Source organism: Salminus brasiliensis, chromosome 21, assembly GCF_030463535.1.
Source record: "Salminus brasiliensis chromosome 21, fSalBra1.hap2, whole genome shotgun sequence".
Lineage (NCBI taxonomy): Eukaryota > Metazoa > Chordata > Actinopteri > Characiformes > Bryconidae > Salminus > Salminus brasiliensis.
The window spans coordinates 2,693,118-2,834,042 of record NC_132898.1 but is presented as its reverse complement, the minus strand read 5'-3'; the positions used below and the strand labels follow the sequence as shown (position 1 = coordinate 2,834,042).

At 41.3% G+C, this 140,925-nt stretch overlaps 12 protein-coding genes and 1 pseudogene across 18 annotated transcripts; 9 read left to right on the top strand and 4 right to left on the bottom strand.

Moving 5' to 3' along the window:
* Positions 1–1,536: 1,536 nt before the first annotated feature.
* cela1.6 (chymotrypsin like elastase family member 1, tandem duplicate 6) lies at positions 1,537–5,750 on the top strand. The gene is made up of 8 exons (XM_072665538.1): positions 1,537–1,596; positions 2,046–2,143; positions 2,721–2,821; positions 3,080–3,205; positions 4,037–4,173; positions 4,608–4,750; positions 4,903–5,052; positions 5,618–5,750. Exons 1-8 carry the CDS (start codon positions 1,557–1,559, stop codon positions 5,627–5,629), a joined length of 807 nt encoding a protein of 268 aa, XP_072521639.1. The 5' UTR covers positions 1,537–1,556; the 3' UTR covers positions 5,630–5,750.
* Positions 5,751–9,421: 3,671 nt separating this feature from the next.
* On the top strand, positions 9,422–13,498 carry LOC140543389 (elastase-1-like; annotated as a pseudogene).
* Positions 13,499–13,716: 218 nt separating this feature from the next.
* gls2b (glutaminase 2b (liver, mitochondrial)) lies at positions 13,717–27,772 on the bottom strand. 2 transcript variants are annotated; one of them, XM_072665714.1, is made up of 18 exons: positions 27,493–27,772; positions 25,392–25,491; positions 24,185–24,306; positions 22,773–22,902; positions 22,325–22,404; positions 21,719–21,882; positions 21,211–21,269; positions 19,340–19,372; positions 19,175–19,233; positions 19,015–19,081; positions 18,881–18,931; positions 18,425–18,601; positions 17,823–17,954; positions 17,607–17,699; positions 16,910–16,971; positions 16,711–16,808; positions 16,197–16,256; positions 13,717–16,092 (listed from the first exon to the last, which is right to left on the bottom strand). In XM_072665714.1, the coding sequence occupies exons 1-18, from the start codon at positions 27,675–27,677 to the stop codon at positions 15,929–15,931; spliced, it is 1,836 nt and encodes a 611-aa protein (XP_072521815.1). In that variant the 5' UTR covers positions 27,678–27,772; the 3' UTR covers positions 13,717–15,928. The 2 variants fall into 2 exon arrangements, with proteins under 2 accessions (XP_072521815.1, XP_072521816.1); XM_072665715.1 differs by having other exon boundaries at positions 16,711–16,787.
* Positions 27,773–29,947: 2,175 nt separating this feature from the next.
* Positions 29,948–37,302, bottom strand: rdh5 (retinol dehydrogenase 5 (11-cis/9-cis)). Its single transcript, XM_072665930.1, has 6 exons — positions 37,238–37,302; positions 35,551–35,617; positions 34,642–34,967; positions 32,986–33,244; positions 31,428–31,591; positions 29,948–30,942 (listed from the first exon to the last, which is right to left on the bottom strand). Exons 2-6 carry the CDS (start codon positions 35,580–35,582, stop codon positions 30,722–30,724), a joined length of 1,002 nt encoding a protein of 333 aa, XP_072522031.1. The 5' UTR covers positions 35,583–35,617; positions 37,238–37,302; the 3' UTR covers positions 29,948–30,721.
* Positions 37,303–41,877: 4,575 nt separating this feature from the next.
* bloc1s1 (biogenesis of lysosomal organelles complex-1, subunit 1) lies at positions 41,878–44,975 on the bottom strand. The gene is made up of 4 exons (XM_072665858.1): positions 44,807–44,975; positions 43,610–43,682; positions 42,556–42,688; positions 41,878–42,428 (listed from the first exon to the last, which is right to left on the bottom strand). The coding sequence occupies exons 1-4, from the start codon at positions 44,865–44,867 to the stop codon at positions 42,318–42,320; spliced, it is 378 nt and encodes a 125-aa protein (XP_072521959.1). The 5' UTR covers positions 44,868–44,975; the 3' UTR covers positions 41,878–42,317.
* Positions 44,976–46,963: 1,988 nt separating this feature from the next.
* On the top strand, positions 46,964–55,974 carry tbc1d20 (TBC1 domain family, member 20). The gene is made up of 8 exons (XM_072665752.1): positions 46,964–47,423; positions 48,775–48,960; positions 49,062–49,142; positions 50,030–50,216; positions 51,285–51,386; positions 51,759–51,900; positions 52,987–53,171; positions 53,878–55,974. The coding sequence occupies exons 1-8, from the start codon at positions 47,360–47,362 to the stop codon at positions 54,155–54,157; spliced, it is 1,227 nt and encodes a 408-aa protein (XP_072521853.1). The 5' UTR covers positions 46,964–47,359; the 3' UTR covers positions 54,158–55,974.
* Positions 55,975–56,486: 512 nt separating this feature from the next.
* rbck1 (RanBP-type and C3HC4-type zinc finger containing 1) lies at positions 56,487–66,898 on the bottom strand. Its single transcript, XM_072665747.1, has 13 exons — positions 66,804–66,898; positions 65,346–65,390; positions 63,845–63,989; positions 63,654–63,750; positions 62,556–62,754; positions 61,970–62,094; positions 61,657–61,830; positions 61,418–61,578; positions 60,552–60,663; positions 59,563–59,742; positions 59,283–59,381; positions 59,058–59,201; positions 56,487–58,240 (listed from the first exon to the last, which is right to left on the bottom strand). Exons 2-13 carry the CDS (start codon positions 65,380–65,382, stop codon positions 58,160–58,162), a joined length of 1,554 nt encoding a protein of 517 aa, XP_072521848.1. The 5' UTR covers positions 65,383–65,390; positions 66,804–66,898; the 3' UTR covers positions 56,487–58,159.
* A 6,619-nt stretch (positions 66,899–73,517) lies between these two features.
* Positions 73,518–78,473, top strand: rpp14 (ribonuclease P/MRP 14 subunit). Of its 2 annotated transcripts, none has more exons than XM_072665757.1 (6): positions 73,518–73,566; positions 75,423–75,511; positions 76,292–76,376; positions 76,491–76,567; positions 77,951–78,029; positions 78,387–78,473. In XM_072665757.1, exons 2-6 carry the CDS (start codon positions 75,435–75,437, stop codon positions 78,441–78,443), a joined length of 375 nt encoding a protein of 124 aa, XP_072521858.1. In that variant the 5' UTR covers positions 73,518–73,566; positions 75,423–75,434; the 3' UTR covers positions 78,444–78,473. The 2 variants fall into 2 exon arrangements, with proteins under 2 accessions (XP_072521858.1, XP_072521857.1); XM_072665756.1 differs by having other exon boundaries at positions 73,530–73,657.
* LOC140542814 (hydroxyacyl-thioester dehydratase type 2, mitochondrial-like) lies at positions 78,041–79,138 on the top strand. The gene has a single exon (XM_072665755.1). It carries the CDS (start codon positions 78,484–78,486, stop codon positions 79,003–79,005), a length of 522 nt encoding a protein of 173 aa, XP_072521856.1. The 5' UTR covers positions 78,041–78,483; the 3' UTR covers positions 79,006–79,138.
* Positions 79,139–81,114: 1,976 nt separating this feature from the next.
* Positions 81,115–100,813, top strand: pxk (PX domain containing serine/threonine kinase). Of its 4 annotated transcripts, none has more exons than XM_072665742.1 (19): positions 81,115–81,372; positions 83,971–84,021; positions 86,027–86,074; positions 86,393–86,579; positions 87,052–87,129; positions 87,953–88,026; positions 88,294–88,368; positions 90,304–90,408; positions 91,108–91,209; positions 91,309–91,470; positions 91,848–91,965; positions 92,049–92,127; positions 92,250–92,298; positions 93,132–93,209; positions 93,341–93,427; positions 93,548–93,611; positions 94,556–94,615; positions 95,793–95,820; positions 97,996–98,083. In XM_072665742.1, exons 1-18 carry the CDS (start codon positions 81,271–81,273, stop codon positions 95,807–95,809), a joined length of 1,536 nt encoding a protein of 511 aa, XP_072521843.1. In that variant the 5' UTR covers positions 81,115–81,270; the 3' UTR covers positions 95,810–95,820; positions 97,996–98,083. The 4 variants fall into 4 exon arrangements, with proteins under 4 accessions (XP_072521843.1, XP_072521842.1, XP_072521840.1 ...); XM_072665741.1 differs by having other exon boundaries at positions 95,790–95,820; XM_072665739.1 differs by lacking the exon at positions 95,793–95,820 and having other exon boundaries at positions 97,996–100,813.
* A 1,733-nt stretch (positions 100,814–102,546) lies between these two features.
* On the top strand, positions 102,547–108,240 carry pdhb (pyruvate dehydrogenase E1 subunit beta). The gene is made up of 10 exons (XM_072665695.1): positions 102,547–102,614; positions 102,704–102,763; positions 104,272–104,379; positions 104,476–104,538; positions 105,493–105,528; positions 105,658–105,943; positions 106,154–106,264; positions 106,363–106,454; positions 106,585–106,726; positions 107,777–108,240. The coding sequence occupies exons 1-10, from the start codon at positions 102,579–102,581 to the stop codon at positions 107,920–107,922; spliced, it is 1,080 nt and encodes a 359-aa protein (XP_072521796.1). The 5' UTR covers positions 102,547–102,578; the 3' UTR covers positions 107,923–108,240.
* Positions 108,241–109,795: 1,555 nt separating this feature from the next.
* kctd6a (potassium channel tetramerization domain containing 6a) lies at positions 109,796–115,466 on the top strand. Its single transcript, XM_072666078.1, has 3 exons — positions 109,796–109,929; positions 111,936–112,044; positions 113,178–115,466. Exons 2-3 carry the CDS (start codon positions 112,018–112,020, stop codon positions 113,862–113,864), a joined length of 714 nt encoding a protein of 237 aa, XP_072522179.1. The 5' UTR covers positions 109,796–109,929; positions 111,936–112,017; the 3' UTR covers positions 113,865–115,466.
* Positions 115,467–122,347: 6,881 nt separating this feature from the next.
* Positions 122,348–139,970, top strand: ccdc71 (coiled-coil domain containing 71). Of its 2 annotated transcripts, XM_072666280.1 has the most exons (3): positions 122,349–122,461; positions 135,988–136,997; positions 138,256–139,970. In XM_072666280.1, exons 2-3 carry the CDS (start codon positions 136,020–136,022, stop codon positions 138,280–138,282), a joined length of 1,005 nt encoding a protein of 334 aa, XP_072522381.1. In that variant the 5' UTR covers positions 122,349–122,461; positions 135,988–136,019; the 3' UTR covers positions 138,283–139,970. The 2 variants fall into 2 exon arrangements, with proteins under 2 accessions (XP_072522380.1, XP_072522381.1); XM_072666279.1 differs by having other exon boundaries at positions 122,348–122,461; positions 135,988–139,970.
* The last annotated feature ends 955 nt before the right edge of the window (positions 139,971–140,925 follow it).

The following is a 140,925-nucleotide window of genomic DNA, read 5'->3' as shown; positions in this document are numbered from 1 at the left end:
AGGATCACTAAAGTGTTACAGGCCTACAAAGCAAACCTGAAGGAGACCCGTTATTCTTTAGCTGAAGAGCTGAGATACTGTATTTAAAGGTCACATTTCCACCGCAGGCCCAGTGAAGAGGTCAGCCGAGGCCGACTTAACGACTGCACTTTTACGAGAGGAAACCCTTTAGGAATTCCTTGATCAAAAAAGCAAAACCTTTTGTGCCTCCTGAATAGCTCCTTTAGGGCTCTTTGGATATCTTTGCCAATGCAGACACGATAACGATACTTGAAACATTCTAGAGACTGAACCAGAGCGCAGCACTCACTTAAATAAGTCTCCGAGCGGTGATTAAAAAATGGTGGGAAAGTTTCCTCTTTTGGCTCAGGGGTTAGAAAATCCTTTAGCTGTGGAAGAGCCGGTCCTGCATGGATATAGAGTCCTTGAGCACGGCTCTTGAATGTTTATTCTCTTATCTAACGTTCCAGCAGTTTGCAGGGTCCCAGCCCCACCTAGTGCGTGCCAACTCATTGTTAAATGTTAAACAGATATCTTCTCATATAAGTCCTAATATAACTCTTTAGTGTTTTAGCTTCTGGTTTAACGCTTTAATCTGCCCGTATCAGGGCCTACACTTCCTCACTTTCATGTCTGTATTTATTATTAATGTTGGAACCAACTCTTTTAACTTCCAATGTGAAAAAATGTTCTTGGCTCAAAAAAGAAGGCTGTGGTCTAAATCTGGCAGCAATCTACAGCTAGATGAACTGAAGATGCAAGATGGACAGTAAGGAGATTGGATACATTTCTACAATATAGCCAGAAGTGGGATCATGGAATGACTCAAGTAAACCCCAGATTAGCTCCACGATATGGACAAAAGTATTGGGACACCTGCTCATTCATTGCTTGTTCTGAAATTAAGGGGATTTCATAATAGTTTATCCTGCTTTTGCTGGAGTAACCATCTCTACTGTCCAGTGAGGTCACCAACCCCCCAACTAATCCCAAAAGTATTGCATGCAGCACCATAATTCCAGAGAATACAGTTACACTGCTCCACAGCTCAATGCTGGCGGGTGGGAGGTGGGGGGTTATACTACTTTATACACATATATATATATATATATATCGGCCGATATTACCAGCCAACTGATAAACTGGTCAGGCTCTGGTCCAAAGAATTTAGCAAACTGTGTGACTGGGCTGCTGGACCTCAAAAATGTTAATGAGCATGTGATTAAGGCTGAATATCACAATCATCAAAGCACTGAGTGCAACCTAAAGTAGCTGAATGCATTCATTAGAAGGGGTGTCCACAAACATTCGGACATATAGCGTACTACAGGTACGTGGCGTTTGGCTTATAGGAAAGCCTGATGAAAGTGCTTCGAGTTCTAACCCTGAGGACAAATGACCTTGGCAGATATGATAACGGTGAGACCGTGCACACCTGTGAGTACAGCCATGGTGAAAAACATCATGCTATCATCTGGCCGTTCCTCGCAGTCTGATGGTATATAAGGCATCAGCAGAACCGCCCTGGAGTGTGAGAGTTCTGAGCGACTGCAGGCATGCTGAGATTCCTCTTGTTGAGTGTCCTCGCCGCCCTGGGTAAGTCACCTTTCTCATACAAGCAAGAAAATTAGACCTAGTTTCAAAACAGGCCTCAAATCAGTAAACAGCAGACTTTACAAATTGCAGCTGAGACAGGGGTGGAATTTCTTGCCTAAACCTAAGCCTAAGCTTTGACTGAAAGGACTGTCAGTGCGGAATCACTACCAGCACTGCAATTTAGACCAAGACCGGGCTTACCTTTTTAAAGCCGAGGCAAATAAGGGAGTATTTCTGCCTTTTTCTGCCTTCAGTCTCACCATGATAACACAGGGGAAGCTCCATTTCCACTTCCACTACTCTCACCAGTGTGGACACGGAGCTCACCAACTACACTGGAGAAAAGACTGTAATCAATTACAGGCAGAGTTTACTGGTGTCAAGGGAAACCAGCCGTTAGGGTTAGTCTGAAATGCATATACGTATGATGAATGTGTTTGTGTGTGCAGTGCTGGCAGAGGAGAAGCCTGAGCCCAGGTTTCTGAAGAATGTGGTGGAGAGAGTTGTAGGTGGTGAAGTGGCCAGACCGCACTCTTGGCCCTGGCAGGTAAATTACTGTTCTCTCAATAAAGAGCTATTATCGCATGGGTTCTCAAACTTCTCGAAAGGCCTAAGATACTCCTGCATACTTGGCTCACACTTCCTCTAGGTCCTAATCTTTCCCTTTTTGCCAATAAATTAAAACCTCTGGGAGGTGAAGTGAATAACATTGGGAATCTGGTCCCAGTGGCGTCTGTCAAGGGTGGATATATTAGGCAGCAAGTGAACAGCAGGAAAAATGGGCAAGCGTAAGAATCTGCCAAGACCACTTGACAAGAACTAGGCTGTGATGGCTAGACGCCTGGGTCAGAACATCTTGTGGGGTGTATTCCTGGTATGCAGTGGTCAGTATCTACCAAATGTGCTCCAAGGGAGATCAATCAGTGAACCAGCTTAAGACACAAGGTCATGGGCGCCCAAGGCTTATTGACTATGTCTTGTGGAGTCCATGCCTTGACCTGTTAGAGCTGTTTTGGCAGCATGAGGAGGATCCACACGGTATTAGACAAGGTGGTTTTAAAGTTATGGCTCATCAGTCATTGGTGCAGTGTAAAGAAAGGTACTTATTTTGGTGTGGGTCTCAGATCTCTCTCCAGTACCTGTCTGGAGGCTCCTACTACCACACCTGCGGAGGAACTCTGATCAGGAGACGATGGGTGCTGACCGCTGCTCACTGCGTCGACAGGTAACTCCGAAATCTCTGCTCTCAGTCTGGTCTAATCACAGGTGATAAAAAAAGAACAGGGCTCAATAGATAGAGACACGATATGCCTGATTTCTTTAATCTGAACATGGAACAGTGCGGAGATGGCTGGTAATGATCTCGCCCGTCCACTGCTTTGGGGAAGCTTCATCTAGAAAAAAAGATTAAGGCATATAAATGAATCCACATTCAGAGGGAGTCAGAGGAGCACTTTTTTACGGTTGTCTTTTATCTTCGCAGCCAGAGAACGTGGCGTGTTGTCCTGGGAGATCATGATATCTACACCCATGAAGGCACAGAGCAGTACCTGAGCGTTAGCAACGTGTACATTCACTCCGGCTGGAACTCCAACAACGTGGCTGGAGGGTATGAGGATTTTCTCCATTTTGCCAACTGTCAACTTTTCAATGGAAGTCAATGTGAAAAGATTTTATCCCAACCCAGCCAACATGCAAATAGAGGGCTCCCATGGGTAGAACATGAGCTCTGAGTGGGTTCTTACATATGTTGTTACTAGGACCAAGTTGGACTTCCCAAATAGACCCCATCGGTATAGCCTACCTTTATCTCACATGGGTTCCATCTAGGCCCCAACCCAGATTAGGCCCAGTTTACAACCCAGATGAGGCCGGTGTGTATATATGTAATGGTTTGGAATTAGATACACAATAATTGAAGAGTTGTTATTATTATTTTTGCTATAATTACTTTGGATATCATGGAAATTACGAACCATTCTGGATGTTATTCATTCATTATAACCTCATCCCTGGTGTTATATAGCTTTAGAAGCATACAGTATATGAATTATTTCATTTACAGTCTCTTTGCTCATTGCTAATTAACCTGAAACTGGTATATAGCATTATTTTACACATTTATCTGAATCACATTGATTTAACATCATGGAAAACATTGCTTTCACACTTCTAAACACTGATTTCCAACTACAGTCTACCAAAGCTGATTAATACAATGCCAGCTGTATCTCACAGACCTGGGTTTCCTATCCCACAGCGGTTCCTGGCCCAGTCTGGCCTAAAGTATTGCCGCAATTTATCATACAGCCTGATCTGAGACCCAGCCTGAATGTACTCGAGTGTGAAAACAGATTAAGGATCTTGTTGAGATGTAGCCTAAAGATTAACTGCACCGCATTTGGAGTAATAAATCTGACGTCCTTTCTCTGGATCTCAGGTATGACATTGCTCTGCTACGTCTGTCCTCTGACGCTACCCTGAACTCCTACGTGCAGCTGGGATCTCTGCCTCCCTCTGGTCAGGTCCTGCCCAACAACAACCCCTGCTACATCAGCGGCTGGGGCCGCACTCAGAGTGAGTGATAACCAGCCAGTGTCCACAGCTCATACTATTTAAAGAACTTGGAAGTGTTCTCATTGACGTGGAATAGAACATAGTCCGACATTTGGCCTACACTCTAAAAAAGGGTTCTTCCAGGGTTCTCTAGGAAAGACAAGGGTGCTAGATAGAACCTAGAGCTTTATATATAGCATTCAGAACCATCTGGAAACCCTTTAAATATAATAATTGGAACATGGAGCTTCCTTGACCTTCTAAAAAAGGTTCTCCACACGCATGTCTCACTTAGGAGACAGTTCTTTAAAGAACCATCCACTGAAAGGTTCTTTATCGAACCAAAAGTGGTTATTTTTAAGAGTGCAGCCAATGGCAGACTACTTTCCACAGTCACTTGGACTTCATGTTGGGTAAAGCCTATGTTCTAAATGTTACTACTACTCTCTCTGCAGCTGGTGGTCAGCTGTCTGCCCAGCTTAAGCAGGCCTATCTGCCTGTGGTGGACCACAGAACCTGCTCCAGCAGTGGCTGGTGGGGAAGCACTGTCAAGACCACCATGGTGTGCGCTGGTGGTGGCAGCCTGTCTGGTTGCCAGGTATGGTATAACACATGGTAACACCATAGATATCAGGGCTATGTCCAGCCTCGCTCTCATAGCCTCAGTAGCCTACATATTAGTTTCATAAATAATATTATCATTGAAAAACATAATTCATAATTAATTATCTCTTTCTTTCACCACTGTAGGGCGACTCTGGTGGCCCCCTGAACTGCCAGGTGAGCGGCCAGTACGTCGTCCACGGAGTGACCAGCTTTGTGTCCTCTCTGGGCTGCAACACCCAGAAGAAGCCCACCGTCTTCACCCGTGTGTCTGCCTACATCGGCTGGATCGAGGGCGTAAGTGAACTGTGATTTTCATACAAGAGATTTTGCCATAAGGATACACTAATGTCCAAGGGGTGTCCAAATGTTTGTGGACACCCCTTCCAATGAATGTATTCAGCTACTTGAAGTTGTACCCATTGCTGACACAGATGTGCAAATGGACATACAACTTGTCTAGTCCCTGTAGAGACATACTGCCAATAGAATAGGACTCTATGGAGCAGATAAACATGGACCTAATGCCAGGCGTGGGCTTGGTGGGTAAAAAGCCCTTCAGCATTGAGCTGTGGAGCAGTGGAGCTGTGTTCTCTGGAATGATGGATGGTGCTCCATCCAATAGTTTTGTCCATAAAGTGTATGACTGCTCCTAGTGTGTCAAAGTTTCAGTGTATGTACTTGTACACTATTATAACACTGGTGTAGTTCACTCTGTAAGTTTCTACCTTGAGAATTTATTCTGTTAGAGCATCAGCTACATTTATGAAACAGAAAATGCCTTGCCTTTAAAGCCACAAGGACAAAGTTGATTTATTTTTCAGCAGTTAACATTTGCATGTTTTTTTCTCTCTTATTTCAGATTATCAATTAAATTGGTTGGAAAAATGAACGCAACAGTGACGTCTGAGCTGAGGATAAAATGACACACGTCCCACCCTGTTCATGTATAGCAACAGACGCAAGAACCTGCAATAAACAGACTGTCAGTCGAAGCCAGTCTTAGTCTGTTTTTTTTAATTATACGAATGTCTCCTGTCTTGTATAGAATGATAAAGATAAAAGGATAAAAGGATAAAAGAACAGGATGTTTTGTTCTATATAAATATTTCTAAAATGAAAGATGTATGAAATTGAACAATTCATCAATTATTGACCTTCAATAATACTGTACCTAAGAGGGAAGCTCCTCGCCTTGTGTGAGAGATGATTAATAAAACATAGCACATTAGAAAACGGTCCATTTGAATTCAATTAAATCCGCTCACTATCTCTATTCTTTCACACATTTAATCAACTGAATTTACCCAGGCAATAGAATAGTGATCTCTATCTAAAAAACACAGAGGCCAAAAGCAGCCACTGGCCAAAGCAGTTTACACAGGAAAGAGACCACTGATAAACACTGGCCCACTATCAGCTTTGCTCCCACTAGAACTGGGAAGAGGAGTCACCATGCACGCAAACCACCATCTCACTTCTGCGTCCCTTCTACTAAACTGAACATTTCATCTGATCACCTCTGATCACCTAGAAGGGCAGTATTTATCCATGTGATTATTGAATGTCATCATGGAATCAATACTGATATGAATACTGTGAGCAGTGTTTTAACTTGAGTGACAGTTCAACAGTATAAACTTTAGTGAATATGTTTTTGACTGAAGTACTGAGCCTTATTAACACCAAACATCTGGTTTGAAGTCAGGTTCCACAGCTGTGCTCATTTTTCCACACTTACTTGATTGGTGTGGTGCAACAGATAGCACTACTACCAGCCAGTAAGCTGCCACACCATGTTGGAGACTGGGGTTCGATTCCCAGTTCGGGTGACTTTGCTGCGCAACACCAATAAGAGTCCTTGGGCAAAACTCCTAACACTACGCTTGCCCAAGTCTGTGCGACCTTGTAAGTCGCTCTGGATAAGAGCGTCAGCTAAATGCCGTAAATGTACTTGTGCTAAATTCCTATATATGCAGTACCACCCAAAGGTTGGGCCACAGCTGGTGTCCTGAATGTGTGCTCATCATTATCCCAAAACATTTCATCCAAAAGCTAGGGAGACTGTATTTCGGGGACACGCAGGTATGCACTGTAGTAAGGATGTTGTGGCTAGGGGGGTTCAAGTATGCCTAAGTTTGTATGGCCGTGGCAGTGTGTATGTGTGGGAGGGTGGAAACACCTCTTAAACCTCTTAAAGTACATTAATACATACACATTTACTTATTAAGCCCAAATCAATAAACAGCCTTAACAGCTTACATGACCAGATCAGCTCCTTTCAGCTCAACTTACAACTTAGGCCTACTGAAACCCCTCAGCCTCAACGTCCTAACTACAGTGAATACCCGAAGGTGTCCCAAGCAGGGCTGAACTGGGAACTAAATTATGCCCTGGATTTTTGTTTAGACCAGCCCACCACAATCACAGGCTGAGTCAAAACACTTCTGCTACTGCTCTTGTCCTTCGACTTTTTCCTACTTTTCCCTTCTTTCACGAAGAACACAAAGGACATGGGATGACATTTTGGAGGCCTGCTGTATTTATGACTATTTTGGCTGTTACGCTTGCTTCTTCAGGAATTTGGCCTCAAACTTCAAAGGTTTTAGCATCCCCTGCTGCGCTGGCATGTTCACACAAGTGTTTTGGGTCAGTTTTTGCATTCTAGTGTGAAAGGTCGGGCCAAACCCATAGCGGCCCACCAGAAATTGTCCCGGCCAGTCCATTCCAGGTTCCTAGTGTCCACTTTTTTGAAAACAAAAATATGGTGACCTTAAATGTTTTTAAGATGGTGAACAGCACATATTCTACCAGGTGTGTCCATACTTTTGACTGTTTCTATGTGTAGCAGCCAAAATATTAGAAACATTAATTGAGTCAATTAAAGTTGAATTAATACAAATTAAATGTAAAAGCAGGTACTTTACAACAGTTGGACAGTTAACTAGAAAACTACTACAGCGTCGTGCTTGCTGCCAAGAGTGAAAAATGCCCCACGTTCTCAGGGTCCAGTGGTCACAAAATGATTTGTCAAGAGCTGTCACGCTTACATAATTAAACTCTATTAACTTTATTTTAAAAAAAAAACTCTGATTAGTTGGCAATTTGTGTGATGAAAATGCACACATTAAACTCAGCTGCTGCTCCCTTATGCAGTCAGAAATACAATGGACACAATCAGTATTTCTGTTATTTACTGTTATATATTTTATACTGCTGACTTTGTAGTTTGTCTAATAAAGTACTTTGAATCTTTAAAAGTCTATAAAGTCACTTTCATTGCTCAGCCCTTTTAACTCTGATTGAAACTCTGATTACTTGATTGCTTTCACAGGTAGATTACTCAATTACGAATGTAATTTAATCACAGCCAGACATTTCTCAGGCTTGAAAACAACACAAACTGCAGCACACGGATGTTTTACGGTTATATGCTTCCAACTTTGTGGCAGCATTGTGGCAGATGCGCCTAAGATCTTTCGCTGTTGAAACATGACTGTGCTCCTGTGCACAAACAAAGCAACGTGGTTTGATGAGTTTGGTGCGCAGGAACTCCAGTGGCCTGCACAGAGCCCTGACCTTAACCCCACTGAACACCTCTGGGATGAACTGGAATGTCTTGCTGTTTTGGACACAAATTCTCAAAGACAGTCTTCAAAATATTGTGTGGAACAGAGATATAGCTGGGGGATATATATATATATCAGTGCCTATGGTTTTACAATGGGATGACCAACACGCTTATATCTTTTCAATAGTCCACATACTTTTGGCCAAAGCAAAACGAAAAAAACCTTTTCAGTACTTTATACTGCACATTTCTCTATATACTCTACAACAGGCACTTGGACTTGTCACAGCTGTCACTGTATTGATTAAGGTTATGGCATAATGTGACAGCAGTTGGCAGGTGTTATATATACTGTATAAATATAGCAATCACTAGAAGTGTTTGAACAGCCCACCACTGTCATCATGGCTAACGTAAATAAAGAAAAGAAATCCAGACAAAAACTCAAGTACTGAGGAACTCACAGAACAACAGTGGGACGTCTTAGTACAGTCAGAATCTACCAGCACAGGAACTGAAGCGTGCTAGGCTCTAGTCGTCTGTTCCTGGACCTTATGAGTCAATGAAATGCTGAAGCTTACATGTAAAAGATGTAACTTTCCACAGCATCAAAAATGTCCTTTTTTAAGAGCCAATAAGTAGCTTAAAATCAGTGACACTGACTTCATCTACACGAGTGACAATCAACATGAAATGAGAATCTCCTGCTAAGCCTCAGACATGTTTTGTTATTTGCTGCAATTCTGGGTTCATAGATTTCTCCACATTTCTCCAGCTCAGTTCAGTCACTGCCAGTTTCAATTGCATGTCGGATCCACCAGTGTGTATTTCTATTGATCCGGAAACTACAAAACCCCATTCCCTATTTCCTCAGTTCATATTTCACATTTTACTATGATGTCAAACTTCCCATGGGAGGCCCGCTGTCCTTGGTCATGTATGATAACTGTGAGACAGACCACATCTGCTAAACTGCTGCCGGCAACATATAGAGTACAGTACAGTATAGCACTGCGGAATGTGCTGTATCATCAGACACCTCGACTAGAAAGGCACCAGGTGGCCAAAGAGAAAGTGTCCTGCCGCACTGCAGACATGTTGAGGCTACTCCTGCTTGCTACTCTTGCCTCTTTGGGTAAGAAATCTTCCACACTTCTCTGGACACAGGCGGCCAAGATCCAGATCGAAGCAGTACCAGTTACAAAAAGCCACTGCATCTTTCTCTGGACCATTTACTTGGTGTTAAATGTGTCCTGCAGTCCATCTCTGCAGCACTTGCAGATGAGGGGTTACAGCCCCACTATCTGGAGCAAGTGGAGGAAAGAGTTATGGGTGGTGAATAGCAAAAGCACACTCTGGCAGGTAACTTCTTAACTTAAGGACAAATGCAGAACAACTGATTATGTAAACAATGCTCTTATATGAATGTACTCCAGCAGCAATAACACAGAGACTCCAGTCACATTAAGCCACCTCCTTTCCTCTTAGATCTGCCTCCAGTTCAAATCTGGCAACTCATACCATCACACCTGGGTGATGACTGCAGCCCACTGTGTGGACAGGTATGACCATATAGTGCATGACATCTTGACTTATTTGAAGTTAGTAGATGGGTTATTCCACACAGACTTACCAAGTGCCCAGGAAGGCGCATCATGGATTTCCATTTAAAAAGTCTTGCAACCATGCAAAAGAAATATATTTTTTAACGTTTTGGTACCATAAGTCACTTTTTCTGTTATAGTAAATATGGTTTATTATGTGTAGAAGTCACAGATGTCACTGCTGCATTATTCCCCTATATAATCTTCCTCTTGGTGGCTGTAATAAAGCCATGTTTAAAGCAAGTCAACAACTCACAGTGAGAGCTAGCCAGGCTAAAGTACAGCTTCCAAACATGGTGGAGGTAGTTTCACACACTGTTACTGACACTAAGACCCCAAAGATAACTTCATATCTTTTCAGATACATTCAATTTCAATGAAATAAATATCCCTTAGGTATTTCCTTTTCAACACTTTGGTAAAATCATATTTTACTAATCATATTTTTTTCAATGCAGATATTTGTATGCATTTTGGTTGGAAAGCTTCAAATCAAAGTCTGGTTCAATCAACAGCACTGCATTGAACAGTAGGTACTGAAAACAAAGTTTCCAAGGATTCCATTTTAAAAATAACTTTCTCAAATACGGCCTTATTTTTTAACTTTTATTAAAAACCAAAACGTCTTCGCTTGTGCTCTGCTCCCCTCACTGTCCTTGTCTCATGCTGCTATAACCTTGCCTTCAGGATTAATAAAAGTTTCTGTCTACCTAGAAATAGTTTATGTGAAGGTACTGGCATCCCCTCTACTCATCACTGCTGCTGTGACCTTTACGGATCTTCCCCTGTGTTTCGAATATTCCCAGAATGAGAAATATAGCAGGAGCAGTAAACCTTTCAAAATCCTGGATCCTTTAAATGTGCCTAAATTGCGTATGACCTACAAAAGCCTACAAATACAAATGTCTTTTGTATGTACCTGTAGGCAAAGGACACATCGTGTTGTGCTTGGAGATCAGAACATCTCTCAGCATGAAGGAGATGTGAAGGAGCAGTACATCTCAGTCCGTGGGGTCTACATTCACCCCAACTGGAATTCCAATATGATGTCCAATGGGTAGGTCACCTACACAGGTGCACCAGTGCTTTAATGTTGAGACAACGCCAATGAATGAATCTGTTTTTTGAACATATATGAACAGCTAACGCTGTATTTTAATATTACAATTGCAACTAGTTGCTGTTGTATGATTGAATGGCAATGTAATATGAAAACTTATTACTATATGAGCAGTATAGACATAAAGCAAAAATGCAGGAGCTAGTCGCTCCTTTAGTCAAAATATCTGTTCCATTAGAATAAGCATGTTAGTTTGCATTATGGTCATTGTAGTTATGAATAATACAATGGCTTAAGATGTAATAAGGCTGGGATTTTAAGGGGTTAATTAAGGGGTTTAAGTTTAAGGGGTTAGTTAGTTAGGTAGGTAGTAGTTTGAGTTAAGATGTACAGCAACTTCCCATTTGTACAAAGTAGTACAGCATGTTAGTGCAGTTTCCATGATAGTAACCTGAAAAATGTGCACTATCAAGATTAGCAGCCACTGGCACTGTGCCCATAGTGTTAATACTGAGTATCCAATTGGATAAAGTACAGCATAAAAAGGCTGATAAAGTACACTATATGTCCAAATGTTTATGGACACCCCTTCTAATGAATGCATTCATATACTAGTCCCTGTAAAGAAGTATTGTCAATAGGGCTCTCTATCTGGAGCAGATAAACATGAACCTACTGGCATCATGCCTAATGCAAGGCGTGGGCTAGAAGGGTATAAAGCCCCCCAGCATTGAGCTGTGGAGCAGTGGAACTGTATTCTCTGGATTGATGGTGGTGCACCATTCAGTGCATTTGGGGGGTTGGGGATGAGAAGGGTGGTGATTATCCAACATCCTAACCTCACTAACACTCTTGCTTTCGAATGCAATCTAATCCTTACAGCACTGCTCCAAAGTCTGGAGCAATACTTTTGTGTCCCAATACTTTTGTCTATATTGTGTGAAATAAATCATTTTAGGCTAAAAATAAAACTCTGGATTATTTATCTGCCATTTCAGGCATGACATTGCTCTGCTTTGTCTGTCTGCTGACGCCACTCTGAACTCTTACGTCCAGCTGGGTTCTCTGCCTCCCTCTGGTCAGGTCCTGCCCCACAATAACCCCTGCTACATCACCGGCTGGGGCCGCACTCAGAGTGAGTAATAACTGGGCATCATCTGGTTGCAAGGCATGCCCTACTTCAAGTAACCTAGCATTTTAGCTTTTCATGGAAGCTGCTGGTTTTCAAGTATGGTTTCCCTAGAAACACCACTGTTATTATGGACCAGTGCCGTTACTTGTGTCTTACTGCCACCTTCTTCATTTCTATGACTACAGCTGGATGATCCCTCTCCTCTAACCTGAAACAGGCCTACCTGCCTGTAGTGGACCATAAGACCTGCTCCAGCAGCAGCTGGTGAGGAGGTTCTGTTAAGCCTAGTATGGTTTGCACTGGAGGTGGAAGTCTCTCAGGTTGCCAGGTATAGGATTTTTGTTAATTATTTTCATTTGTTGTGTAAATGATGTGTTTGCTATAGTGTTATGGGTAGCAATACGATCCTCCATGTGGCAGACCAGGGTACAATTTACAGTCTAGGCAATCACATGATGCTACTCCGAGAAGAATGCTCTGGATGAGGGTGTCTTACAAACATAATAAATTAATATTTTAAGACATTTAAGAGATTGTTATATTTTAAACTTCTAGTTTTATATCTAGTGATTGTTTTATTATATTCCACTGGCAAATAAATTGAAAAAAGCCCAATTATATGCCAATGGAACAGGAAACAAAACCTAGATCCATGTTAAATAATATTTTTAACAGTAAAATCTCAAAACAACAAATCTTTGATTTCGGATCATTTCGCCTGCCAAGATATAATATTCTGCAGTGATCCAAAAGTGAGAATACCGACCATGAACATGAATAACCATAAAGAGCTGCATCTATCAGCATAATTAGGCTTTTAGGCCCTATTCTGCTATTTTTAGGATCCTTTTGGTTTAAAACAAAATGCTAAATCTCAGAATGAAAGGTATGAGAAACAAAGTGGTCCAGGAGCTGAACCAGCAGAACAGAATGAAATTCAGAATAATCTGAAGCAGTAGAAGTAGAAATCCATCAACAATACACTTAAATTTGTGAAACTACATAAGCCTACCTACCGCTCATCTCCAGGCATTAGTGTTATATAGGATAATTGCTGAAAATAATGATAAAAAAACATAATCTGCTTCTACTCACAAAGAATTCTACATTTTCACGCCACTCTTTGCTTTCACGCAACTTTGCTTCTACAGGGTGACTCTGGGGGCCCTCTGAACTGCCAGGTCAATGGAAAGTACAACGTCCACGGAGTCACCAGTTTCGTTTCTATTCAAGGCTGCAATATGCAGAGAAAGCCTACTGTCTTCACTCGTGTGTCTGCCTACATCAGCTGGCTGGAGAGCGCATGTATATCTGAAGCACAAAAAATAGACAGCATGACCAACAGCTACATTCAGTCAAATGCTAGAATGTTGTGATAATGACCTCATATTGAGTTATGGTGATTTCTTTCAGCCCATGCAATAAAACAAATCCAGAGAAAAGAGTGAGGAGCATCCCGAACATCACTTATCCAGCATCTGAAATATGGTCAAATTTTGCATAATCAACCCTATGTCTATCATTGCTGGTAGTATAAACGTCACTACTGCAAACAGAGGGGAACAATACAACATAATTAAAAACAGTCACAGTGTTTCTACTCATAATAAAATAACATTTAATATTGTGATAAAATTGTGACATTTCATTTCACAGCAATGTCCTTACAGGTTCACATTTTGTGTGGTCCTAGATAAAAGTGAATTACCAGCAAAACCCCATTCAACTTTGTACGTACTGTACAAAAAATCAAATCCAATATTATATCAAAAATATACATATCACACCCATGTCACTGATCCAGGAGCAGTCAATTTACATAACATTCTGATGTTTGTTCAGATATACAGATTACAGATCAGTATATTTGATTGTCAGATCAGTCGGAAGATCCTATTTCACATTCTGACAGACTGAAGCCAGAGCTTTGCACATTCCACACCAAGAATGTAGCGTCTGGCTTGATCATCCATGATATACAGTTCATATAATCAAATAAAAAATATGAAAAACATGACTCAGAATGGCACTTATTTGTATCACACATGACTGCATCATTTACACCAATTTCATTCCATTCAAGATTAAACATAAACACAGTGTAATTTGTATACAATAATGGTTCAGTGTTGGTTAAATATTCCCATTTGTCATATAATCTACATAAACACATTTTCATAAAGCCATCTATCCAATAAACATGGCTTTTGCAATTTCAGCAGTCAGCTGCTACTAAACGTGTACTGCCCGTTCATTTGCAACAGGGCTCTTTCACACATGAATCTGGTTTCCCTGAGGAATATAGTTCAGTTAGCAAGCCAAGCTTAAGCTTATCGGCATCTCAATCCCTAATCAGCTGAGAGACCACAGTAGCACTCCCGCTTCATGGCAGGTAATATTGTGGTTTAGTTCAGCTGAGAGAAAATAGCTGGTCCTTAATCAATCAAATGTTATCTGACTTTAGTTTAAACCAGACACACTCAGTTAGGCACGAAAAAGGTATCCATTTGTCCAGGTATTCAAATATTTCCAGCATGAACCTTTTTCACTGTGTTGCTTTTGATCAGTTGTTTTTCAATTTAACAAATAATGCTGTTTTCCTCAAGCAGTGACAAAACATGGGGTTCTGATCGCAATATGTGTGTGTTGCCTTATAGCATATGCTATAGTGTAGGCTGTGTAGGTAGTGTGGCTGCTATGAAACAAAACAATTAAGCGCTGTAAAACTATAATCTCATTTAGTCTTCTGCATGTACAGTTTGGGGGGCAGATGCCTAACCCTATATATCAGTATTTTATTTTATTTCTTGACAAATGCACAGTGTACTACTAATACTACTAATTTTACTCAATTTAGTCATTAATAACAGCCTGGTTCAAGGCACTGCATAAACTGGGTGATACTCCAGTGTACAAGATCAGTGTAGTCTGTTTTTATTGCTGCACAGGCTCTGATCAAAGAAGAGATGTGCTTCTTTCCATTTAATGCCTTATTCAAAGTTCAGTCAGCTACACTCTTAAAATAAAGGTGCTGCAAAGGTGCTAAAAATGCTTGTATCTTTGGTTTGAATAAGAGATATGTGGGTAAAGACCCTGTTAAAGGTTTAAAGAAGTCTCTCTTGTACATATATTATAAAAATGGTTCTTCTATGGCATCTGTCAAAGAATCCATAGCACCTTCATTTTGTAATTAATTCATAATTAACATTCATCTTAAGACCATAGATATAAATGTGTGGTTTTCTAATTCCGCCTGCTTCTTTGAAGAGTATATCTGTATTTCACAAAACTTTCACAAAAAAAATCTGTTTTGGGACAAGTTGGCAAAACATGTGCCAAGAGATGATGTGCTGTACTGCTGTCAAATCGTCAAGCCACAATGCGTGACAGCCAATTCCAGAGTTCCAGCATCGTGAATTCTGCCCATATTTTGCTTGGGCAAAACGTGTATCTGTACAAATGCTGCTTAAAGCAAGTCATTGGTTTAAAGAGGCAAATATTAAAAAAAGCAGGTAAAGTAAACTGTGAGCTGGTCATAGATATCCCTATTGTCTATCATACTGAAAGTATAGCTCTAACTGTATTGTAACTCTTATGAAGGCAATGAATTAAAATTTATTCATGGCTTCTAAACCAGTTACAGGAATACAAGACTGAGTCTCTGTATTTTAAAGTGCTTCCTTTAAACTGAGTGGACCACAGAAGGTACTCAATCACTCTGCAGTTTGTGCCATACTCTTTTTAGAGCTGAGGCTTTTATATGTTGGCAAGGTGACATTTAAAGCTCCTGAAACACAAACAGCATCTCATACCATACTCTTGACAGAGCCGTGTTTGTTTTGTTTGGTGTTTTCAGCCACATCCTGAGGTGTCTGTACACTGTAGGTCTGCTGATACTCCTGCAGGATCTTCACCACACTCGTATGGCCAAACTGCATCGCATCATCTAGAGGGATGTTTCCCCACCTGTAGATACAACAAGAGGAACGGTCATTATCAATGAAGCAAAATATAATATAATATATAATGCACAAGAATATGCGAAGTAATGAGAACATTAACAGCCTTTCCTGTCTTTCACGAAGGGGTTCACTTTGCAAGCATGTGTTAAAAACCGCACAACGTCCACATGACCTGAAACAAACAAAACATCTCAATGCTTCCAGTTATTTAAAACACATATAGCGGTGTTTACATTAGGGCTGTCACGGTTCATGAGCAAAACCCGACTACTCAATTAAATAAGACACTGAGCAAAATTTACCTTCTTAATGAACTGTCAGTGATTAGATGGCAATTTGCAAGATGGCAATGTATATTTTACATTCTCAGAAAACAGACCTGAATGGAACGGAAGTCTTATTAAAGGCTTTCGACTACATCATTCCTTAAAAAAAGAAATGGGGTGTTGCATGATTTGTTATTGTTTAGGAAAGATCTAGTTTTTTAACATTAATAAAACTACTTAAATAATTGCACAAATAATCAGTAAATTACTCAATTCCTAGTATAACTGATAGTGCCATAACTTGACCTAGCTTAGGTGTATTTCAAATCTGTTCTTATGTAGTTATTAACATTTCTGAACCTTCTGAAGCAGCAACATGAAGAGCTGTACGACAGTCATAGTCCTTCTGGTCCAAATCCATGGATGACAGAGCAAACCTGAGGGAACAGAGTCTACAACTAAGAGATGTGCAACAAGAAAAAGAACAAAAGTAATCACACACAATTTCTATTAAAACGTGAGTCTTAAAACTAATTACAGCTGCCAAGCTCTGAATTACCTCCTGAGGGCTGAAACATCGCCACTGTGAGCTGCAAACATCACGTTGACCACAGACTTGTTCTGAAAAGAGTCGATTAAAGAATGAGATGGGAGAAAGCATCATCGAAGTTCAATACTTTGCAGGAATACAACTGATGAAATTGCTTTTGACTCACCAAACATATTTTTATATATTTATATGAGTGAAAGATCCTTAATGACTAGGTGCAGATTACAGCATACAAAAATTGAACAGAACTCATTTAATGCAGTTTACATCCAGCAGGAAGACAAACGGACTAAACAGAATTCTTGTTTAATTTTGTGTAAACTATCATTAGACTTATCTCTTAGCATAGTAATCCTTTCAATTTCAGTAAGACTTACTAACTTAAGGATTAAATAATGCATACATTGAATATGTTTTACATTTATATTGCATATTTTTAAATTATCTATCTGTACAGATGGATGTTTGCATTTTGTGAGGCTATATATTTAACATTATGCTCATTACAGAAGATTACCTAACTAAATGAAGACAAGTATACATATATTCATTATCCAGAGCATGGCCACATGTCAAACCTTCAGCAGGCTTTCCGAATGGACGCCATTCACTAATTCAGAGCTACAGTGCCATCTGCTGGACAAAAGTAGCATCAAAAATGTTTGAACTTGACCACACAGTAATTGTCAAGAGTTTGGAGACTCACCCTGTCTTCACCAGACCGTCGCCGTGGATCCTGTTTCTTGACAAAGTGTCTCAGATTGTCATAATTATGGAAGTTGAACAAGGACACCAGCTCCTAAAAGCAGAGATGTTCATATATAGTAAATATATAGTGTGTTGAATCTGACTGGTGAGATCTCAAAGGCAAACAGGCTTTCAACTAAATCACTGAGATGAATGAATCTGATTTTAAGCTCACCTGACAGAACCAGATGCCTCTTACACTGTTCCCCACCTTGTCCAACGGTGGAGACCAGCACATGACCCCCATTACATTGGGCACTACTAACAACACTGCTCCTGACACCCCTGACTTTGCAGGTAATCCTACCTGAAACATAAGAACACATAAACAAAGCTGTCACTGCAATATTCTCTATTGTCCTACTCACAATAAATATAATGGAAAATGAAAGTGTAACCCCTTTATAATCCACATTTTTTGCTGTCAAAAACATTTTCTTTTCCTTTTTTTATTTTTAACTAATATTATAATATGGCTTTTTAAGAAAATAAAGAAATAATCTATGATTTTAATTTTAATTTCATTTAATTTTAAATTAAGCATTGTTTGCATTGTTTTGTGGAAATGAAAAACATTTTTATCATTTCTTACATTACAAAAAAAAATCTAAATACAGCCTCAAACCTGTCAAATGTAACAGAATGCAAATGAAATGCAATTAATTTACTTAAGTATATAAGTAATACTTAATGATATAGTACTGAAAAATATTGTAAAGGAAAAGTATTGTAAACCATTTTTTTTAACCAAAACCAATCCACAAGCTCATGACTTACATGAAAGGCAAACTGGCCGGAGTAGTCATACATGCCGCAGGAGTGCATGAGGCTCAGGGTGTTTCTCACGGCCTCTGCGCTCAGGACTCGCTCCCCAGTGATGGGGCAGATACCTCCATTAGCGAGCGTCGCTGCCATCACGCTGCCCGACTCGCATGTCACCTCTATTGAGCAAAGCTGAGAAATGCATTAATCATAGAGTTCTTGTTTGTCTGTAATTCAGGTATTATTTCTCGGGGCATGATAACCGTGTGAACATGTTTTAATGTTTAAGCTTAGTGTTAAACAGGCAAAGGGCAAATAAATAAGAAAAAAAAGAATAATAACATGATTTATTTAATAATATGCTAATAAAAGAATATAACAATATCAAGTGACAATAAAATATAAATACAAGCTGAACAATAATAATTTATTTTTTTAGGGGAAAATAAAATAAAAAGCTGCAAAACTGACCTGAAAGTAAAAGTCTAGCGCATCAATCATATCTGCCCCATGAGGAAAACACTGCAAACAAGCACAGTACTGTAAGCAATACTCGTTACACTGAGTGGTTCTAGCTTCAAAGGCAAGTCACATACAAAACAAACCTTTTTCTCTTTGAGGTAGTAGCCTATTGCATAGTTTCTGTCACCTGTCTCTTTCTCTGATTGGAACCTGTACAAAAAGAAATTGCATTACACAAAATCAATGCCAACAGCACTGAGCACAAAACCACTTATGTACAACCAGACAAAAGCACAGACTCACGTGGCATTACTGAATCCCACATATTCCAGACCTGCCATTTTCTTCACAAAGTCCATCACCTGGAGAAAACCACCAGAATTGTTTGGAAGAAAGTCTATTTTACCTTGTCTATCAAGCTATAAGCCATGAAGAAGCATTTCAGTCCGTTATTGCATGGCTACTTACATAGTCAAATTTCTCTGCTTTATTGGTTCCAGGCTAAATAAGAGAGATGAAGACAAGTAAATGACCAAAACATTCTTTAGTAAGACAAATTCATGAACAGTGGTTAAATGATGGATACACAATTTAAAATCATGACAACCAGAAACCTGGATACCCATCAAGGCCTGAAATTAAACTGGATAGATGTTATATGTTCAAAATTTGCAGCATAAGTGTACATACATATATTCACTTTTACACCACTGTCGTAAATGCAAACTAAGTTCTGAACGTTGCTATGATGTCATGGGAAATCAACTTATTTACATACCTCTGCTTTTTCATCCTATCATGGTTTAGCCACGCCCACACACACTTCAGTTCTCAGGTGTGTTTTTAAGGTGTGTTTAGAGTGATTTTTGAATTGGGCAAAAGGCAGGATAGCCAATCAAAACAGAACTATTTTATCTTATATCCTCTTAAAGGCTCAGTAACAGAAACAAAAGCCCTGTCTGATTTTGAGGGCTAAAGAAAGGTTGGAAAATGGTTGTGTAAAGATTAATTATGACCATTATGATCATAATCCTGGCTGCGTTCAGACCTTTAATACGAAAAGTCAGGCAGTGGTGGACACTTACTGTGTGAAAACCCCTATAAAACCCCTTGTGGAAGAAACGCTGGATGAGCTAGTGTTTCTAATAAGACAAACAATGAATACTGTAATTTTAAAACATGTACTAAAGAAGCAGAGATATGTAGTTACCTGACATACAAGACTATTGTGCTGTGATAGGAAACAAGTATTTTGATGTTTGTACACAAGTGGGTATAACTGGGTTCTGTTCTATGTGTTGAGGGTGAAAGCACTTGCGTAATGCATGTTTTGATCCGTAACAGAGAGAGCAGAAAATCAGACGAAAGCGGCTGCCCTGAACGTCAGATGTGTGGTTTGTTTGCCCTGGCCTTGATCTTGATCTTGACTGTTGTCTGTTTGCTTGCGTGGGTGGGAGTGTGTGTACATATGTGCACACATGTTTCTGTGTGAGGTGTGAATTAAGGGGTGTGTGAATGAGGTCATCTGTTCAACCAATTATAAGAGATGTTAACAGGAGGTGTGTGCTTGTGCTATCTCAAACAGAAATATGGCTTTATCAAACAACTGAATCTGAATGGGATGTGTGAGTGGCCCTGAATGTGGGTCAGTACATTTCAAACAGGGTCCCTGCAGTGAACAAAGAAGCTTTTAAAATAATAGTATGCAATTTTCGATTGTTTTATTAATTAATGAAATGATGAGGTATGATTTAATTCTAGTGAAATTTAATTCTAGTAATTGTAATTTTAAAGGACATACATCAACAGCAGAAGCAGGTAAAGAGTTATACAGAAAGCTGTACACTTTCCATCCATTTAATTAGAAACTTCTACCCTGTACTTTGACACTGTTTGCCTACCTAACAGATTCACATCATAAGGGTACAATTATAGCTGGTAACCCATCTGATCACAGGGCCGCTGCTGATTGCATATTATTTGGCTGGTGGGCTATTCTTAGTAAAGCAGCAACCGTGGTCAGAAGCTAACCTCTAAGGGGTCCGAGAATGGCTAACACATACTGTGTATCAACAGATGGTCTTTAAATATACCCCAGCAAAAGAGCTACAAGGTAAGGGTTTCTAATAAAGTGGCCAGGGAGTGTACAGACCACATTAGCAAACACTGCATATGCTGAGAGCTCCTAAATCCGTATCACTGAGGGAGATGATATACAGACAGCAGATGAGCTTTGGGCCATCACATATGTGCTGGGTTTGACTGTAGCATCAGTGAGTCAACACCAGCAGCTGATATACAGCAGTGAGAATCAAAGCACAGTAGGCATGTCTGTGTACCTTGATAAGAGAGCTGATGACAATTGCTCCAGCGTTCACCATTGGATTGTGAGGTTTATCTGAGAATAGAGAACCCACATGTTAATGAAGATAACCACCTCTCTGAAAGCTACGAAAATATTATGCGCAGGAACCTGCAATGTGACAATGTCAGATTAATGAATAGCTTTTCCCATGATGATTAAATGTTGATGTATGATCATAGGTTTGTTTAAATATACATTACTAATAGTTTGTTTATTCAAGGCAGGTCATGGCGAAAACACTGGTCTGTTTTTAAGGTCAATGTGCAAGTTGAATGGAGTGTGCTACAAATAAGTTGAGAGAATAACTAAAAATACCTGACACATGATTTTACAGGTAAAGGACAAGAACAATATAAAGTTCTCAACATCATTTGATGCATAATGCTTAATAGATTCTGGCCTTAGATGGAATAATTCTTAATTTTGTATTTATTATTGTTATTATTTTTATTATTGACATAGGTGATACAGTGTTCTCTCACCATCTTCATCGAGGGACAGCATGTTAAACTTTAGCCCACTGGGCTCCTTTCCCACAAAGCGGTGCACATGCTCAGTTCCATGCTCATGTACAGCAACAGCATACTCCAGAGGCTTCACACATGACTGCAGGCAAAACGGCACCTTGGTGTCTCCCGCTGAGTGCCTTTTTAGAAAGAGAAAAATATTACAAAATCTGCAACATTTCTATTTCAGGAGTATGTGATAACAGGAGGCTTAATGGCTGTGAGTAGTTCCTCAAAGCTGCTGTTGCATTTATTTTGATATTGAGATAACAGACACAACCTACTAAAGCTATAAAAGGAGAATTTGAATTGTATGTTTCATACTTTAGCTGTCCTTTAATGCTTTGATGATGATCAAAGTGTTTAGAGCTTATTTTATACAATGACAGGAAACACAGAAACACACAGAAAGCTCCAAATCCCCTTGCCGATTCATTTTACATACATGGACAACAGAGAAAATCTCTTATAGTATGAGACAATACGTTAGACAAGAGATTCTGTTCAGGATTTAGGGAGAATCCATTAAGAGTAAACATTTAGTACAACAGTGACACTTGTTAAGAGAAATAATCTTTTTACCTCTGACCATCCACTGTGCACAGCGACATCCCCCATAGTCCAGGGCTGAACTTGGCAAGATGAGGAATGTATTCTGCTACCTGACACACAAAAGCACATTTTATCGTAGCAAATAAAGATGGACAATATGACAATATTCTGTTGTATCTTCATAAATGATGTTATCGTGATATATAGTATGATTTTTCTAGGCATACTGTGGAGTGCTTAAAGAACATATTTCATAGTTTCATTACCAAGTAGAATAATTAGTCCTGTTTAATTTGAGGAGGAACAGCAAATTCTGAATACAATCACTGTACACTGTACAATGTATGGACTAGTATTTGGATGGCAGAAAGTCAAATCTGCATTTTTCTGTGTTCAAATATTAATAGTTTTTAAATATCACAGTATAATAACAGTATATTTTTTTCCACATCAATCAAATTTTCCACACACTACTTACCTGTCCATATTCCTCCTGTTTAGCTCTGTCATACATATGGTTTATTATGGCAATAAATTCTTCAAACTCAGGAATTATGAACTTCTTCCTAAAAGCCTGGGACAGCAGGACGATGTTTCCACCTACACATCTGAAAAACAAAAAGTCTGAGTTGTTATCCTAACTTCTTGCACAGTTTAAAGTTAAAAGCTATATAGTATTACACGTTTAATTACACACACACAAACGGTAGTGCACTCTGCCCGAGTGTAGTTTGACAGCGCGTGTGTGTGCACGTGACTATGCCTGGTGCCTGGACAGTTTTTTTAACTCAGTAGTTTCCCTTACTAATTACATTTATGTAATCTCATAAATAACTTCAATAACAGGTTTCTCTGACTATACCTCCTACCACAAAGTCTCCAAAAACCCATCTCATGTACAGACAGAGGCCCACCAGCCAGCCTGACCCCTTTTACACCTAACATTTTACATTAATCAGACAACATGAACAACAAACATGACACGGCACAACGCGCATTATGCACGTACACAAGCGCAGCATAGGTCAGAAAACAACATAAACACAGAGGCTGACAAGAGCATTATTAAAAATTAGCTGTCAAAAACTGGCATGAACATGGAGGCTGGTTGAAGCATTATTAAAAACAAAGCTTTCAAATAGTGAGAGCTGATGGCAGACCTGTATGCCACCTGGTTTATGAGACAGAGGAAAAATAATTAAGATTAAATGAAATTTGAACGGAGAAATAGAGTAGTTTTATTGCAATTCATACTCAGTTTATGCAGTAATGAGTGTCTCACATCCCTCAGTAAAACAATAAAAAGCTTTATGTCTTAAATTTAAACTCTAAATTTGGCAAGCATTACATAAATTTTGAGCATTACATTTTGTTATCATTTCATTACATCAAAAGGCCAATAAGGTTTTTGAACATTTTAACAAATGTTGGATGAAAGTGCAATTCTTATTTCACACTCTCCAATTTCTCTATTCACATATGTTTATTCTAATGCTTGTCATATTCAGGTCATTAGGCCCTGTTTGAAAACAGTAGTGCACTCTGCCCACGTGTAGTTTGACAGTGTGTGTGTGTGTGTGTGTGTGTGCATGTGTGCACATGACTATGCCTGGTGCCAGAGGACCAGAGCAGCTGTCGTCAATCTATTTATCCAGCAATCCTGCCCCAGTTTGGTCATCTAACAAATGCACTCACTGCGCTGTGTGCAGATACAAACCTCATTGTAATACAACTCCATTGCATTGTGTCTTTCTATCCAGGATCTCAGCAGCTCAGCAGCAGACAGAGCCGGAAGAGTACTAAGAGTGGAATGCTGTGAGGTTATGAATAGCTCCTTTCCATCAATCCAATGTGACGAGTAAACAAGTGTGAGACATTTGGTGAACTCACTTGCGGAAGAGCTCTCGATCCATCATCACTTCGCCAGTAGATTCTCGTACAGCTTGGCGCAGCTTTTCCATGCAGTCCCGAAGACGAGGGTCAGAAGTTAGCAGGCCAGTGGTTTTAATGGCCTGAGTGAGACAGAAGGGTTAGGCAAACTCCAATAAAAAACATTCAGTCACTGGTAATGTGACTTTTCAATTTTCCCATGGCTGGAAAACAAGTCTCAGAATTTCTAGGTATTTACTCATTTTCCAGGATCCCAGGAACTCTTTTTTAGAAGAAAAAATAAATAATTAACAGACTTCTATTTATCCTAAATGTCATCAATCAGTCAATACATGCTCTGCATCTGCCAAAGTAGATATAACAAGTAAAGGAAACTAGCATTATAACCACGTCAAGCAATATCAAACTTCAGAAACCAAACATGTCTTGGCTAATAAACCACATTTGGGTCAAAGGAAATTTGTGTAAATGTTATTTTTGGCAACCCTGAGGTATTGACGTTTCGTGGCAAACATTACAAAACAGTGTAACATTTCTACTATTGATCCTTAGCATACAATGAATCATACTAAAGGCTCTAAAACATAGTCAAAATATAAATGATTCTTCACAACTAAATCACATTAATTATCACAACTAAATCACATTTGAAGCTAAGTAAACCTTAATCCTTTTAAAGGTACCTTAACTGGTTTATCTTTATTAAGCATCCTATCCAGTGTCTTATTTCCATTAATCAGTTTTTATGCCGCATAGTACTTCTTAAATGATTAATGACAGGAACCAGATCCTTGTCCTCCATGGATTATTATATTATGAATGAAGTTATAATAAACTGGTCCATGGAGGACATGGGTCTAGTTCCTATCATGAATCATTTATGAACTGTGGTGCAGTATGAAAACTGATTGGAAATAAAAAACAGGAATAAATGCTGAATAAAAATCTCATCATTTTAGAAGATGAATCTAAGAATCTGTTTCAGCTTACAGCTGTTATACTCATAGATGGTGACTGATATGCTTTACCACACAAATAAATTTACCATGATGGTAAATTCAAATTACTACACTTAGAGTGTAAACACAGACAATATTTAATAAAATCTTACAGTCTGTAAATCCAGCTGAACCTAAATAAATTCAGGTTAATGCAGAACTGCTGGTATTCTGTCCAAAACAACAACTAAGGCTAAATTATAGCTCACCGCAAGGAAGTTAGAAATGGGGACCCTCTCCTCTCCCTCTGTGATTGTGTAAAAGAGAAGATCTTCCAGTCCTGAGAAAAGGCCTTCACTTCGTCTCACTCTGTGCAGCAAGAAATAAAACATTAGATTATTAACTAGCACAATATCACCTATTAACAGAGGACACACTGCAAAAAGCAATTAAGGTGGGGCAGAAGAGTAGATCTACTTTTTGGAAGTGCAAGTAATTTTTTTATTATACTATCTACATGTGTGAAAAGTATACCTGTATACCTGTCATTTAAACTTTTTTTTATCCAAAAGCATAAAGAACCTCCAAATTACAAGAAAGTATCTCAAAATATTTTTTCAGAAAAATGACTTAGCATCTCAAATTAACAAGAAAGTATATCAAAACTATGACACAGAATGTCAAAATAATGATTTAGCATCTCAAACTAATGAGAAAGTATCTCAAAATAATGACAGCATTTCAAATTAACGAGAATGTATCTCAAAAATATGACTTAGAATATCAAAATAATGACTTAGCACCTCAAAAGAACGAGATTGTATCTCAAAACTATTACTTAGTATCTCAAAATAATGAATTAGCACCTCAAAAGAACGAGATTGTATCTCAAAACTATTACTTAGTATCTCAAAATAATGAATTAGAATCTTAAAATAATGACTTAGCACCTTAAAATAATAACTTAGCATCGCAAAATAACGAGAAAGTATCTCTAAGTATTTGAGAAAGTAGCTACCTCAAAATAATGACTTTTGCATCTCAAACTAATGAGTAATTATCTCAAAACAATTCATTAGAATGTCAAAATAATGACTTAGCATCTCAAACTAATGAGAAAGTATCTCAAAATAATGACAGCATTTCAAATTAACGAGAATGTATCTCAAAAATATAACTTTGAATCTCAAAATAATGACTTAGCACCTCAAAAGAGTGAGATTGTATCTCAAAACTATTACTTAGTATCTCAAACTAATGAGAAAGTATCTCAAAATATTGAATTAGAATCCTAACATAATGACTTATGGCACCTTCAAATAATGACTTAGCATCTCAAAATAACGAGAAAGTATCTCAATGTATTTGAGAAAGTATACTACTCAATGATGTAGTATCTCTAAGTATTTGAGAAAGTAGCTACCTCAAAATAATGACTTTTGCATCTCAAACTAATGAGAAAGTATCTCAAAACAATTCATTAACATCTTAAAATAATGACTTAGCATCTCGAACTAATGAGAAAGTATCTCAAAACTATTTATTAACATCTTAAAATAATGACTTAGCATCTCAAAACAATGACGTAGTATCTCAAAGTATTTGAGAAAGTAGCTACTTCAAAATAATGACTTGGCATCTCAAACTAATGAGAAAGTATCTCAAAACAATTCATTAGAATGTCAAAATAATGACTTAGCATCTTAAAATATAGAGAAAGAAGTTGAAAACAATGATTTAGTATCTCAAAATAATGACTTAGCATCTCAACATAATCAGAAAGTATCTCATAATACCGAGAAAGTATCTCAAAACAATGACTTAACTTAGCATATCACAATAATGGCTTAGTATCTCAAAATGATGAGAAATCATCTCAAAATATCAGGCAAGGATCTCAAGATAACGACTTAGCTAGTATCTCAAAATGATGAGAAATCATCTCAAAATATCAGGCAAGGATCTCAAGATAACGACTTAGTATCTCAAAATGATGAGAAATCATCTCAAAATATCAGGAAAGGATCTCAAGATAACGACTTAGTATCTCAAAATGATGAGAAATCATCTCAAAATATCAGGAAAGGATCTCAAGAAAACGACTTAGTATCTCAAAATGATGAGAAATCATCTCAAAATATCAGGCAAGGATCTCAAGATAACGACTTAGTATCTCAAAATCACGACATTCTCACTTCTCTTAACAGTGAAAAAACGTAGCTAGCGCTAGCTAGGTGCTGCAGTGTATTTAAAGTGGATTATTAGGGGATATTATATATATCTTATTGCTCAATTCTTCATTTTTAGCGCTATTAATTAGCTAATTATTGTAAACATCAGACCTTGTCCGTTTAGACCGTGTTGTCTTACATGTGATCCCCGCAGGCTTGTCTGTCTTCGCTGAGGTAAAGTCGACTCGAGGACCCGTTACTGAAACACCTCCGGCGGCTCCACACAGCGACCGAGTGCCGACCGAGGAGGGGAGCCTTATTCACGTCTTTTACCAACAACTCGACGACTCCGAGGCTCCGAACTACAGCTTTCAGCGCCTTCATTTTCCGCCCTCCACCCTCAGGAGCTAACAGGCTAACAGCGGAGTTTCCCTCACAGCGAGTAACGGACACTCGCGCGAACAGGTGCTCGCGCAGGGTTGCCAGGCCCAGCGCACATATCCAGCTGCCCGCCCACCAGATACTGAACCTAGCCCCTAATATTAAATATTAAAGTAAATATCACTTCAGTTCTTAACTATATATATTATAATTGTTCTATAGTAATACCTTTTAGCAAAACAAATCATGTTGGAGTGTGTCTACTCCACTCTCGCTACTCTGTTATACTGGGAAAACTACAAAAATGCCTTAAAAATATTGAATGTGTTTTAATATAGCTATCTAAGTGCAGGTTATCTAGAATAATTATTATTTAATAAAGGATCAACATGCTAAAAAAAAATTGCACTGCACTACTAGAAGTTACGGTACTCTTACGGTACGGTACTTCTACGTAAATTGTACTACAGTAATTATGTCACTAAAGTAAAAATTAATTAATTTTCTTCAGATTTGGTGCAGATTCCCTTGCACGATGTCATATTACACCTCTCCACTGGCTACACAAATTCTTAGACTTTTCCTTCTAAGTTTATTGTCCTTTGTCCCTGTTTGCACTAGCTAGCTATTGTTTACTTCACCTTGAGTTCACCTCGTCCCTCTCCAGCTACAGTTTTAGTTTATTGTCTGTTGTCTGCAATATAGCATTAGGGATATATGATTTTAAAGTAGCCCAAAAACACAACTGTAACCTCAACCTCATTTTAACTCAGTGATATGACCCCAGTTGGACAGAAAAAACTAAAATTTTGTAGGTGGACTTTAGCTTGACCCTGGCTTGGTCATTGTTAGGAAAGGCCTGGTGGTGCAAAATTTGAAGCTTCATAGCTACGAAGTACTGGCCATGCAGGCTGCCCAAACTGCTGGCTCCTTTTCCATTTTGGTATTTTTGTAAAAGGAAATGAAATATGAAAGAAGCTTAAAATATTAAAGAAATATTGAATATTTTATTTTAGCAGATCATCGTTTACTCACTGAGCTCTTTAAAGTTTTAGCTCAGTTCTGTGGATTTTGCTGTAAACTGATTATGCCGCTGGTCAACGGTTTTAACCACAAAGGGAAGACAATATAGTTTAATTGAGCTTTATTAAATTATACATCAGTGTGCATTCAGTTTTTCAAGAGAGATGTTTTTCAACATCAAATTCACATTAAGATGTATTATGCTGTTGTTCATGATTCAAAAACATGGAGCAGACTTTCACTTATAATGAAAAGACTGTACCTCAGGCAATAACACCAGTGGCAAAAAGGCACTAGTAGGGTACAGTGGGTGCACACAGTCCGTTCGGTCGACCATATGATTGTAAAGAGACAGAGAAGTCACTTTTTTAGCTTTTAAGAACATTTCACAAAGAATAACCTCTCAATGGCACCAAACAAAGCCCGCACACAAAGAGAAAGACTCTGCTTCACTTAAATATATTAGTATAATTTACAGGCACACAGTGCTGTTGAGTAAGGCTACGTCCAAACTCCTCTTACTACACCTACATACAGGCCCAACAACAGGGGGTCGATTATGACCTAAAATCTCATCATGCTCTGATAAACGTTACTGATTTAGGTTCTGTAAGTGGCAACAGACTTCCAATTTCCATTAGCGAACCAGTAAAGAAAGTGTCCACAAGCAGAGTTAAGGCACAACCTTGGAATATTAAATAACATCACAATAGACATAGATATACATATAATTTACATGGGGGATACTGGAAACATGAAAAATTGACTTCATGTCACTGGTCATACATATTCACAATTCATCATATCATTTAAAGGGCCCATATCCTACATTTTTATATGTAAATAAGTCAGTGACATCACAATTCTTCTAAATTGGGCATAGTAATTTCCATATATATGCTATATGGACTGATGCACCAATACTATTGTTTCAGTAGTTTTAAAACTTCAACAATTTTAACATACAAAATCTTGGAAAATCTGTTTTTCAATGTCACTGACCTGTTCCTGTTTTTTAATTACATCACAGTGAGCCAACATGTGGGTTATAATAATAATAATAATAATAATAATGGGAAAACATTGTCCAATCACTTTCTTAAAGCATCAATATCCTCGGTTGGCATAACCATATTATCTAATACACACTATATGGACAAAAGTACTGGGACACCTGCTCCTTCATTGTTTCTTCAGAAATCAAGGATATTAAAAAAAAGTGTTTATCCTGCTTATGTTGGAATAACTATCTCTACTGTCTTGGGAAGACAGCTTTCAACTAGATTTTGGAGGAACATTGCTGTGAGGATTTGATTGCATTCAGCAACAAGAGCATTAGTGAGGTCAGGATGTTGGATGGATGATCACCACCCCAGCTCATCCCAAAAGTAGTGGATGGAGCACCATCCATCATTCCATCATCCATCCTCTCTAGCCCACACTTGGCATTAGGCATATTCTATTGGCAGCACTTCTCTACAGGGCCTAGATAAGCTACAAGTGTGTGTGTGTGTGTGTGTGTGCAATTGCACATCTGTGGCAGCAACAGGAGCAGCTTGAAGTAGCTGAATGCATTCATTAGAAGAGGTGTCCACAGACATTTGGACATGTAGTGTATAATTCCGCTGCTTTGGTGTTGCTAAGTGGATGCTATTCAATTTTCGGTGCCTGCCAGGATGGTTGTTGGAGGGTGTTGTGATATTTTACGTAGTTGCTAGGTTTATGCTGTAGTGGTTGCTATGGTTTTCTAAATGATTGAGACTTTTTAAAACATACTTTATTAATTGTGTTAGTATTCCTGAACTGTGGTAACTGCTGTCAGTTTTATTGCAAGGCTAGTCAGTTTTAGTTGGAATGGATGGTCTTGCATTGCACTGCTATTGTACAGATAGTGTAGACTCTTATGCATGTAAGTGCTGCCCCCTTGTGGTCTTTATAGGCCCCTTTTATAATTTATCTCTGTTGCCAGGCCTGCCTACACTCCTAAATGACCTCACTGACACTGTACACAGGCACTGTAAACTCTAAACGCTCTTAGCCGGCCGGGGCAGCACCAGTTTTAAGGCAATGTCAACCACACAGGCCGGCAGGTAGGAGATGGGGATCCAGAGCAGCTTGGCATCCCAGCCGGCGCTGTAGCGGGTCCGTGGGTGAGCGGCTGTGAGGGCGTGCTCCATGCAGTTGGTCACTTTGCTTAAATCTGCATCACAAATGGCATTCATAATCAGCCTCTGGATCTTGATGTCTGGACAGAGAGGGGGAACAAATATGAAAGAAGAGCATTGTGAAAACTCAGCTTTTGAAAACTATAGTAAACAGCGATGAATTAATCAACTATGTAAAATATATTAATAATGACAAATGAAATATCATTAACTTCTTAACGCAGAAAGGTTTATTACAGACTAAGGTGTATTACTCAGTAATTACAGGGACTGGTGGGGCTATTCTCTGGCAATAGAAGTGTGTAATAACACGTTCGGCCTGACAGCGGACCAGAGGCTTTTTAAGGGGTTAAACAAATGTACTTTCTCCTTTCTTTTAGGAAAGGTGTTAGGTTTGCCGAGCACCATAGTGGCTAAATGCCCTCTTCCCTGCTTTATATTAAATTCTGGTTCTATCACCACAAATTTCAGGCCTACAGTTATTTTAAAGAAAGTATGCTCACAGTGTGTGCTACTGATATGAAAACAGGAGACTATTCAGTGTATTAACATTAAATATACTTACAGTTATCCAGGTATTTTTCTCCGTAACTCTCTTTCACTTCAGGTGTCAGTTGGTTCCACAGGCGATGAAGTTCCTTTTCTATTGGCTCCAGGCTGGTCACCTGAGTCTTGAAGAATCCAGGTTCAATTATGCACACATTGATCCCAAAATAGTGAATATCCCTCCTGAAAAGAAGAAAGACATTGTCTTTATTTATAAGTAAATGTGTCGTATTTTTATAATCAGATTTTTTTTACTTCTAACTTTGATGATGGTGCTGATCACAATGACCTTTATAAGGACAGTATATTATATGGTCACTCTCACACACAAACATTATAGCTCTATTTTTGGTGTTTCACTTTTTGACATAATGTGAATCTGGCAGTTGTTCTTTATATACTGTCAGAATTTTATGATGAATGGACCAATAGAAATGCTCCAGCATTACTTGGAATATTAATGTTTTTTGAGGGGGGGGGTTATGTTGACATATATTGACATTCAACATTACAAGAAGCACATTAACCAAAAGAGCTTAGATTTTCATTTTTTTCTTTTATCTTATACATCAGCAACCCCTCCCCAACCCTGTTTAATAAATAAATAAATAACATGATTATTATCTTTGTCATTATTATTATTGTTATATTAATATTAAATATTATTATTATTATAAATGAATAATTAAATAAAATAAATAAATTGTAACAGAAATAAATACATCTTATAAATAAATATACAAATTTATAAATAAAGATTATTATTATTGTTATTAACTTATCAACATGTTATTAACATATCAAAAACCCCTCCCCAACCATGTCTAAGAAATAAAAATAATAAATGAGTATTATTATTATTATTATTATTATTTATGTGTTATATGATTAGATGAGATGTGGTGAAGACAAACTACAATAAAAGTAAGTAATAATGAGAGTTTTCATTTAGTTTCAGTAGTTTCATTTTCAGTGGCTTTTGAAGTTTGAAAGCTACTTTTTTTCCTTAACTAGGTTTTTTTCTGTAAATTAGCTGTTTTGAAGTTATGAGGTTTTTATGTGACCGTGATATTCTTGTATTTGAATTTGTCAATAAATTCCAACACAGTGATTCCCCTGCCTCTTTTTATCCCCTAGAGTTAACATTGCTGTCTCTTGTTATGAGTCCTATATATGTGAATGACCTCTGTTCTGATTGGTGGCCCTGTGTTGTGCTTCATTCAAAAAGCAGTCCAGCAAATGCATCATTTTAAACTCTTTTCTTGGACACCTGGATCCTCTGGAAGACACCTCACACGTTAACCCCCGTAACACAGAAAGGCTTATTACACACTAAGGCATCAGTAACTACAGGGACGTCTGTATGAACTGGTGGGGCTATTCTTTGGTAGTAGAAGTTTGCACACACTTTGGACTCGCCGGCGGACCACAGGCTGTTAAAGGGTTTAATAACTGCTATAGACTGAATGAGTGGACCTATTTAAATGAGTGAGAATCCATATACGGACTGCATGGAACAGAAATGTCCTTTCCCTGATTCGTGCTTTTTTAAATGCACGCACTGAAGCTGACGATACCTGAGGCAATCAGAGAAGGATTCCACTGCAAACTTGGAGATGCAGTAGCCGCCTCCATTTGCTGCCACCCTGCCCAGCACTGAAGCCACGTTGACGATCCGGCCACGGGCTTTTTTGATCAGTGGCAGGAATTTCATGGTCATCTCGATCACGCCGGTCATGTTCACCCTCAGTGTGCTGTGGAAGTCCTCGATCCTCATCCACTCAGAGGGACCCATGGGTAAAGAGCGGCCAGCGTTGTTTACTATCCCCCACAGTCCTACAGGGCCAGAGACATAGCAAGATTTTCATAGACAGCATTAGAGCAAGGGTCTTCAATTGCAGGCCAGCAAAGTTTGGTGGAACAGCCGGGGGCGGCCTGACCTGGCCATGTTGGTCAGCTGTTTCTAACTGTTCTGACATCTTTATGACCCCCTTCCCAGACTCCTCTGCATCTACAACCTTCTTTCTGAAGGCCTCAGAGAGCTCTTTGGATCTGACCATGGTGATCTTCACCACTCACCTTCAACCATCAAGTGTCTGAAATGTAAGAAATGCTGCCTACATATATGTTAACGAGCCAAAACATTAGGACCATGCATGAATACAGCAAATAAGTATGATTGTCTCATAACAGTGATTAATGTGAAGGGATGGGATGTACGACTAACAGTAACTGAACATACAGCATGTTTGATCCAGGACAAACGGTCAGGCGTCAACACCTGAACCACTCTGATAAGGGCCGCGTTGTTTCGGCCAGATGACCAGGTCAGAACATCTCCAAAAAACCAAAAAATAATCAAGTTTAATGATGGAAACAGGAGGAATCCCTCTCTCCCGGCACAGTGCAGCACCCCTGCTGCATTGCTGCAGACTAGTTAGAGTGCCTATGCTAACCCCTGTCCACCCTCAAAAACGCCTACAATAGGCACACAAGCAGGTGGAACAGCCGGACCTTGGAGCAACGGAAGACGGTTGCTCTTTCTCAGGAATACCTTCCTTATACACTAGAAGGCAGGAAGGTCCCAAATCATATCCGAATCCAATGCTTGTAGCTATAAAAAGCTGCTTGCTAAGGTTCCTTTATCTTGCTGGTTTGCGAAGGCAGCATAGATGCCTTGCTGCCTTACGTATCCCTTGATTATTTAAGATTGTCGTAAGATAAAAAGCAACATGGCGGACACCTTTTATGCAGCCTTTTATGATTATTTTCCCTTAATATTGTAATTCTGAAAAGAAATTGCTGGTAATATTGGCAATATCGACTGAATTTCGGCTTTTATCTTGAATTTAATTACTTCTGCCACCAGCTGCCGGTAGCTGTCGGTACCCTGGCAATGCCACGGCATATTACTGCTTTCGAAGTGCGTCTAGGTACCTTTATCACAATGCTGCCATGTTCTAAACATCTGCTGCTGATGTTCTGCACCTGATTCTAATTCTACACATTTGAAGTAGTAATAAATGTAGGGGGTTTAAAACTTTTTCCTCACAGGAAAATGATATTTCCATTAATTCCATTTTATAAATTATGATTAAAGACATTTCTTCAGTTGTGTGAGTTTAGTTAGATCACCTCCATCTCTCAGCATTGATCACATGAAGATCAAACACCCAGATGTTCTGCATGAGGGATGCTCATCTTTTCACATGACTGTAATACAGTACACTAACCTTTATCCCCAACCTCCTTCTGTGTCCATTCGAAGGTTTTCTGAATGCTGGCAGTGCTCGTCACATCCAGTATACACGTCTTCAGGTTGGGGCCTGTCACTCTCCTCAGGTCGTCTGCCCCCTTTTCTGTTAGACAACCAGCCAGCACACGGAAACCACGCTTGTCCAGCCGTCTGCACAGCAGGTTCCCGAAGCCGGAGTCACAGCCGGTGACAAACACGTACTTCTCATTGATTTTGTCGATTTCCTGACTGTCCCGTATCAGCCATACCAAGGCCCACAACAGCACGAATGCACCAATGGCGTACGTGGTCACGTTCTCCTTACTGTGGTGAGAAAACACTGAGAATGGATGCTGTACTATAGGACGTCATTTCACTGCAATGATCGACATTGATTTCAGGATCTACATGCAAGGACCTACAATCAGTAATTTACATAGGACTTACATTGATTCAATAAATCAATCAGATTTAGTATTCAGTATTTTGGAATTATTGCTCAGCTGTACTTCACTGAAACTCACTGGAAAGCATGAATTTTGCACTTTTAATGTATAATATTTAAAATATTATAAATATTAGACAAATTGTATAATGTAGAGATATTTGGTTCTTTAAATCTTTATATATACATATATCTGTACAAATTGTGCAAATATAAGTTTTTTATGATTATTTTCCCTTAAAATTTTCATTCTTAAAGAAATGATTCTGTTCATTCTGTTTACACTTGTATTAAATCTGGATAAGATCCGCTTCTGACCACCTCAGAATGTGGTTTAAATGATCTGATTGTAATCCGATCACTGTGCATCTTGGGGTTGTTTATATCTGGCTTTTCGTGCGTAAAATCTGAACATGAACCTACGCCAGATGTGAACAGGCCCTGAGGTGTGAACATTCCTACCCTATATACTCGTAGATTTGTTCCATATCCATGGTTGGTCTTCACTGATGGAGGTTTTAAACAATATCTGTAAAAAATAAATAAATAAATTTAAAAAATCATAGAAAAATTAAATCAATTAAACCTAGAAAGTGAAAAATCAGCTGGATCCAGTTGCAAAATACACTTGAATACACTGAAAGGCTCTTAAGTAGTGGGTCATGCTACAGTCAGATCAGACTGACCAAAAACCCAGCAGTTCCATTGACTACCATTTTAAAAAATCCACCATAGCAGCGTCTTAATGATCAATCTTTTGTTCATTTTGGTGGAACGCTTACGTACGGTCTTCTCCTATAGATTATGTAGTCACAGGAGCTGTACATGCATAAGTCTTTTTTTCGGCGCGTAAACCTTGAGTTAAGGCTCTTATGAAACAAAGAGGCATTGCTATCAGTGCAGAAGTTGAAGGAATGCCTTGATTGTTTTCCCCACGGTAAGAAATCCAGCAAGGCCTCGGTAAGCCTCTCACTGCTCCAAACCTATTAGCGTTGCGGCTTACGAGCGTGAAGCATGGCAGAGGATTCAGATCAACAGGCAGAACTTCTATAGACCTCAATAATATAAACATTCCCAATATGTGACGTTCACATCTCATTTGTTAATGAGCCAAAGCATTAAGATCACTCATGAATGAAGTATGATTATCCTATTATTGTGATTTATGTGAAGGACTGAGATGTGTGTTAGACAGTAAGTGTCAGTGACAGTCACATGTTGGATCCAGGATCCAACAAAGGGCCAAACTGTTACGACCAGATGACCAGGTCCGAACATCTCCAAAACCAAGTCTATACCACCTGGGTGGAACCGGCAGGACGACTACAGTGGTCTCAAATTTGTGTGTAATGATGATGGTCAGGAGAAATACCTTACAACACACAGTGCAGCACCCCCTGCAGCACAGCTGCAGACCAGTTAGAGTGCCTATGCTAACTCCCGTCCACCTTCAAAAGTACCTACGCTTTTGAGTGTAGGCATTTTAGAGAGAACAGCTAGACCATAGAGCAATGGAAGACGGTTGCACTTCCTCAGGAAAACCTACCATATACAAAAAATAAGGTGCTATTAAGGTTCTTTGAGCAATGTCATAGAAGAACCACTTTTGGTTCCATAAAGAACCGTGTTTGTAATAGAGATGCGAGAGTGTGAGGAATCTTTTTAAAAACTAAGCCCAATAGACCCTTTGTCGGTGGCGAGGTAGTGGTAGTGGTGCAGGCACAGCAATGTTACTAAGGTTCCTACACATTGCGAGGTTGAAAGTGGGTCCACCACCCAAAAATATCCAACCAAGAGCAGCTCTGAGGTCAGAAACTGACCTTTGGTGAATTGCTAGAGGATGGATAACACAATCTGTGCATCAACAGATGATCTACTGCCTCACACTGTACACCAACAGTGTGGAGCTACAAGAAGGGGGTTTCTAATAAAGTATAGCGCCATTATGCATCTCTGGAAGGGCCAAGAGTTGAAGAATGACCCGTCCAGTAACACAGGAGAGAACTTCAGAACAGCTCTCAGACCTCAACCAGCTCTGGCTCTGTAACAGCCAACATCTGTGTCCAATCTAATGTTCTGCCGCAGGGATTCCACACCGGGCAAAACACTGATATTGATTACAGTGAAAAAGGGCCAGTGTGTGTCCTACCTGTTCCCTTCTTAGTGGAAGTGGTCCTGCGGGTCCTCAGGGTCACGTCCAGTGAGTGTGATGCCTTGCACCTGCTGGCTCTGAATGTGAAAGTCTCAGAGAGAGCTTTATCCCTTCCCTTTATCCCTTAAGACCTGGACCACTATTTATAATCTCCAAGCTGAGCGTAATGCTGCTTATTTATGAGGGAGAGAAGGAGAGAGAGTGTGAGCGAGAGAGAGAGAGAGAGAGACAGAGAAGTGAATGACAGAAGGAGTTACAGAATCAACGACACCGCAACAAAGCCTTATGCAACACCTTTTTTCCTCAGTCCTTATTACAGACCTAGCATACCATTGGAATCCCTTGACTTACTAATCCAGTGTTAAACTTACTAAAACAAGTTTTCTCAGCTACATCCGAAACGTTTAAGCTTGTTTAAGGGGGTATTTAAGGCCTCAAGGTTTTCAGGCCTGCACAGTGGAAATCATTAAACTATATATAAACATATATACATATAAATTATATATATATATAAATATGGATTGGGTCTAAAATGTGTAGAAAAATGCCATTCCATTCTTCTGTCTACCAGTAAAATGCTCCCTGTGCCACTGGCTGCAACACAAGCCCAAAGCATGACTGATCCACCCCCATGTTTAACAGTTGGAGAGGTGTTCTTTTCATGAAATTCTGCACCCTTGCTCCTCCAACATACTCCAACTTTGCTCGGGGCGGCACAACATTCATGAGTCCACCGGATGCGTTTCCAAAACGCATCAGGTTTGATTAGACGCTCCTTATAAAACTTGCTGAACTTGCTGATTGATGCTGGGTGTTGTGGTGAGGACACAGGAAAGGTTTTCGTCTGATGACCTTTCCATGGAGGTCATATTAGTGCTGGTGTTGCTGCACAGTAGAACAATGCACCGCCACTCCAAAGGCTCAAATCTCAGGCTGTGTCATATTTGCATGCTACATGCTAATGCTATAAGCTATATACTAAATGCTAATCTTAATCTTAAAAGTAAACAAAATATGATGTATCGTTCTTGGGTTTCTCACTGGCCCCACATCTGGATGCCCAGCATGGTCAATGATGGGCCAGGATGGGTTGAGCATCACCTCCATCTGGGTTGTACACTGCATATGAGGCCTAGATGGGACCCATGTGAGATTATAGTGGGCTGTAACGATGGGTCCCAGTAACAACACATGTACAAACCCACTCGGAGTCCATTCCCACCTGGAACCCACCTAGCCCTCGTTCCACCCATGTGAGCCCCAAATAAGCATATTTGTGCTGTGCAGTAAGTGATGAGGCGTTGCTGTGGCAACGTATATATATCACCGCAAGTTCCTGCCGGAGTTTCTGCATCATTAACCGCCATTTTTTCCCCCCTAATGTTTCAAAACGTGGGTGGCTCCTCCCTTTCCTTTTTTTGCCCTGCATTGTGGGATAACAGTGTCCACCAGGATATTTGAGTATACTCAACTTTGACCCTTTTATCTATGCTGCATACTCAATCTATGCTTCATACTCAATATCTAGTTAATATTAGTAAATAGTACTTCAATACTGCAATTGGGACGCACCCACAGTATTCATGAAGCTTTGAAATTTGCATCAAATGTGCATGACTGTGAACAAGGCAGGGCCCTAACAAGCTAATTAAGGTCAGAGGTCATGGTAAACATTCGGAAAGCCCAATGCTCTTGGGGTGCCCAAACTTTTGCACAGCAAAAAGTAAAAACGACGCTATAAAGACACTGTCAGTACAGCTGCATGTTGACCGTTCGGCCTTATTTCACCTATGAAGCTATTTAACCGTATATGCACGGGAGGTGGGGGTGGTACAGCAGGCGCTGAAACAATATGTGGATTGTGTGGATTAGGCCTGTAAAGCGTCACGCTAAACAAGCACATGTGGTCTTAGGGATGGGATTGCTCCTTCCCAACAGCAGAAAAACATACTAATAAATTCTCCAGTGATTTATGAAGACAGTCGGGAAGTCTTCCTTTCCAAAACAGAGAGCTTGACTGCAGTGTGAGCCAACACAGCAGAAGTCTCTGGAAAGGAACTGATAAAGACCCTGCACGGTTTTCACTTTCAGCTTTTTTTATAGGCTGTGTTTGAAGGTATGCCATTTTTAATAAAACTGATTAAAGTACAACGGGTGGGATTCCTTCTTTACCGTATTTGAGGGCCTGAAGTTACCAGACTTTCCATGATTTCACTGCTGTTTGCACTCCTACACTCAACAACAGAGGTCTCTAAAGAAGGGTTCTTCTAAAAAACAGGGTTTTTGGACTGGTTTAACGATCCTGGAAACACCTTCTCTGGATGGAACCAAAGACATTTCAAAGAAAGAACCACTAAAGCATTCAGGGAAGTTTTTAGAGGAGTTTTCATGGCTGAGTATAGAACCATTGCCTTTACTAACAAACCCTTGAAGAACCTCTAGAAGGCCTGCTTTTGGTTCTGGAACATGGTTCTGGTTTTCAGAAAGTCCTCTGCCACCTTTTTCATGTTTTATTGAGTCTCATTCCTTTTTAAGAAAATGGCTTAAACTCCAACGCAGCTCTGTCCGGCCCAACGTAACACCACCACGTCATAAAACTGACGAAAAATGTCAGGCCTGTGTAAAGCCTGTTAAGAAACCATAAGCCTTTTTTTTTTAAGAACAATGCTCTCATTAGCTTGATGAAAAGAACAGATCGCTGCCACCAAACATGGTCTGGCTGAGGTGGAAGTCCATGTGCTGTGAAATGTGAGAATTAACTCTGGAGAGAAAGTTTCCTTCATTCCTATAAAGGAAACGTGGATTACGTTTTAAGCAAATTACGCAAGCTGTCCGAACATGGCCTGAGGTGGGTAGGGTAGCCCGAACCCGCGCTCCAGTAAATGAACTGTTACTTCTGAGGTGAAAGTACTTACAGTGCAGCTTGGAAACTACTGAACTATACATATATATATATCTATATATATATATATATATATATATATTTATATATATCACTGTCCAAATACTTGTGGACACCCCTTTTAAAGAATGCATTTAGATACTTTAGGTTGCAAAGGCACATATGCACTCACAGCTTGTAGAGAAGTGCTGCCAATAGAACCCTATAGGACCCTCTGGAGCAAAAAATATGAACCTATTAGCACCATGCTGCCTAATAATGCCAGGCGTGGGCTAGTAGAGGGGTATAAAGCCCCCCAGCATTGAGCTGTGGAGCAGTGGAAGAACTGTGTTCTTTGGAATGATGGATGGTGGAGCTCCATCCAATACTTTTGGGATGAGTTGGGGAGTTGGGGATGATGAGGTGGGGTGTTGATCATCTATTCAACATCCTGACCTCTTGTAACGCTCTTGCAATCGGTGAGTGCAATCAAATCAGGGCAGATCAGGGCAGATCTTCAGTTTGGTCTCTCTCTTAATGAGAACTTCACCCTCTGACCATCCCTCATACCACATTATGAAGCCCATTCTGGTCAGGTTCTGACAGCGGAATGTCAAAACTCAGAACTATCTGGAACGAAGGATTTAGTTTCTTAAAACTGTGGCAGTATTTTAGAAGAGAGACTATGTTGTTACTTTACTTAAGAGGGGTTTACAGCGGTTCGAGCTACGATGATTCGTCCGTTTAACCGTTTATAACTCAAATACCTTCTCTGAATCAAACAATGGTCCAATCAAATTCATCAGAGTTGAATAATGTTAAATTGTTTGTTATCACAAGTATTTTTTATAGTTTATAATAATTTCTTAAATTTTTATTTTATACTTTTTACAGTGTTTGAGGAAAAAAAAGCATTTTTGGGGAAATAAAAATATTATTGTAAAATATAATATTTACATAAGCAAAACATATGAATTATTTTTTATTATTATTATTTAAACACAGTATATAATTTTTTGGAAATTATTTTGGGATAATTTTAAGAACATTTTTTGGAAAAGTCAAAGGATTCACAGAATAATACTATTTTAGGAACATAGATCAATCTGATTTTTAACATTTTGACAGTGGATTATTTGAGAAAATAAGAACTTTGAGATGCATCTTTACTACATAACAAAAGGTTTCCTGATATGAAGCCAGGTATAATTCTTTAAGAAAATGTCACTGTTTTCATACGCTCAAGCCAAAGTTTATACTAGTGCTGCACCGATATGATATCGCATGGGTATCAGCGCCGATACTGGCACTTACACACAGTATCAGTATCGGCAACAGAGAGCACCGAATGAATTGTGAATTTAAACACCAGTTAAAAGCTGTTTGGTGAAGCTGAGCCAAATTACGCTTCCATACCTGCACGGGTTTCTGCATTGTGGCAATTTGTATTTTTTTCAACTTCTCAAATGTGCAGATCCTCAACCAGTAAACGCTGTTCTTTCAATCTTATTAGATCTTATTTGGGCTAAAATCTAAAACAGTACAGCCAATAAAAAGTGGAGCTTCATAAATATTAGGATTTATAGCCGTCTATTGAGTATTTAGGTCAGATACTTGGAAATGTAAATCAGAAAACTAATCAGTGCCATCATTGATGACGGCACTGATTTAGTAAAACTACAAAAAAAAACTAAAAAAAAAACAGAGCCTGACACTCTGTAACGACTGTCCTACCACAAAGACTGTGAGAACAGCATCATAAAAACAGGGTTTATTACAGTGCAGAAGAAAAAAAAACAATAATTTACAACGTGAACCATTTCAGAGGTTCCCTAGTACCATAAAAACATGTGCTTTTGGTTGAACCTAAAACGCCCCAAGCATCGACTCCAGGCTTAAACAATAATTTCAACTGAAACTGAAAGAAACAAAAGGTTCCTCCTGTGTTTTTGGGGACTAATCAGAGAAGAAGCAGTCCATTACAAGCCTTCCTGGACATGCACTAAGCCCAGGCAACGCAAGGCAAGCACTGACTCATCACTGACAATCCTTCTTTAGTCTGGAGTTTTATTCTTGGTGTGCGAAACCAGTTGCAAATGTCCTCATGACCATTCCTCTACCGCTTGTAGACGGCATCATTGGTCTGCATGACTACAGACTAACCAGATCCATTCTGCTGCACGACTGAGGGTCACTCTAGGAAGAGGCAGCCTGAAGATGGCCTTTGTGCACGTACTCCAGAGCTGTGGCGATAGTCCTCATGTCCATCTCAATGCTGCGTGCCCAGTTCTCCACATCCCCAATTTCCTGGAGAAGCAAAGACAGAAGAGCATGGACATTTCTAGCATAGCCTTTGTGCGTCTACAGCCCTCAAGCCACATGTCACTGCTGAAAGAACATGCACAGCCCACCTTCTGGAACAAGGACAATGTACCTTTAAGGCCTGGTTGAAGCCTTCCACCATGGTGATCCACTGAGACGTCTGCTTGGCGAACTGGCCGGCCTGCACCTGCAAGGTCTTCACCTCGTGGTCCAGTTTGCGCTGATTGACGTAGGCCTGGGCAACTCTGTTGAAACACAGACAGACTGGGTCTCAATACAACGTTCACTTAGCAAAGGAGGTCTCAGAACTTCTCTTAATGAATTTTAACATGTGAAAAAATGTATGACCCCCCCCCTCCCTCAGCTGCAGATGATCAGAACATGGTTGGAGAGGATTATTCTGGAGGAGTCTGAGGTCTTATTTAAACCTCAGACGTTTAGTCTGGTCTGCTCTTGATGGTTAAAGTGAGTGGTGAAGAAGATCACCATCAGGACAGATCCATAAAGTTCTCTGAGGCCTTCAGAAAGAAGGCTGTAGATGCAGAGGAGTCTAGGAAGGAGCTTAAAAAGATCGCAGTTAGAAATCAGCTGCTCCACTGTCCACTAAATCATCTACAAGAGGAACAGCTGACCATGATGGCCAGGTCAGACCATCCTACCAAGTTCAGCCCAACAGCAGAACCACAAGATGAGTAAAGAAGTCTCCAACACTCCTAAAATCTCACCATGGTGGCAGATTGCTCTCACCACAGCTGATGTCAAAGTACAGCATCTACCATCAGGAAGAGGCCCAACATCTTCATGGGAGGTGAGCAAGGAGGAAAACCATCTGTCTGAAGGCCCACTGCTCCAGAGGTCCTGGTCTTAGTCCAGGTGTTCTCTGTGCAGTCTCTTTCTGATGGTAGATGAGCAAATAAATCCTAAATGTTGCAACAGGTGCGTTTGATTGCATCCCGTGTTTCCTTTTTAAGCCGATTTTATTTCACCACGCTGTTACTTCACAACAATCCCAGATTATGGCTCCCGTGGGCCGCACGTCACGTCGCGGCACGTCACATGCACAGCCTCATTCTTCAGGCTTTATGCTTCTATTTCTGTGCATCGGTTCAAAAATAGACTCTGGCGTTTAAAGAAAGTATCAAACTCTCTGGCGAGCAGGTTCTTACCCCACGTTGAGGTGGTCCACCAAGGCCTCTGTTAAACTTGTGGCTGCGGCTATGGCCTCACGGCGACGCCTCTCTGTGTTAAAGGGAGACAGGGTTAGTGCGGTTTGGCAACAAACACAGCGCATTTATCACATGTTCCTTACGTAGCTGGATTCACGGTAAGACTTGGACTAAACAAATCAGTAAAAAATACTGTAAGCAAACATTATTGAGCAGAATTTAAATATTTAACAGATTCTGATTCTTTGCAATAGAAATGCTCAGTCACAATTGTACAGAAATTGGATTGAGAAGTAGCTGAGCTAGCAGGTCCGGAAACGGCCAAATTTGATCCAAAAACTAAGAACACAACCAATAAACAGGCTGTAACTGAAATGGTAGTATTGCCAATAGAATAGGACTCTCTGGAGCAGACAGATGAAGTAAACATAAACCTATTGGCTCCATGCTGCCTAATGCCAGGCGTGGGCTAGTAGAGGGGTGTAAAGCCCCCCAGCATTGAGGAGCTGTGCTCTCTGGAAGGATGGATGGTGGAGCTCCGTCCAGTACTTTTGTGAGTTGGGGAGCTGGGGATGATACGGTGAGGTGATCGCGCAACATCCTGACCTCACTAACAAAGCTCTTGTCACTTAATGCAATCAAACTCTCACAGCAATGCTCCTCCAAAATCCAGCAGAAAGCCGCCTTCTTCCTCCCTGGACTGTAGAGAGAGTTACTCCAACATAAGCAAGACCAAGGCTTTCCTTAAAGGCATTACATTGATATCAGGACAAAAAACAATGAATGAGCAGGTGTCCCAATACTTTTGTCCATATACTGGGCGGGGCTAAACTGCTGTTTATACTGTATTACAGTCTGCGGATGTGACATCACAAGCTATATTAATAATAAGCTATATTTTAAAGCAATATTAATAAACAATATGCTCATTAAATCCACCTTATTCAGGGAAAGAAAGCTTATTATTTTACTTTTGTTTATTAATATAAAAGCTACATGAAGCTGCTCCAGCCATCATCACTCTACCGGCTGTTCTTGATGGATACAGCTGATTATTTCTGAAGGAATTTATTTAATACTTAATGTATTGATGTTTAATAATGATCCTGTGTGTTTATTTAAGGTAGAGTCGATTCCGTTGAGCTGTTAGCCTTCTAGCTAGCTGGCTAGCATTAATACTGTGCTCGCTAACTTTACCTTGGAGCTCTTTCCTTTCGCTTTGCTTCGCTTGGTGTTCCTTTAACAGCCGAGAAAGCATCTTCCTGCTCCTACAGCGAAGCGACCTGATGAAGAAAACACAGCTTTTTAAGGAAAGATAATAATAATAAGAGTAAGACTGGCGACTCGGTGGGCAGCGCTAACACTCATGTGACAGACGACGTTGTAAACATACGGGGAGCGCAGCTAGACAGCAGCTCTTCATAATAAAAGTCCCTGCCTTGCTATTGGGCAGCGTGCACTAAATAACACAAGAGAGATAAATACGTGTAATTAAACACGACAAAATATTCTAAATAGAAAAAATAATATTTACAAATGTTTTACTTATTTTTTTATTTTTTTTATATCCACTAGTGTGTCTGTATTAATCATGCATGTTCTACATTTACAGTTACAGCATTTGGTCTATGCTCTTATAAGATAAGATAAGATAAGATAGTCCTTTATTAGTCCCGCAGTGGGGAAATTCCCAGTGTAACAGCAGAAAGGGATAGCAAGACACTCAGTTACAAAAAATTGGATAAATAATTTACACTGTATACATAATATAAATAAGAATTAAAAATTAAAAGAGCAATAACAATATTATTTACAGCAAAAGACTCTTAATTGCACAATTGGGGGGGGGGGGGGGGGATATTGCACATAGTATTCCCTGAACATGAACATGTGTGTGTAGTTAAGTGTGTGTGTATGTGGTCCGCTGGGAGCAGTGCTGGTTATCCAGGGTGATTTAGGCCTACATTTGGATCATGTTACACAGGTAGGTGAATGTACATTTTCCTTACGTAGCTGGATTCACGGTAAGACTTGGACTAAATAAACCAGTAAAAAATACTGTAAGCAAACATTATTAAGCAGAATTTAAATATTTGACAGCGTCTGATTCTTTGCAATAGAAATGCTCAGTCATGATTGTACAAAAATGGGAAAAGTAGCTGAGCTAGCAGGTCCAGAAACTGCCAAGTCTGGTCCAAAAACCAAGAACACAACCAATAAACAGGCTGTAACAGAAATGCCAACTAATTAATGCTTTTTTTTTAGCATTTGGATGATGTTACACAAGTAGGTGAATGTAGCATTAGGAGTCTTGCTCAAGGACCTGCTGGTTTATCTTGGTGTGCTATGGTATTGGTTGGTGGTTGTAATGGTGTTATGTAAAGTGTAGTGTACAGTGTACAGCGAAATGTGTCCTCTGCATTTAACCCATCTGTGGTAGTGAACACACACACACACACACACACACACACACACACAGACACTAGTGCACTAGAGGCAGTGAGTACACACACACACCCAGAGCGGTGGGCAGCCAACTCCAGCGCCCGGGGAGCAGAGAGGGTAAAGGGCCTTGCTCAAGGGCCCAACAGTGGCAGCTTGCCGAGCCCGGGAATCGAACCCACAACCCTGTGATCGATATCCCGGCACTATGTAGTGGCTGCTATAGTATCGTCAACACTAGTTGAAACACTAGCTGAGCGGCCAGGCCACAGTTACAGTATGTGGTTCCTGATCTACAAACTTCTTCAAAATATTATATAATAAAGAATAAAGGTTCATTAATCTAAATTCTTCGCTGCATGTTGCATTTTACGTTGTGTATGAGAAATGCTTAGACTTATGCTTAGACAGAGCTTATCTATCCCCATCTATCTCAATGTCATGTAGAAAGTCAAGATAAAAAAGACAGAATGGGTAAAAGTATGGATAATAACACATCAGGAAATATCAATATGAATAGAATCAATAGAAAATAGAATATATAGAGATAAGAAATTGAAACGTACACATAGAATATAGAAATATTAGACTATTAAAATAGCATGTACATGTGCAAAGTACAATGATGCAGGTATGGACAGTTTCCCAACAGATTTGTGACGAGGTTTTGACATGTTTGAAGTTTGCATGCATTATTTTCCCCTTTTATTAATGATTAAATAAATCAATTTAAACTTAAACCCTGCACATAGGCCCACCATTCAGTCCTATATTACTGCCACAATTCGCAGCAGTTTGTAACCCCCTAAAACAGGACTCTTTCTGCTTGTGAAAACCACACTAAACTAGGGTCCAGTGTGTAGAGTGGACAGGGGAGAGGACTTTTATTATGTAGAACAGCGTGTATGTAGGCCACTTCTGTAAACAGGAGTCTGACTCTCAGCCCAGAGGAGATGCTGCAGCTGGCCGGACATCGCTGGTTTCACCATGTTCGCGCAAGGACGGCCGACTTGTAGTGGATTTTGGCTTTTGGAGCCCCGGGACTCCTGAGTTTAGCCGTCTGCCATGTGTAGCTAAGTGACAGCGGGTCAGTAAATCAGCCCGGCGGGGAGATCCGAGCTCCGGCCTTTCGGTGCGCTGCAGCTGGCGGCGTTAGCTAATAGCTGCTATGCTAGCACGACCAACTGCCTGCGGACCTCCAGTGATCTGAAAATGTCTGTGATCTGCGGTCAGTCAAATGGCTCGTCTGTGGTGTTCTCATGTTTTACACGCTGAGGAATAAAGGACGGGTTGCTGAGCGCTGTCGAGATGAACCTGAAAAAATCGAGGAGTGTCGGAGCTTCCTCCCCTTTGAATGGGATCGGGAAACAAGGTACCGTTATTTTTGTCACCTTCACGTTTTGTGAAATATCCTAATAATCATAAACCAGCTCCGTTGCGGGCTCATTTATGTGTTTACGTTAAAAATTTCAGCGATTTTAGGGGTCAGTATGATCGGCTAGTGTGAACTTTCCGTTCCACCTTAAATAGCGTGGTTCCTCATGTTAAAGGCCAGCGAGGTTCCTGTATCTGGGGCACCATTTAAGGTGGAATGGAAAGTTCCAGGTTGCGCCAGCCGAAGAGTCGTAGTTATAGGCTGTGTGTTGGGGGATTGTGTGCATAAGATATACAGTTATTATTAGGAGTAAGTTAAGTTTTATAGATTTTTAAATTTAATAATAAAAAATGTAATGTAAAGTTTTCTGAAGCATTCTCACGTTAATACGGTTAAAAATCATTAAAGAACTAACTTTATGGACTTTGGTCTACTATATAAATGTTTAAAAAATATAATTTATGTTTTTAGCACTTCTGTTATTGTGGGCATATAGTTATTCACCTGGATTTTTAAAAACTTTATTATTATTATTATTATTTATTTTTAGAAGTATTATTATTATTATTATTGTTGTTATTTTTTTATTATTTATTTATTATTATTATTATTTATTTGTTTGTTTTTTAGTCGTAGTATTGTTGTTGTTGTTGTTATATTATTATTATTATTATTATTTATTTATTTATTTTTAGAAGTATTATTGTTGTTATTATTTATTGTTGTTATTATTTATTTTTAGAAGTATTATTATTATTATTATTATGTCAACGCAATAAGCATCTTTCCAAGTTCTGTCCCATCTGCCAGAGGAGAACCATGTGCCAGCTCACGTTCCTCCCATGGGGATTTTCAGCAGGGGGAAGGAAATCAAGGAAAAGGTTAAGAATTGCAGTACGTTTCACAATGGCTGTAAGCATGTTCTTGCACAAACCAACCAACGTTCAAAAGTATTCAGACACCCCCTTCTCCGTAGCCAGTTGCACCCATTCCTGGTGTAGATTCCTATGCATAGTCTCCATAGAACAGGGCAGCCATAAGCAGGCCTAAGGCCTCCATGCCCAGCATTGGGCTGTTGGATTCTCTGAATTGAACATCTTTAGGATAAGCTGAAGTGGCAGAACTACAGAACTAATCATCCAGCATCAGCACCTGACCTCACTGATGCTCTTGTTTGGGCTCAACGCAATCAAATCCTTCTCACAGCAATGTTCCAGCAACCCAGACGAGTAAAGGCTAGCGCTGCACAGCCCTTGAATTCAGAGGTGACGCTCTCTGTGTGAGGTGTTGGACAGCGTAGTCAAACCGCTACTGATAACCCTTGATCCTCTGAATCATGTTTTGCCAGATGCTGAGTCGAGGAGAAGGAGGAAGATGGCGGAGATCACACAGGCTCTCGGTGTGACTCCGGTGGACGTGGCCGCGCTGAGGAGGATGGCCATCAGCGAAGGGGGGCTGCTGACCGACGAGATCCGATGCAAAGTCTGGCCACGTCTGCTTAATGTGCCGGTGGAGAGCATACCTGAGGAACTTGGTAGGTTCCTTCTCGAGAAGATTGACGTGTCGTCTTATGTGTAAATGGCCAATGTGTGGGTGGAGTAGGTGATCATTGCATTTTATGATTGTCTTCCTCAGATGAGGTGCAGAGAGAGAACAATAAAGACTACAACCAAGTGCTCTTGGATGTGCAGAGATCTTTGCGACGCTTTCCTCCAGGTTGGTGTTGACGTCGTCATCGCATACAAACAAATGCTCACAGCAATGCTCCTCTAAAATCTAGTAGAAATCCTTCTTCTTACTAGGACAGTAGAGACAGTTACTCCAACAAAAGCAGGATCACCTCTTTTAATACCTTTGCTTTCAGAAGAAACAAATGAATGAGCAGTGTCCAATTACTTTTGTCCCTATACTTAAAAGTTGGCCCCCATCACCCGGAGTTTCTAGGTTCAGTCCCTGGTAATGCCAAAGCTGCCCATGAGAGCATAATTGGCCTCGCTTTCTCTGGGTGGCTAGGAGGCCACCTTCCAGCCCTCAGTCCTTTGAGCGCCCCCTCATGGACAGCTAGCTGTACACATGCATTTCTGGACAAGCGCAGAGCTCCAGAAGCTGCATCTGTAGGTAGAGAAGCATGTGGACTCAGGCGGTAGAGTAATACTACAGGGTTTTACACTAATATGACTCTATGGGTTACGCAGCGTTACACAGCAGCAGGTCTGGAGTGAGGTTCTCCTTCTGCAGCTCCACCACCAAAGCTCCATAGTGCAGTAGCAGCAGCAGCGTTTCGACCCAAAGTGGCAATGACAGAGACGCAGTTCTCCCTGTTCCAGTCAGTGGAGCATCAGCGTGATCCTGAAGCTGCTGATTTAAGGCACAGCTGATACGTAATGTTGCTTCAGTGACCTCAAATCCTGCGTCTATAAGCAGAACCTAGGAGAACATTGTAGGAAGGATGCTTTCTATTAAACAGAGGATAAAATACACTAGTATGTAATCATATGATGGGTGATGATGGCGCAGAAAGCGAAGGCCTTCATATTTGAGTCATTAATAATATTAATAAAGTGTTTTTACAGTGAAAGTGAGATGTTCGCCATGTTAAACAGGAATGCCTGATGAGCAGAGGGAGGGTCTGCAGGAGGAGCTGATTGACATCATCTTGCGGGTGCTGCAGAAAAACCCCCAGCTGCACTATTACCAGGGGTATCATGACATCGTGGTCACGTTCCTGCTGGTCCTGGGCGAGCGCCTTGCCACTGCCCTGGTGGAGAAGCTCTCCACACATCATCTCAGGTAGAACACTTTTCATAAAGGCACTGAAGGATGGACTGTGCTGTGGTGTGTTCTGGATTCTGGCTTCTATTATAGGCCCAACACTCAACACACATTCTGTTATTTACAGTTTATTTGCATAATAATTCATTTGAATAAGTAAATGAATTTTTTCAGTAAGTGTGTGACTTTGTTTGGGGTAAAAAAAAATGCTCAGATGTCACTTAACAAGTCTATTTACCACCCTTTTATTTTACCTTAGAACAGAACAATAAATAAGCTCTGCTCTGATTGGCTGATTTATGGCAGTGGCTACAGCTCACAGAATCCACATGTTATTGCATAGTTTTAACACAAAAACACTGTAAATATTGAGTCCTACCACATAGGGCGATGTGCTGTTAGCAACCTAAAGAGAGATTGTAGCCAGGTAGCTTTTAGCCTTGCCCTCACCAAGCCTACCCTCGCGTCCCGGGGTTATGGAAGCTGAGGGAGTCCGGTTTGTTTTCCAGGGAGCGGACGATCAAGAGAAGAGGTGGTAAAAGCTAGCATCAGCTAGCATAACCATTTAACCTAGCCCCGATACTTGTTTGCTAAGTTTCAGCTCCCCTTCTGCGGACACTGGCACAGGAAAGGCGGTGGTTAGAGGTCTGGTTACCGTAGCAACCCGTATTCCCATAACTAGTGTTATGGAGGATTCTGGAGGTGATGAGCTGCTCTCCAGTATCAACAACACCCTGTTCTCCTCAAGTCGACGTCGATTTTTGCTCCAGCTGGTTTCACCAGCTTTTTCTAGTGGGTGTGATTTATGTAAATATTATGAGTCAAGACTGTGATGTAACAGTTCCGAGGTTTTGGAATCGGCTCGTTTTCCAGCTCTGTTTCGATTCAGATGGATGTTCTGTTGTTGTTTTGAAGATGGGACAGCTGTGTTTGAGGTTCCCGGCTAGTCACGTCCACCTACAGAACTCTGATTATTCAGCCAAACCGAGACAAACGCAGTATAACATTCAAGAATCAGGATTCCAACACATTTTGTAGCGTTTTTGATTCTTACCAAATGATCTTGATTGTTGTTTTCCATTACAGGGACTTTATGGACCCCACCATGGACAACACAAAACACATACTGAACTACCTTATGCCGATTATTGAGCGGGTCAACCCAGAGGTGTATGATTTCATGCAACAGTGAGTTGAGAGTTTTGGTCGTGTTGATGTAAACGAGGTCTTCCTGAAAATCAATGAAAAAGTCAATGCCATCTATCTCAGAAACAGCCTGTAATGTGGTGATGTGATGTTTTATATGAAATAGAGGCTTTTAATGTGTCATAGTTCTGAATTTGCGTAATGGATCTGGGTTTCTTATAGTGTTGAGAAGTTCTGAAAAATTGGGAAGGCAATTAGAATTTTGCCAAGTGGAAAAAAGTCCCCCGATCTAATCATTATTATGTAACCTTCAGTCTGAAGCCTATTCATAGCTTGAACTCGAAAATTCACCCCAGCTGACTGTGGAGGTTATTTCATGCGAAATTAACAAGGCCACTCTTTGTTTCTCTTCAGAGCAGAGGTGGGCACCATCTTCGCCCTGAGCTGGCTCATCACCTGGTTCGGACACGTGTTATCAGACTTTCGGCATGTGGTCCGGTTGTACGATTTCTTCCTGGCCTGCCATCCCCTGATGCCAATTTATTTCGCTGCTGTGGTGAGTTCACTTGGTGGGAATTCAGCACAAAGCATGCAGTGTTGATCAAATTCAGTGTTTCTATGATTAGACACTGTCTGACCCAGCTATTTCTGGCACACGCTGACAAGTTGAGGACATTCAAAACAAGCTTTTATCCAGTTTAACTGAAGAAAACACTGCAAAAATATGTCTTAGCAGATGTAATCCTCCTAAACGCAGTCTATATATCTGCTTTTTTGAGATTATAGAGATATTATTAGATTAATTAACTCATTTCTAACTAATTGTACTTGTTTTTACTGATTGTTATCTACTAAAAAGGTTCTTATTCTTTTTGCTTAAGTAAAAAATCAGAATTTTAAGAAATTTAAAAAGAGCAAAATGATCTGCCAGTGGATTAAAGCTCTGTTTGGATGGAATTCGTTTTAGATGTGCAGGTGGGGTAATGTAATTATTACCAGAGATTCTCAGGAATTTTTGTCCCGTCCGAATGCGTCATATAAGTCACGATTCTGGCGCCTTTTACCTTTCTGTAAAACGAGCCATAAAAATAACCTCAGCTTCTATTAATCCTGGATGAATATTTAGTCAAATCCTGTGGAAAAAGAGTTTCCTGCAGCTTTAGTCCAATATAGAGGAGCTCAAGGAGGTATTTGGTTTCATGCTGCGTGACATGGACACCTCGGGTCGTGTACTACATACGTTTTCTGACCATGCAGCTGCTTATTGATATGCTAAAATATTTTTATTATTATTATTATTACTATAGGTGACAGCAGTGTGTGAATTAGAGTAGCCACTCCCAATTTACAGACATCCTGTAGTAAAATGACATTACAAATCCTAAGGCTCTACTCGGCGGGGATTGGTTTTACATGAAGGTAAAAGGTGCTGGAGTCTTGCTGGAGACGTGCAATCCATAAAAATGACTGACATGGCGCACTGGGATGGGACTAAAATTCTGGGACTGAGAACCTCTGGTAATAATTACATTATAATAATTACATTACCCCGCCTCCACCCCATCCCAATAGGGCTTAAGCGTAAAGAGGACATCACCACCTTTTGACTTGCGATGGTCTGTCTGACCCCCTGTGTGCTCAGATTGTGCTGTACCGGGAGGAGGAGGTGTTGGACTGTGAGTGTGATATGGCCATGATGCACCACCTGCTGTCTCAGATCCCTCAGGACCTGCCCTATGAAACGCTCATCAGCCGGGCTGGAGACCTCTTTGTCCAGTTCCCCCCGTCCGAGCTGGCCAAGGAAGCAACTCAGCAACGCAGTCAGCAGTGAGTGACCTCTGCTTCTATTGACCGAGTCACTCTCACTTTTGCTCTCCTCTCCCTCTCTCTTCCTAGACGACACTCTTAAAAATAAAGGTGCTATCGAAGGTTCTTTGAGCGATGCCATAGAAGAACCACTTTGGTGCCCTAAAGAACCGTTTCTATGATCCTTTTTAATAAGAGTGAAGAACCTTTTGAATTGGTAAAGTCTTTTACCAACACAGTTCTTTATGGTTCTAGAAGTGCGGATCTAAAAGAACCTTTTGTAGCACCTTTATTTTATTACTATTTTTAAGGATAATCTGCTGTTCACTCTCCAGTGCCAATACAATAGGACCACTCCTAGATGAAGCAAATAACGTTGATTATCCCATAACGGTGGCGCATGCCAATGTCCAGGATGTCTGTTAGACGCCGCGTGAACAGTAGGTTCTTGAAGTTGATGATCTGTTGGATGCAGGAGAAATAGTCCGACGTGAAGACAAGGGCCAAATGAGAGTGCGCCATCTACCCACCCGGAGACCCACCCACTTTCCGGATGGGTAAATGGCGCTCTCTCCCCTCAACACTCTTCAGCGATGCTGGCTGGCACAGGCCTTGTGGACAGGAATTAAAAGATCTACTGGAAGTCTCAAGGCCTAAATCAGAATTGTAGGTCTTTAGGTTCTGGTGAGTACCCTGCTTGACTATGCTTGTTCATTTTGCTCTCCAGAACCGCCGCCTCTACCTTCAAAGACTTTGAGTTGGCCTCAGCCCAGCAGCGGCCCGACGCGGTGCTCCGGCGGAGGAGGAAAGAGCAGCAGCAACAACAGCAGCAGCAGGCTGCACAGATGGAGGCTCGTAGCGGCACCGTGGCCGTGGTCCAGCCCACCGCCCGCCGCTTCGTCAGACTGGCCGTCATGGGCCTGACCGTGGCCTTGGGAGCCGCCGCCTTGGCGGTGGTGAACTCTGCTCTGGAGTGGGCTCCGAAGCTCGACCTCCTTTTCCCTTAAGACAAGGGGCCGGCTGAACCGAATGGCTCCGCCCCCTCTCCCTGAGGACTGTAGGAGGGGCTAATAACGATTTCTGTGTCTTCTCTTCTCTTCTTTTCTTTTCTTCTATTTTTTTTTATTTATACTTGTTAAACCAACAACACTAATAACTGTCACGCTACGAGAGATTATAACGGATCCCCTGAAGAGCTTAATTTCACGTTCAAGGGTTTACAAGTCCTGAATGAACATCCTTTGTGCCCAGATCCATTACAGACAGAAAATGTATCCCTTGTACCTTTTTAATAAATCTGAGACCAAAATTTTTTTTTGTTGAAATCCCACCTTTTGTATGGTTAGCACTTCATTTGATCTTTTTGTAAGTTAAGTCAGGAACCTCTGATATAACGGCCCCTTGTTTTCTATGTGCTCTTCAAAATTTAGATGATGAAAGGATCAAATGACGATTCAGCAACAACAAAGGATTCTTTTTAAATGACCATCAAAGTTTGTATGTAAAGCAAAAAGGTGGTGAGTAGTTTTGATGTATTTTATGAGGTATAGATGTATTCACCCATTCACTCACTCACTCAAAGCCCACTGGTCATTTTTTCAGATCACACATTACAGCTTATCCTGGACTCAGCATTTCAGCCACAGTGTTTTTATGTGGTTTCATTTTGTCTGGGTCACACACAAAAAAAAAACTTGTATCTCCACAACAGTAGCTTTACTGGAGAGGTCTTTTTCAGCCCATACTGTTTAATGAATGAGACCCAATATAGGGCAGCCAGCCAGTCAGAATAGAGATTATTAACATATTCCAGTCTTAAAGGCACAGTAACCAAAACAGCTTCTGTAAAACTGATTCAGGGTTTCCACTGGGTTCTGGAAAACCTGGAAAACCTGGAAATTCAGAGATTATTTTTCAAGTCATGGGAACTCTTGAAGAAATCTAAAATGTCCTATTTTTGACCTATTTGTACGATACTGGAAAAGTTGAGCTATTGAGCGTTAACCCAGAACCTAGAGGAGCTGCATGTGTGGACGCAGCCCCCTAGTACAAAAAGCCCAGGTAATGTTCAAGTGAGGAAAGGCATGACCAAGTACCAAGTGAGCAAAGCCTGTACCTTGTGCATATGCTACACATTTCGTACCTGTCATAAAAAAACTAAAACAAAACCAAAACCCTTGTATCTCCAAAATGGTAACATTACAGGAGGAGGTCAAAACCTTTGTAACTTTCAATGGAAGTCATTTTGGAGTGGAAAAAAATGGAGATACAAGTTTTTTTTTTTCTTTCTTTTTTTTTGTTAGCAGACTCTGTGAGTAAAGGCTAAACCTCGAGGCCTTGATTAATCAGCTCTGATGTGTTGAAATCAATGTGTTGACAATAAAACGTGGGATGGCTTCAGTTCCTTAATGACCTGGTTGTAGAAACCCATGTAATATAATGGTGCATATAAATATTCATTATTTTAATTGTATTCTCTTTTTATTTTGGATATTAAATCGGATCATTTTATTTTCACTCATCATTTTTGTAACCAACATTTCTGCATTATGTTCTCGACAATTTAACCACGCTTGGTGTCACGATCCGTATGCAATCCAAACATTGACTTCGGCCTCACACACACTGGTATAGTACAGTATAGTGAATATTAAGTTATTAATATATTTTTGTTAATGTTTTATTTGCACTGAAATCTCTTCATGTCCGCTGGTTGCACTTTGAGCGATTGTGCTAAGTTGTCTCTGACTTGCTAGTCATTTCAACAAATGTCATTAAGCTGCAGAATATGTTCAAAAAACAAATAAAACCTCTAAGAAATTAATATTTCATGTCATTTTTCTAGGTATTATAAATTATCAGTGGCTTTTCAAGATCTGCCACATACAACATAAACATCCTCACATCCTCTGGCGTTCCCTGGCACACTCTGGCACTCTTCCTGTGCAAAAACTCAAGCAACAGCCCATCTGTTGGTGTGCGGTTTGTTTTGGTCATCTTCTAGACCCCCATCAGTGGTCAGTTTGTGACCACAGAGCCTCCTTCACTTAGCAGTGGCACTGACATGTGTAACACCACCCCACAGCTGCAATACAGCACCACCCACACCACCCTACCATCTGACAGCTGAGCTGAGAATGCTCTGGAATGGTCCATGTCTGGTCAGCAGTAGGCTTGTGGTCAGAAACGGACCTACTATGAAGATATATTTGTCTGAATATGTGATCTGCACAAAGAGTTTAATGGCATGAGCAGCTAGTGGATGGTATTCCAAGCTGCGTCTGAGAAATCCCATTAGGCCCATTAGGCCTCTTTGTTTCATTTCCCAAGACCACATTTTAAATATTCTGGGTTTTATTAATTTCAACATAGACGTATTTTATCAGTCATATATACAGATATAGTAGATACACAGTTAAATGCATCCCTGCTATGCATCTGGAAGAGTTCATCAGATCCCATTAAAGAGCTCCTATCCTGATGATCTTCTCTTTACCTGAGGTTTCATTAGATATTCATCGAGTAATTCCTGAGCTGAATCAGCTGTTATACAGAACATGATGAAGGTGTAGTGTGGCCGACTACAGGGCTGAAATTATAATCAGAATGGATCTGTACATCCTGGTCCTTGATTTTGGAATGTCTGACAGGTCTCAGCTTAGCATTAAAGGGCCCATATCGCGTAAAACCAATCCTTCTTTTCCCCCCCATTTTCTCCCCAATTTGGACTGCCACTTACATAACCAACCCATACATATCCCTCATCCCGCCCATCGCATACAGTACCCCCATCACCAGTGAAGGCGGACTAGCACACGTCCCCTCCAACGCATGCGCAGTCAAGCTGGTCATTTGTCAAACTGCTGCTGAGCCTGGAGGGAAGCACCGCATGCCCAGCCCCAAGCACCAGCCCGCAGACGCAAGCGACAGCTAGCAACGCTGCAGTGAGGGTGGTGGGGGGAGAGCGCCATCTACCCACCCTGGAGAGAGCAAGGCCAATTGTGCTCTCTCTGGGCCTTGGCTGCTAATGGCTAGCAGCATGACTGGGATTCAAACCAGTGACCCTCTGATCATGGTGATAGCACCTTAGTCCAGCGCTGGACCACCCGGGGACCCCTTCTAAGAAAAGCTTAATGTAGTGTGTAGACAGGTTTCTCATCTGGGGTTCACTCCACAGTCCAGATATATGGAATATTAGCTGCAAAACAAGGCCATACTGAATTTTCAGAGTTTTTGTGATGTCACAACTACGAATGTTTTATCGAAAAAGGGTAGCCAATCAAAAATAGTGGTTATTCACATGTAGTTAACACGTCTTAAAGGCACAGTAACAAAAAAGAGATTTTCAATTTAAAGAAATTATTCAATTATTATTTATTTAATTTAACTGATTATTACTGTTTTTGGTACCTAAAACCACAGAAACGACACAAATCAGCTTTAAGGAGAGGAAATAACACCAAGAATAGAAAAATGCAGCATATGGGCCCTTTAACTTCGACGCTTTTCGGTCTTTGAAAGCTTCTCAGTGCTTGTTATTGGCCATCCACCTTCAATCAGGCACCTGTTTGCTGAGAAACAGACACTGATGGACACTTGGTCATCACATTCGACTCAAGGGATGTAAAGAGGGCTCTTCATAATACCCCCCCCCCAAGGCTCTCTTCTGATGGCCTTAGTGCTTTAATGCTCTCTGTGCAAGAACAGACCCACTTTGGCCCTCAATACATCCAAACAACAGTTTGCTCATCTGTATATACACACAAGTATTTGGTCATCTATAGCACACATCCCACTAAAAGGACTTTTCCTATGTAAACAACATGGTCACCCTCCCACCCACTGACCCTCACAGCTCACCTGATTACACTTCTCTCTTTAAAGCTTATGGATCAACACCTTCTCTCCACCAGTCCCAGACTAGGCTGGTTAATGCCTTACCCCCACGTTACTGCAGTGCTAGTGTAACTACACACACCCTTTCAATAGAGGGAGAGACGTGACTTCGATCAGTGACAGTTTTGGCATTTCGGGTGACAGAGGACTCCATTGACGCGACACTTGCAGCCACCTGATGTGTCTCCATTACCCTGAGGACAGAGACGAGGTCCACGTTAATGGAAGTTAAAGAACAACGGTTGCAAAGCAATAGAGAAAACCCACTGTACGTGAGGGTAATTACACATACACTATCGGTCAAAAGTTTCAGAACAGCCCCAACGTTTTCAGTAATCCACTGGCAGGCCTGGACACTGCCACTCAACCTGCAGCTGAAACTGAGACTTACTCCAGTGTTAAGCTTCACGCTGCCACGTGAGCCGCCGATCACACAAGCAGCTGTTTCTGCACTCTCAGAAACACGTCTTCTGATGGGTCAGACGTTAAGTGGGTCAGACGTCTTCCTGAACCTGACCGCTTCAGTTTTCTCCAGTTTCTAAGAGTCTACTGATGGTGTAGGAGGCTGTCCTCACCACGCTGGCTTTATCTGGAGGTTCTCTAAAGGAAAGAGCTCCACTGTTAAGAGCAGTTAGAATGCTCTTCCTGTGGTTCTGTGGTAAGGGTCTTTTTCTAGTCATGTGAGAGTAGTCTGAATGTGCAGTGCTGTGTAAATACTGTGGTAGAGAGTGCAGTAACACTTGTCAATAGTCTTGTCAACACTGCCTTCATACTGACTAAGGGTTTGTAAATTATCTATATTAACGTTTGCATCAATTTTCAAAATTCAATTTAATATAACAATGCATTTATTTTTTTTAATATACATTATTTTTCAGTTTTTAGATTTTTTTTCCTCAAAAGCCCTGCCTGGTTACAGCTTACCATTATACTATTTGAGGTCACTGGAGTTTGCACCATTTCAGATCATTCACTGGATTTTTTTGTGAATTATTTTTACACAATTATTACCAGAGGACCCCATCTGGCCTGCTTGGTCACCCAGCAGATTTCCGTCTTGCACATCAGGCAGCAAATCCAGTCACAGCCGTCTTTCTTCTGCACAATCACCTTGCATTTAGGGCAGTACATGGCTTCCCCATTGGCCACCAACATCTAGAGCAGACACCAGACAGGGCCGATTACCAGCAGAACAGAGTGAGGTGTAACTTTTCATTTATGACGCCTCATGCTCACCTCAAGCATCTCGGTGGTCTTTCTGGCTGCAGTGTCGTTCGCCGCTCTGATGCGAAGGTCGTCTTGGTACTCTTTACAGTTCATGTCTTTGTGAATAGCCTGCAGGAGAGAATCACAGCTTTATAAGCCAGATATATACGCCACAGGTCCAAAGTTATAGAACACTCCACATTTTCCAGTTTTATGGACATTTAAGAAACTCCAGTCCAGTGAATGACCCGGGAAACTGGCCAAAAATACTGTGAGACAAAATGTGACAGCTAGGGTTAGCTGTGGTCACCTTGCAGAGGAGGCAGTTTTTCTCGTTGCAGATATCGCAGGTAAACTCGTTCACGTCGTCCTCAAAGATGCACCAGCCAGCACAGTCCGGGGTCTTGCAGTGGTAGCTGTTCTCGCTGCGAGACTCGGCGATGCTCAGTCTTAATTCCAGGAACTTCTGGTACTCTTCTGGTGACAGGAGCTGTAAGAGAAACATCGGTCAACAGCAGGTCAACAGAATCAAGCTGTTCTAACACTCAGAAAAGCCAGCATCGCTAACATGGCTGAAGCCAGAAAGCATCAGAGAGTGTCCGATCTGTGTAACCTGTCTAATGCTACCTGGCCCAGGGTAGCCTGTTTATGGAATATGTATATGACCTTGTTTTGCAGACCTATGTGGTACTGCCAATTAGTAGCTCCTCCTAGCACTACCAATGCTCCAAACACTAGAAAGGTGAGGACTTGCCGACATCGCCGAGCAGTCGACACGCTCTGAGAAAAGCGTCAGGTCTCCAGCTTAACAGAAACCTGTGCCGGCCAGCTTCACTAATGAGATGTTGAAGAGAGCGCCATCTACCCACCCGGAGAGAGTACGACCAATTGTGCTCACCCAGACTTCAGCTGCTGATGGCAAAGCAGCTTGGCTTGGGATTCGAACTCGCCACGCCGGGTCATAGCAGTAGCGTATTAGACCACTGAGCCACTCAGAGCCCATTGAGCACATGCTTTCATTTCATTTTTCATAATAATATTAAGAGCCAATCAGAAGAGAGGTCATTTACATAGTATATAGGTCTTCAAAAGGCACAATGTTAAATGTAATGTTAAACTGAGCTCTGTGTTTGGAGCCCACACAAAGTTCATAAAAGGTCATAAAAGAAAATACATAACGTTAGATAAATGCAGGACATGGCGCTTTGATGTTGAAGCTTGTCAGTTGAGGAATCATCTGATGATTCTGGTGAAATGGTTTTGATACAGTTCACAGTATGTTTAAGCCAATCAGCTTACTGTTTTAATCTCTCGGTCTTGAAGCGTGCAGGCGCAGGAATACGCATCGTCTGCGTAAGGACACATCACTTCCGCGTCCGTGCAGTTCACAATGGTTTGTTTCAGACATTCTCTGATAAAAAAACAAAATGAATAATATAAGCTTGAATTTGTTTAATATATAGCAGAGTGGTTAGCATTTGATGTTAGGAAAAAAGTCAGTAATCTCTTCTGGTTAATACAATTATTGAAATGTCTAATGAAAAAAATCCTGATTGGACAAGTTTTCATTTAACAGTTGACAGTTAACAGATGTAGCCCCTTTGTTTTCATCCTGAACTAAGCAGTGGAATAAGACGAGCCACATAATACTTCAAATTAGATATACACTATAAGGACAAATGTATTGGGACACCTGATACTGTATACAATAGCTGATCTTGCTTTTGTTGGAGTAACTGTCTCTACTGTCCAGTGTTTGTAAAATCAGGATGTTCAGGATGATGACCACCACCTTGTGCCCAACTCTCCAAATCATCCCAAAAAAGTACTGGATGGAGCTCCACCATCCATCATTCTAGAGAACACAGTTCTTCCACTGCTCCACAGCTCAATGCTGGGGGGCTTCATACCCCTCTAGCCCATGCCTGGCATTAGGTTCATATTTATCGGCTTCAGAGAGTCCTATTGTATTTGCATTCTTTTCTACAGGTATTTAGCTGTGTGTGTGTGTGTGTGCATTTGCACATCAGTGTCAGCAATGGGTGCAACTTAAAGTAGCTGAATGCATTCTTTAGAAGAGGTGTCCACAAACATTTGGACATATAGTGTATATTGTGTTTTATATAGGTAGACTCCTTCTAGGAATAATTATTGCTCATCATTACTTGCAAAAGCTGTGGAGGCATTCTCTGAGTGTGGCGCCCTCCTCTGGCATGACCGGGCAAAGGCAGATGGTGCATTCCAGCTCCTCCTTGTTGCTCACAAGATCCTGGGAATCGATTTCCAGCAGGCTGAAGAAATTCTTCTCCCGTTCCTCGATAATGGACTGTAAACCACAAGCAGATATACTTTACTGTAGTTCAGGCACAACTACACACACTTCCATACACAGCACGCAGCTCACCTGTTCATACTGCAGACTAGCCAGCTTCTCCAGCTGAAGTCTCTGGACCTCCTCTTCATCTGGCTGATACAAATCTGGTACTACGTAGTTTGCCGGTCTGTCAGCGCTACACATTTCACACCCCGGCCGAGTGGGCTTATTCACATAGGTACACTGCTGGCATGACCAGCCATCCTGGTGCACAAATGCCATTAAAGTGAATGAGATGACAATCATACCATGTACAATACATACAGTAGGTGATAGTAATTAGGTAAGTCAGCCTATGACAGCCTATGACTAAGATGTGAAGGTACAGCATTTCACACTTTACCGGCTTGGGTTTCACTGGTGGGCGCGGGGCTCGTTTCGGAGGCACTGGAGGTTGCTTCCTTCTTGCTCCTAACTCTGCTGGGCCTCTGGCTTGCAGGGTGTACGTCTCAATGTTCTCAATTATACCTTAGAGGCAGCGATACAAAGCATTTCAGCTGACCTTTTGCTCTACATTGGATTTTATGGATGAATGTTCTCAGCTAGTGAGCAACAGTGAAATCCCCAGGGCTGAGTGACCTTTTACCGCATTCATATGAGTCAGTAGAGCCCTGTAAAAGTCATGCAGCCCCCATGAACTGCGCTACAGCTCTCTATAGATCTCAATCCACACTAAATGTACAGTAAAATCACTGGTGTTACAGAACAGTGCTGGAATTCTCAAGCTTTCCCAAGTTCCCAAGTGAAATGAATGAAAGTGTGTTAGCTTATTCATTCCCAGTGCTCTTCTTGAAGAAGGCCAGTATTTCCAATTCCCATCCAACACCTAGTTTATCTAATCAAAAAGCAAATCCAGCAATGTTTGTAGACACCCCTTTTAATGAACTCATTAATCTACTACAAACCCAGCAGAGGAGATGTCTGTTTACCTCCGAGCCGTCTGTTCTCCTCCTCCTGCTTCTGCTGCTCGCGGCTGAGATTGGCAGCCTGGGCGGTTCGGATGAAGAGGTAGGCCTGGTTGTTGTCCTCCGTCACGTTGTGGCTGAACAGTGTCTCTGTGTCCTTGGCGAGCCGCTTCCCTATAACCCAACACTGCAGGGACTGATGGAAGCCGTAGTCGTGGTTGATCTGTAACGAAATACGTAACACTGCAGTGCTCTGAACACAAACACTCCCTCAGACGAGTGGAGGTATAACTGGGCTTTTGCTGTTCAGCTGATTTATGCTTTTAGGAACTCCAGGCTCTCCAGGAATGCTGTTTGACATGTGGGCTAAAGCATCTGCAAAGTCAAGCTGCATGAGCTTAATTTTACTGGGGCTAAAATGCGGAGCTCTATGGCACTATCGGAGCAAACCTCTCGACTTCTGGATGTTCGTGTTTGTGTCAATAAATAAATCAAATCATATAAATAAAAAAAATTAAAAAGCAAAAGCACACAGAGACGTACATAGTCTTGTACAACCTCTTTCCACTTCCCAAAGAGGAAATAACAGATGTAATGGTGTCACTGAGAGAGAAAAACGAGGCAATAGAGTCTCACACTTCTCCTACCCGTCAACGTCGAGCTCCTGCATATCTCACACATAGAAGTGAAGACTGACAATAACACTGCAGTCCTATATTAGGAGTGTGCAATATGGCAAAGCTATTAAATCTAAATGATTATATTTCACAACATATACGCACTTTATACCACACTATATACACTTAATGGACAAAAGTATTGGGACACCTGCTCATTCATTGTTTCTTCTAAACTCAAGGGCATTAAAAAAGAGTTTATCCTGCTTTTGTTGTAACCTACTGTCCAGGGATGAATGTCCAGGCTTTCTACTAGATTTTGGAGGAGAATTGCTGTGAGGATTTGATTGAGGCCAGCACCAATGGTGCCAATGGGTTCATTTTTATCTGCTCCACAAAGTCCTCTACAGGGACTAGACACGCTATGTATGTGTGTGAGAGCATTTGCACATCTGTGTCACACTTGATGATGACATATTGTCCTATTGTCAAATGCCGTATTTACCTTATCCTTCAGTTCTGCGATTCTCATGCCCGGATTCACCAGCATCGTAATGGGTACGTTGACGTCAGACACAGCGTCTTCAACCCCGACTCTCAACCTGAGTTCAAACAGCAGGTGATGGAAGGTCAACTCTCAGACTATTTCATAGCTGTAGCGGCGAACACAGCTGTACGCTGGTTTAGTGGACGCACCTGAAGGACTCTCGAGAATAGACCTCCGGGCAGAGCTGCACGCACACAGGCACATGTAGAGGAAGCAGTTCCTCCAGGTATTTCATTGCCTCTGCTTTGTCCCCAATGTTGATGGCCTCGGTAAGCGATTGCACTGCGTCCTCCGCTGTGAGACAGAAGAGACATTATATGAATCTTATCAGGATACCAATAGTACTATTAGTAGTAGTAGTAGTTCAGTAGTAGCTGCAGCAGTACTGGTAACAATAGCAGTAATATGGCAGAAATGTCTAAATGTGTTAAAACATGGCATAAAAGTCATGAAAATAAAATTATAATGATCATAATTCTTCTTCTTCTTATTATTATTATTATTAGTAGTAGTTTAATAGTAGTAGCTAATATAGTAGTAGTAACAATAGCAGTAATATGACAGCAATGGCATATTACTATATTATTATTATACTATACTTATTATAATATATTAATATTATTACTATTATTATTATTAGTAGTAGTAGTAGTAACAATAATTAATAGTAGTATTAGTCATAATTTTTGTGATATTGCAACAATGGCAAGCATATTACTTTTAAAGGTAAAGGTGCATGTATTTGTCACTGCATTATGTACAGCGATACATTTGCATTTGACCCATTATTTGACACACACACACACACACACACACACACACTAGTGAACTAGGGGCAGTGAGCACACACACACACACACACACACACACACACACACACAGAGTTGTGGGCACCCAGCTCCAGCACCCGGGGGGGCAGAGAGGGTGAAGGGCTTTGCTCAAGGGCCCAACAGTGGCAGCTTGCTGAGCCTGGGCATTGAACCCACAACCCTGTCATCAATAGCCCGGCGCTCTAGCCGCTGACCACCACTACCCCCTGCAGTGATCATAGTAGTAGGTGTAGCAGTAACATCACTAATAGCAATATGTCATTGCAAATTACTATTATTTTTACTATAATTACAGCTGATACAGAATGTATGTAGACTACAGGTCAAAAATATGGAATCAACACAAACATATTTTATTTACACATAGCATTAGAGATAGGAGAGACACAGATAACAGATAGATCTATATCAATAATATGTTTATTATTATGGAACAAAAGGCTTAGCCTTGCCTTAAGGCTTGATCAGTCCAATCAAATGTGCTACATTAGGAGTGAATTAAATAAGCCCACACTGTTCAATGGAAAGACCTGGAAATACCATTGCAACAGCAATGAAAAAAAAAATGGATAAACTAAATATCTAGTCTATCTTAACTTTCAATGGAAGTCAATGTAAAAAGGTTTTATTTAAGTTCAATTCTGGAGCATTTATATTGGTCCATTCATCATGAGATTCTGATACAATGTAAAGCCCAACTGCCTGATTCACATTATAATAAATAATAATAATAACAAATAAATGAATCATGAATCATATTTTAAAATAAACAAAATAGTAATTCAAATATGTCCTGATACTGTAAAGTCCTCCCCTGTACCTTTTTTCACATTTCTCTGGTCGTAAAGCATCGCCATGTCTTGACCTAAATGTAAAAAATAAGAAAAGAAGAGTTACAGCTGCACCGATACCATTGATACCATCTGTACCTGCCGATACTGAGTACTGAGCACCGAGTACAGATACAAACTCAGACTAAAATACTCATCAGACGGCTATAAATCCTGATATGTATAGTGTTCCACTTTTTATAGGTTGTACGTTTTTATATTTGATCCCAAATAAGATCTAATAAGCTATGAAAAAATTACAATTGCCACAATGCAGAAACACCTGCAGGTAGTGAAGATCGACCAAACAGCTTTTAACTGGTGTTTAAATTCACATTTCAGAGCAGTGAAAAAATAATAAGTGCTGAAAGTTCATTAAACATCTGTCTAATGGTAATAACTATTTATGATGGCTTTTATTGGTTGTTTAAATGTTTGGTTTTATAACATGTAAATATATAATTGTTTATAATATTTATAATTGGTTTATAAAATACGCAAACAAAAATGTTTTATGTAAAAAATAAGTAATAAAATAGGGGCGTCAGGAAGCTTCATGGTGTCAGTGCTCTTTATTGCCGATACCGATACTGTGTGTAAGTGCCAGTATCGGCGATGATACCGATACCGATACTGATACCGATACCGATACGGTTTTGGTGCAACAATAATTATTATTATATAACCAATTATATCATATGATATTATTATATTACATATTTTGTGCCCCTTTTATCCTTATTTTCACATGTGGACTTTCCTAATTTAATGAGCATTTTTAGTTTTCATTTTTGTTTCATTGACAAGGTTTTTTTTACAAGTTAGAATAATTATTTATATTTCTATAACTATTATTTATAGTGATTTATATCACTTTTTTAACTATTAAGAAACTATTAAGTTGTATTAATGTATATTTATGTACTTTGGGAACACAGCCCCTCACTCAGCTCCACATGGCTGTTCATACAGGTCCTTTTTGAGGTTTAATTCAGTCTGCTGATGGTTCAGCACCTGCTTCAGTGTCCTTCACCCTAAATTTTTCACTTTGGAGATTTTACTTTTATTTTAGACCAAAATCTAGAGCCAGAACCCGAGTGTGTGGAAGACTGCAGCTCTCCAGCTCCTGTGCTGACAGATGCTGAGCGCAGCAGAACCTCTGCAGGTCTTTAGGGAACTCGGTACTTCAGCAATTCCTTCACCACATCCAACAAGTGTTTAGGTCGCTATTATTTCCTTTAGCTACTTCTGTCTGAGTCATTGAAACAGCCTGAAGTAGCCCAGTTTTACCCCACAGTGGCTTTTAGACCTGTGTCCAGCTCCGGCTGTTCCTGACTGCACAGCTGAGCGCAGGCTGGGCTGTTGTCAGCGCTGGTACCGGAGCGCCCTGGTACCGGAGTCCCAGCACACTAACACTAACCCAATAACGAGCAGAATAAAGAACTTACCTCCCGAGAAGCCCTGCTGACCCAGACCCGAGCATTCAGCGTGTGAAACTGGGTGTTTCTGCCGTGGTTTAGGGCGACCCAGAATGAAAAGTGAAAGGAAGGAGTTCAGGAAGTGAAGAGAGCGCCGGAGGGCTCCAGAGATTCCCGCTCTGAGGCCCGGGCTAGGCTAGGCTAGGCTAAGCTAGGCTAAGCTAAGCTAGCGCACCTAGCTAGTAACAGTATTCCAACAAACTGAGGGAAAAGTCTAAATTAAGGACTTTATTAACGTGTTATGAGGCAAAATTCACCACAAGACTGAGCCACACTTCGACTAGCAGTATTTTAATGAAGGTTTTGTGTGTTTTTTAATGAAGTAGCTACACTTAACCTTGTTGTTTACACCTGTAGGAGCCATAGACCCTCACTCTCACATATTATTAACTTAATTATGTATATAAACACATATAACATGTATTAAATGTATGTATTTGTGTCTTCATTTCAGTTTACGCCTTGATGTAGCGATAAATGTGCCAAATTGGCTCATAAGCTAATGTTCATCTGTAGTCTGAAGGTTATTAGGACTCAGTATGCATTCAAATTCACATATAAATATGAACAAAAATTACATATAAAATATAAAATACACATAAATTCAGTGTCTGTTTTGGTGAATTTAAACGTGAATTTCTTTTTTAGGTTTCTCCATTTTTATTAGCTCTGTCTGGAAATAGTCGTGAGATGGAGGTCTTCTGGCTGGGTTCCTGTGAAGAAGAGCTGCTCCAGTATTAACCTGTGGAAATGACCTTCGCTCTGAGAAGCAGCCTGTTGGGTAAAACCATCCGGCAACCATCTGGCATGGCTGTTTGTTGGGTCTTGTGAGAATTATGACATATAATGTGGTTATGTTGATCATCATTAGGGGCAGTGGTGGCTCAGCGGTTAGAGCGCCGGGATATCGATCACAGGGTTGTGGGTTCGATTCCCGGGCTCGGCAAGCTGCCACTGTTGGGCCCTTGAGCAAGGCCCTTTACCCTCTCTGCTCCCCGGGCGCTGGAGTTGGCTGCCCACCGCTCTGGGTGTGTGTGTGTGTACTCACTGCCCCTAACACGTGTGTGTGTGTGAGTGTGTGTTCACTACCAGATGTACCACTGTACAGTGACAAATACGTGCACCTTTATTTTGTGTTAGGTATCATTTTGTGATTATGTTCATCATCGGGGGTACGAACAATAATTTAGCTTGCCGTGTGTAATCAAAGTAACCAAGGCCGTGACTGCGTATATTCCAATCCAAATCCACAGGACAAGAGGTTCAAGTACAGAGTGTTCTAGTAGAAGATACATTGGGAAGATACAGTTGGGGTGTAACTATACCAGCTTGGGAGACGTGCAGAAAAACATGTTTATCTGAACAAAAGAGACTCCCTATAGAGAACTATAAAAGGGAACAACTTTTGTACGAACATCAGACTACTACGGGCATTTTCCGTGTGCTGTGTGGTCTCCGTATTCTGCAGAATATTGTAATAAACTTTTCTACTTAACACGGACAGCTCTCTGTGTGATCTTTTCTTCATCCACGAGCATGCTGATCATGGACTTAGAGCTGTGATCGCGACAATTTTGGCGTGACGGTAAACTGGGTTGGAGTCCCTGGGGGTGAGGTCCCCTAAATTCGCTACTTGGGTTGGAGTCCCTGGGAACAAGATTCCCTAAATTCTGTTAAGTCATAAGACTTATCTAAGGTATATGTTTGGATAGTTGCTAAACGGAAGTACGAGTAATTTCAGAAAAATAATAAATATAGAGACATAATGGACGGACCACGCAACAAAACCCGTCTGGCATGTACCCCACCCTGCTGGTGACGGGAGGCGAAATTAAGATTGAGGAATCAGGTAGGGCACCTAGTATGCCACACAAGACTCAGTGGACCAATGGGACGGGGGTGACTGTTTTACCACCAAGCCCTGCCGAACATGAGATGAGTCCTAGAGAAAAAATGTGGCTGGCAGAAAAGCAGTCGACCCCTTTGGGTGCCCCTTTTCAGGAGCGGAAGGCTAGACAGGAAGCATCAGTGAGACCGAAAGGGGGGGCATGTGAAGAGTTAGATCAGTGGTGTGCAGAACAACTAGATCAGTTTGATCGAGGTAGTAAAGGAGAGTCAGAGTCAATAAGCTCACCTACGGCTGCGTATGAGCCAAGTAGAATTTGTGTGTCAGGAAACACGGGACCAGTAAATATAACGATGAAAGTAGCAGGTGAATGGGTAGAGGAGGAGAAGGATGATGTAAGTCGAACGGGGACCATGGGTAGTGAGGGGTTCGAAGCGGATAAATTGGCATTAATTACAGCCAGGCGTGAGCTAGAAAATGCAGTAGCTATGGGACGGCATACATTGGGCGACATGAATAATGTACCCAGTACCTCACAGGTGGGGCTGAAAGCCCCATTACAGGCGCCTCTAATTCAGGTGCCTGGACAGCCTATGAGATACAAGCCCTTTGGGTTGGGCGACTTACAAGCATTGACAGACAAGTTACCACCTGCGGCAGAAGGGGGTTGGAAATGGCTGGGGACACTGGATAAATTGACAGCTGGACAGGCGTTGGCAATGGGTGACTTTAGGGCAGTAGCGGCTAGATGTATGACGGCTGCAGACCTGAGAGACATAGAGGAAACGGCGCTTACCTCTATATGCGCTGACGGAGAGCCGTTCATGACACATTGTACCAATTTAGGCATGGCCCTTAGACAAAAATTTCCAGCTGATAACTATGGTGCGGTGCCGCGGTTTAAATGGGAACTTAAGACAAATCCCAGACAATTCCTGAGTGAGGCTAAGGACTCATGGATACACCATACTGGGTGCAATCCTGGGGCCGCGGGGGCTCAAACCGAATGGTTTAGAGCGGCAGTGCTGGACATACTAAAATAAAAGACAATCCTGATTTACAGGGCTGTGACTCGAACACTTGGGAAAAACACCTAGTACATCACATGACAGCTGCACAGGTCACAGTCCCAGTTATTAAAACTACAACTCAGTGAGGCCAGACAGAAGGTCAATGACAAAAAAGAAAAAGATAAAGCTAATAAAACCGTCCTGTACGCGGCGGCCACAGGTCCGGTCGCGCCCCCGTTAACAGATCAAGCACCTGATTTGAATCCCATACCACCTTGGGCCCCACAATACCACGGGGAGCGAGGCAGACGCGGCGGAGGCCGTGGCAATCGAGGGGGCAGAGGTAGAGGGTTTTATGGGGGCGGATATGGTGGAGCGAGGCAGGCTAACGGTGGGTGTTGTTTCATTTGTAACGACCCAAATCACTGGGCCCGCAACTGTCCATGGTACGGACAGGCCATGATAGAAGCAGAGGAAGGCAGACCATGGAATCGTGGAGGGCCCTATCGGGGACAAGAGCATGGCCAGCCGGTGATGGGGGCACAAGAAGGGCCCCTTAGAGGTCAAGGGCCGCAAGGGCCTTACCGGGGACGGGGACAAACTAATGTATTGGGAATGTGCTGCCCAGTCTGGGAACAACCCGGGGGGCAAAGAGACTATTGATGGGACCCACAGAGAGACCCTGACATCACCACAACGGCAGAACCGGTGGTGTCAATAATGGTTAATGGACAGACGCTGCCTTTCTTGGTGGATACCGGTGCTATAGAATGGATAGAGGTCTTGTGGAGTCCTTTCAGCAGCATACGAGGGACTTATTAAGGGCACGGTGTTAACACAGCAAGTGGTTTTATTGTTATGGCAGATCAGTGAATGTTGACCATTAAAGAAAGGAGATATTGATCGTGTGATAAGCACTAGCCGCACTGTTCATTTTAGCTTCCTGACTTAGTCTCAACCTTTTCTCCCCTCCAGAAATCACACTACAGCAAGTGTCCATGTTCTTTAGATCCGACCCCAAGTGCGAGGTGGTGGAGCCTTTAAAAGACATCGGTAAGTAAAAGTAGATGATCTACCCATCAGCGTTGATAGGTAAAGTAAACCAGCAGCTCCACCAGAGGTCCATAGTGCAGTAGCAGCGTTCCAGAACGAAGTGGGAATGACAGAGATGCCATTCCCCCATACAGTTGGTGTACCATCAGTGTAATTCTGAAGCTAAATTGCTGCATAATGTTGCTTTAATACAGAATTCAACTGATGTGATCATGAATAACTGCTTTGTCTGATTTTCTTCTGTTTACCGTTGTATTAAATGGTGTTTCTGTCACAGCTGGAGGATTATAATGACAAGGCTGTCCTCTCTTTACACAGGCTGAAGATTACGAAAGCAGTGCTTCTTAGTGAAAAACAAAGAGCAGCCCAAAGATCGACAAGTCTTACCTTGGGTGAGTTGTGTGTAAGATCATGAAAAAGCGAAAATTGTTTGTTGTGATATGGAAACGACCAGGCCAAAAGTAGTTTTGCCAGTTTATTGGATGAATCCGTTGAACAAAACAATTTTATGGTAATGCAGATAAATATGAATCTAGACAAAAATCATGCTAAATATAAGAAAGTTTACAGAATAGGTAAAAGAGAATAAATGAAATTGGCTTGAGAGCCATTAAAGAGCCCATCACCCCAGTAACTGACCACTGAGTGGTCTCAGCTTCAATCTTTCTCCCATCTAGGCCCAAGACAATGAATCAATTTGTCAAATCCAGGGTAGACAGGAAGCCGTTTCATCCGTGCCAAAACCATGCACCTTAATGGATCCCCAGATCCCAACATGGACACTTTGGTAGATAAGCCTTATCCAGCTCCCTCAGCTTTTCCTCTGTTTGCACACAGGTCAGATCCGTAAACGTTGCATCCCACAAAGAAAGTAGCACAATCATCGCTCTCTTAAATCTTACTTAAATCATTAAAAGCCTCGACAGAGACACCATGTTTTGTGACCTTCTTGGTGACACTCGCACAAAGACAGTGTAAAATTTCTGATTCATTGTAGCCAAATGTGATAACCCCAAAAATCTCAATGAATTATGGCACGAATGAATACGCCCGAACCAATAACCAAAAATAGACAGACCAGATGCAACCCACAACAATCCAGTTCCCAGAAATAATAACCCATAATAAGCAAGATAATTTCACGTTTTCAGAATTGTCATAGGAATTGTGAAGAGGTTTCACAAATTGGTTCCTGATGGACTGTGATTGCTGATTGTGAATAGTCATAACCAGTCATATCCAGATCCTTTGCAGCTTTATTAACCACATTTGCCACTTACAAAGCTGGCACACTGTGCTGACGTAGCCCCTCGGATGCTGTCGGCTGCGGTTACGTGTTGTTCCTCTGCGTCTGGTCTCTGGTTTGGCTGAAGTTTGGCGTTTCACAGCTCTTGAAGCTGGCTCGGATTAGGTAAGATAGTAAAAAGGGGGAAATTGTTTGTTGTGGTTTGGAAACAGCCAGGCTAAGTTCAAAAGTAGTTTTGCCAGCTTAGTGGATGAAACCACTGGACAAAACTCATGGTACACATAAGAGCAATTACAGAGCACATCACCCCAGTAAACCACCCCAGTATAGGCCAATATTACTAGAGGGCCCCATCTGTCCTGCTTGGTCACCCAGATTTTCGTCTGGCACATCAGGCAGGAAATCCAGTCGCAGCCGTCTTTCTTCTGGACAGTCACCCTGCATTTAGGGCAGTACATGGCTTCCCCATTGGCCACCAACATCTAGAGCAGACACCAGACAGGGCCGATGTCTGGTGTAAACATGCTGATCATAAGATTATTATTTACAGACACACATGGCATAGATCTCACATTGGCTGTGTTCCAGTGTATGTTGCTCTAGGCAGCATTGGGCCTGACCAGCTCAAACTCAGCTCTTGACCAGCATAGCCTATGTTTTTGCTTGAGTTTGATGGTTTAGCTGGTCTACCAGCATGAACCAGCTTGCCCAGGTCTAGTCAGGTCTTCATGACCAAGCTGGTTGATCAGCATGACCAGACTGACCAGTTTGAACTTGCTAGCTGACCAGCCTGATCATCATGACAATGCTTGTCGACCAGCATGACCAGCATCTCCATGCTACTCAACTAGCTTGACCAGTATGACCACACTAGTCAACGAGACTGACCAGCATGACCACGCTAGTCAACGAGACTGACCAGCATGACCACACTAGTCAACGAGACTGACCAGCATCTCCATGCTACTCAACTAGCTTGACCAGTATGACCACACTAGTCAACGAGGCTGACCAGCATGACCACACTAGTCAACGAGACTGACCAGCATCTCCATGCTACTCAACTAGCTTGACCAGTATGACCACACTAGTCAACGAGGCTGACCAGCATGACCACGCTAGTCAACGAGACTGACCAGCATCTCCATGCTACTCAACTAGCTTGACCAGCATGACCACGCTAGTCAACGAGACTGACCAGCATCTCCATGCTACTCAACTAGCTTGACCAGCATGACCACACTAGTCAACGAGACTGACCAGCATGACCATGCTAGTCGACCTCCTTCACCAGAATGGCCATGCTAATCGGCCAGTATGACCACGTTGGCTGACCAGCTTGACCAGAACGACCTGCGCAGACTGGAACTAGCACAGCCACGAAATCAGCGCTGCGGCCCCTTTAAGAGGGTGCGTTGGAGTAGTCCACGGAGCGCAAGTTCTGCGCAGGCAGTCCCGTTCTCTTTATATGACACGGGCTGCGTTAATGTAGCGCACATACGAAGCTCTCGCCGGGGGGCTCAGCAAAACAGAAGTTGGAGCTGAAAGGAGGCACATGGCGAGAAGGACACGCTGGAGGTGGCTGGATTTTGGGCGATTTACGGCCGTTTATTTATAGTTGATTAATATTCGTTTTGAATGACAGCTCTCAGGTCGACTCCCCGAGGCTGTAAGTCCTGCTCGACAGCTAGCTCGCGCTGCATTAGCTAGATAAGCTCGTAACTACACTCGCACGCACTTCAGTAGGATAGCTAGCTAACTCACAGTAATCTCTTATTAAGTGCATTTCAGTCATACTAGGGTTCATATCGGTGGGTTTGTGGGTTAATTTGGAGGACCGATCATGTCCATGTGATTGCATCTGTACGTGGTCAGTTTCTGGGCAGCGTTCACCGGGTGGGGGTCCGGGTGGGGGTCTTCTGCAAAAAGTGCGCACACCCCTGTTCATATGAGCTGTGTTCAGGTTCAGCTGATTTTAATTAATTAATTAATTCAATAAATAATAAATAAAGTACAAGGGAAAAATGGTATTTTATCTGCACATTTTAGAACATATCTGGAGTATAGTTTCTGTTAAATTTGCCATATTTGATGATAAAAACTAAAACAAAATATCTCAAACAATTTGATATATTTGAAATATCTAAAATTAGTTTATAACGTTAGCGTATGTTATCCAATATGTTAAATATAGCAATCTTTTAATAACCAGGTGTGTTCTCTGTACTAGAGTTTGGGAGTATTTTGTCCTATCGTGATGCACTATGTTTTTTGGTTTTTATTTTTGAGCATATTGTGAATGCCAGCAATGTTTAAAAACCCTGACCTACTTCATGTTTCATAAAACAGGTTGTAATTAGTCCTGTTTAATTAGAAATAGTTCTGCCAATTATGAATAACAATCACTGTTTTAAGTATGAGAATATTTGGATGGCAGTTTTTAAATCTGACAGTACTGCATGTCAAAATATTGTATAACATATTAGTAAACAAAAAATAAAAAGGTATTTTATTAATAATTGTTTTATTTAATTATTATTATTATTATGTATCACATCGTCCACCCTGACGGGAATCTCCTGGACTGGATTCCTGCATGTTTTAAGTTTGTTTTCTCATACGACTGTATTTAGTTTTCCCTGCTTTAATGCCCCCTTTAACCTTGTGAAAGGCTTGGTAATGAATCCCTTGGTAAATACACCCCTGTTCAATTGGCCTGTGTTCAGGTTTAGCTGAATTTAATTAATAAATGTAAAAAAAAAAATAAATAAAGTACAGGGGAGGAAAACATGGTATTTTATCTGCACATTTTAGAACATAGTTTCTTTTAAATTTTCGTTTCGTTTAAATTTGCCATATTTGATGATGATAACTAAAACAAAACATCTACAACAAAATGTCATAATTTGTTTATAACGTTGGCATATGTTATCCAATATTTTGTCGTTTTTTTTACGTATTTTGAATGCCGTCAGTGCTTAAAAACCCGACCTACTTTGATGTTTTCTAACAAATAGTGTAATTAGTCCTGTTTTATTTGATATAGTGCTGAAAATTATGAATAACAATTACTGTACTAAGTATGAGAGAATATTTGGATGGCAATTTCTAAATATGACAGTACTGCATGTCAAAATATTGTTAAAATAGTAGACATTTATTTTATTATTTTAATAATTTATGGTTTATAATTATATTTTATTATTTATCACATCGTCCAGTTTTCCCTGCTTTAACGCCCCCCTTTTAAAAGCCACCTTGTGAAAGGCCTGGTAATGAATCCATGGATTGACTCAGGTGTATCAGAGCAGAAGGCTAATGCAATCCTAAGGAGCGCAGAGCAGGGTGGGCTCCAGAAGCAGGACTAGAAGCATTGTCGCTGTGCTTGGTCACTTATTCTGACCCCCCCCCCCTTATGTTTCTTGTTTTAACAGGGTTCAGATATTATGGAGGAGAAACCTACATCTTATGAACGTGTTGTGTACAAAAACGCCTCGGTGTATCACTATATGAAGATCTACCTGTAAGTAAACTCCTTTTACAAGCACCGTTGGCATCATTGCATTCAGCATTGACCACATAATGGATGAGACCCCCCAAAAACAGGGAGGGAAGGAACTGCTCATTCAGTTTGACCAACTTTGCAACATTAATGAACATTTCTCTGTAAGCTGCATCCTACTCTAGGATCCTACTCCTGTCCAAAAAGTATTCAGACACCCCTTTTTAATTAGTGAGTTTAAATATGATCAGTGCACACACCTTGCTTGCATGATCTCCATTATCTTGTGTGATTCAGCAACTTTATGGCGCACCCTGTACTGACCCAAGTATTCAGTTGTGCTTACACAGCTTGTTTAATCGCCACAGAAAAGCGTTGCCATACAGTAGGACGCTCTGGAGCAGCCAAGCAGGAGTCTAAAGTAACCATGTCGAAAAACTATCTGGTAGATAGAGGGTTATAAAGCCTGTAGAGCAGTACAACTGACTTGAGTGCTGGAGCTCCGGCCAATATCTCTGGGATAAGTTTGAATGTCGTATTTTATTCTGTGACTAATCATCATCATCATCATCATCATCAGTGTAAGGCCTTTGCAAAATAGTAGAGGCTGTTTCTGCAGCAAATGGACTCCCTATTTAGCAAACGTCCTATTATTACCCTTGATTTAAAAAAATTAAAAAAAAACTTTGGAGGAGCAGGTGTCTACAAACTTTTGGACAGATAGCGTACATTATGTATTAAATATCATCCTCAGATGAGAGCCTACGACTAATTTCTTTAATGCTTTTATTCTGTAAACAGAGTGTTTGAAAATGGAAGCAAAAGTCTGAGTGCAGAACAGTTCAAGCAGTTGATCATCTCTGGACTTAAAGACCTGTATGGAGAGGTAGGGATGAAAACACTGACCTACTTGATGAGGCCCATCGTGATGGACATAAGGAGTTAGGGCTGCTGAGAGTTGCGTTGTGGCTGCGTGGTGATGTTTTGTGATGCATTCCAGATTGGAGCTGCGTTCCCTTTCGACGTGCTGACGTTTGACCAGACTGAACTGTCGGCCATTCTCCGTGTCTACAACAGGTGATGCATCCATCCGTCTGCAGAAGCTTGATTTTTTTTATTTATTTATTTATTTATTTAAAAATTGTTTTGGTTAATGCTTTTTAAGATGCACCATTATGGACAAATGTATTGGGACGCATTGGAATCTTAACCATTGAATTCAGGTGTTTCATCAGTCCCATTGCCACAGGTATATAAAATCAAGCCTCTAGTCTTGCAGTCTGTCTTTCTTACACACATCAGTGAAAGAACGGGAGGTTCTGAAGAGCTCACTGAACTCCAGCGTGGTTCTGTATGTAATAGGAAACACCGCTGCACCAACAACAACAACACAGTTGTTGAACTTCCTCCATCAGCTGTGAGTGGTATTATTATTGAACAGTGGAAGAGTTTAGGAGGAACAGCTCACAGAGAGCAGCTCAGCGTCCACAGAGTGTCTGTCAGACCACGTAAAGTTACAGAGCGGGGTCAGGGCCGAGTGCTGAGCTCAGAGCAGAGTGCAGAAAAGCCTCCAACTGACTCAGTAACTGCAGCAGAGCTCCAGACCTGCTGCTGCTGGTAGAGCTTAGAGCAAAGGACGACCAGCTCCTTATTAATACAGCCTATGGGTTTAGAATGGTAGGTTATAAAAGCTCCTGTAGGTGGACTTTGTCCCAATACTTTTGTCCATATAGTTTCTCATTACCAGAGTAGCACATTATGACGCAGGTTAAGCCTAGTCTGGGGTTATCTTGTAGCATCAGCTGTGATTTACCATTGAACTGTCTATTAAGTGTAGGATTGAGCTTAGGATCTTAGCCTTAGTTCACTACACTTCTTCTTGTTGTGTTTTCTCCTGCGGTAGAACCGTGGTTCCCAACCCTGGTCATGGGGAACCACTCCTGCCCTTCACATTTCAGTGGTTTTCTGCTCTAATACACCACCTTCCACTCAGGATGGGCTTGTCCATTACCCAATTCACTGGATCAGGTGTGTTGAGAGCTGGATAGACTCTAAAATGTGCAGAGCAGGAGGTCCTCCAGCACCAGAGGTGGGAACCACCAACACGTCTGACTATTGTTAAACAGAGGGGCAACAAAGAGACTATTACATGATTAAAATGCTTGTTATCTAGACTAAAGTCTTTTTTTCTTTTATACTGTTTTATGATGTTTTGCTACCATTGCCTTTTTCTTTTTCTTCTTCAGCTTTGCACTAGATTACCCCCTCTACACACACACACACACACACTCTTGCCCCCAGCTTTGATTTTATGCCAATTGAACTATGAATTATTTATTTAGACCAGTGTTGTCCTGGAAATAACCCCCTAACAACACAGTCAATGCAAAATTAATGAATTTTAATGTTGAGGTCTCATTGTTGTGGTTGTTTTTGTGTTGTTTATTCTCATTATAATAGGGGTCTGGTGAAACTGTGGAGTGCGATCACCTTAATTGGATCATATGAAAGTGTATCGTGTGCTTTCAGAGTCACACAGGTAGGTTTTCCATTATTAAACATGATTATTTTTTTAAAATATGGTATTCTCACGTAAGAGAGAACATTTCATAGGCATTGCAGTGCACATATTCATCAACAGAGGGAGGTAGTGAGGGTAGTGCGTCTTCTCTGTAATCATTCAGCTGCCAGAGATGACTTGACACTTTTTTTTTTTTTTTTTTTAATATGTTTGCATATTGTAAACAACTCCGAGAGGGTCTGCTAAATGACATGCTATTAGTTTTCTAAATTTTCTGCAGAAGCATCCATTGGTGAAAACCAGCTTTTGCTCTGTTTTGATGAATTTCAACTTTTTTCTGTCCCTTTTTATTTATTTATTATTTATTTTATTTAGGTTTCTCCATTTTTATTAGCTCTGTCTGGAAATAGTCGTGAGATGGAGGTCTTTTAGTTCCTGTGAAGAAGAGCTGCTCCAGTATTAACTTTTGAAAATGACCTTCGCTCTGAGAAGCAGCCTGTTGGGTAAAACCATCCGGCAGGCGGCTGGCATGGCTGTTTGTAGGGTCTCAGGGATTCCTCCACCCGTCCAGAGAGGCCTACCCAGCTGCAGGCTGCTGCACGTTGGTGAACGGGCCTCGCTGACCAAGGCTTTCACTGCCAGAGACGTTGCACTTTTTGCAGAGCTGACCGGAGACACCAACCCGCTTCATCTCGACCCTGAGTTCGCCAAGACCACATCCTTCGAAACCCCCATCGTCCACGGCGTGCTGATTAACGGACTCCTCTCAGCAGTTCTGGGGACTAAAATGCCCGGTACAGGCTGCGTCTTTCTCTACCAGGAAATTCGCTTCCCGGCGCCACTGTACATCGGAGAGGAGGTGGTGGCCGAGGCAGAGGTGAAAAAGATCAAAATGTCCTTTGCTTTCATTTCCGTTTCCTGCTCGGTCAAAGACAAAGTGGTTTTGGAGGGGGAAGTGATGGTCATGATGCCGGAGCACTCCCAAGGAGCCTGAAGAAAACTTTTCATTAAGTTCTTGAATGGGGAAAGCTCTTGTGAATGTTTTTTTTTTTTTCCTTCCTCTAGATTTCTTCATAATTTAATGGCTAAGATGTTTGAAAAAAAAATAAATAATAATTTTTGTGTGATTTGATGTGACACACTTTCTGGCTGCAGTTGATCAGCATTTATTAAGCACTAACAAAATCCTTGATAGGTGAAAAGCATATTGTATATCACAATAACAATAATAAAAATGGATCACAATACGATAAAATATCGTCTTATTGCCCAGCCCTATTCAGAAGGTTTGGATAGTAAATAAAAAAAAAAAAATAAAATAATATATAAATATATATATATATATATATATATATATATATATACTTATATATATATATATATAGTTATATATATATATAAGTTTTTTATATATATATATATATATATATATATATATATATATATAAAAGTTTTTATATATATATATATATATATATATATATATATATATATATATATATAACTGTGTACAGTTTGGCACGCTCCACACAGACTTGCTCTCAGTGAATTGTTGTCAGGTTGTATTGTAGACTAAGAAGCGCACTTCAGGCTTTCCTGAAACAAAAATGAAAGAATAAAAGACTTCATTACTAATCAGACCGCATCCTGTTGCTTTCGGTTCATGTGTTTCCGGTGTGCTTTGTTCATATGAGGTTTGGCTTTCATTGCAGCTAGCCCCTGTAAGTGAGCGTCTACCCCTAGATCGTGTTGCTTGATGTATATAAATATATTTACATATAGCTCAGCCAAAAAATAAGAGACCACTTTTCTTAAATTTGTATCTCTACGTCTATGGCAGCTGTTTTATTACCTGGCATTTCATCAAACAGAGCTGAGTTAGCTGAATCTGCAGACTATGAATAGCATAAAGTCCCAACAGCAATGTGAAAGACTAATGGAGAGCCGGCCGAGACATGAACGCTGTGATTGGCAGTCGAGGTTATTTCAGCATAGTGATTTCTGAATGCTCTTAAAGTTCAGATATTAGTACTGTGTTTAAATCTGAATAATAACTTATTTACATTATTATTATTATTATCATTTCTTTGCTCCAAATAACAAATATTTTTATTTGGAATTTAGAGGAAATGTCAACCATGGTTTATGAAACACAATGCAAATCTTTAAATCCTTTAAACACACTGCCTATAAACAGTAAAACCATAGAAACTGATCATGGTGGTCTCAATTTTTTTCAGAGCTGTGTATAAATATATGTCCAATAAAAAAAACATGCTCCATTTTTGGTGTTTTTAGTTTTCTCCATCATTTGAACCCTGCTGTAGCTTCTTCTGTACACGGTGTACATAATCCTGGATGAACGAACCAATGGAAATGCTCTAAATTATCCAGAATAAGAGTTTATTTTACATTGACGTCCATTCAGTAAGTAAGTCTTCTGTATGTTATTATAATATTCACATTTTAGCTTATTTCTTTTTTTTAAATAGATTTTTTAAATACTTTAATTTTAAAACTATAAAGAGATTTTATTAGATTTTAAGAGAGTTTATTTTCTATTAATGATCTGAGTGCTTGGATAAGTATGAAGTATTGGGACAGCAAAGCAAAACTGGTGTGGATGATCCTGTCTGCAGATGTATGGTGATGTATAGAGATATATGCAATGTGTACTAAGCCCCCTTGTGGGCTTTTGTATATACATTTATATAAAATAAAATCTCAAGAATTTCAATAATATTATTCTGGCTAATAATAATATTATTTTTTACACTGGATGAGGCTGAAACTGGCTTCTTACTTCTACAATCTCCGTTCCACCTTAAGTAGAGCACCAGTCACTGTAGCGCCTGCACCGCCGTGAGCAGCAACTGCTGCACCATTTAAGGTGGAGCGGAAAAATTATCATAAGAAACAAACCAAACTCCTCCATTCATACAAATTAAATCACATATATGTTCAATACACACACAAAGGCTTTATAACAGTGTATAAACACTGTATAAAATCTCTGTATCTGTGCTTGTTTATATGGTTCCCTGCTGACCCCCAGCCAGCCAGTCAGCCAGCCAGCCGTAGGCGGGCTCAGAGGCGCTGATGAGCCGCTCAGAGGAAGAAGCTTCTGTCAGCCTCTCACCCCCTCCGCCACAATGACACATAAACAGCGTTTTGGCTGAAGGCTTTCCACCCTTTCTCCCGTTCCTCGCCACGTAGAGAGCTTGAGAGCTGTGTCGCTGGTCCGGCAGAAATCTCAGAAATGGCTTTCATGGAGAAGCCGTCCGCCGGGAAGCTGCTGCTGGACGACACGGTTCCCCTGACGGCGGTGATAGAGACCAGCCAGAGCCTGCAGTCCCACACGGTAAGGAGCAGCGACCCGGGGGTTTACACGGGGGGCGTCTTTTTACGCTGCCTTGGGAACGATCTCAGGAGCCAGATATTATAATAAGCGTCTAAATATATTTTTTAGCTTATTAAGCGAACAAGCTGTGTCCGAGAAATGGCTTAATTATTCATCTAAACAACCGCTCCGACACGCAGCCCTCGCACGCAGCCCGGGAATCATGTGAATGTCATGTAGTTAGAGCGAGCTAGCGGAGTTAGCCAAACAGCTAGTGCTACCAAACAGGCTAGCTAACTCCGGCGACACAACTGCGGTTTATTTATTCTATTTCAGAGCGAACAAGCTTGATTAACAGCTAAATTAATAATAAAATAATAATAAGAAGAAGCTTATATAGCTGTGTATAGCTAGCTATGCTTCTGGCTAGCGTTAGAGAGTTGCACCAATATCTAGGCTAATGTGAGCTAATGAAATAAACAAAGCGAGGGGTTTGCTTTTATATATATATATTTTTAAAGCTTTTAACAAGAATATTAGCTGTTAATGTTGCTGTTGCTGTGATTAAAACCCTAAAACTCAAAGAAATGAACTGACAAGTGCTGCGTTTATCCCTAACAAGCCACAGAGGCTCCTGCAACTTGGCTGGATAGTGATGGCTCCTGTAGCCTGATAGTTAGTTAGTTAGTTAGTTAATTGGTTAATTGGTTAGATAATAGGGGGTCAACGTGACCTGAATGTTCCTGAGCCTGCATCATGCATTTGTCCCAACTTTTCCATGGGAATTCTGAGACACAGGCAGCTGTTGTTTACTGCAAACAGCCCCTGTAAAATCTCATTGACAAGCCTCCCTATGTTTTCTGTCAGCACCATGGTGGTGTGGGGATTGACACCGCCTCAGAGAATGCTCTAGCTGGCTGCCTTGCTTCAGATATACTTCAGATATACTTCAGATAAACAGCCCTCCTTAGTTTTCGGCTGTAATTCGGTGTATGCAGAGGTGCTTGGTGTAGTTTCGAGTCACGCCGAAGTAAATTATTAGTACTGCTTTGAAATGCTGGTGTAAAATACTCACAAGGGCACAGGGGTTTCTGACAACGCCGGCATCTATCAGCACAGGAGCTGACGGCTGTTTTTTTTAAAGCACCGTGGCTCTAAAGTCAAGAGCTGAAGCTTCAAATCGAGAAGATCTGACACGAAGTATCAGAAGTTTGGCGTCAGAATGATGTTGGACCCTAACGTCGGACAGATGTTGAATTTTAGAGGACAATGAAAGTCTAGTTGACCTCAAAACCCAACCCAGACATTGGAAAGTGAAGTCGCATATCCATGGAAAACCAGCACTGGTGTTGACATCAAGCTCCAACGTTGGATTTTAGGTGTCGAAACCCAACGTTTTACAGATGTCAGAGTTTGGTTGGAGAATCCAAGTCATACGTCAGTGAGAAACCTACATTGAGTAGACCTCAAGCTTGTTAAGCTGCAACTTCAGACAGACGTCGAGTTTTGGTTGGTTAACATCACGACCCAACCAGCATCTCAACGTCTAACAACGATAGAATTTTACGTTGTGTGGATGTTAGCTTCATGATGTTTAGCAGACGTTTTGGCCAGTTTCGGTCACCATGCCTCTAAATCTAAATCTGAGCTAAATGTTGGCATTGTACGTTAGTAGGATGTTGATGTGATGTTTGGAAGGTGCTTGATTCGGATTGCTTGACTTAAGACCAACAAGATATCAGCGTTAGCCGCTGTTAGACATTGTCCTGATGTTAAGTTAGGGTCTCCAAACATTACAACCTACATGTAACCAGATAACCACATCTATCGATGTTGTTGGCTAGCTGTGAAGTGACCGAACGTTATCGACTGAATTTCCTTACGAATACACTTGAACAGGAGTAAGGTGAGTCGGGGCAGCCGTTCATACACAAAGGCTATAGCATGGCTTACGAAACGTGCAGGTACGTGTTTTTGGTGTAATTATAATGAACATAAAAGCTTACCTAAAAAAAAAAAAAGCAATATAAAACTAATAAAATATCATTTGAAGATACTTAAAGTACAAATCTGTCCCCCTTCTGGGTGAAAAGTGTGTGTGTGGCCTAAGGGTTACCGTTTTTCAAGGATTTCACTGACCTCTATGTGACCGTAAACAACTGACTCAGAGTAGGTTTGCTCTGTGGTACGTAGAAATGGGTTAATGCTATTAATTATAGACTCAGCGAGGCCCGGACATGCTGGGCCCTGTTATAGCTGGACTTTGGACCTCCACTTTTTCTTCCTGTTCTAATTACGGCACGAATACGTCAAGAGCACCAGCATGGTAAATAGACCAGGGGAAGTTGTTGGTTGTGTTTGGTGGACTGGTGAACTAACTGGTGGTGTTAAGATAAAATTGTCGCTTTGAGGGGGGAAAAAAAGCCCTTCTGAACTTAAATGGAAGTCAGTGTGAAAAGCTTCAAGTCACGTCTAAGAGCATTTCTATTTGTGAAAATGTCAAAAAGTGAAAACAACGGAAATTAAAATACAAGATTTTTGCATGCCAGTGACAAAACACTAACACTCACTAACACTTTTCTGAGTTTTTAATAAGCTGCTGCTCTTCTTTATCACCAGGAATACATCATCCGTGTCCAGAGGGGAGTCTCGACAGAAAACAGCTGGACAGTAAGTCGTTGTTCTGCTCTCTATCAGCTGAATCCAGTTGACCGTGTGTCTGACATCCGTGTCTTTCTGAGCTTTGCAGCTGGAGGCTCATTGAGCTGGAGATCCTGCCTGCCTACAGCTTGTTTGTGAACCTCTTGATTGAGGATGCACAGGATGTTAAACATGACTAATCCACACTGGCTCGCAAACACTGACAGCTTATTAAAGGGCCCCTGTCCTACATATTTCTTGTATTTAATTGTTTTCCTTCTCTAAGGTCCATTATGACAAAAGCTGCCCTAATTCATTGTTACTCAACCAGTTTCCAACCTTTCTTTGTTTCTTGGAATTAACCCCTAAACCCTTCTTCTGTGTAGGCCTGCAACTACACCCCAGCTCCCACCACCACCACCACAATTAGCAGCAATTTCACAAACCCTAAAACAGAACTCTGTGGGACTCCATAAAATGTGCAAAATTGTTTTCTAAATAATTAATTACGGCTTCTGCATTGGGACTAATAACGGAATAATTAACCTAATGTTGAGTGTGTGAAAATCAATCATCATCGCGCCTTTAAGATTAATATATGTAAATAAGCTCTGTTCTGATTGGCTGCCTTGTTACTTGCGACGAAAAGCCACCTCAACTGAAACACTGCTTAGAATTTCAGCTCGAATAAGCAGGGCTAGATTGGCTGAAATGGGTGGATTGTATATAAATGTGCTGGGGTTTATTAATGACATCACAGATTCATTTCTATAAGTGGAATGGGGGGGGGTGAATTACATATATACATATACGTACATATATACTATTTAACAATATTAATTACTCCTAATTATGAGAAATGAGTAAATGAATACCAAAAACTGTGACATGGGCCTTTCTTTACCTTGCAAACGAGCTCCTTTATGATTGGCAGCCCTGTATTATGCCTTGTAATAAGTAGTCCAGCCTGAAATATTGCAATAATTTAGTTTGAATAATCGTTCAAAGGACGTTAAAAGGTTGGAATGGGTGGATTATATTGGAGCTAGAGGTTTTATGATATGACAAAAAACAACTCAGAGTGGTCCAGTGGACTAAGGTTCTGCCACTATGATCAGAGGATAGCTGGTCCAAGTCCTGAGTCAAAAGCTGCTTGCCATCAGCAGCTGAAATCTGGGAGAGCACAATCGGCCTTGCTCTCTTAGGGGTGGGTTGATGGCAATTTCTCCCCACTCGCATCAGCTTCACATGTGTCTTCACCCTCTTAGAGTTGGGTGCATTGCTAGTGATGAATGGGGATTGGGTAACGCCCTTTCAAACTGGGTAGAAAGTGGGGTAAAATTAGAAATATATTTATTTAAGAAAAAAAAAACCACATTGGCTTTTCATGACATTAGCCCTTTAATAATTATGGAGGGTAAACCAAGTGATGTTGATTGGTCGTTTTACTGCACACTAAGTCTTGTGTCTGCTCAGACTGTGAGAATATGCATCTTGAATCCGTTCATTCAGTTAATTCAAGAACTTCCACTTTTGAAAGACTGAGGCAGACGGTTATTTTTAACGGGTGTTCTTCGCTAGGCTTGTCCTCAGCTGCAGAGCTTGACATAAAAAGGATGTAAGGTGGCTTAACCATCAGCGGTTGTGGGCTAAACACATTGGCTAATTTGTACTAAATAGTAGTTCCTTCTTTACCAACTTCAGAGCCACTTAGGCCGTTCATACTCAGCCCTTTGAGCTCCATCCGTCATTTCAGAGAACACCGCTTGAGCTTGTGGGGGGGCTTTATACCCCTCTACTAGCCCACACCTTGCATTAGGCAGCATGGTGCCAATAGGCTCATGTTTGGTTTATTTGCTCCAGAGAGACCTACTCTATTGGTGGTACGTCAAACATAATAGACAAGTTGTCTCTGTCAGTAATGTGTGAAACTGTCCACAAATATTTGGACATGTGTAACTACAGCGATTGATGATGATGATGAGCTGTGCTGTGTTCAGTAGTTAATTGTGTATATATTCTCTAATATTTGCAGGTCATCAGGAGATACAGTGACTTCGACATGCTCAACAACAGTCTACTGGTGAGTAAATCGTGTAGATTCCTGTTGCATAATGAAACTCCTTGTTCATCAGAACAATGGTTGTGATTTCCACTGGAGTAGTCTGCAGTTACGCTGAGATTTCAGCTCAGATGAGGATGTGTGTTGCTGACTCTTCACAAACATGTTTCCTGGTCAATTCTGGAACTCCACTTTCCAGTAAAAGTGATTACAGGCACATTGTCTCCTTTTTTACTTTTTTTTTTCTCATTGTTGCTTTCTTTTCCTCTGCATGTCTCCGCCTCCACGTCCCGCCCACTCTCTGCTCTGCCTCTCCGCCGGCCTTCTTGCTCTCGTCAGATCTCTGGCCTCAACCTGCCCCTTCCCCCCAAGAAGTTAATAGGGAACATGGACAGAGAGTTCATAGCGGAGAGGCAGAAAGGTCTTCAGGCCTATCTGAATTTCCTCACCCAGCACCACATCCTCTCCAGCTGTGAACTGGTCAAAAAGTTCCTCGACACCAACAATTATTCTGCAAACTACACAGGTACGTGGGCAGGCTCAGGGGCAAGGGGGTTAGCACGGGTCCCTTGCATTCTGTGGACTAGTAGACTATGGGGCAGGGGACAGACCGTAATAAACATTATCACCTTTAACATCTTAAGTGACACAGTTTGGGCAATATGGCACGAATATGACCATACACAGGTTACCAAATATGGACAAAAGTATTGGGACACCTGCTCATTCGTTGTTTCTTCCTGCTTTTGTTTTTTGTAAATCTACTAGATTTTAGAGAAGCGTGTCTTTGAGTGTATTCAGCAACAAGAACTTTAGTAAGGTCAGGATGTTAGGACGATGACCAGACACCACATTATGTAGAATGGAAATATACACATGTATCAGCCATAACATTAAAACCATTGACCAGTGAAGTTAAGATTAGGCAATAAGTGTCAGTTCAAGTCAGTTCTTGAAGCTTTAGCTTTCTGACTAATTCTTAATGCTTTCTCCTCCAGAAATCGCCCTACAGCAAGTGTCCATGTTCTTTAGATCCGACCCCAAGTGGGAGGTGGTGGAGCCTTTAAAAGACATCGGTAAGTAAAAGTAGATGATCTACCCATCAGCGTTGATGGGTGTAGTAAACATGTAAGAAACATTTCCTGGTCCATCAATAATAAAAAATTAATTACAGCGCATGCATGCACAGCATAATTTATGAACAGCCCAGAGCTTTAAACCCTGTTATTGAGCTCCAAATGTAAGATATCTGTGGTGGTACACTACATAAGTAGCCAGTGACTGGGCCAGTATAACCAGCAGAACTGGGCTGCTAGCCTATGGGTTCGATTCTTTTTGTGGTTGGTCGGTGAAGAGTGGGTTCTGTATTCGGTACCTGTACCTGTAGCTCACATTGGAATTGTAACAGTTATTTAAAATATGCTGTAAAAAAAGTCATTAACCAGGTAAATCTGTACTGTAAAAGTACTTGTGGTAGCAAGCCTAAAATGCTAAAGCTACTTTTATTCAGAGAGACCAGAAGGTAAAGAAGCATGTGGACGGAGGCGGTTTACGGGTTACGCAGCATTACACAGCAGTTCTGGAGAGAGGTTCTCCTCCTGCAGCTCCACCACCAAAGCTCCATAGTGCAGTAGCAGCAGCACTCCGGCCCGGAGTGGGAATGGCGAAGACGCCGCTCTCCCTGTTCCAGTCAGTGAAGCATCAGCACGATACTGAAGCTGCTGATTTAAGCTTTTAAAATTGCGACATAATGTTGCCTTAATACAGAATTCCGCTGATGTGATCATGAATAACTGCTTTGTCTGATTTTCTTCTGTTCACTGTTGAATTAAATGGTGTTTCTGTTAAGCTGCCGTTTCACAGCAGGAGGATTATAATGACTGTCCACTCTTTACACAGGCTGGAGATTACGAAAGCGGTACTTCTTAGTGAAAAACAAAGAGCAGCCCAAAGATCGACAAGTCTTAAGTTGGGTGAGTTGTGTTTTCACCTCAAACACACTCATGAAAATGTGATACCACTTTCTGTGAGCTCAGTGTAATCCTGCACTGTGGCCCCACATTGCTTAATTCTCCTCGTTGCATAACCTTGATTTAGCTCAGACCTGCTGAAGAAGTACTTGGTAAGCTGCTACTTCCCTTTTAGTTCCTTTCATTGCAGTGCGCTCTGATTGGGAAATCTGATTACGTGTGAGTTAGTCTAATGTACAGATTGTTGTGGTTCTGTTTCTTCTGATTCAGGTTGATTTGGGTCCTGACAAGTTTTTGTCAGACAAAGATCTTCAGTCTGCGATGAAGCTGCTTTCTTCTTTGACCGTAAGTCTTTCTTTTTTTTATTATTAAATCTCCTCATTTGCAGCATCAGAAAGTGCTCCCCATGGCTGTATTTGGCCCAGAAATTTGTGTTATAAGAGGTCAACAGCTGGTCAAGCAGTTCCCTTCAGGAAGCCCATATAAGGATTTCCTTCAAGCATCTCTCTTTGAAGCTCACCCCAAAGGCCTTTATGTGGGCACATATGTCCCACAGCAAGTTACACATTAGTTTTACTGTAGATTCTGAATAATTAGTAATTACTAAGTAATTAGCATATTCTGAATACTGATAAGTACTAAATAAATAGTAGCTATTGAATAATTCTAACTTATTGAAAAGTTAGAAGTTGCTGAAATTACTACTTATTTACTCATTAGTAGGTACTAAGTAATCAGAATCAGAAATACTTTGTTGATCCCAAGAGGAAAATTGCAGTTGTTACAGTTGCAACCATTTGTGTAACAATAAACACACTATAAAATAAATGTAAAAACAAAGAGAAAAACATATATATAATTTATGACTATAGTGAAGTGGCATTAAATTATTGCACCATAGTTATTGCATACATTGCATTGCATAGTTGCATTGCATTGCATAGTTATTGCGGGACTAATAAAGGATTATCTTATCTTATCTTATCTTACATATTAAATTGAATTACAGTACTATTATTATTGCACATTACAGTATGGCACTAAATAATTAGTACATATTGAATAATTTGTGGTTACTAAATATTAACATTCACAAATAATTATGTAGTAAGTAATTAGGTAGGTATATAGGAATAATTAGTAAATTTTGAATAATTAGTAGATACTAAGTAATTGGTCGGTACTGAATAATTAGTCAATAATAGTACTTATTGTATAATTGCTTGGTTCTGAGTAATTATTTGGTTATTAATCATTAGATATACGCATACGTAGTATTTATAGAATAATTAATAGTAACTGAATAAGTAGTGGACACTGAGTAATTAGTATGTACTGAATAGTCGGTGATAAATTAAAACTCAAACATGAGGCTAAAGTTTAAAGGGTTAAAGCAGCACTAAGGTACCAAGTAACTAAATTACAGACCAAATACACACTGCTTTTATCTGTGCAAAATATAGGTTTTTGCCTGTTTGAGAATTACTTGGCTTAACCTTTAATTTTATGTGGTTTGAGGCGAAAAACTCAAAATTGCGTCCTTGACCAGCAGCGCTACCGTCCACACGTACTGCCTACTGACTTTAAAAAGGGAAAAGCAGCAAACTGCAAACATGTCGGGTTTCTAGAATGTGGCTTTAGCTGTGCAGTTTGCATGCTAGCAGTTGGTGTCCATAGGCTTCCATTACTTATTAGCGACATTAGCCTTGCTGCTCCATCTTAAAACAAAAGAAGCAAACTTGGGACACCAGACATGTCCGGCTGATTGACACATTTGGGAGGTCTGGGAAGATTGTGTAACTTCTAATTTATCACCCAACTGTTCCTTTAAATGCCTCCATCCTTCCTTTCTCTGATCTGAGGAATGCAGTAATCACCATGTCTGATCACATGAAGCGACATTTCCCTGTTTTAAACCCCCAGTTTTGGCTCTTTGCTGAAATCTGTGGAATAAACAGATAAATGTGCACCTCCTCCACTCAGCCGTCCTCTGTGAAGTCCCTCAGAGCAGCTGCTAATGATGTGTGAGAATGAGGGTGGAAAAAGAAACTAGACCACATGACAGTGTGTGATAATCATGCAGATGCAGAGCATCCAGCCGTGCCGGTCTCCTCACAGAGAGGAGGGTAATGAGAAACCTTGTTTTGGTTTGGTGTGTTTGGGTGTGTGGTGTAATGGTGTGTCATGCCTGAAATTTTCCCCTAAGCAAAATGCTCCTCATTCTAAGTGTGTAACTGCTTTCTGTTTCTTTCTGATTTCATGGTTTTGTTTGGACCTCAGCACCCATACATCTGTCCAGTCACGTTTGCTTCTGCCAGCGAGTCCTCAGCGTTAGTGATCAGAACGTTCAACGAGAAAGGCACGCTTAGGGATCACATTTGCAAGGTACATCTCATCAAACCGTGTGAGAAACAGCATGTATGAGTATGAAAAGCTTCAGTAGTAGTTCATTTTATCCCTCCTATCCTTCCTCCCTCTGTCCCTTTGGTCTGTCCTTTTGTCCCATCTGTCTGTACCTCCCTCCCATCAAACCTCCCATCAACTCTCCTTCCCTCCCATCAACGCTCCCTCCCATCAACGTTTCCTCCCGTCAATGCTCCCATCAACTCTCTTTCCCTCCCATCAACGCTCCCTCCCATCAATTCTCCCATCCATCAAACCTCCCATCAACCCTCCCTCCCATCAAACCTCCCTCCCATCCATCAACTCTCCCTCTCTCCCATGAACCCTCCCATCCATCAAACCTCCCATCAACTCTCCCTCCCTTCCATCAACTCTCAATCCTATGAACCCTCCCATTAACTCTCCCACCCTCCCATCAACTCTCCTTCCCATCAAACCTCCCATCCATCAAACTTCTCTTCTGCCCATCAAACCTCCATCCCATTTTCCCTCCCACTGTCCCTATGTACCGTTCGTTCGTCCCTCCACCATCCCATCTGGCTGTCCCTCCCTTCATTTGTCCTTCTCTTCCTCTCTGTCCCTTCCTATTTGCTTCCCTTCCTCCCTCTGCCTGTCAATCCATGTCTCCCTAAATTGACCTCTTCTCATCTTCCGTCCCTCCCTCATGTTCTGACACTCCAGGTTAAACCAAAGGAGCCGTTCCTGAAGAAGTACTGTAACCCAAAAAAGATCCAGGGTTTGGAACTCCAGCAGATCCGGACTTACGGGAGGCAGATTCTGGAGGTCTGGAAAAATAACTGCCTAATTTATGCAGTAGATATTCCTATGCCTATTCTGCATTATACAGTTATTTGATCATGTTTCTTTTCTATGTTGATTTAGACCCTGAAATTCCTTCATGATAAGGGATTTCCATATGGGCATCTGCATGCGTCCAATATTTTAATTGAGGACAACACCTGCAAACTTCTGGACATAGAGAACTCTCTACTCGGACTTCCTTCTTACCACCGGCCCTTCGTAACACAGTTCAGGAAAATTCACGTACGTTCTTGCTTCTGTACTGTTTGTTAACGCTATGGTCTGAACAGTTGTTGCACAAGGACACAAGGAGGCTCTTATGTAAGAGTGTATTTCCATATGTTTCTGACTGTCAAGGGGGTTTGGGACCCATTGCCTGTTTTTTCATTTTTCCAACATGATTTTTCAATTACTTTAACATAACAGCTGCTTATTAATGCTTTGGCTTGTCTAGCCTCTGCACTCGACAGGGCTTCATCAAAGTATGTATGTTGGTATGAGGGTCAGATGTACATAAATAATGATTTACCTTTATAAACTGTTGTTAAAATGTTTATTGGCTCAAAGGTGAATCGCCAGAGGGATAATTCTATTTGACCGTATTTCTTTTGTTTTTTCAGACCACGGAGAGCATTGACGTCTATTCTTTTGGACACTTGCTGTACGAAATGACGTACGGGAGGCCTCCAGATGCTGTACCTGTGGACCAGTATCCCTCTGCTCCCTGCACATCAGTCGGTGAGTCTGTTAAATCATTCACTCCGATTTTTTATTATTGGCACAGGAAGAGCAGAATGCTTAAAGCTCCATGTTTTCGGCAGTCTCGGTTCTGCAGTCCGTCCTGTCCACTGAGGCCTGTAAAGCAGGAATGCCCACTGTTGCTCAGCTCCTGCAAACGCCGTAAGTGATGGTACTAGTGACCTGCACATTTTCACACAGTTTTTTAACGATTATATGACTAAATTAAGTGTGTGTGTGTGTGTGTGTGTGTGTGTGTGTGTGTGTGTGTGTGTGTTTTACAGACTATTCAGTGATGTTCTACTGTTCAACTCAGAAAAACCCCAAGTCAAGGTAATTTGAGTGTGTGTGTTTTTATACACATGGTTATACACCGTTTTGTGTGTGTAAAACAAAAATACTGTATAACATAAAAATAAATGCATTAAGAGCACAGTTAGTAGAACATAGGTAATGGAGCACAGGTAATGGAGCAAACTTAGTAGAGCAAAGGTAAAGGAGTAACATTGGAGCACGGTTAGTAGAACACAGGTAATGGAGCATAGAAAATGGAGTAACATTGGAGCACAGGTATGGAGCAGAGTTAGTAAACCACAGTTAATGGAGCACAGTAACATTGGAGCACATTTGGTGGAGCACAGGTAATGGAGTAACATTAGAGCACAGTTAATGGAGTAACATTAGAGCACAGTTAATGGAGTAACATTAGAGCACAGTTAATGGAGTAACATTAGAGCACAGGTAATGGAGTAACATTAGAGCACAGGTAATGGAGTAACATTGGAGCACAGTTGGCGGAGCACTGGTAATGGAGCAGAGTTAGTAGAGCACAGGTAATGGAGTAACATTAGAGCACAGGTAATGGAGTAACATTAGAGCACAGTTGGTGGAGCCCAGGTTTGACTGCTGATCTTCTCTATGAACTCCAGACACTGCAGGGATTTGTTCAGTTCTTCCAGCAGTTCAGCTTATTTCCTTAAATGAAGGACTGATTAGATCAACCAGATGTTTGAAGTATTGGGAGATGAATGCTGTGCTTTCTTCAGGGGAGCACTGGAATTAAGCTAACACACTGTTGTTTATTTCTGTGTGTTTGTTATATTTGGTAAGTCTACAGTTGCATTCGTACGTGACATAATCAAAGTGCTTTCCTCCGTAAAATGCAGATAACCTCCAAATTGAAGGATGCCTTGAAATCGTCCAAGGAGTGCTTGGAAAAGCGTCTCCAAGAAGAACAGAGAGCAGTGAGTTTTATGTCCTTTTTATCTACAAAAAAGAAAAGTTTAATTACATATAATTAGTGTGTTGTTATCTGGACCTCTACAGATCTCTGCACCAGTTTGATCCTGACACACACTGTGTTTTCTCTGCACAGATTCACCAGCACAGGAGGCTGACCCGGGCACAGTCCCACCACGGCTCAGAGGAGGAGAAAAAGAAGAGGAAGATCCTGGCGAGAAAGGTAGTTAAGACAGCTGAATTGATGCTTGCAGCTACAGAGAGACACACTAATGATAATGGAGATAAAAAAAAAACAGAGTGGAGAATACAAAATGGTTAATGTGCTTTTTGTTGCCGTCAGAAATCCAGACAGTCTGCGTATGAAAATGAAGAAGATTTGTCAATGAAGTACAACAACAACTCCGGTAGGTTGATTGTAAACTATGGTGGTGTCAGAGTTTCTTTCTTTGGACCGATAGACCAGTTCAATCTAAGCAATGTTCTGCTCAGGAGCTTGAAAGCACATTACGCCATTAGAGCAGGGCAGTGTGGGCACCCGGCCCTGCATATTTAGTGGACTCAGTGCTGAAACTCTGAAAGGGCTTGGTAATGAGCTGATTAGCTGATTTGGATGTGTTGGGAGAAGCACTAAAGTGTGCAGGGTGCCTCCAGAACCAGGATTAAGAAACATTGGCGTAGTGTGTATATACATACAGTGTTTTATCTTGTTCTGGTGTCAATTCCTGTTTCTGTGGGCATCCAGTCACTCACAGCTCAATATTAGCCAATCTAGCAGTCATTTGAAGGCTAACAAGAGGCATGATCTAGTTCCACTTAGCAGTAATATGAGTTATCTGCTCTTGTGAAAGAAAGTTGAAAAGATGGAAATGGATAGAAAATTAGGTCCTAAGGTTCTAATTTTCTGGACGTCAGCTGTCCAAAAATTAATTAACTTTTTGGACCTCGACTGGCCAAGAACTTGGAACAAAACCTTGGATCGGATTTTTAACATTCTGGACCTCAACAGTTGAAGAATCCGAGTTCTTGGCCAGTCGAGGTCCAGAAAGTTAATTAAAATTTCTGGACCTTAATTTTCCATCTTTACTTAAGAAACCAAATAAATACACACAGGAAAAGTAAATAAGGGTTATTTGTGTTAAATTAGCTTACAATATATGCTACTGTGTTTATGTACCAATATATGTTTTGCACAAGATTAGCAACCTTTGATGTTTTATTGATCTGTATCACTTCAAATGTATAAATTTTGAGGTTCTGACTTTTAAACAAAATTTATAACATCACAAAATTGTCCTTTATAGTTTAGATATATAATAAACACACACACACACACACATTTTTTTTCCAGGTTCAGGAGCAAGTTCTCCACCTACTTGTCCGTCATCTCCCACTCCTCCACCTGCACCAGGTATTTGCTACTTTCTAGATCCTGTTTGTTCTGAACATGCACACATCCCACTGACCATTAGGAACGCCGGCCATCTAATTTGAACAAATCGTCCAGAATTTGCTCTACTACTCACGTTTACTCTGATATAGATACACATGCAGTCATATCAGAATACTATGACCACCTACCTAATAGTGGAAAGTACCACCCTTGGCTCGGGTGCTACTAGCTAGACGTTGGGGCATGGACTGTATTATGGTTCCACAGTGGAGCGTCGATTGCTCTGCACCGCACACCGTGCCACTCTGGCATCAGTGGCCTTTGGGACACCACACCTTGGGAGGCACTTGGTGTGCGAGAAGTCCATTCTCAGTACACGTCCACTGTAGTTGCTTTAGGTTTCCACAATGCCACAACCCTTCTCCCGATACCCTATTATCATGTCTTTTCGGACATCAGTCATGTCACATCTTTTGCCCTTGCCGATCGTTTTGTACTCAGCTACAACTGACAAACCAGAGGTGGTCATAACATTTTTATACGACTGTGTAACTAGCAGGGTTCCCACATGTCCTGGAAAATCTGGAAACTTTTTTTTATCACTCATGCAAACACCTGGAAAATGAGACAATTGCTAAGAAATGGAAAGTATTGATGAGATTGGAAACCTGGAAACCTCCCTGTTTATTGATACCCTATTTATTAAGTTCACAATGCTGCACTGTCATGTGGACCGATACTAAGGGATTTGCATCTAATGGGAATTTGCATATAGTTGCTGTCCTGCAGTTCTTTTCTTTTCCTTATCTCAAGGTACAAGGGTTTTGCATGACAGCGAGTACATATATAGTAAATTATTTAAATGTTAAATAATGCATCCTGTAGCCATGTGTGTAAAGCCTATTGATATTGAACAGGTTTTATACACTTCTCATGTGTATCTATTCATTCATGGAAGTCCTGGAAAATGTTTCTCAAAAATTAGTGGGAACTCTGAATCTTGTTGTACTCACATTATATTTCCTTCACTCTTTTTCTCTCATAAATGTTTTCTAAAATGTCTTCAAAATCATCTTCAAATTGAACACATCATATTCCACCTCCAGCAAGATGTGTGTTTTGATTCCTCTCATTCTAAAATAATCAGTAACGTGTATCTGCCTCTCTTTCTCCTCCTATGCTGTCTTCAAAGTAGAGCATGCACCATTTTGAACATGTGTGGGGTAAAGTAATTCAGTACTAATTTATTTACTGTTGTAAAGTTGCACTCTGCCCTTCCTCAGGAGCTCTCAGCCTTTCCTCCACTCCAGTCACAAAAAGCAGAGCTATGAGATCATTTATTCGACTTCATCTGTGTTTACTGTTTCTCTGGTTATCGCTTAATGGAGTAGTGTCTCCGATTTGGGAATTAAATTTTCTGTGTTTAATTCTGGGCTGCTGAGATGGGCTAATGCAACTTTAGCCTTCACAATCTGCAATGGCCTGCTGACTTGTACCCCCCCACCCCCTCCCTCCTCACCCTCCTCACTTCTTCAGTTATGTCACTAATTTCGGTAGAGGTTCGAAACGTTCAGGAATCTTGACTTGTGCGATATCGGATGTTTAACGGAGGTTCTTGTGTGTTGTGATGCTGTAAGTCGTGGTTGATTGGGACATAAACGTTGGAAAGCATTGGCGTATTCACTGATCAGCCATAACATTAGCACCACTGACCGGTGAAGTGAAAAACATCGACTGTCCTCATCTACAGCGGCTCCTGGCACAGGTTGGGGTTGCACATTAGGCAGAGAGTGAAGGTGATGAAGGTGTTAAAGCAGAAGAAATGGGCAAGCGTAATAGTCTGAGACACTTTGACAAGAACCGAACTGTGATGTTCTAGACGACTGGAGAGTCAGAACCTCTCCAGAACATCAGGCAGGTCTTGTGGGATGTTCCCAGTGGTATGCAGTGGTCCGTTCCTACCAGAGGTGAGCCAGCGCCCAAGGCTCACTGATGCTCATGGAGGCTCCTCGTCACAACTTACTGGACTTTTAGAAAAGGATCTGCTGCTGATGTTGTTCTTGCTGCCAGATACCACAGATACCACCTTCCGAGGTCTTGTGGAGTCTATGTCTTGAATGGTGAGGTCTGTTGTGGGGACACAAAGGGGACTTATTCGGTATTAGGCAGGTGGTGCTAATGCAATGGCTGATCGGTGTAATATTCACATTCAATTTGTCTGTAAAGGTAAAGGTGTCCAAATATTTCCATGGGACTAAAGGTTCAAGGAAAATCTTAATAAATTAATGTCTGTGAAGTGCCTAGAACAGTTCTAGCTATTAAAGCACATTGGAAAATACTATACCTTATAATTTGGAGTACAGATATACATAAATAAAGGTGCTACGCAGGGTTCTTTGAGCGATGCCTACGAAGAACCAATTTTGGTTCCATAAAGAAGCTTTTCTCACCAATTTAAAGGTTCTTTAAAGGTTCTTCACGTTCCAGAAAAGCTTCTTTATGGAACCAAAGTGCTTCTTCTATGGCATCGCTCAAAGATCCCTTTATAATACCTTCATTTTTAGGAGGCTGCAGGTCACATTTAAGATTTTATTCATAGGTTCAATGGCTCAGGTACTCCAAATGTATCAGTCTGGGCTCTAAAAGCTTGCGGCACTGGTTCCTGCACTGAGCACTTGTTCTACTTTTATAAAGGGTTCTCTTTATAAAAGGACAGCGTTCCTTCACTGCGGACACTGAAGTTTCTTTTTTGTTGCTGCTTCAATGTTGCCCCTGCCGGGCACATACTACAGGATGGTTTATACAGTTTTAGCCCTAATTCGACTTCTTTAGACAGAAACGTGCTCCTCAGAGGCACGGTTGGAGCTTTTTGTTAACAGATGTTCTTTAGTTCAAAGCATTTTAATAAATCCTGTAGTGTGTGTGTGCGTGTCCGTCCTCCTGGTAAGTGCACCACTCTGCTAAGCATAGTTGTGGCATGTGGCTGCGTTTAGTCCTCAGGTGTACAGTACCAGACACAAATTTGGGCACCTGATTGGATTGCACGGTTTGACACATTTTAAATTAATCTAGATTTAAAGCAGCATTATGTAAAAATCTGTATTTTTTTTATTTATTTATTTATTTGTTTAATTGTGCTCCATGGCTCCCCCTTGTGGATTGTAATTCACATTCACTGCCTTGAGCGCCCTCTTGTGGACAGCAGTACACAAGATATTCCTATTCGTTTTATTTTATGTTTATCTGCATCTGTTCCACCGTGTTCTAGAGTTTCTACAGTAAACACTCTCTTATTGATGAGAGACATGATGGCGTGTCCAAACTTTTGACTGGTACTGGACTTCTCTTGTCTGGGCCGTCCTCCAGTCATGCTAATGTTTGTTGTTTGGTCAACACAGGTGTTCAGCCAGTGGCTTCTCCTCCTCCGCCACCACCTCCCCCTCCACCACCTTCAGGGAGTGACCCCAGCCCACCCTCCCTCCACCCGCCTTCCGTTAACGGCGAGGGCCGCAGCGCTCTCCTCAGCTCCATCCAGACCTTCAGCAAAGGCCGGCTGAAAAAAGCAGAGACCTGCGACCGCAGCAACCCGCACATCTAAGAGACGGTGCCTCGCTCGGCTTCTCCTGTGCAATTTGTCCTTGGCCGATTTCCCAAGGTCTCGTCTTCGGTTGTGCCGAGACTGGAGGTATTCTTTACAGCAGGACTGCAGTGGAAAGCTTGGAAAGCTTGAGAGGTTGCTGTTTTTCATTTCGCTCCCAAATCAGCTACAGATTGGGGACTGTAGGTGGAATACGTACGGGGTCCTGTGACTTGCAGTGCTGCTATATGGAGGCCAACCCTAAAAAAACCTGGACTCTAAAAACTGTCAAATTTAAGAATTGGATGAGCATTAATTTAATGCATCTCTTAGACCGATATTACTGACCCCCATAAAAACAGGCTCCCTGCAGCTGCAGTTTCCAGTGATTTAATGGGGGTTCTTTTCAGGCTTCTTTAAATTCTCTGACTCTAATTTTGACCGTTTTACTTCAGTATCGTGCAGGTTTTGTCTTTTTAATCCATTGTGCTATATTATTTAGGGAGGGCTTCATTTAAAAAAAAAAATGTGGGGAAAAAAAGCTTTTGGGTTTGTGCCACATTTAACCATTGTGCCTATACAAGACAAGTGGTGTGATTCCTATTCCCAGAATTAGGAGCTGTATATAGTTCATTCTCCTACTTGCAGCAGTATGAATTATAATGCAAGGTTACAATCATCTTATACAAATAATGATACTTCAAATAATCCTGTTCCTGCACCCTCACATAAACCTTCTCGTGTGTTTCCAGGATAAAGTACCAATATCTGTTTCATTGCTTTTACATTTACACTTCATCATTGATGGCTTTGAAAGGAACCACCAATCCACTCTGTCCACCTGCCCATGCTCTGTCCACTAATGCACTCTGGCAGAGCTTGGCAAGTTTTACAGAATGCTGACAAAAAAAGATCACCCTACATTTATTCAGTTTCCAGTCAAAACTGCCATTAGAGACCAGATCTTCACTTTTCAGCTCCACAAAAAGAAACAGAAACACCTATTGGACCGAAAACTATATCCACCATCAGATGTTTGAGCATTTACAGCTTCCATCCTCTTCAAGTGACTCCCTTTCAGCATTGCTGCAGAAATCTGCTGGAGATGTTTCCTCACCTCCTGTCCAAGATCCAAAGCACCACCTCATCTGTTAAACATGGTGGTGAGGGGTTTTCCACACCTCCAAAGTTCAGACTTCGAAGTCAGAGCATTTTCTGCTTCTCACCATTCAATGATGTTGAGGTCTGGGTTCAGGAGTGATCTGTCCACATTATCCTAAGAGCTTTTTTTCCCTCAAAGATTTTCTCAGCTCCACATCCTTTCAGACCCACTTTGTTGAGTCGTCTTCTCACAATGGAAGGATGGACACCTGTAGATGTTCCTAGATCTGACGAGAGAGAGAGAGGATATTGATCTTCAAGTGCTGATCATCTTCTAGGTCTACTAGCTCTTTATTTACGTTCTTCCCTATGCTGCTGGAGTACACTGTTAAAAAGTACAAGATGGAACTTTTGAAGGTTCTTCCATCAGAAACTGGAGGGACCTTCTAGGGTGATTTGAGAAACCTTTAAATAAGGTTTTTGGTGGAAAGGTGCTTGCCATAGTACCATAAGAGATTGCTCCACAGTTTTGGATGGAAAAAACGGTAGCATCTTTAGTGTAGGATCTTTTTAACAGTGTATCTTCTCAGAAAGATCTTCTTGAATGAAGAACTTGTACCTAACAACTGTTTTGACTGGAATTGAAATGAACAAAGGGTGATCTTCTCCTTTTGAAATCACTAAGCCAGTACATATCCGTTTATGAATACTTCTACAATTTCTCCTTAGGTTGAACTGCATGTCGGCGATCTGCAGATCTAGCAGCAGTACCAGATATTGTCAAAGCACGGATCGTTCAGTTCAGAAAGCATTGTGCAGTGGGAATACTGACTGAAACGATACCTATTTTTGCACACGCTCTTAAAATTAAGGTGCTACAAAGGGTTCTTTGAATGATGCCATAAAGAAATCCCTTTTGGATCCATCAAGCAGGCATGGAGCCATCTCATCCCTCAAAGAACTGTGTGTAGCACCTTCCTTTTTGAGAGTGCAGGTACAGGGAACAGTAGTTTTAAAGCAATCTCATAACCGTTGTTTGGCTTTTTTGACAAAGTACACCCAGACCTGATGGACTGGACTCATTTTACACGTCCAGCAGAATCCTGCTCCGTCTGTGTATATACGTCCATACGTTTTGCACTGCAGACAAAAGCGCTGGAAGGTTTTGGGTGGAACCTGTATCAGCTCAGAAGGAATTCTACTGGGGAGAGGACATCGGTTTCTCTGCAGCACTTTACCACTGTTTGTAGAAGTGGTCCTGAAAAGAGGTATAACGTTTACAAGAGATTTAATTTACGCAGAAAGGCGGTATAGCTTGTGGGAGATGTTGTGATTATGGTTGACCAGAAAAATGACTGTGCGTTTGCCGCAACTGCCGGTGTACGCACTGGAGGTGGGCATCCTCAGTTTTTATTGAGCAGAAATGTGTTCTTGTTCTCCCTGTAAACAAACAAAAAAACTTGTATTGACACTATTTTAACAGAATGGTGTTATTGTGCTTTCAATTGTGATAATTCAAGTAAAAACTATGGAATGTTGATGTTGTTTCCTTTATTTTGTCCATTGTTTTGTGTTAATATAATAATAATGTAATAGTATGAATGGCTGTAACCCCCCCCCAGTGCTGCTGAAATAGCTCTGCCAACCCTTCCAACCCCTCAAGGCCTGAAGGCGTCCAGTCCATGGTTTCACTGACGCTCATGGAGGCCCCGCCCACTTTACCACTTACAGGAAAGATCTGCTGCTAGCGTCTTTATGCCAGATACCACTGGATGCCTCCATGAGCATCAATATGACCTTGGGTGCCCATGACCCAGTTGCACTGCATACTGGGAACACCCCCCAATAAAAACATACTGCCTGAATTTTGGAGATGTTCTGATCCAGTCGTCTAGAACATCACAGGTTGGTTCTTATCATTATTAAGTCTCAGAGTCAGAATGGTGTAATAAAGTTCTGTGGATGGAAACGCCTTGTTGGCGGTGGTGAGAGGTCAACGGAGAACGTCCAGACTGGCTGGAGCTGGCAGACAAAGGTCACAGTAAGTCAGATGACCACTCTGTACAATCAGGGTAAGCAGAACGGCATCTCTGAGCGAACAACACGCCCAACCTTGATGCAGATTGTCTACAACAGCTGAAGATCACGTTGAGTTCCACTTATTTCAGCCAGGAACAGAAAACTCAGGCTGCAGTGGCTCAACACAGCCCCCCTAAACTAGACTAGACTAGACTAGACTAGACTGGAGAAGCATGGCTTGGTCTGAACAATTTGGCAGCAACCGCATGAATCCATGAACCCATCCAGCCTGTATCAGCGGTCTAGGCTGCTGGAGGTGGTATAGTGGCGTTGGGAATGTTTTCCAGCCAATTGATAATCTCTTGAATGCCTCAACCTATTGTTGCTGACTGTGCGCATCCCATTTCACCCATCTTCCAATATGATGGTGCACAAACTGCTCGGTGTCTTGGCTGGCTCCAGTAGAATCTGGAGAGCTCACTTCAGAGATCTTGGCAGGTTCCTCAGCAGTGTTTATAGATAAGACGCTGGCCAAGATCTCTGAAGACTTCTGTATATATATACATATATATTACATTACATTTACGGCATTTAGCAGACGCTCTTATCCAGAGTGACTTACAAGGTTACTGGTATTACAGAGGTGGGTCAGTGTAGTGTTAGGAGTCTTGCCCAAAGACTCTTATTGGTGTAGCACAGCAGCACAGTCACCCAGACTGGGAATTGAACCCTGGTCTCCCAAATAACTTGCAGGTAGTGGTGTTATCTGTTGCACCACACCAACCCACCATATATATATATATAAAAGCATATTTTAGTGGTATAAATGGGGGATTAGCAGCATGGAGTGTTCCTGAAATGATGTCAACTTGGATCTCAAAGAAACTGTACAGTCCATCCATCCTGCTTTGAGAGCAAGAGGAGGCCCAACCCAGTGAGAGGGAACCCAGTGAGAAAGTTATTTCCAATAAACAGGATTCCCAGAATTTTCCCATTAATATTTGCAAACATTTATTTATCTCTCTATTAATTATTCAGTTTATTTGATAAAGTTTTGTCTATTTAAGGGTTTAATTTCTTCTCTACAGAAAATGGCAGCAGCCACACGTCCCAGCCGCTGTGCCCTTGGATTTCTAACGCACCGCCTCCACTTCGTGACGTAGAGACGCCAGCCCGCCTCCGATTGGCTCGCCTTGAACATCCCTCCTCCTCATTGGACACAGGCGTCGCATGACATCACGGTAGCCACGCCTCCAAATAGAGGACAGCGGGGACAGAGCCAATATGGCGTCGCTGAGGTACTTTCTCCGCTCCGGGAAGGTAAATATTCACCGAACCGGCGGCTGTTCTGCCGAGCTGAGGCCGGTGTCCGGGCTCTGACTGTACGCTCTGTGTCTTCTGTTCCGCAGAATGCTGTTTCGGTTGTCCTCCGGAGGGAGATTCACCGGTCCTCCCCGGCAGCTCTGCAGGTAGGTTGGTGTGATGCTCCAGCCTTCGTTAGGTTGACATGCAGGACATGAGGGAGGACAGGAGACCTGGGGACAGCGCTGCTGCTCACCACACACGAGTACGAGCTCAGTAACGTCGTTTCTGCAGTGAAGCCCCCGACCAAGGTCGTTACTTTCCCACCAGGCCGGCTGTGTTAGCCCTGTTAGCCCTGTTAGCCCTGTTAGCCCTGTTAGCCCTGTTAGCTGTGCGGCTAGCCGAGCGAGCAGTGCCGGGTAGCTGTCAGTGCTCTGAGACGGTCACTGTCCAAGAAGCTACACATGACATATTTGCAGTTTATCTAGCTGATATTTAGAGTCTTAAAATATCCAGTTTCCATCAATTAAATCCTCAGTTTAATATTTTAAAATTGTACCTCCCTTCAGCTAAAGTGTACTGAGTCGAGTTGTTCAATCGAGGCAGTGATTCATTAGCTTACAGGACAACATTGTTCAATTAAGGGACAGATTCAGTTATTTGTTAAGTTCAGGGAATAAATTATTGTTATATTGAGGGAATAATTTATGAAATTTGGGAAACGGTTTGTTAAATTGAGGACAACAGATTTTATGTTTATTCATTTTAGGGAATCAATTGTTAAATGACTCGTGATTCATTGCAGTGAGTGAACGATTCATTAAATTGAATTTAAGGGAAACGCTGTTAAATTAAGGGGACAGATTAAATGATTTATGATATTGAGGGAGGGAGTTCATTAAATTGAGGCAACAGATTTTTAATTTGAGGGAATCAGTTAAATTTATAATTAAACTGAGGGATGATTTATTAATTTGAGCAACGGCTTTCTAAAATAAGAATCAGTTATTAAATGATTCATTAAATTGAAGCAACTTTATTAAATCAAGGCAACCAAATTTTAATTTAAGGGGATCGGTTGTTAAATACTTAATTAAACTGAGGGAACAATTTATTTTATGGGAAGAAGAATTAAATTGTGGGAATACTTTGTTAAATTGAGGCAAAAGCTTTTTAAAGGGGCTGAAAACTATTTATTAAACTGAGCGAATGGATTATGGAATTGAGGGAATAAGTTGTTGAATTGAGGGAGTGATTCGTTAACTTAAAGGAAAACATTGTTAGATTAAGGATCAATTATCAAACATAAGGATCAATTATCAGACAAGAATAAAAAGAGGATCAATTGTTAAGGGATTAATTAAGGGAACAATTCTGAAAGTTAGGGGATGATTTATTAAATTGTCAAAATGAAGGGGCTGAAACGATTCATTACATCGAGTGAACGATTTATGTAATTGAGGAACCAATTGTTAAATTAAAAAAAATAATTTATTAAATGGAGGGAACTGTTTTTGTGTCTAAATGTAATTTGTCCACCTTCATACTTTGAGGGCTCTGTACATTCCTTCCAAATATAGAAGAAAGTGATATATTTCTACATATTTTCTATATCGTACCTCAAAATTGTGACTCTTCAATATTTTGAGAGTGCAGTGATTTTCATTTGTTGCAGGTCACAGTCAGAGATGCTCTCAACCAGGCCATGGACGAGGAGCTGGAGAGGGACGAGCGCGTGTTCCTGCTCGGGGAAGAAGTTGCACAGTATGATGGTGCTTATAAGGTCAGCGAGCGCCGGGCTGTCGGCTTCAGTCGGGTGCCAATATTTTTGCTTTTTTTGTTGTTGTGTTGAAATGACTGTGTTGACTTTTGGATGTAGGTGAGCAGAGGGCTCTGGAAGAAGTATGGAGATAAACGCATCATCGACACACCCATTACTGAGGTGAGCCAGACATGAGTCATTCCTGATGTCCTGATCGCGTTTTGCTAGTCCCGTCATGTTTTGATCAGGGTACTTGCACTAAAATTATATCACTAAGTCATAGGAGACTGCTTTTAGGTCTAGTGGAATGCAAAAGTTTGGACACCCCGGTCAAAATATGTTTCTGAGAAGATTAGTATGAACTTCATTTACTTCACTTTCATTTAGCAAATCAAAAGGAGATGTAATGTGCCCGGGCTGCAACATGAGTTGTGGCATGTGCGACAGTAATGGCACATTAAATATATATATTTGGCTTTTTTCCAATATGGTAAAATCAGTATAAAAAAAAAACAAATATATATATATATATATATATATAAAATTACCAGAAAGCCGATGGGTGCCTTTTTTTTTGCATAAGGTAGTATGGGGAAAATGCTTACTTAAAAAAAAAAAAAAAAAGAATCCCTCAATGCCTAAAATATCACAATAAAAATATTAATAAAAAAAAAAACACTTCATGCCCTCTTTGTAACAAAAGTACTGTGCTATCTTCGTTATGCTCAAAAAGCCTGTAATCATCATATTAATAATAGTGTTATATTGAACAGCTCTTGTATACGTATTTAGAGCTCGCCGCGCTGCCCTCTAGGAACACAAGCTAAAAATAGCAGCCCCTAGAATTTAAAAGCGATTTCAGGAAACAGCTCGGCCATTTGAGAGTGCATAGTGTATAGCATAAGCCCCCCCCCCCTCGCCCTTTACTCTGATAGGACGCATCCAGATCGTCCCTGATTGTGGAGTGACACAATGAAAGGGTTTGCTGGTGAATAATACGTTTGATAAGGCCAACTTATCAATACTAGAATCGTTAATTGGCCAATCAGAGAAGCCTGTAATTGACCACTGTAACGTTTTTATACAGCCGTGATTTTTAAACTGGTCTATTTGCTTTGGTTTGGCTCCTCACAGATGGGTTTTGCAGGCATTGCTGTAGGAGCTGCTATGGTGAGTTGCTCCACACTGTTCTGGGTGTTTTGAAACCATCAAGCCGTTTTTAGACCAATCAATCCTTTTCAACACACAGGAGCATTTACTCAATCCTATTTATTCAGTGATTGTTGCCTTCATTTTCAGGCTGGCCTTAGGCCCATCTGTGAGTTCATGACCTTCAATTTCTCCATGCAAGCCATCGACCAAGTCATCAACTCTGCAGCAAAGACGTACTACATGTCTGCGGGTCTGCAGCCTGTCCCAATCGTGTTTCGCGGGCCAAACGGAGCTTCAGCAGGCGTGGCGGCCCAGCACTCCCAGTGCTTCGCAGCCTGGTATGGACACTGCCCCGGGCTCAAGGTTGTAAGCCCCTGGAATGCGGAGGATGCCAGGGGTCTGCTGAAATCAGCCATTCGAGATGACAATCCAGGCATGTCTGATTTTAATAGCATTTCTTACACCAATTAGCCATAACATTAAAACGTGAATGCACTTGTAACCCCTAACCAACACCTGAGCAACCTCCCGAGACCCCATAGATAGTCACTTAGCAACACCATAGCAACCACCTGGGATGCCATTGCAACACCATAGGAACTGTGTGATGTATTACAATTTCATCCTCTGTGATCTCAAACAGTGGTGGTGCTGGAAAATGAGCTCATGTATGGAGTGGCCTTCGAGTTGTCTGAGGAAGTCCAGTCCAAAGACTTCACCATACCCATCGGAAAGGCGAAGGTGGAAAGACAAGGTGGGTCAGGACGACCAGCAGTATGACGTGAGATGCTACAGTCTGAATTGTGTTCTAGCCAAGACAGAAATGACGCCCGTGTCTGTGTTCCCACACAGGAAACCGCATCACGCTTGTGTCGCATTCCCGAATGGTTGGTCACTGTCTGGATGCAGCTGCTGTTTTGGCCAAAGAGGGTATTGAATGTGAGGTGAGCTGGGGAGAGCCATACTTGGTGTCACTTTGTACTTTTTTAGCTTCGTGATGTGAGATGTTGTCTTTTTAGCTTTACTTCTTGGTTCTGTTTCATTCGTAACAACTGACCTCCATCTCTTCTGCAGGTTATCAACCTGCGTACCATCAGACCGCTCGACGTGGAGACGATTGAAGCTAGTGTAATGAAAACCAACCACCTGATAACGGTTGAGGGAGGCTGGCCCCAGTTCGGTGTCGGAGCTGAGATTTGTGCCAGAATTATGGAGGGTAAGCAGTCCTTCTGGGTTTCATTGTGTTGGAAGTCATATTTAGGGCCTCAGGGCCCTATTTTAGTGATCTTTAGGCGGGCCCTCAACCGCGCCCCACGCAGCTTGTGTCTTTGCTATCGTAAAAAGATCGCCTTATGCAGATGTAAAACTTGCAAAAAAGGCATGTACTGAGTCTCTTAATTAATCATGGGTTTGTTTTGGGCGTAACGTGCAGTAATGAACCAATCAGCACGTCGCTTGCCATTCCCTTTAAGAGCCAGATGAGGTCTGACTTTGGCGGATTGCTATTTCAGCAGGGGTAAACGAGCGTTGGGCTGCACGCGCCCGTGTTGACAAATCACTGCCAAGTTAGCAAAGAACGTCTGACTGTTGACGTCTGCCTAGGCTGTTTTCAGTCAGTGGAGCTCCTGTGTTTCCGACGCCAAGATTAATAACTACAGAATTACATAACTACAGAACAAATAAAATGACACAAATTAAAAAAAGAAAAAGAGCCCTCTGGAGGATTATCTGTGCACTGCAAGCACCAGAAAAATTTATACAGATTTCTAAGGTTTATATCGTTAAAAAATGTAAATTTTAGGGAACTACATAGTTATAAATTGTATTATATTAATATATATTTTACGTAGATTGACGATAGAAATTGACCTGAACACACCTCATCCATTCATTCATCCATTCATCCATTAGCTAGTTGTTATCGAAGTGTGCTAGACTAACTTGTGTGGTATTGCATATCTTCCGTCTGGGGCAGCGTTCGTCATATGCGTCTCCGAACGTGGTTCAAGTGAGTTCAAACACTGCTCTGGACCCCGTGAACTGGGTCTTAGGTTTAAATGAGACGGGCTCCTCCAGAATCCTCTCGAACCAGGTTCTAACCATCTCACTCAGCTCACTCTGACTAATTGTAGGCATTTGAAGTGTAAAATGATTGTTTAAATGAAGATCAGATGTCCAGACGTTTAAATATCTTAAAGACAGAGGTTTTCATGGTGTCCTAAGGTTGTTTCATGTGGGTGTGTGTGTGTCTGCTTTCTGACTGTAGGTCCAGCATTTAACTACCTAGACGCACCTGCCATCCGAGTTACCGGAGTGGATATCCCCATGCCGTATGCCAAGATTCTGGAAGACAACAGCCTACCCCAAATCAAGGATATCATCTTTTCTGTCAAAAAGACATTAAATGTGTAAAACTCTATTTTTCCGCTCTCTCTCCCTGTGAGGAAATGCAGCCCTACCAACACGTCGTCATGTCCCTCGTCTAACAGGCCGCACCCAGAGTGAAAGGAGAAAATAAGCGTAGTTCAGAGTCTGAAAAAACAAATGTACAGTGCTCTTTCTGTTACAAGCTGGATCCATCAGTGATTCCACCACACTTTGTACCTGGAGAATGAATTCTTCTCTATCGAGACAGTTTATTTATCCAGGAATATTTATAATGGATGGGTGGAGGACATGCATACTGTATTATGTTCTTCTAAATGCTAATATACACCTGAAAACCTTTTATCACGGTGTGAACGTGGTCTTATTTACGTGCTCTTCCGGGAAGATTAAATAAATAAAATAAATCTCTTCTTTATCAAACAGAGAAACATGGGCATTAACATGAGCCCGCCTCAGAAAAGCATAATTTGGAGATGTGGGAACAGTTCTGTAAAACATATATTGAGCATAATTGATCAATTTCCCCATATGCAGTCAATCAGGCTAGACATGTTTAATAAATAAAATTACAATCATTTAAAAAATAAAATGACAACTTAAAACATAAAATTACATAAATTAAAAAATAAATGCCCTCTGGTGGATCATCTGTGCACTGCAAGCACCAGAAAAATGTATACAGATTTTTAAGGTTTAAATCATTTCAAAAATGTTTTAGGGACCTACATAAGAGTTATGACGGGTTAAATATATATTTTATATTATATTTTATATTATAGTATATATAATTTAATTTAAAAAAATACCATCTCTATCAAATATAATACAAAATAAAAGTCATTTATGTCATTTTCTTTTTGTCAGAAGGTCAGATTAACACCCCAGTTTTAAATATTTGGATTTTTCTGGCAATCATTTATGGATCAGACTGTAAAGGGTCTGATCTAGAGTCTAACTAAAATGAAAGAAGCTAATTCAGTGCAGAAAATAAAAATCTGCTTTGTGTTACGGGGTGGTAGGGTTACTTTTCAAAGAATCAAATGACGTAACTTTCTTTTTGTGATGTCGTTTAAAGCAACAGCTCATTAATTATAGTCATTGTGACGGGGTGGAAATAAGAACAGAAATAAGAAAATAAGCAAAAAAATAATTTTAAACAAGAATCATTTTTTTATAACAAAAAATAAACAAGGTTGATTGTAAAAATGTAAAAATACAATTATTTTAGATTTTAAATGCAAATGTTACATTAAATACGGCCATGTGAAAATGGCAATATACTAATAAAATTAAACTTAATGGTATTTTCATGCTCATATATCATGCGAACACTTCAGTTAATAGCTTTAAGCTTGGGCAACACTGAGGCGAAGCTGTGCTTTGCTCCTTTAACTCCTCCTATGTAGAATGAATAATTTCTTCAATATTATTATTAAATAATTATCATTAATAAACCATACATATTGACCATAATTACAAAATGGAATAAAGAAAATAACAAATTAAAACAAATAAAATTAAATAATAAAAAAATAAATGATGCCCTCTGGTGGATCATCTGTGCACTGCAAGCGCCAGAAAAATGTATACAGATTTTTAAGATTGAAATAATTAAAAAATACATTTAAGGCAACTACATAAGAGTTATAAAGGTTTAAATGCCTATTTCATATTAATATATAATTTAATTTAAATAAAACAACAATAAATACCAGCTCTATCAAATATAATACAAAATAAAAGTCATTTATGTCTTTTTTTTTTTTGGTCAAAAGATCAGATTAACACCCTGGTTTTAAATATTTGGATCTTTCTGGCAATTATTTTACGGATCAGACTGTAAAGGGTTAAAAGGTACACGCCACAACCAAGCCCACCACTCCGCAGCCCCCCTCGTAAGCTGATTGGACGTCGGCGTTTCGTCGGCGCAGCTCAGGCGGAGCATCTGCTCGACCCGGACAGCCGATCAATCTGCTGTGAATGAAAAGCGGGGTCCTGACCGCAGCCTCCACCCAGCGAGCCCCCAAACAGGTCAGCATTTCAGTCGTTTTAGCCTCTGTGCGAATGATCTACACACTGAATCCCCGCACACACACACACACACAGACACACACACACACACACACACACACACACAGACGCAGGCAGATGTGCAGTGGTCTGTCCAGACTGCACCGCGGAGGTCACTCAGATCAGCAGCCTGTGTCTCTGCAAAGGACAGAAATGTCCCTCTGTTGTCTTTGTGAAGGACACTGCTTTAGAAACGACCTGCACCCACCGTGGGAGGAGATCTTTGGCATGGGTGGGCCCATCCATCATTCTGTGGGGTGGGTTCACAGATGGTAGTGGGCTATCTAGGTTCCAGTGCATCATTAAAGGGGAAGTACACCTACTTTTCAAAATCTCTGTATAATTCAGTGGCTGGGGTGGGAACAGTCGTTCGGAGTAAATTCGCTGTGGAAGGGTTCGTTGCAGAGATATCTACAGACTCAGATTTCTTGACAATGGTGCGGAATGGAACCAGGCGTCGCAACGACGACCACAACCCAAATGTAGCAATGTGGCGTATTTTACTTACTGTCCAAATCCACCAGGGAACTTACACACGTATTTACAAACTGGTTAAACTGGTCAACCAGCTTAGCTCTTGACTAGCATATATATTTTGGTTTGAGTTTATTGTTTTGGGTGCTCTAAATGCATGACCATCCATGATGACCAACAGCTAAGCTGGTCAACCAGTTTAACCCTTTGCTGGGATGCTTTTGCCTGGATGAACAGTGTACTAACAACAACCCTACTACTAAATGCACCACAAAGCGCCACAGGGGGTCATTCCTACCTTTGGCCAACTCCTCCCTCAGGGTGTGACACTATGGTTCATCTGTGTAATACTCAAGTTATACTGTTCATATGTGCAATAATAATAATAATAATAATAATAATAGTACTGTAATTCCATTTAATATGTGCAATAAACTCCATAGTTATTATCACAGTTATTACCACTATGCCACTTTACTAAATTCATATAAATCGAGCATTTTATTTATTTTATAGAGGGTTTATTCTTACACTAAGGGTTGCAGCTGTAACAACTGTAATTTCCCTCCTGGGATCAATAAAATATTTCTGATTCTGATTCTAACAGTAATACTAGCGCCCCCTTGTGGACAGTGTTGCTAAACGTAAGTGAGTGAGTGAGTGAGTGGGTGGGTAAAAGCTGTGATAACCAAGCTTTTAGAGGCAATAAGCTCTTCAGACGTCTGGGTCCATTCACCACCACTGTCTTTATAGGGTTGAATTATTTGCCGTATAAAATATTTGATTGCATTCAGCCACAAAACAGCATCAGTGAGGTCAGGTGCTGATGTTGGATGATTGGTTCTGCTACTCCAACTCATCCCGAACAAATTGGATAGAGCTCCATCATCACTCCAGAGAACATCTTACACCTACCACCAACTGAAGGCCTGACAGGTCACATTAACCACCAGTATCATTAGGAACGGACAGTGGAACCATGTTCTACGATTGTTGTTGTCAGTAGAAACGCCACTCTAGGCCTTCTGGAAGTTCTAGATACATCACTGTCTGTGAATGTGTGCAGTAGTGATAGCAGGTTTCAGTCACTTGTTAGAAATGGAAAGCAGTGGCAGCAGCTCTGTGCCTGGACTCTGTACTAGCCTCAGATGGCTGTGTTTTATCTAGAACAGCCTAAAAAGGTTCCACTGCATTGCTGTTAGCTTAGCGCTAATGTACTACTGCAATAACTATACAAAGGGAGGCTAGCAGCATGTAGCATTATCATACATGTGGGTTTTTCTTTATTTTTTGACCCAGTTTTGACATTAAGGGCCTATTAGGGACTATTAATATACAGATTTTGCCATTATTGCCTTCATTTTCCAGCACTGTAATCACTGCAGCATTCTGTTCTCACTCTAGAAATCGATTATTTCGGAGCTCCAGATTATCTTGAGCAACACAGTCACAGCCATATGTATGTTTTCTGTCTTTTTGTCTTGTTTTTGCAGATGATTATCACATCTAAAGACTAAAGGTCTACACAGGACTTCACCTTTTACTGTCTTGGAAAGGAGAAAAGAAGCTCTGCCAATGGAGAATGGAGACTGGGGATACATGGTAAGGGAATCTGAGGTCAGCCACTGCCTCTTTTCCAGCTTTCCGCCATTGCGGCATCGCCAGGTAGCCAACAAAAGTGTCGGCCAACATCGCTTAGGAGTAAGCCTCAAAAAGCCTCAAAAAGTGTAAAGAAGGAATACCTCACAACACACAGTGCAGCGCCCCCTGCTGCATAGCTGCAGATCAGTAAGAGTGCCTATGCTAACCCCTGTCCACCTTCAAAAGTGCCTACAATGGGCACACAAGCTGATAGAACAGCCGGACCTTGGAGCAATGGAAGACGATTCTAATGTTATATAGAGTTAATTACAGGTAGACACTCTCACTGACCACTGACTTTGTTTATTTGGGTTTATTCTAATGTTATATAGTTATTTACAGGTAGACACTCTCACTGACCACTGATTTTATGTTCATTTGGGTTTATTCTAATGTTATATAGAATTAATTACAGGTAGACACTCTCACTGACCACTGACTTTATGTTCATTTGGGTTTATTCTGATGTTATATAGAATTAATTACAGGTAGACACTCTCACTGACCACTGACTTTATGTTCATTTGGGTTTATTCTGATGTTATATAGAGTTAATTACAGGTAGACACTCTCACTGACCACTGACTTTATGTTTATTGGGGTTTATTCTAATGTTATATAGAGTTAATTACAGGTAGACACTCTCACTGACCACTGGCTTTAAGTTTATTTGGGTTTATTCTAATGTTATATAGAGTTAATTACAGGTAGACACTCTCACTGACCACTGACTTTATGTTTATTGGGGTTTATTCTAATGTTATATAGAGTTATTTACAGGTAGACACTCTCACTGACCACTGGCTTTAAGTTTATTTGGGTTTATTCTAATGTTATATAGAGTTAATTACAGGTAGACACTCTCACTGATCACTGAATTTGTTTATTTGGGTTTATTCTAATGTTATATAGAGTTAATTACAGGTAGACGCTCTCACTGACCACTGAATTTGTTTATTTGGGTTTATTCTACTGTTATATAGAGTTCATTACAGGTAGACATTCACTGACCACTGACTTAATGTTTATTTGGGTTTATTCTGATGTTATATTTATATATCTAATGTTATACGTCTGTAATGTTTTATTTGTAGATGACAGATCCGGTCACCCTGAACGTTGGTGGCCATATATACACCACTTCGTTGTCTACTTTGCAGCGGTACCCAGACTCCATGTTGGGCGCCATGTTCCGCGGTGATTTCCCGACGGCCAGAGACGCCCAGGGAAACTTCTTCATCGACCGCGACGGACCGCTGTTCCGTTACGTCCTCAACTTCCTCAGGACGTCGGAACTGACTCTGCCGTACGACTTCAAAGAAACGGAGCTGTTGCGCAAAGAGGCGGATTTCTACCAGATAGAGCCACTGATCCAGAGCCTGAGCGACACAAAGCCGCTCTATCCGCTGGACACCTTCGAACAGGTGGTGGAACTCTCCAGCACCCGAAAGCTCTCCAAATACTCCAATCCTGTGGCTGTCATCATTACCCAGCTCACCATCACCACCAAGGTGCACGCTCTGCTCGAGGGCATCTCCAACAACTTCACACGCTGGAACAAACACATGATGGACACCAGAGATTTCCAGGTGTCTTTTACCTTCGGACCTTGCGACTATCACCAGGAAGTGTCTCTCAGGGTGCACCTCGTGGAGTACATCTCCAAGCAAGGTTTCGCCATTAGGAACACGCGTGTACATCACATGAGCGAGAGAGCCAACGAGAACACGGTGGAGCACCACTGGACGTTTTGCAGGCTGGCGCGCAAAGTTGAGGACTGATTCACTGGTCAAAAATCTTAAATCGAGGGGATATATATACAGGCCCCTCCAAAAGTTTTGGAACGTCAAGGCCAATTGGTACATTTACAGTAGACATGTTAAACAACGTAGAACCTGGCACTTTTGGTGGCAGGCCACCTAAATTAAGCATTCATTTGTGTTGCTTTCCCACAACTTCTTCAGTTGTTGCTTGTTTTTATGGAGGTTCTTCTGTCAGCCTCCTGTTTAGGAGGTAAAATTCATGTTAAGGTTGGGTTATGGTTTGGCGTTTGACCTGGTCAGTCTACAAACATCCACTTTTTCCCCATTGTTTGTGGGAATTGGGTCATTGTCCTGCTAGATTTTGCTAATTTGATGAAGAATTCCTTTGATAATTGTGAGGAATAATGCTGGAGAGGCAGCCCTTCACCTCACGGCTCCCTCCCCAGCCACCACCAGCCCTTTTCTCACGCTGTCGGGAGATTCCATCCGACCTTCTTCCTCCATAAAAGCCTCCTTTTGAACAGTGGATTGTGGATCTGTCTGACAGGGCATACCTGGGCAACGAGACACACCTGTCGGTCCCACATTCCAAGATGTGTGCTCACTTGAGAAATGGGTGGGTTCAAATACAAGCTGCCATGCTCTGAATTGTTTAACACCCTTAAATGCTTCACTTGGATCGCTGGTTCGAATCCCGGGTAAAGCCAGAGCCTGAGAGGGCACAATTGGCCTTGCTGTCTCCGGGTGGGTTGATGTCTCTCTCTCTCTCCCCACATCACTTCAGTGGGCGTCTGCTAGCCGATGCCGTAGAGCTGGGTACCCGGTGCTTTCCTCTGAGCGTGTTGGTTGCCCGGTGACGTTGCTTTGGCAGCAGTTTCGAAATAAGGCGGTGGCTGGTTGGGCATGTGTTGGAGGAGGCATGTGCCAGTCCTCACCCTCCCAGTGTCGGGGGCACTACATGTGATGGGGGAGAGTGCTATTGAGTGGGTTGGGTAATTGGGTAAGCTAAAAATAGGGTGGAAAATTGGGTAAAAAATGTTTAAAAAATGTAAAAATATTAATATATTGCACTAAATGTGCACGTAAATACATCTCCTCAGTGTAGAGCAAGAGCAGAAACAATGGTCTTGTTGTTCCGATACGTCTGGAGGGGTCTGTACATCTAACATTTCTAATTATACTGTATTAAGAATATTATAGGATAATTCAACTTATTTACTTTTAAGGACATTTAATCAATTGAAAGGATCTTATTGCATTGGCAGATCGGGTTTCTAGTGTCTGTTATTGAAACAACAAAATTTGAAACAAATTTTGCATTATTTTTAATTTTATTCAAATTGACTCTAAAATCTAAATGTATCTGCCAATGGAATAAGACCATTTATTGGAAATCATGAAGCAATAAGTGGAATAACCTTATAATATTATTTCAACAAACCCAAAATAGACATATTAGATAAATATTGTTGTGTAAAATGGAAAACAACTATATTTATGATGTTTGCACTCGCTTAGATGGTAATTTTTGTTGAGTTGGACCCCGTTCATACTTTGATCACTTCATATGACTGGTATCTGAATAGTATCCTGATAAGAAAGGAGGGGGTCATGTGATACTGGGAGGGGATTAGGTTGTATTGGGAGGGGCTAAGTTGTACTGGAAGGGGTTGTGGTTGTACTGGGAGGGGTTTTGGTTGTACTAGAATGGATTTAGGTTGTACTAGGAGGGATTTTGGTTGTACTGGGAGGGATTTTGGTCGTACTAGGAAGGGTTTTGGTTGTACTAGGAGGGGTTTAGGTTGTACTAGGAGGGGTTTTGGTCGTACTAGGAAGGGTTTTGGTTGTACTAGGAGGGGTTTAGGTTGTACTAGGAGGGGTTTTGGTTGTACTAGAATGGATTTAGGTTGTACTGGAAGGGGTTTTGGTTGTACTGGGAGGGGTTTTGGTTGTACTAGGAGGGATTTTGGTTGTACTATGAAATGTTTTGGTTGTACTGGAGGGGTTTTGGTTGTACTGGGAGGGCTTTAGTTTGTACTAGGAGGGGTTTAGGTTGTACTAGGAGGGATTTAGGTTGTACTGGGAGGGGTTTAGATTGTACTAGGAGGGGTTTTGGCTGTACTAGAATGGATTTTGGTTGTACTGGAAGGGGTTTTGGTTGTACTAGGAGGGGTTTTGGTTGTACTAGGAGGGATTTTGGTTGTACTATGAAATGTTTTGGTTGTACTGGGAGGTGTTTTGGTTGCACTGGGAGGGCTTTAGTTTGTACTAGGAGGGGTTTAGGTTGTACTAGGAGGGGTTTAGGTTGTACTGGGAGGGGTTTAGATTGTACTAGGAGGGATTTAGGTTGTACTAGGAGGGGTTTTGGTTGTACTGGGAGGGCTTTAGGTTGTACTAGGAGGGGTTTTGGTTGTACTGGGAGGGGTTTTGGTTGTACTAGGAGGGGTTTTGGTTGTACTAGGAAATGTTTTGGTTGTACTGGGAGGGGTTTTAGTTGTACCGGAAGGGGTTTGACTGTGGAATGTGTCTTAGAGAGGCGGAAGTGTTTCCACTGCTATAACGTGGCTCAGGCACGTCTCGGACCACCTCCTGAACTGGTTTGAGTGACGGGATATAGATCTGGTCTTAATGAGGTGTGTTTACACCTGCATTTTTATGTGGCTCTGTCTTATCCAGATATAATACTGATACTCAACACTCATGAAGTGACCAGTTGTAAACGGGTAAATGGGGACGAGGTGTTTGTCCCTAAATAAGGGACTGAGGCAGCGTATCGTGGGTACAGTGATGTTTCCCATACTGCCTCAGACGTACCCAGCAGCTGTGGTTGTGAAGTGTGCCACGCTGACAAGAAGTGAAGCCCGGTAGCGGTTCATAGGATGATCAGTATTAAACTATTTAATATGCAAAACTCACAGTGAAACTGGACGAACACAGAGAGCTCTCCTACACTCTGAAATATAAAGGTGCCTAAAAGGGACCGACGTCAGAGAGCAACGGGTTTTAGATTGTTAAAGAACGTCTCAGTGACTGTTCTGTTAAAGAACGTTTTATTTTATGTTATGTTATGTTTATGTAATTTTTAGTTTCTTGACCCCTTGGCTTATTATTTTAGAGCTGCTTTTCAGTCACTGCCATGACTTACAGAATAGGGTAACTTCCATTAATGACTCAGTAGCCACAGCACGTCCAGAACCATTTAGGTACCCTTATTTTGAAGAGTGTAAATAGACCTCACTGAGTGAAGCTCTGTGATACGGAAGTATTTTTCCTTTTTACAGCTCAGGTGATTCCTGTTCTTCGTGTAAATAACACTTTAATTTAATACTGATATGCTTTTATTTATTTATTTATCTTATAGTTATTATTATTAGTAGTAGTAGTAGCAGTAGTAGTATTCACTTTAATTTAATACGGGTATGCTTTAAATTTTTTATATATATATATATTATCATTTTTAATTAGTATTTTTTATTTAATTATTATTATTTTATTTATTTATTTATTTATTTTTAATTACTAAATGGACACTGCCTCAATTTTACATGTTTAACCCAAAGTGTTCAGAAATTCCTTTAGAATATAGCAAAGGCCATAATATTGAAAATAATAATAATCAGTTCTTGTTTTCTGATTAATAGCAATAATATAATGATATATTATTAACACATCAAACAATATATTTGAGGAAAAATCTCATTTATCTCAATTGAAATATCACAGTAAATCTGGCTCATTGTATTTGATTTGTATTTTAGTATTTTAGTAGGTATTTTGTCCTGTTATGTAAATGTAACTTATAAAAAACCTACACAGTCATATCAGAATATTATGTCCACCCTGTACACCATCACTACGGTGGCTCTAGAACATGACCAAGAAGATACCTATCATGAGGCTGTGACAACGCTGTTGGGAAAACACAAACAGTGCGTCCACGGTCCATGGTCACGTGGCATCTGGGACTTCCCCGGGCCCAGTTCATTCCAAACCAGGCGTGGTCACAATATTCTGATATGACTGTGTATAGTTACTGTTCACCCAACCCAGCTAACATGTCCATATGGAGGTCAGTGATGGGCCAGGAGGGGTTAAAACTAGGCCCCGTCTGGGTTGTGCATTGCATATGGGGCCTAGGTGGGACCCATATGAGATTAAGGTGGGCCCTAACGATGGGGTCCAACTGGGTGCCAGTGAAAACACATGTACGAACCCACCTAGCCCACGTTGCACCCATGTGAGCCCTAATGTTGGCTGGGGGAAAAAATACCTTGAGATACATGTCAACAAGTCATTGTATGTACTCTTTCCTTTGTATAACCTGTACCACCTCCCATAACCTTCATTCTCTATAATGTTGACACAAATCTGAATGTTTACGCTAAATACATCTTAATATTCCAGCAGTGTTATCTACGAAGGCCTGGTGTGGCTGCAGGTTTTCATTCCAACCCAGCCGGAGATCACCTTCATATATCTAATCAGCGCTTCGAAGGCCGAGTCTGACTGATTAAACGAGTGGAATCAGGTGCTTCTGCTTGATTGGAATGAAATCCTGCAGCCACATCGTTCCCTTGCAGATTACACTGGTGATGATGCCTGTCCTGTTGCTTAACCACTGAATGACCTACGCGGAAAGTTCTCTAAAAGCCATGCCCGGTGATTGAGTTTGTTTAAGTTTGTTGGGTAATTTACCACAGCATGACTATATACATATACCTCGAAACTGTGTATTAAAAAAACTCCCATGTGCATGTGGGCCTGTGTGGGTAGCCCAAATGGGAACTGGTCCAACATACGATGCCCACCAGGGTCAGTGATGGGACCAGGAGGGGTTAAACATGGGCTTTATCTGGGTTGTACAGTGTGTACGGGCCCTAGATGGGACCAATGTGAGATTAAGGTGGGCTGTAATGATGGGGCCCGCTTGGGAAGCCCAGCTGGGTCCCAGGAACAACACATGTACAAACCCACTCAGAGCCCAGGCCCACCTGGAACCCACCTAGCCCATGTTCCACCCATGTGAGCCCCACATAAGCATGCTGGCTAGATTGGGTGTCCCCTCCTTTCATTTAACACAGTCTTGGATATGAAGATTATATGTAAATCAAGAGGATCAAAGGCATTGCTTTTCATTCGTTCTATTAAAATCACAGATATCCACACACTTCTCTGACTCTGGTATTTAAAGCATATTAGAACCCTTGGATAGAATTATTGTAAATTATTCAGGAGCTACTGTAAATAATTCAAGTAAGTGTGTCAGTGGGTAGAATTACTGCCAGTAAATAGGATACTGCCAATAGAATAGGACTCTCTGGAGCAGATCATCATCATGACCCTATTAGCACCATGCTGCCTAATAATGCCAGGCGTGGGCTAGTAGAGGGGTATAAAGCCCCCCAGCATTGAGGAGCTGTGGAGCAGTGGAACTACTGTTACTCTCCTGAATAATGGTGGTGCTCCATCCAGTATTTTGGGGATTTTTGGTGATCATCATCCAACATCCTGACCTCACTGATTGCACTCAAATCTTCACAGCAATGATCCTCCAAAATCTAATAGTACGCTTCTTCCCTGGACAGTAGAGACAGTTACTAACTTGATTTCAGAAGAAACCAGGCATGGTGTCCCAATACTTTTGTCCATATAGTGTATTTATGACATTGATCGATACAGTGGGATTACTGATAGCTGGATAGTCTTTCTGTACAAGACTATGCACTTTCATGTCATTTTTGGCACTGCTAATAGCCGATCTCCAATCCTATCCACCATAAAAACAAACACAGCTAACCAAACAGCTCTTTAATTCCACTGTAGAAGCTTTTAAAGAGCTCTTTATACAAACACAGCTGCCAAACAAGCACTAGCCTACTGCTGCCGTCCACTTTTCAGACCTCAAAGGCTGGAGGTTGCGTGAGTTGGAAAATCCCAGGCTCCCCAGGTGGGATGTATGGAGCTGGGGCATGGTGGTGCATTCATACTGGCATAGACAGCAGTCTCGCGGGAGTCGTAAGGTTGAACGCGGCCGTTTAACAGAGGAGAAAGATGAGCTGAGCATCCTACGCTGTAAACACTGCTTCCCTCGTGGCATTCCCACACTCCAAGATAACGAATCCCTCATACACACTGCTTTACACACCACTTACGTAATCTCCACGGAAATGCACTGACCAGCAGAATGGGAGCACTGGGCTTAGGATGAGATGAGGTGACAGAACTAGTCATCCAACATCAGTACCAGACCTCACTGATGCTCGTGTGTGGCTGAATGCAATCAAATCCACCTCACAGCAATGTTCCAACATCTAGTTGGAAACATTTGGACATACACAATGTGGACAAAAGTAATGGGACACCTGCTTATACATGGTTTCTCTGAAATCGAGGCTATTAAAAAAGAGTTGATCCTGTTTTTGTTGGAGTAACTGTTTCTACTGTGCAGGGAAGAGGACTTTCTGGATTTTGGAGGAGCATTGCTGTGATGATTTGATTGCATTCAGCGACAAGAGGTCAGTTAGTGAGGTCAGGATCATGGATGATCATCACTCCACCTCATCATGCTCCACCGCCCAACACTGGGGGGCTTTCTAGTCCTATTCTATTGGCAGTACTTCTTCTCTACAGGGACTAGACAAGCTGTGTGTGTGCATTTGCACATCTGTGTCAGCATCTGCCAAGCTCTCCCACTGGTTAGGCCTTCAGCCTCTGGACTGAAGGCTTTACAGGTTACAGTAGTGTTGCATTTATGAACGTGTGGTAACTGGAAAGTTAGAAGGACGTAAAACAGCTTAATCTGGAATGGCCAAAAAAGGAGGTGCATTGGCGTTTCCTTCCTCAAACACAAACAAGCCTAGTTTTGCTGGAATGCCATTGGCTGCACAGACCGGTCAATGGCATTTCAACAATGGGAAGAGTCATCAGACCTTACCTGCAACCTCATCAGACAAGCCAGTGTCTGAAGTATGCAACGGAAACGAGTGCTGTGGACTGAGAAAGTGAAAACCCATCATCCACAATCAGCTCAACTCAATTTCAACTTAATATCTCAGAATAGAATATTCTCCGCCGTAGTGTAAGTCAACATAATGATAATAACGGCTTGAAATGATTTCAAAATAATACTTTTCTATATTTTCTACATTTGTACTTCAAAAATAATGACAATAACAACATTTTCAACTTAGTATCTCCAAATACTTTTCTCAAAATAATATTTGTTTTTTCATTTTTTAATAAATGTCTCCAAATATAATTTTAATTTGTATCTTAAAATTAATACATTCATGTAAATTCAATCTAATAATTAAAAGTAACAGCACACTTTCTAAAAAACATCTGTCTTAAAATGACATTTTCACAATATCGACTTTGGATTACAAAAGAATGACTTTCACAAAATATTAACTCTCAAAATAATCACAAAATAGTCATTCTCTTATAACTTTAAATTTCAACGTAGAAATATTAGAATGAAGACTTACGCTAAATTTTATTTTTAATTTGCCATTTAAAAATTAAAAATTTGAGTACATATATTATTTCAGGATACAGTTTTTTGAGAAATTCAAAATTGTTTTGATAAATTAAGAACATTAATTAGTATTTTGTAACAAGGAGAAAATGTTTTTCGCTAAATCTCAATTTAGTATCTTACAAAGTCGTAATTTTGTAAAATCACGAAATAACGATATTCCCTTCTTGAGATAATAGTGGGTTCATTTGATCGTCAGCATTTTGAGAACATAGGTATTATTTCGAGGTAAAAAAATTTCATATTTGTTTATTTTTAAATATTAAGTACATTAATCATTATTTCAGAAAACTGAGAAAATGTCATGTTTTCTCTAAATCCTGACTTAGTATCTTAAAAAATATATATTTGAAATCATTTTGACCCAGTAGGCTTTTATTTTTAATTAAATTTCTAAACATAAAATTCACGAAAATATTTATTAATTCGGGATAAGTTTTATTGAGAAACTATTATAATTGATTATAATAGTTAGTTTAATTTATTATTATAATTACATAGATATATCAAGTACATTAATCATAATTTTTTTTTGTCTCTAAATCTCGATTTATTTTGATTAGTCCTTATTTTGTAAAATTTCGACATTTAACCTATTTACCTTCCTGAAATGTAATATATTTTTAACAGTGTGTTTTAACAGGTGTTATTTAATAGGTGTTACATAATAAGTCATATTTTGACGTCATATTTCTTTATTTTGAAATATTAAGCACATTACTAATTCATCTGAGATGTTGAGTAAATGTTTAGAGGTTGACACACTGCTGCCAGAAAAGAAGGACGTGGTGTTTTCTCCTCTCGGTTTGGAGGAACCGTGTTCCTGAGCTCCAGCGCAGGAGCAGAACTTCACAGCCGGCTGAAGGCGCTGCTGCTGCGGCTGCGCTCGGGCGCTCGGCCGCTCGGGCGCTCGTAGCTAGCTAGCTATTTTGGTTGTGCTGCTGACGTCACCCTCGGCTCCGCCTCCTCTCCCAATCAGCCAGTCCACACACTCGCCTCAGCAGAACCGAGGAGCCATTTTTGTTTCATGTCGGAAAGCTCCACTGAGCACATTTGATGCATTCGGGACTCGGTGGAGGTAAGGCTCGGCGGCTACTTCTCTACGCTGACTTTCAGGGCGAATTTATCGGCGGTCCGGGGCGCTGGAGCCAAACGGGGCCAGCAGAGGCAGCGGGCAGCGGGCAGCTCGGCTGAGCGGCTCTCCGGCGCAGGTCTGAGGCAGCAGCGGAGCTCTAGATCAACAAAGATTCCGCCTTCCTGCCGCCCGATAAACACGCCGCGGTCGCCCGGATAAGTTGGCCGATTTCGGACCGAGCCCGGCTCAGCGTGCGGGCTGCGTGAACAGTCGGTACGCGGGGTGAAAACGCCTCGACGCCGCTTTAGGAGAAGCTAATGTGGCTGAGGCTAACGGCTCCCTGCTCCTCTATTGTATTGTGTTGCTCCGCAGCTCGCGACTCTCCGCCAGCAGCCCGCTAATCTAACCTAGCTACCGTCCGCGCGCTGCTTGGTTACCGCTTGGTTACCGCTACTTACCGGTACTTGGTTAGCTAGCTAGTTAGTTAGCTAGTTAGCTAGTTACGCAATGATACCCATACTTACAAAATCGGCACGTAACTCGACATAAGGTCGTATTGTGAGCTGGAGGGGAAGCTGGTCAAATAGCTAGCTAGCTAGAAAATGCAGAAAAACAAACAAACACAAAAAAAAAGTCGTAACCATAGCAACCAGTATTAATAATGCAAAGCTAGCTAGCTAGCTACCTTCTAATACTGTTCCCAAGTCTACTGATAAACAACTAGCTATGTGTAAATAAATGCGTCGACAATTTACGCATTGCTATCGCACTTTTCTACTGTATCGTAGTTAGCTAATTAGTTAGTTAGCTAGCTAGCTATCTACTAGCTATAGTTGCAGATACTAGCCACGTTCGAGTCAGCTAGCCTAGCTATCACCTATATACCAAATAGTACGTAAGTATCGCAAATTTTTCGATATTTAAAATTATAGATTTGACGTCTTCGCCAATTTGGTATATCTAACCTAGTGGTTATGGTTACCAGCTAGCTAGTTACAAAATACCAACTTCGCGTCTTAAGTTCGGAACATGTAACATAGCTATCGTCCATATACTATGATGGTTATGTTTACAAACTAGCTACTTAAGCAAATAGTTAACGTCGTAAAAAATATCGCCAGATAGACACACGCATGTCGAAATATCGAATCGACAGCTAACCTAGCTATAATCCATATTCTACGAAATGGTGCACGAATTGGAAAAATATCGCCAGATAGACACAGAATGTAGAAATTCCATCTTGGCGTCTTAAGTTCGGGACCGCTAACCTAGCAATTATCCATATACTGCTGTGCTTATGGTTACTAGCTAGCTACTGACAAAGTAGTCAAACACACGGCATACAAATATCGCAGACACATAATATATAAATATAGACTTTGGCAAAATATGGAAACATCTACCCTAGCTATCATCCATATACTGTTGGGGTGTGGCTACCAGCTAGCTACTTAGCAAATAGTACACGTTATAAAAATATCACCAAATAGACAGACAAATGTAGACATGTCGAAATGGTTAAAATATCAAATTAACAGCTTGCCTAGATATCATCCGTGTACTGCTGTGCTTATGGTTACTAGGTAGCTAGTTACGAAATGGTGCACGAATTGTAAAAATATCGCCAGATAGACACAGAATGTAGAAATACCATCTTGGCGTCTTAAATTCGGGACCGCTAACCTAGCGATTATCCATATACGGTTGTGGGTTGGTTGCTAGCTAGCTAGTTCCCGAAATGGTGCGGAAGTTGGTGCGCAAGTTATAAAAATATCGCCAGATAACCCGACTTGGGGTCGTATTGTTAGCTGATGGGTTTTCATAAACTGTGCTGCGTGTCTGTTTGCGATTGACATAAATTTGCGTTAGCTAGTGTGGGTGCTTTTCGTAAATTCGGAGAATTAGCAGTAGCAGCCATTCATAAATAGCTATGTATGCCGGGTTCTGACTAGCTAACGTTACAAAATATTCCACGAGATGTAGAAATATCTTAAGATAACTCAACTTGGTGTACGAGACCTCTTACCTCACTAACATTCATGTATTGCTATGGATACTTGCTAGTTACTTACTTAATGCTTAACAAAGAATATCCTGCTAATTTAGCTTTGTGCTAATTTTTAGCTATTGTGATCTAGTTCATGATGTTGTATTTTGCCTGCGGGAAATATGTAATTCGTAAATTTAGAGCTGACAAATTGGCTATAAATTACGAACCACTTTTTCAATAGCAACCGAGTTGGTGGGTTAAGATGCAAAGCTCCCTCCTGCGACTGCTATACGTAAAAAGTAATAAATGCCTCAATAGTTAATTTACACTTAGTTAGAAGCGGTAAATTGTGTAGTATAACTTCGCTATCTAGGCTACTAGCTAGTCAGTTACGAAATAGTAAACGAAAATTTAAAATATCACCAGATAACTCAACTTTTATATGTTAGTTATCATCCACCTACTTGATGGCGAGTTACGTAATGCTCAGCATAGACACGTGGTGTTGTGTGTAAATTGGGAGCTGACAAATTGGCCAGAAAATGTTAATTGCTTGTTGCCATGACTACCAAATAATATTAAAGCTAAGTAATGTTGTCAGTTTACGCTGTATTTAAGTGGACTGTTTTACTGACGTGAAATTGTATTCTAACACACAACTGCCTCCGGAGACCCAAATCCAGATGGGAATAAGTATATGTAAATAAATACTTTGATAGTTAATTTATGCTTTATTTAATAGCTTTATTTAATGTAACTTAGTTACTGGCTGTTTGATTACGAAACTTCATGGGTTTGGGAGGGAAATGTGATTCTTAGATGCATCTCGATGCTGTCAGGGACAATCCTGAGTCAATTAACAACTGTCAAATCAATTTTTCTAAACGTTAATTGATAAAGTCAGGTTGACAGAACGTAAGTCTGATCTCGGAAGTGCAGTATCTCGGAAGTAGCGTGTACATGGCTGTGCAATAAATCTGACCGGGACCTTCTGCGTTGAAAGCTAGCATATGGAAGCACTTTGGCTCTGGTTAACTGCAGCTGGGTGTTTTCCGTTGCTGGACCATCGTGCAAGCAATGTCAAAGCTTCCACCCAACTGGGAAAGGGTGAAGCGAGTTACGAACTCGATCACAGCTTTTACTGACAGTGATTAACGTCTGTGCTCAGAATCAGGGCTCTCGCTATGTTGAGCACTTTGGAGCTGAGATACAGCAGCGATCCACCTCGAAGATAATGTACTGCGATCCGCACTTACCGAAGTCATGGAAGCACTGAAGTAAACTGGTAGGATAACTGTGTTAAAGTGATGCATGGGCATCCGTTACCACATAATCTTAGTATCGTCACTTACAGATGAGTGGCGGTTTGCGTCTCATGAGCTCCAAAACAAGAGCAGTGAACGAAAGCCACATGGGTGCGGATCTGGCTGAGCTGTTAGCGAACGTAGCCGAGGAAAATCCGATCACTAAGATCGGATTTTTGTTACTGGGAACACTCCAACCTGCAAAACCTTCCAGTTGACTCGCCATATTGCTTCCATTTGATTTATTAAGAGATTAAAAGTATGTTCCTTATGAATCACTACAAATACTTTTATACTTTTTATTGTATAATCTTGTTGCATCTCTCTGAATTGGGTTGTGTTGCGATGTTGGTATACTGTCCTCTGCTATGTGTCTGTCTGCTGTAGAGAGGTGAGGGGATAGATGGAGAGAGGGAGACTCATCAGACTGGTCCGCCATGACAGTTGACTGGGCAAAAAGCATCATGGTGGTACAAAACAACTTGGCTCCCCCTTGTGGCAGTGCTCAGAATGCAGCTCACGCTTCATGAGCAGTCGATCGGCTGATATTCAGCTATGTATCCAAGTATCTGATTAGTGATCAACCGATATTTCTCCAACTTGACCAATCCACCCACAGGACACTGCAGTTCCTACTCTGGAGCTTGAGCACTGCTGCAGGACCCCATTAACCCCCCTTGTTTTACAGTATCTGACACACTCAGACATTTGTAGGGTGTGTAAAACTAACACGCCTTGTGGGGGAAGGAGAGAATAGACTCAACACCACTAACCAAAAACTGAGAGTCACTCAGCCCAGTACAGTGAGTGACGGAATACAGCAGAACTAACAAACACTGCTACCCACACAAAACGGCTCACATTTAAGCACCACCCAAAGTACAGCAAGAAAGCTAGAGGAATTGCATCCAAAGTGTTTTTAGTGATGGATAAACAGCCTTTTTACTGGATTCACTGGTGCTCGGAGTCCCACATCGATTTGAATATGGTTGATTCCAAAAAGTAAAGTATTTTTCACTACAGACGCCCTGCATATTGATGATTACAAATTTTTCCAGGAAAGGTTAATAAACAGCTCTGGGAAAAGTTAATAGACCATTTAATTTTATTTTTTCTTAAATTTGCATCTCTATGTGTACGGCAGCCGTTTTATTTCAGGCATTTCATCCAACAAAGCTGAGTTATGAATCTACAGACTATGAAGGGTATAAAGTGCCAACAGCAATGTGAAAGACTAGTGTGAGAGCTGTGATTGCCAGTCGAGGTTATTTCACCATAGTGATTTCTGAATGCTCTCGAAGTTCAGATAGTAGTACTGTGTTTAAATCTGAATAATAACTTCTTTGCTTTATAATATTATAATAATTTCTTTGCATTATTTGAGCAGTTCTGCAAATAAATGCTCTAAAGCAATATTTTTTTGGGGATTTAGGGGAAATGTCAATGGTTTATTAAACACAATGCAAATCCTAATTTCCCCAAACACTGCCTCTAAATAGTAAAACCAGAGAAACTGATCATGTAGGGTGGTCTCTTAATTTTTTCAGAGCTATAGTATTCAGCTAATGGACTAAGGCGCTGTGAACATGATCAGAGGATCGCTGGTTCGAATCCCAGTCATGCTACTAGCTATCAGCAGCCGATGCTCTCTCCAGGCTGGGTAGATGACCCCCCCCCCCCCCCCCTTCACTTCATTGCGGAGCTGGCGTCACTGGCGTCACGTGATGTTGCTTCAGCGTGATTACATATGGGTTGGGTTACTAGCGGTCCAAATTGGGAAGAAAATTGGATAAAATTTATTTATTTATTTAATGGATTAAAAATCTGCTGTTGACCTTTTCTTTATCATGTGGGCCAATCTGTGGAATATTTGTTGAAGGTGGACTAAGTGACATGATACCTGTCACCGCCAGCCTGGACAGCGGTTGGTTGGATAACCTTCTGACTGAAAGATCTGTGGCTGGGTTGAAGGCTAGGCTACTTAACATTAGCGACATATTATTCCACTTGCCTCGATTGGATTCTAGCCTACATCATTAAACACATGCATGGACTCGGCTGTAAAAATATGAATAGCCTAATTCATATAATGTGGTCTGCAGAGGGGCACGGAAGAAAGGAGACGGTGTTCAGTGGAGAGCAAAGTGTAGCAAAGCGTAAATGTAGGAACTCAACCAGAACAAAGACCTAACGTTATTAACCGCCCAGACCCATATTAAATGGTTTTCACTCTGAGCCTCTTTTGGAAGTGATTTTGCATGGCGGGGGTGTTGTGCGAGGTACAGTGGCATGCCAAAAAAATTGGACACCTCAAATTTCTGTTACTGTGAATAGTTAAGTATAAAATCCAAAAGTTAATTATGTATTTTCTGAGTTTCAGGCAAAAAACTATATATATTAAAAAAAGGAAAGGTACACCATGTAAAGGTTTAAGCATCCCAATCAATTTAAACTCTCATGACTTTTGCCAATATCTCCGACCTTAATTATCTTGTTAGGGCTGTGCCTGGTTCCCTGTCATCATTAGGAAAGATTATTTAAAAGCTTTATAAAAACTCTTGACTCTTCAAACCTCGTCCCAACAGTCAGCAGCAATGTACATTAACGTAACTGATGTCCACAAAGCAAGAGAAGACATATATATATATATATATTTTTTCAAAATGGTAGCTACCTGAAATGGTGACCATCCTCTTAAGATCTGACCAAGAAAACTTTCTGCAAGAACAGTGAGAGGTTGGTAGAAAGGCTGGTCAAAACCTTGGGTCTCCAAACTGGAGTTGTAGTGCACTGTTCCACTGTGCAGCAACACTTGCGCAAATGCATACTTTGTGAACTAGTCACCAGAAGAAAACCTTTCCAGCATCTGAACCACATCGGAATCGGAATCGGATGTTATCAAAGGAACATCTAGACAAGTCTGAGTCATTTTGGAAACAAGTCCTGTCGTCTGATTAAGTTAATACCGGACTTTTTGGCCACTGTGAGCAAAGGCATGGAGGGGAAAAGGGATGCAGAAATTCATGAGAAGAACACCTCTCCAACTGTTAAGTTTGTGCTACAGCCAGTGGCTCAGGGAACATTTCTCTGGTTGAAGGACGAATGGATGTAGCTGAATAGCAGCACACATCTTTACCATTTGTGTAAAATAATAAATAAATAAAGCTTGAGATGAGGGGAGGAGCTTCTACAGCAGAATAATGACCCTGAGCACCTCAGAATTCATACTGATGTGATTTTTATCTGTGGGTTAGTGGTGGTTGAGCATGCTAGCCGACTTTTAGATGCTCATCTTAAGAATGGGCTTCAGTTAAACACATTTTAAAGGAGTAATAGCCGAAATATGATAATTAATATTTAGATGTCGGAAAAGGCAAAGTGGTATTTTCACACCTTGACCGCCTAAATGACTGAACTTGTACATCCCGGTAGATGGGGATTGTGGAAAGCGCTGCACATCCTCCTTTACTGTAGTGTGGAATTGGTTTGCTTTTGATAGTCAGCCTATCTTTAATATTTATAGTAAATTTTGTAAATTGCAAATTTACAAGCCTGTTTACCACCCTGTTATTTTCTCTACAATAAAATCCACTGATTTAGCTTTTATAGTGGGCTTGTGGGGGCCAAAAATAGAAGCTTTTCTTTTATTTTCTGGTTTACGTCACCTGTAAAAAGACTTGCAGCAGCCGCATAGCCAGTCTAGCCAGGTATCTGTGCTAGACTAAAAGCTAACCCAGTCGATCGTCTGTGAAACGTCGATTGGCTTTTAGTCTAGCACAGATACCTGCCCATTTCCCTGGGTTTGGCTTCCTCGTACGGTGCTTTTGACTTCCCACTCGGATGTGGGTTTAGCTCTAGTCTGAGGTAGTCCAGTTTGTTTTTGATGGAGCAGATGTTGAAGAGAAGAGATGGTTAAAAAAAATAATCGGTAGGTTTTTAGCCTTTTAGTTCTTCAGACGCTAGCACAGGAAAAGCCTGTCGTCTTGAGACCTGGTTCCCATAGAAACCTGTTTCCCATAACTAGCTGGAGGTGATTAGCTACTCTCCAGTCCAGGTTTATGCAAATGTTTTAAGGGGTGTGAATATAATGCTCAGGACTGTGATGTAACAGTTTTGGGGTTTTGGAATTGACCCGTTTTACAGCTCTGTTTTGGTTCTGTTGGATGTTCTTTCAAATCTTCTCAGACCCCTTTAACACACACTGACTTCTCGAACTGTATCTTTCAACTTCGAACAAAGTGTTTGAGACCCCTTGCATTTTAGTTCTGGTTCACTTAGCGTTCACACTGACGAGTTAGACGTTGAACCAAAACATGTAAACAAAAGTAATGAGGGTTAAAAGTCACAAGTGGTTTGGTTGATTTTATGAAGTTCGTTTGGCGACAATCTCCGCAGTAACGTCCACCAAATGTTCTGACTGACGCTGTGCTCCGGCCCAACTGTGCTTTGAGTTTTCTGAGTTATTTTTGTCATTTTCTAAAGCCGCCTGCCAGGAGATCTGCTCATGCATTACCAGGATTGCCCACGATGCCGAGAAGAGTGAGGTCAGATCAGCGCACAGCTTTGAGTGAATTACTGCTATAATAAAGTGTTAACCTTATTATTAACTGTGGCCATGAAGGAAAACACCTGGTCCATAACCAGGTGTGGAATTCAAGAGACGATTGACCCAAACAACCCAAAGTGTGCCAAGAAAACGTTCCCCACACCACCACCGCAGCCTCCACCAGCCTGGACTGTTGACACAAGGCAGGTTGGGTCAGTGGATTCATGCGGTTGGCACCAAATTCTAACCCCATAATTTATTTTCCTCAGCAAAATCGAGATTCATGAGACTAGTCTTCAACTCTACAGTGTAGGTGAGCCTGTGCTGAGCCACTGCAGCCTCAGCTTTCTGTTCTTGGCTGACAGGAGAGGAACCCGACGTGGTCTTCTGCTGATGTAGCTCATCCGAGATGAGCCATGAAAGCCTGGCTTTAGCGAACAACATGATGGAATTTCGAAGAAACCAAAAAAACATCACCTGCAGTATTGGAGTACCCAAAGCGTACGCTCGCAAAGGTGGATTTGACTTTGCTCAACCCTCACAAGCTTCGTTACGAGGCCTACACCAAGGCCTTAACACGTCTGGGAGGCATATGGAGCCAGGGTGGGAGATTAACAGCTGGCAGGTGTCCCGAGATCAGAGTGGTCAACATATGGAGAAGATGAGGGTGTAGAATTACCCCACAGATTGCAGTAAGTAGGTGGTTCTGTACATTACAGGCTGAAGTCATGAATCACATGGGAATTTAAACATGAGGTCGTTATGATTCTCCTGTACCGCTATCGTACATGCTCAATGATCACAGGCTGATCAGCTCTCAAGTAACACCAGAGAAGGGCAAGCACTTCTTTGAAGCCCACTTGGCATGCCAGCTTTCATTACTCATTCAAGGCTACTTGACTGAACTGCCTGGCAGTGCCGTGCAGTCAGCCTGGTAATGGCAAGTGGGGGCAAGCCTTGCATAGTCGTCACCTTTTGCCAGGGGAGGGAACATTTCACTGGCTTATCTATAAAACTTGCTTGCTGGATGTATTTGAGATTAAAATTGTAATTGTATTTTATCGTGAGGTCTGTACGTGACGGGGTGGTAACGTTGTAGGGCTATTTTGGGACACCATAAGCGCCATTTTAGGTATATTAATTTTTTGAATATTTAGTTTGGTCCAGTTAAGGTTGGCAGCTTTTCGCACATTTGTTCTTTCTCTTTTACAGTCGGTCACGTTTAAACACCTCGACGTTAAACTCTGGACTAAGGGGATGGCTGTATGTGATCTCTGGAATTCACGTTTAAACGCTGCCCTACCACTATTACTCAAAACGCCATGTTGACTAATTACTAAACTACCTCGAGTACCGTAGAGTTCAGCAGGTATTTTGTTCATTTGGCTTTGCATGAAGGCGAAAACGAAAAACTGAAATGAACAGAGATTTGCTGAACTGTTAAGAGGTTCGTCTGCTCAACCTAAAAAATACTTCATGTGGTAACAAGCAAGTGAGCTGGATTTATTCAGCTCAAATACCGTGAATTAAATTTTATTCAGAGTGTTTATTTGAGTTGAATAAAGCCAGTTCAATTGCTTGTTACCAGTGTTTATTTTTGGCAGATTAGATTTTGGTGATTTAAAATGTTAGTTTTAGCATTTTAGAAATTTAGTCATATATTTAATTTTATATATGACACATTTTCAAGCTGTTTTAGAGGCCATATTATTAACAAACTTTCCTAAACAAAATAGCTTAAAATTATGTTTATAACACTCTAAACGATGCTGAAAACTACAGTCAAAGTAAATCTTGTTAGCGTGCATTGCGGTGCACAGCCAGCCTGAATAAATATGAATGTGATATTAGCTAAACTTCTTGTACGTTTCTGGGAGGCGGGTACTTGTAGGTCATTTGATGTTTTTCGATGATTTTTTTTTTTGAGTCCGGTAAAGTTAGTTTGATATTTGATATGAAACATTAATATCCACTAAATTTCCCATACACGTACTTTAAAGCCGGTCCATTACCATCTTTCGCTATATTGATTAACTCTGAAGATTGTGAAATCTTTCAAATAATTTATATATATATATATATATATATATGGTGAGGCCTTGCCTTCTCCAGGGTGGTGATGGTGGTATAGAGATTTTATGTCGCTGTTTGTGAGCAGGAGGAGGGCCGGAATGCAAGAACCCAATCATAAGCATTCAGTGTTGTGAAAAGTGAACGTTAATGCGTTAATCATTTTAGCTCAGTTCTCGGCTCGTTCTGGCGTAAGTTTTTGAAATATGAACCAAAAGCCAACAAAAACATCGTCCTCCACTGTTGTAGAACAAACAAACCCCTGAATGGCCTTCTGACTGCTAGAGCCAGCTGTGCTGGGTCCAAGCTCTCCAGGGTGGTAGATTTCCAGCACCAGGACTGAGCACTCCTCCTAACTCTGATCCAAACTGAGCTACTACCTCTGACTAAGCAGTGGGAGGTGGAACGAGGGGCGGCTGTGTTTATTTTCGCTGGAACGTGACTGAAACCTCCCTGTCTCAGCCCTTCAGCTAAACCTGCGATCTTCTGCACGGATCTGTGGTTTAAAGGTTGAAAAATCATATTTCCTCCCTCAGAAGTTCAGGTTTCTCCCATCATTGCTCGAGATGAGGCAGGATTCACTTCTGCTGAGGAGATCTTCTCCACTGGTTTGGTGATGGTGGGAGGCTCAGTCCCCGAGCCGTGTAGTGCTCCTCTTCATAGGAACAGCAGGAGTGTATTGAGATGAGACCGAACATCACCCTGCTTTATGATCAAAGTGCTGGCAGACAAAGCACAGCCATCATTTGGTTTCATCATCTTCATCACCATCCTCCAGGATCAATAACTGAAGAGTCCACTTTGGAGACTATGGCAACGGCCTGGGTGCACCCTAGTAACCATTTATCAACACCTCTTGGGATATATAATGGCAACTGCCTAACAACTACTTCACAACACCAACACCATAGCAACCTCAATGGGGATACCTTAGCAACTACATTGCAACCACCTGATATACCATAGCAACCACCTAGCGACACCTTGGCAACGTCTTGGGATGTATGATAGCAGCTACCTAGCAACCACCTGGTATGCTAAATTTAGGGACCTCTTAAGCAACCACTCTTGGCAACCACCTGATGTACCATAGCAACTGTCTAGCAACCTATTTGCAAAACCCAGTGACCACTTGACTCCATAGCAACCACCTAGCAACTACTTCGCAACCACCTGACATGCAATAGGAACTTTGCCTAGGAAAACCTCAGGAACCTCTTGAGATGTATGAAAGCAACTGCCTAGCAACCACATGGCAACATCATAGAAACTAAATCTGCACAATATTGGAATAAATATTGATTCTGTGATCTAGATTGCGACATTAAAACAGGAGCTTTCACCAGATCCAGCGTTTAACATAAAAATATTGCTCATGGCCACAATGTGCTGAGGCAGTATATTGGGCAGCCCTAATAGCAACCACCTGGGAGGTCATGGAACCCTCCATCCACCACCATAGCAACCACTAAGCAATCCCAATGGGGCATCTTGGGTACTGGAGCAACCATGTGGCAACTCCATAGCAACCTGCTCCTTTTTCCAGTCTGTAAATGACTTTGTAGTTTTTACCTCCTTTTTTTAAATTCCTTGCATTGCCAGCGCTGGTATTTCCTTCAGGAAGTGCAGATCCAGTTTCTCATCCTGACTTCAGCCTGGACTGCATCATAGATGAGGGTACCTCAGATGTCTCTTGCGTCGCTGCAGCTGCTTCTTGGTCGACACTTTCATGGGTGTGAAGTGCTGATCTTCACCACTCATGAAGATCATGATGCATTCAGATCCTTCAAGCAGCAGCTACATGATTAACCACGAGTTGCGAAATATTGCCAGCACAGCCAGTGGAGGATAGCTGTGAATGAAGTCCATGTAGTACTAAATGTTATTACTGTTATTTAGGAAAGGCTGCCAGCATCAGAGATGTATAGTAAGTAGGAAGTAAAAGTACTTCACTACTGTACTTAAGTACTAAAGTACTGTATCTGTATCTACTGGAGGATTTCCTTCTTCCACTTTTACTTCACTGCATATTTTGTATTATCGTCACTCACTACAATTAAAATAGAAACGGTACGAATCATTTTAAACCCACATTATCACCTCCAGGGCGCTAGATGGCGCCGTCACCGGGTTCAGTGAACCCCCCTTAAGCAGAACAGGTGATCGAGCCATGAGCTAGCATGCTGCCGTTCTTCCTCTCACTCCACTGCTGCAGTGAGGACACTAACACTAGACCTCTGTTAGTTTATCTTCAGATGAAAGAAGAAGAACCACCAGCAGAAACTCCTCCATCTTCACCTCCTGCAAATACTCGTATGTGTCCGAACTGCCTGAGATCTTTCAGCTGTAGTTGAGTTTACAGAGAGTGAAGCTCAGGGGTTTAAGCTGCTATAAGAACTACATAACATACTTTTCCCTTCAGTACTTAAGTACTACATTTTAGAATAAACTACTTTTGATACTTAAGTACAGAAAATGTTGAGTATTTTAGTACTTCCACTTAAGTCTGGAGCTTAAAGACACACGAGCACCTGTATTTCTACTGAAGTCTGGGGCTCTAGTACTTTCTACATGTCTGGCCAGGATGCATCTGGAAGTATCGGTCCTTGAGTACCTACCCCAGGGTGCTTACATTTTCAGAAGTTCCTCCCACCTTCAAGACACTTCGCCAGAAGGCATCAGAAGGGGGTTTCCGAGTCTGTAACCTGAAAATCAAGAACCTGACGGTGCTTTCGCACCACAGTAGAGCGCAAGTAGACGTGTTCACAACAGAGGTAGTGCTGAGACCAGCTTTAGCATTCCACAGAAGGCCGTGTTGAACTTCACGTGTAATGTATAATCTTCCATATTTTATGTTTTATACAAATTCCATGGGTGTGTTTTAGAGGCGGTCTTTAGACACAGTTTCTGAATGGCCCAGGTGTTGTGGATCTCATCAGTTCACGTCCTGTTGCCTAGCTTGCAGCCGTTGTTCGTCATTGCTGGTGCAGCTTACCTCAGGCTGCTATGTTGTCTTAGTTTTTGAGATGATGCATCTTAAAAAATGAAAGTTTTGCGGTATTTATTAACGGTGCACCTCAAGTGGAAACCAGGTATTTGGCCTCTGCAGTTCTTTAGAGTTGAAATTGTGGATATTTTGAATGTAGCTTTTTCTCTATCCTGGTAGGTGTAGTTTTGTCTTGTGGATGAATTACTTTAAAGCCCCTGGAAACACATTTTTGTTATTATTTTTTAAAATATATTATTAATGAATAAATGTATCTCTATTCACATAACCCCTAAGCCATGTTGGTCTTGTGATTGGTCAGTGGTATGCAGATGTAAACCTGACCCACTTTTAGGACCGCCCGTTCTACATGGAGAGCAGTACTGGTGAAATCCTGCAGACCTTTATTAGATTTTGGGAAGATCTTTATAAGACAGACGTTGTACATTAACACTTGGGGCCCCGAGGAGCCAGATTCACTGAATTCGAATGGGAACTCCGATTTAGGTTCCCTGGGCCTTTATTGGCTTTGAGACCCTTAAGCAAATTTTTATTTTCATGCTGTTTTGATGTAAATGTGTCCTGTTTGGTTTTAATCAGATGGTAATCCTCTGTCTTACCTGTCCACAGACACCTGAAGCCTTTATGCATCCCATCTTTGGATGGGTACCATGAATTGTGAAGAGCCGGGTATGGAGAGGGCAGTTCTCTCCTGGTCCAGATTTGCTACAGCTGGCCAAACTGCCCTCATAGAGGCCCTGAAGGTCTTCAATCCCATATCCAAGGATCTTTCGGACACCGAGAGGCAAATGGTGTCCTTTCTTCAGGAGTTGAAAGATGAAGGCCACAAGCCTGTGGTGCTAAGGAGCAAAGATGTATACGGATACCGGTCTTGTACAACGCGACCCGTGTCGTCGGAGATGGGGACTAGAATCCAGAGAGTGCAGAAACCGTGCAAAAAGCGAGGCCGAAAGCCGCCGACGAGGAACAAGGACTGTGGTTACACGTTTCTGAGTACAGAAGCCAAGGCCATCCTACAGAACCAACCCAAGATTCTACTGACCAATCTCTCGGTGGAACGTCTGAAGAAGACTGTCCTGTCAAAACCAACAGTGCCGACTGAAACTTCTGTCCAAGCACAGCAGTGCCTGAAATTAACAAACATAAAAGGCCTCACTGGAGGTCACACTGCGAGGTTGCAGATTCACTTCGGTGTGGACTCGCAAAGCACGGTCAGTCCGAGCATTCAGTGCCCGCTGACTCTCTCTGGGATTCCATACTCCCCCTCAGAAAGCGGCGGTCGTACCACAAGCGTAGTAGCCTTGGATAATAAGAGAGTTTTATCCTGTCCGGTCAAAGTGGACGACGCCCTCATCGGAGACTCTGCCCCGTTCGTTTATCAGAACGGCATAAGCCTGAAAGAGGGCAACAAAAAGGTCCAGACGCTGTCGGGGGAACCTGACATGATGGGCAACGGCTTGAACTGTGCGGACAGTGATTCTGCGAGGAGGCTGAACGTCCCGGGTTTAGGTTGGTCTCAGCCGCCGCTCGTAGCGAACGGCCAAGACGTGTCTAGACTAAATGGAAATGGGCTTCAGTGGAAAGTCATCAAAGTGGACGAGTCGGTCACTGACGAGGAGGTGAGGAAAGAGGCTCAGAAAATCTTGAGAGTTAATTTATCTCCTGTGATACAGATTCAGCCACTTTTACACTCTGCGTAGACCAGAGTGCTGAAAAGGGACTTTTGTATCCACACATACAGTTAGGCTTTTCTTATACGGAGGTGTTCACTCGGATGGAAATGTAATTATTTGAGTCTTACCCCCAATTATGCATTATTCACCAGTGTGACTGACATCAGCGATCCAAAGAGGGAATTGAGGATATGTTTGTTTCTTTGGTTTTCCTTTACATAAACATGTCTCCTGCTTACTCGTTTGGGTTTCTGCTCTGCGTTTTAGAGAATAAACTGAAGGATAACCCATATTTTGTCACTGTGCAGTGTTCCTAGATTTCGTTTCTATGATTAATATTATTTTTGATATTATTTTGGTTGGAACAGACTGCTCCAGAGACTAAATTTGAGAATCAGAACAGGTTCCAGTGTGCTACTGTCTGTTTTAGGTTGTTCAAATTTAACGTTTTTGTATTTGTTTTTGTTTTGTTTTGGGTTTTTTTTGAGCATCTTTGGATGTTTTGTTGCTTTAACTTGCCAATTTTCCAGTGTGAGCCAGTAGGCGTAGACTGCATGATTATTTTATTTTGTTTTTAAAGGTTTTAAAGGTGCAGGGGTAGAAGTGTTTAATAAATTAGGTATAAACAGAGCATTAAATTAAAATTATTAATATCTGGGGACTATATTGGTCCTTGTTCTAGCACTACACTTGATAAATTGATTAAGATTGGTCTGCATAACCAGGGGCAGAGTTTTAAAAAACAAAAAACAAATGTATTTTCTGGCTGAATTTGAATACTGTTCTACTAGACCGTTAAATCATGTTAATAGTTCATGTTTACGTTTATTATAGAATTGAAATGCAGTTATGTAGGATCTTTAATAGTTAATCTGGCAACTAATTTATTTGGCTTTGCTGGAAATGGTGGGAAAAGTTCTCAGCTTTAAGACCGTAGTTCCTGTACGTTTTGTCTTCTGCTGTATTTTTACTTGTTGGGATTGACGCCCAACAGCGTCTCTCCATGCACCGTAAACAGCAAGTGTAGCCAATGGGTCGGGTGGGAGGGGGTGGGCTTTAGCAGGGGTGTAACGATGCACACAATTCAGTACATTTCAATACTTTAAAGTCTTGAGTGCCTGATTTTGTGCCTTGTGTTGATCTGTTAATGTTAACATGATAGCATGAGCACTGTTTAACTTTTAATTTAAAATTGATTCTTCAGGGGCTCCTGAGTGGCGCAGCTGACTAAGCGTTGGCCCGGTCATCGAGAGATCGCCGGTTCGATCACCGGTGATGCCACAGCCATCCGTGGCCAGGAGTCCAAGAGAGCATGATTTGGCCTTGCTCTCTCTGGGTGGGTAGGATGGCCCTCCCTCTCCCCACACCCCCCCCACCCCCCACCCCATCACTCATGCTAGCAGTTAGTGTTCTCCTCCAAGCGTGTTGAGCTCCAGCGATGATGTGTTCGAAGCAAGGAAGCCCATGCTAGCCTTCACTCTCCTCCCAGCACTGGTAGCATTGTGTGATAGGGAGATAGGGGACTCCCAGACGCTGATTGGGAATTGGCAATGACAAAAATTTGGAGTGAGGTCTAATTTTATACTTTACAGATTGGTTTAATGTAAAGTTCTGCAATGAGCTTTAGAAGTTTTAACAAAATCCCTCTAGAATTAGGAATTGGTTTTTAAAAAGCCCAATCAGGACCTTCGGAAGGCAGCAAGGGGTGTATCTACAGTTTTCATTTTTATACTGTTTTTATTATCATTATTATTATTTGTACTGAAATCGTTACACCCTTAGAAAGTGTTTAGAAAGTGTGTAATTACTTCAGCTTGTTAGACCCCCTGCACCATTAATGTCTGTAGATTGGGGTCACTGCTAGATTATTTTCATCACCGGGCGAAAGAGATGGCCTTACTCCTTTCTGAAAGCATGAAAAAGACTAGTACTTTTCATTCTTTCTTTCCAGCATTTTGGGGGAGGGCTATTGTGTGTGTGTGTGTGTGTGTGTGTGTGTAAGGTGTGTGTTCCCCTTTGTTTTTGTTTTTTATTATTTTATTTTATTTTGTTTTTTTCCCCCAAATCTTTTACGTGCCAACACTGGTATTTTGGTGCTTAACGATAACGATGTTGCCACTAGCATTCCCACTTATTGTGTATTTGACATTAGACCTCGATAACCTGGGGCTACGCTTGCATTAGCAAACCATATCAACCCACATCTTCAGAGTTCCCTCACTGAAGACCACACCCGAGTATAGCCCTGTTCCATCTAGATGTTTTGTCTGTCTGACTTGGGTGAGGTTCGAACTCGCTCCTTGGTCATTGGAAACTGCAGCCAAAAAAAATCCAGCACTGGGGTTCTAAATTTTCCAGCAGTTCTGTTCGTCTCATGGTTCTCTACTATACATATTTTTTTTGTTTTTGCCATTTCCATGTTGTCAGGGTGACAAACATGCTGGGTTTACTAACATTTACAAGAGCTAAAAATGGCTGAGTTTGTTTTTGTTTGTTTTTAATGAGTTATATATAAACTTCTTTCTTTTATTTTTTAGTTTAATGATTCTCTACAGTATACATAGCTAGATGGGCTTAGATATGGATGTAAAGTCCAAGACTATTGCAGCATAAATGTCAGCAACCACCTTTTTTCGGCAACTCCTCCTGACTGACTGGACCGTTGCATTGGAGGAGGTCCGTCACATCAGAAGCTCCAGCCCTGCCGTCATGATCGTCTCTATTTTTCAGCCCTCTTTCAGTCTGCTGCAGCAACAGCTCGGATGCCGCCTGATCTCTGCCTGCTGCTCCAACATTCAGAACACATGTCATCTCTTTTGTTACCAACTGGTCATTTTCATGCAGTTGAATCTGTGACCTTGAAAGCTGTAAATGTCAGTGTTGTATCTTTAGTTAATATTAAAAAGTTGTGAATTCAAATATTTAAAGATTTCCTGTCTTAATTTCTTCACCTTTTGGGTTCGCTAAGAGCCGTTTCACCACATGAGCCAGTCAGCCTTCATAGGCCACATAAATGGCAGCTACGCTTCGCTGGTTGCTATTAATACTGGTGTGGTGGTTTTGAACTGAAGAGAGGCTGCAATGGGGTTCCTGCTGTGACCTGGTTTAACAGGTCAGCCAGTTTGACTCGAGCAAAAACCCTAAATTTGCTCAATTTGCAAATTGCTAAATTTTCTAAATTGTTTTTATGATCCACATGCTTATTCTGACAGACTGTAATACACTACAGGAAGTGTAGGGGGCGCTCTATAATGCTCTCAATCGTTAACATCGTCCACATTTATTCTTACAGACTGTAATACACTACAGGAAGTGTAGGGGGCGCTCTATAATGCTCTCAATCATTCACATCGTCCACATTTATTCTTACAGACTGTAATACACTACAAGAAGTGTAGAGGGTGCTACAATGTTTATAGGATCGTCACGAGACAATGTTTGGAGACCGTACTTTAGCCTGGCTGGCTCTCACTGTGAGTTGTTGATGAAACTACCTCCACCATGTTTGGAGGCTGTACTTAAGCCTGGCTAGCTCTCGCTGTGAATTGCTGATGAAACTACCTCCACCATGTTTGGAGGCTGTACTTTAGCCTGGCTAGCTCTCACATGAGTTGTTGATTAAACTAACTCCACCATGTTTGGAGGCTGTAGGTTTAGCCTGGCTAGCTCTCACTGTGAGTTGTTGGTGAAACTACCTCCACCATGTTTGGAGGTTGTACTTAAGCCTGGCTAGCTCTTACTGTGAGTTGCTGATGAAACTACCTCCACCATGTTTGGAGGCTGTACTTTAGCCTGGCTAGCTCTCACATGAGTTGTTGATGGAACTACCTCCACCATGTTTGGAGGCTGTACTTTAGCCTGGCTAGCTCTCACT

What these genes read in the sequence shown, in the direction of transcription:
- kctd6a (XM_072666078.1), top strand. Translation starts at nt 112,018, where the DNA reads ATGGAGAATGGAGACTGGGGATACATG. An exon ending in ATGGAGACTGGGGATACATG is followed by an intron (nt 112,045 to 113,177) that starts GTAAGGGAATCT and finishes TTTTATTTGTAG; the next exon opens with ATGACAGATCCGGTCACCCT.
- bloc1s1 (XM_072665858.1), bottom strand. Translation starts at nt 44,867, where the DNA reads ATGCTTTCTCGGCTGTTAAAGGAACACCAAGCGAAGCAAAGCGAAAGG. An exon ending in CGAAAGGAAAGAGCTCCAAG is followed by an intron (nt 43,683 to 44,806) that starts GTAAAGTTAGCG and finishes CCTTTAACACAG; the next exon opens with AGAGGCGTCGCCGTGAGGCC. An exon ending in GCTTCAACCAGGCCTTAAAG is followed by an intron (nt 42,429 to 42,555) that starts GTACATTGTCCT and finishes TTGCTTCTCCAG; the next exon opens with GAAATTGGGGATGTGGAGAA.
- rbck1 (XM_072665747.1), bottom strand. Translation starts at nt 65,382, where the DNA reads ATGGCGATGCTTTACGACCAGAGAAATGTGAAAAAAG. An exon ending in CCAGAGAAATGTGAAAAAAG is followed by an intron (nt 63,990 to 65,345) that starts GTACAGGGGAGG and finishes TCTGTCTCACAG; the next exon opens with CGGAGGACGCAGTGCAATCG. An exon ending in AAGACCGAGAGATTAAAACA is followed by an intron (nt 59,743 to 60,551) that starts GTAAGCTGATTG and finishes TTTCTCTTACAG; the next exon opens with CTCCTGTCACCAGAAGAGTA.
- pxk (XM_072665739.1), top strand. Translation starts at nt 81,271, where the DNA reads ATGGCTTTCATGGAGAAGCCGTCCGCCGGGAAGCTGCTGCTGGACGAC. An exon ending in GGAGCCTTTAAAAGACATCG is followed by an intron (nt 87,130 to 87,952) that starts GTAAGTAAAAGT and finishes CTCTTTACACAG; the next exon opens with GCTGGAGATTACGAAAGCGG. An exon ending in GGAAGATCCTGGCGAGAAAG is followed by an intron (nt 93,428 to 93,547) that starts GTAGTTAAGACA and finishes TGTTGCCGTCAG; the next exon opens with AAATCCAGACAGTCTGCGTA.
- pdhb (XM_072665695.1), top strand. Translation starts at nt 102,579, where the DNA reads ATGGCGTCGCTGAGGTACTTTCTCCGCTCCGGGAAG. An exon ending in CCTCCCCGGCAGCTCTGCAG is followed by an intron (nt 102,764 to 104,271) that starts GTAGGTTGGTGT and finishes CATTTGTTGCAG; the next exon opens with GTCACAGTCAGAGATGCTCT. An exon ending in TTGCTGTAGGAGCTGCTATG is followed by an intron (nt 105,529 to 105,657) that starts GTGAGTTGCTCC and finishes CTTCATTTTCAG; the next exon opens with GCTGGCCTTAGGCCCATCTG.
- ccdc71 (XM_072666279.1), top strand. Translation starts at nt 136,020, where the DNA reads ATGGGTACCATGAATTGTGAAGAGCCGGGTATGGAGAGGGCAGTTCTC.
- cela1.6 (XM_072665538.1), top strand. Translation starts at nt 1,557, where the DNA reads ATGCTGAGATTCCTCTTGTTGAGTGTCCTCGCCGCCCTGG. An exon ending in TCCAACAACGTGGCTGGAGG is followed by an intron (nt 3,206 to 4,036) that starts GTATGAGGATTT and finishes TCTGGATCTCAG; the next exon opens with GTATGACATTGCTCTGCTAC. An exon ending in GCAGCCTGTCTGGTTGCCAG is followed by an intron (nt 4,751 to 4,902) that starts GTATGGTATAAC and finishes TCACCACTGTAG; the next exon opens with GGCGACTCTGGTGGCCCCCT.
- LOC140542814 (XM_072665755.1), top strand. Translation starts at nt 78,484, where the DNA reads ATGACCTTCGCTCTGAGAAGCAGCCTGTTGGGTAAAACCATCCGGCAG.
- gls2b (XM_072665714.1), bottom strand. Translation starts at nt 27,677, where the DNA reads ATGAAGGCGCTGAAAGCTGTAGTTCGGAGCCTCGGAGTCGTCGAGTTG. An exon ending in GATCGAGAGCTCTTCCGCAA is followed by an intron (nt 22,903 to 24,184) that starts GTGAGTTCACCA and finishes TTTGTTTTTCAG; the next exon opens with ATGTGTAGGTGGAAACATCG. An exon ending in TCATGTTGCTGCTTCAGAAG is followed by an intron (nt 16,257 to 16,710) that starts GTTCAGAAATGT and finishes TGTTTGTTTCAG; the next exon opens with GTCATGTGGACGTTGTGCGG.
- tbc1d20 (XM_072665752.1), top strand. Translation starts at nt 47,360, where the DNA reads ATGAACCTGAAAAAATCGAGGAGTGTCGGAGCTTCCTCCCCTTTGAAT. An exon ending in GTGTATGATTTCATGCAACA is followed by an intron (nt 51,387 to 51,758) that starts GTGAGTTGAGAG and finishes GTTTCTCTTCAG; the next exon opens with AGCAGAGGTGGGCACCATCT. An exon ending in ACTCAGCAACGCAGTCAGCA is followed by an intron (nt 53,172 to 53,877) that starts GTGAGTGACCTC and finishes TTTGCTCTCCAG; the next exon opens with AACCGCCGCCTCTACCTTCA.
- rdh5 (XM_072665930.1), bottom strand. Translation starts at nt 35,582, where the DNA reads ATGGATATGGAACAAATCTACGAGTATATAGG. An exon ending in GAAGGAGGTTGGGGATAAAG is followed by an intron (nt 33,245 to 34,641) that starts GTTAGTGTACTG and finishes CTGGCCCTGTAG; the next exon opens with GACTGTGGGGGATAGTAAAC. An exon ending in TCCTTCTCTGATTGCCTCAG is followed by an intron (nt 31,592 to 32,985) that starts GTATCGTCAGCT and finishes TCTTCTTTTCAG; the next exon opens with GAGGGATATTCACTATTTTG.
- rpp14 (XM_072665757.1), top strand. Translation starts at nt 75,435, where the DNA reads ATGGAGGAGAAACCTACATCTTATGAACGTGTTGTGTACAAAAACGCC. An exon ending in TTAAAGACCTGTATGGAGAG is followed by an intron (nt 76,377 to 76,490) that starts GTAGGGATGAAA and finishes GATGCATTCCAG; the next exon opens with ATTGGAGCTGCGTTCCCTTT. An exon ending in ATTCTCCGTGTCTACAACAG is followed by an intron (nt 76,568 to 77,950) that starts GTGATGCATCCA and finishes TCATTATAATAG; the next exon opens with GGGTCTGGTGAAACTGTGGA.